The sequence below is a fragment of the Protopterus annectens genome, chromosome 7.part0 (genome assembly GCF_019279795.1).
Source record: "Protopterus annectens isolate FY-2018-M chromosome 7.part0, PAN1.0, whole genome shotgun sequence".
Lineage (NCBI taxonomy): Eukaryota > Metazoa > Chordata > Ceratodontiformes > Protopteridae > Protopterus > Protopterus annectens.
In genome coordinates this window covers 269,973,958-270,118,136 of record NC_056739.1, presented here as the reverse complement: position 1 = coordinate 270,118,136, position 144,179 = coordinate 269,973,958, and positions in this window count along the sequence as shown.

Here is a 144,179-nt window from a genome sequence, read left to right as displayed (position 1 = left end):
GCCAGGTAGGGACAAAGTCAAGACTTACAAAAAAAAAAAAAAAAGGTCATCCACGTCTTTATTGCGGAGCATCAGAGTTCTGCTTTAAACAGAAGTAGCTCTGTGTTTATTTTTAAAAATAAACACAGAGCTATTTCTGTTTAATGCGAAACATCGCAGTTCCACATTAAACAGAAGTAGCTCCGTTTTGTGATGTTTTGATTGGCCCGTATACCGGTATACGGGCCAATCAATAATTGCTAAACACGGAGCTACTTCTGTTTAATGCGGAACATCGCAGTTCCGCATTAAACAGAAGTAGTTCTGTTTTGCGATGTTTTGATTGGCCCGTATACCGGTATATGGGCCAATCAAAACTTGCTAACCACGGAGCTTCTTGTGTTTAATGTGGAACTTCCGCATTAAACAGAAGAAGCTCCGTGTTTAGCGATTTTTGATTGACCCGTATGCTGGTATATGGGTCAATCAAAAAAAAAAAACAAAGCAGAGGCTGCCCGGGATTTAAACCAGCAGTGCGGGACTCAGGATCAGGCTGCTGATCTCGGGACAGTCCCGCCCAAATAGGGACGTCTGGCAACCCTGAGTACAATGCTTACCAGTCCCACTGATAGGCAGTAGGACTTCCCTCTACCAATGCAAGGTCTGGATAGCTCTGAGCACAGAAAATAAAGTCCTGAGACAAGCAAAGCTTGGGATATGTACTGGCTAGAAGAGGTGGGAAATGAACGAACAAGATAGTATTTTTTTGTTGTTGTTGAAACAGGATAAACAATGCAATACTACAGTAAATAAACACATAAAAGGCTAACACACGAGTGTGCAGTCTTAGACAGTAAATGCAATTAAAACTCTACAAAATTAGCAATTTAAAACTTTTTTAAATGAAGCAAGGCAAGTGCACAACTCAAAAACGATTTAAGAGGAAGTAACGCAGCAGAATAAGTAGCTAGTTTACATATACAGAGAAGTCTATATATGCAGAAAAACAGCTAAAACATACAAACACTTCAGATGCAGTGCAACCTAGAACACTTGAGTTGTAGCAATATTAAGGCAATTACAGTTATAATAAATGCTCTGAAATATACTCTATATTTCCAAAATGTTTGAGAAGCACAGTCAGGACACAAGGAGATTCAGGAAAAAAAAATGTTTTTTGAAAGGGAAAAAGGAGAAACAGAAGGCCTTATCAAATGTTATCTCTGTATTAGGTAGAATGAGCTAATGACACTAGACTGGGAGGAGTGTCCCAGATCAGATTTACAGTAGGGGTGGGCCACTGCAAATCCACCAAGTATAACAGCAAGACACCAACAGGGAGGGTGGGGACAATACTAAAGCTATTGGCCTACAGACAGTAAGCACTACAGAAAGCCACAAAATGAAAGTTTTTAAACAGATAAAGATTTGTAAAGATACAGAATGCTTTTAACTGCAAACAAATAAAATAAAAAAACAATAATCTGAATAAATAATAAAAAACAGGATACTTATATATCTCAGCTAACAGTTGTAGTCAACACCTCTTATCCACTCTGCTCAGTGTGTATAGACAGAAACCCTATAGTTAGGGCTTAAATACCAGAACAACTTTTTTTTTTGCTCCTTTAAGCCCCTTTAAGCAATGCCAACATTAGGTAAGCAGGTGTGCCCACAGCATAGTCTTTTCAAAACAATCCAATCACAGGAAAGTGCAGGAAATTAAGCATATTCAAACCCCACAGGAGCCAATAATTCCCATAACTGGCTGCAGCTCCCTACTGTAGGTAGAATGGCTAGAGTTGGGGAAGAAAACATGGATGTAGCCACCTACTGATAGCACTCAACACACACACACTGCCAGTGATATATCTGACACAAGACCTGTTTGGTGGACAGACACAACATAGGTCCACAGTCGAGAGCTATACAGACAGACTGCATGCAGTCCATGTTAAACTAGTATGTACACACAAACCCTGCAAAACTGGTGATATATAATGCATAGATCAACTCTACTCACACTCTGTCTGCAGTTCTGGAACCTTATACAAATATATAGCAGCCCTGAGACTGCAAGTCCTCTTCTGAGTGGTATTGCTACCTGCTGTGTGTAACACTGCTGCCCACATGCAGGAAGGGTGTCCACCATACAGGAAAGGTAAAGGGACCATGCCCAACTGATATAGGGATTTATAGTAGTGGGTTACCATGACAGTGGTAATTGGAAGTACTATAGAGCATGCTGTATGCAGGTAGCAAGTGGAGGACACTGATTGGTGCAGAGGCCAACATCTGATCATGTGCTTCACATACAAAAGCCATGCTGCAATCTATTCAAAGCAGCACATTCTAGCTACTGGAGAGAGAGACAGACAGACACAATCTCAATCAATAAAGAAAAATAGCTGTAGGCTAAGGCCAGGAATAGAAAGAAGGTTTTGAACAGACATCACTCACACAACAGGTATGTGAAGTACATATGCATGTAATTGACTGAAGTACGTGGGCCATAATAATGGGATAGATGATGTTGAATGATTTATATGTGCCAGCAGGTGTTGTTGTTGTAAAGATGTTCAGCTGAACAATTGCTATGGAGACTAGAGTCTGTTCCTGTGGGTGGTGGGCCATACCCATTGACTGTGCAGAGCAGCACTGACTGACAAGATGTAAGCCATCATAGTGTGTGTTGTGTAATGGAAACATGTATAGTAGTGTGGCCTATAGCCAGTGGTGGAGGTAATGGCATAATGATGGATACATGGGTTCCAGAGCCCACGACTTGCAGGATACTCAGGACAATGTGTAATGTAGCATGCTGAAATGCCATAGGTGTGTAATAGGTGTACCTGCAATCTGTCTATTGCAGATTGCATTAGCCCACTAAGCTGTCCATGTATATATCCCCCTAATGTTAGGTTGTGTCCATATGTGGCACCTGTCTGGGGTGTAGCAAGGCAGAACACTCCAGCTGTGCAGGAAGGAGAGTCATAGATTGTGGACCTGATGTCTGAATGTACCATATATATATATATATATATATATATATATATATATATAGAGAGAGAGAGAGAGAGAGAGAGAGATTTTATATATAGATGTATATAAATATACATAGATATGTAGATATCTATATAGATATACATATATATATATATATATATATATGTGTATATATATATATATATATATATATATATATATATATATATATATATATATATATATACATATATATATACACATATATTGATATACACATACATGTATGTCTACAGATATACAGACACCTACATGTATATATAAACACAGATATACAATATATATCTACACATATATAGAGATATATACATGTCTCTGTCTACATATATGCAAACACACACACATATGTACATATATATATATATATATATATATATATATATATATATATACATATATATATATATATATATATATATATATATATATATATATATATATATATATATATATATATATATATATATATATATATATATATATACACGCCCCGTATGTTTGCATCACAGTGCTGCATGCTATGTGATAGGGGATATCACACATATCAATGCACACAAATATACAGCAGTAAATGTGTGCAACATGAACAGGTATGTTACTTGTGAACCCCTTTTTGGGACCACATTGTACTTGTCTGTGAAGGTAGGATTGTGAATCCAGGTAAGGATAGCAGGTATATTTGTGGAGGTGGGTTGGGTTGGTAGATGCCGAACAGAGCCTACAGGGGTGGTATATGACACATGTGGTGGGTAAACACCCTGGATGGTGAGTGTCATTTGCAATGTGGAAGCCACAGGAGCCCCATATGGAAACAATGGGACCAAGGCTCCCACCCACTGCCAGTCACAACAGCAGTTGCACGGACCTGAAGGTGCCTTGGCTGGAGGCTGAGCAGGAGTAGCATGTTGGCCCTATGAGTGTGTACTGAAGGCCTCAAGGTGCAGTAGCATATCCCCCTGGTTTGTGTGCAGCTCCCTACACACCAAACCCTGGACCTGACCACGGGTTACAGGATCATGTCTGTGTATGCCCCCAGGGGGAGACACCACCCTCTGAGGAGGTTCCACCTGCAGGTAGTGTGGACCAGTAGTTGAGAAGGCCCCAGGGTGGGTCACACATCTGATGTGGCCGGGTAACATGGCCAAATGAGGTTGGAGAGGTGGCTCTGCTGCCAAATATTCCCTAAACCCGCTACCGTGTCACTGTTATAGAACATATGTGGGTAATAATATTCTACATAATCCCTGAACATGTCCAAAAGCATGCATAGATATTCCCAATAACACAGAATGTCAGATGTGCAGCAATCACATAGGAAGCATACCACATGCATATATGGAACCATAGTGGCCCTGACAATGCCATGCAGGTGAATAGTCTGTAACACGCCGGCAATAATAGTGTCCACACAGGGAACATGACCACAGACACATAGCACGAAGTGTGTTACAATGCAATACATATATATCTCACTGTTAGTTAAGGTATGCCATACCTATTGAGTTGTGTGAATAGTTTGTTGTTGCTGATTTGGGAGGGGGACAGAAATGTGCATTAAGAACTATGGTAACCTTGCTGTATGATTTGCTGAGACCTGTTTCCAGCTTTATGTCTTTCAGACAAGATGTCCATAGGGCGGAGGAAATGGAGATAATCCTCATCTACCTCAGCAATCACTATGCATTACTGTTTGGCAGGCATGCACATGAGCAGCAGGAGCGGACCGCCCTTTGGAATGACCTCATTCACAGGGTCAACGATGTTGGAAACCAGAACCGAAGTTATGAGCAGGTTCGGCATTGTTGCTCTGACATGCTTCGCAATGCCCGCAGACGGGTTCACAATGAGGGGGGGATCATGCAACCCATCCCCCCCTGACATGCGTAGAACAGCTCCTCAGCAGCCACGGGGTACCTGCCCATACCAATGCACAACCAGTGTCAGACAGCATTACGGGAGTGGGTGTTACCCACACACCGGCTAAGCAGCATGCAGGTAAGACCACATGGAACATCAGTAGACCACATTTGCATTTGCATCTGTATAGGTGGAGCATATTTGTCTTATTTTGGCTTTTCCCAGTTAGGGGTCTCCATAGTGGATCACCCGATTCTGTTTCTCCCTATCCTCTGCATCTTGCTCTGTCACACCAGCCACCTGCATGTCCTCTCTCACCACATCCATACGCCTTACCTTAGGCCTTTATCTTCTCCTCTTCCCTGGCAGCTTCATCCTTACCATCTTATTCCCAATATACCCAGCATCCCTCCTCAGCACATGTCCAAACCAATGCAATTCTGCCTCTCTGGCTTTGTCCCCAAACTGTCCAACCTGGGCTGACTGTCTACTATACTTATTCTTAATCCTGTCTACGCTCATCGCACCCAGTGCAAGTGTTAACATCTGTAACTGTGCCACAACCAGCTATGACTCCTGCCTGTTTGTCAACGCCACTGCCCCCAACCCATTTAACATAGCTGTTCTCACTACCCTCTTGTAGACCTTCCCTTTCCCTCTTACTGGTACTCGTCTGTCACAAATTACTCCTGACACTCGTCTCCACCCTGCCTGTACTCTCTTCTTCACCTCTCTACCACACTCGCCATTACTCTGAACTGTTGATCCCAAGTATATGAACTCATCCACCTTCACCATCTCTACTCCCTGCATCCTCACCATTCCTGTATCCTCCCTCTCATTCACACACTTATATGCTGTCATAGTCCAGCTAACCTTCATTCCTCTCCTCTCTAGAGCATATCTCCACCTCTCCAGCATCTCCTCAACCTGTTCTCTACTCTCACTACATATCACAATGTCATCTGCAAACATCATAGTCCACATGGGCTCCTGTCTGATCCTGGCTGTCAACTTGTCCATCACCACTGCAAATAAGAAAGGGCTCAGAGTTGATCTTTGATGTAATCCCACCTCCACCTTTAACGCATCTGTCACTCCCACTGCAGATCTCACTGCTGTCACACTACCCCTGTACATATGCTGTACCACTCTTACATACTTCTCTGCCACTCCCGACTTCCTCACACAGTACCACAACAACTCTCTAGGCACCCTGTCATATGCTTTCTCTAAGTCCAGAAAGGCACAATGCAACTCCTTCGGACCTTCCCTGTACTTCCACATCAATAGTCTCAGAGCAAACATTGCATCTGTAGTGTTCTTTCTGGGAATGAAACCATACTGCTGATCACTAATAAGCACCTCCCTTCTTAAACCAGCTTCCACTACTCTTTCCAATAATTTCATGCTGTGAATGATCAATATTACCCTCTGTAGTTACTACAGCAGCTCTGCACATCACCCTTATTCATATAATCCTGTACCAAAACACCTTTCCTCCACTCCTCAGGCATCCTCTCAAATTCCAAGATTTTATCCAACAATTTGGTTAATCATGTCACTGCCATTTTCCCTAAACACCTCCAAGCTTCCACAGGTATGTCATCTGGACCAACAGCCTTTCCATTCTTCATCCTCTTCATAGCTATCTGTACCTCTGCCTTGTAGAGCAAGCATATCTGATATGTCATAACTATTGTTTGTTGATCCATAGTAGTAATAAACAGATGTGCATAAGTGCTAGTATTGTGGACTTGTACTGTTGATGTACTGTAATGCTGCACCCACCCTGTAGCAATGCCACAGCTGTGGCCACTAACATTGCATCTCTCACCCTCTTATGCAGGTTCCTCTGTTATACCACCATGGCAGCAGCCTGTAGCTGGTGTGTATGGTTTATGTTGATGCTTGCCAATACACCAGGCATGTATTCACTATGGTATATGCCATGTACACATCTAACACACCTACCCTTAATGCATGCTGTATATGTCCACGTATTGTTGCTATTACATGCACTGCAGCACAGTGGTGATGATGATGGGGTATTGTAAAGGTATGTCAGACATCTGCAGGATAAGTAACATCCTGTCATTGTGAAAGTTGTCCACAGGGATTAACATAATGGTGGCACACACAGACTACAGTAGGGATACGTGTGAAACATCACCCCTGTACAGTGCACCAACAGTTTATATACCAGTGTTACAATGGCAACTGTTACAGACGTACACTATTAAACTGCTGAGAGATAGAGTGAAAGAACTGGCGAAAAAATGCACAGAGAGTCGCAGATAAACCAACGGGTTTTAATCCAAAAGTAAAAACACAAAATTACCAGCGATAAAAAGCAGTGAATGAAGCGCTTTTCGTCCTGCTCACTAGCAGGACTTCTTCAGATAAACAATGTCAAAACTTTCATCATTAAGTAATGAGTGAGTAAATGAGTGGGCGTTGCATACAACGCAAACATCACTCAATTAACTTAAAAGGACATTGCTAACTAAAATTGTAATGCATAAAACATATATTTGCAACAGGTAACATCCTCTCAAATAAAATCAAAATGAAAATGAAAATGAATAATAAATAAATGGAACTTCATAACTGAACACAATGCAAACAATATACTGAAGTTTGTTAAAAACGAACAATAACCACCCTGCTGTTACACCAACTAAGAAACTAAACACTTGAAAAAAGTGTCAAGGATTGCTAAATAAAAATGATGTGTGGAAATACATTTGTAAACCAAATGCCATACATTTAACAAATTTACTTTCTTAATAGTTTGATGAAAATTCTTAAGGACATAAATCTACAAGAATGACTATGACTATAATTAAGTCCTACTTCTCAAATAAATACTGTTCATTTCAATTTTAATTTTTAATTTTTAACATTATTATTGTTTCGCTTTCTTTTCTCCAAAAGGTGACAAAGATTTTGTGTATATATGTTGTATTTATATTTATTAGAATCTCAAATTCTTAAGTTTGAGTATACATGCCAGAGATACTACCTCATTTAGACCTGGATTAAAACATGAGATGAGTTTGTCATGTTTGAACACAACAGAACTTCTAAACTCCAAGTTAAAAGAAATCCTTTTGAATGTGGACAAGGATTTTAAAATCTACAACTACATGGACACTGTCATTGAGCCACTATTGGTTGAGTTGTTAGCAAAGGGGAACACCTTTGTTCCATCTAGAAGGGCAGATTTGGCAAACATTTTAATTGACTTAAAATTGTATGTTAGAGAGCTAAACTTGTCATTAATGTTTGTTGACAATGTAAACATACAGAGAAGTATTTCACATACTTCCAGTACATTTTGCCCCCCACTTCACCCTACATTGCAATTATTTGAACAAAGTTGCAAGTTTTTTTTTTTATTCATCTAGATCAAGATTTAATAACAAAAAGAGTTTTTCCCCTTTTAACACTTCCAAAGAGCAATGTGATTTATTACATCTAATCCAGCAGGCCCCTGTTCGGATTATGTCACCAGACAAGGATGGTGGGTTAGTGGTGATGAATGTTGAAGACTATATAAATGAGATGGAAAAAATTGTCAATAGTCCTACTTATCAGCTTATATCACAGAACAAATTAAATCAAGCTTGTTCTAAAATTAAATCACATTTATATGAAATGTTTTCAGAAGCTAGGATTCCCTCTGATCTTTTTAAGTATCTCAGTATGCCAGCCCCTAGAACCCCTATCCTCTTTGGTGTTCCCAAATTACATAAAAACATCTGTAATCCACCAATGAGACCATTAGTAGATGCAAGGTCTAGTTTAACGTACCCTTGGGTGAAATGGGTTGATGAATCCCTCAAAAAATATGTGACCCAAGAACAGCAAATTTGTAAATATTCTTGGACATTTTTAGCCCAAATTAACAATTTGGACTATAGTTAATCTTTGAATTTTTTGACAATTGACGTCCAAGATCTTTATTCTTCAATCCCACATGATGAAGGGATTGAACGGACCAGCAGACTACTGAGGACTAAGGGAGCACCAATAGAAGAAGTTAACTTAATAGAGGAAATGTTGGATGTTATTTTGAATAACAACTACATTACATTTAACAACAAATATTTTGTCCAAAAAATAGGAGTGGCAATGGAGTCCCCATGTGGGGCCAGCTACGTGAACCTGGTGATATAGGATGGGAAAGGGGTGGAAACAGAAGAATAGGGGAAGACGAAAATTTTCAGGGGGGAAGGATCCATCAGGCCCCTATACATCGCCAAAGGAGGCAAAGGGCCCAGGTGTAACATCCCTGGAAATAGGAAATTCTTGTGATCCATCACCCACGTTACCCATCCTTCTCACATTAGATGGTAGTGTAGGTATTTCTTCCAACTATCATCCACCTTTGGAAGGGGTAGGGAACATGAACAAAGTTTTGATTTACTCTTATAAAGGTTTTAAAGTGTATAATTTCACTGATATGTACATTTCACAAGACTTTTTCAGCTTGTTCAGTAAGGGAATTAAGTTTATTCCTTCAGCTAGGTTCAATTTGGTAGACACCATCAAAGAAATCAAGTTGTACTGTCGTAGACTTCAATTAGCTATACAATTTAAGGACAACATTAGGAATGAGGCACCTAAAGCATTAGTGAGAAAAAGTACGTATATACCTGTTAACAATGTACAAGTGGGTAACTATGAACGTATGGTATGTAAAGATATATATCATTTGTACGGAAATATCCGGAGAGGTGTCAATCATTGTCCAGATTTTTGTGACAACTTAACTAAGGGGGAAAGGGAATGTTTGGACCATATTGTGGCCAACAGTGACATTAGAATCATGAAACCGGACAAGGGGGGTGGCTTGGTTATATACGACCACATTAGCGTATAACAAGGCCATTCAAGACCTTCTTTTTGATTCCGGTAACTATGAACAGACATCTCTTAACCAGATCAATATCGGCTACCACAGAATAGACCTTGTAATTGAGGAATATCTATTAGATAACCGTATCACAAATGAAGAATACGGGTTTATCAGAACGGAGCATCCCATACTGGCCAGAATAGTGGGGATACCTAAGATCCACAAAAGTGTTGACAATCCCCCTTTTAGACCTATCATTTCTGGCTCCAGATCTAAAACCTTTAACATAGGGGTAGCTATTGATTTTTGGTGCAAACACATTTACAACAAAGTCCCCCATTTAACTAAAGATTCCTGGGATTTTTTGTGTACATTAAAACAAGATGTATGGTCATGTGACCTAACCTTCATTACGATAGATGTTCAGGATTTATTCTCATGTATCCCCTACACTACTGGTCTGGAGTTTTTTGAAAACAGCTTAAGGAAATACTCTGACCTTACATGGGACAAGATTTGTTTGATACTTGATATGATGGGACTGGTCCTCTCACATAATTACATCCAGTTTCAAGGAGAATTTTTCAAACAGATTCGAGGAGTCGCAATGGGGGCATCTTGTGCCCCCATTTTTGCGAATCTTGTAATGCTGGAGTGGGAGGAAGTCTACGTCAAATCCAGTGAATTTTACAGACACATTGCCCTTTATACACGTTTTTTGGATGACTTGTTCATCATCTGGAAAGGGCCAAAAGAAGAGATACCCAATTTCATAGCATACATCAATAGTACCACCCACTTTTTAAGATTTACACACAAGGTGGAGAAGGTGGGCATTCCATACCTTGACACCTATATCAGCTCAACGAGCGATGGTTTTCAATCTAAAATTTTTAGGAAGTCCACCTTCTCTAATGATTATATACAATACGAAAGTTGTCACCCTCCGCACATCTTTCGTAACATAATCAAGGGACAATGCATTCGGGTGGCCCGTATGTGTTCTATGAGACAGGATATGGAGGAACAGATGGACATTGTGGCCAATATGTTCCTTACTAGAGGGTACCCCAAGGAGATGGTAACAGATGTGACCCAATATGTCATCAGAATGTGGGGAAATAAATACATCCCCTTATTAGGAGGTACATTTATAGGGAATAACACACATAAACAATTGATAGGTGATAGAAATAAGGTTTGTGTCATCATGTTTAATCCCTATTCTAATTTAGTCAAGCAGATTTTGCACAGACATTGGGATATCTTTCTAGGCTCAGAGGATATTACATCGATCTTGGGTTTATTTCCCACAAGTGTGTACAAAACTTCATTCAACATCAAGAGAATAGTTGAGGGGGGAAAGAAAAAGGAGATGACAAGATCAAAAGATGAACATACACACAAATGTGGAAATTGTAGATATTGTCAATACATTAATGAGAGTAACATCATCAAACTCTCCAACAACAATAGAACTAAATGTTTTGGTAAGAAAGGCAACTGTAATTCTACGAGAGTAGTGTACTTGGCAACTTGTTCCAGCTGTCAAGGATTCTACATTGGAAAGACAGAAAGGAAACTCAAAACCCATATCTACGAACATTTATATAAAATCAAAAAGGTAGATTTGAACAATGCTTTAAGCAAACATATAAGTGAAAAAGGAGTCCATCACAGTTTTAAATTCTCCATTATTGATCAAATAGGGGTGAATGATTATGGTGGTGACTGGAAGACAGGTTTGTCCTGTCTTGAAACCAAATGGCAGATATTATGTGATGCCACCTCCTGGCCAGGTCTAAATGAACACATAAGTATCAAACCTTTTTTACTTTTGGACCGTGGCTAGATTTCTTCCTACACCCCCCCCTGGTACCGCATCCCATAGTTTTCAATATTTGGGGTTGGTTAATATATTTATATTTATACATAATACATAAGTGATTTATTATTCACTTATTTATTAAAATATATGATATTTATGGAGAGTAAGTTGTAACATCTTGTCTATATATGTTTATTTAATTTAATTATTTTATTATTTACATCACAATATAGAGTGTTATATAATATCTTGTACAGACAGTAGTATGAACTTTTACATGTATTACTTAAATATATTGCTTATACACATTGTTGTGCTATATTGAGCATTATCAATATCATTTTTGTTATTTACAAAATTCTTTTATTCTTTAATATATTTTTTATGATTATGTACCCCCAAGTAAGACTTTTGGCGCCAAAATTGCTTTAAAAGAGCTGTTGCAACTGTTTTTAATTGGTTCTGATGAAGTCTACTTGCAGTAGATGAAAGCGCTAAACCCATGTACTGCAATTTTGGAATTTCATGATATTAAAGCTGTTTTATTTTATCGGCTGAGTTGTGAGGTGTTTTGGTGCAACTGGATAGATATTGGTGGTACGAGCACTTTGGTACCTTCCTGTTCGTTTTGTTCGAGCCTTTGGGGTCCGGTCGGTGAATTGTGGAGTTGGTTGCTTTTGTTACTGTTATCGAGTTGTAAATATTCTTGGACATTTTTAGCCCAAATTAACAATTTGGACTATAGTTAATCTTTGAATTTTTTGACAATTGACGTCCAAGATCTTTATTCTTCAATCCCACATGATGAAGGGATTGAACGGACCAGCAGACTACTGAGGACTAAGGGAGCACCAATAGAAGAAGTTAACTTAATAGAGGAAATGTTGGATGTTATTTTGAATAACAACTACATTACATTTAACAACAAATATTTTGTCCAAAAAATAGGAGTGGCAATGGAGTCCCCATGTGGGGCCAGCTACGTGAACCTGGTGATGGCATCATGGGAGCAAGAGTTTATTTTTAATAAATCTGGCATAAAGAAACAGATTTATTTTTACACACACTTCCTTGACGATGTTTTCATACTATTCAATGGTGACAGGGATGATGCAGTAGCTTTGGTGGATTTCTTTAATAGTACAAATAGCTTCCTTTCATTTACATATACTTTTGACACAGACCAGATTTTTTACCTGGATGTAGACTTAAGTAAGGATAAAATAAAAAACTCATATGTTTCTAAAATTTACAGAACACCTACATACTCTAACTCTTTTCTCCATTATAGCAGCTGTCACCCTTGGCATCAGAAAAAATCAGTTGTCAAGGGACAATTTGTGAGAGTTGCGCGTATGGTTACACTTGAGCCAGATTTCCTTTACGAAAGACAAAAATTGAAGGACGTGTTCCTCAAAAGCAGTTATCCTGAGGAATTGATAGATATGGTCTGTGATGAAGCCACTACTAAGAGAGTACAAGGCTTATACAGACTAATCCTTAGTCTGAGTTTCAATAATACTGGAATAACTGACTTTAGCTACCATGATAAATATGAATATACAATCAGCCTGATAACCCCCTTTAGTAGTGATGCTAAGGCGGTCAAGTATATCCTACACAAAAATTCGGAAATAAATCAGGAGAGATGTTCACATTGCTGACAGGTTTGAGAACGGTCCCAGTATTACATACAAGCATGGTACAAACTTGAAAAGTTTATTAGAAGTTAACAAGTCAAGTAGAACGTAGTACTAAAACCCGAACAGGTAACCAGCTTTATATCATGTCATACACACACAAACAATTTATCATAAAATTTGACAAATGTGTAATATCTGAGGTTGTGAACTTGTGCTTGAAAGACAGGTATTAGTTTAAACTTGATCTTGAATGTAACAAGTATATCTAAAAACATTACAAAATAGATTTGTATTGCTTTAAGCAGTTTTTTAAAATGTAGAAAAAAGTGGAAATGTGACTTGTTTACTGAAAAAGTTTTCATTGGTCAATAGATTAATTAACATTAATTAACCTCTGTGGACAAGCAGTATAAAAGACAAATTATAACACTTGTTTGTTATCTTGATAAAGCCCGGGAGGTCCTGGGTGAAAGCGCTTGAGGTACTTTGGATTTTCATCTTGCTGACGAATCTGTGGATTTTATTGTCTAATTAAAGAAAGTTTTTTATCCTACTTTGGTCTGAAGCCGTGGCTTTTTGCTGGTTATTTATTAGAAGTTAGTAAACCAGTATTAAATTGGAAATGTGGTATGTAGAAATGCCAAATGTGCAATTATTGTAAGCACATGAGTACAGGCAGTGTGGTATCTATTAGAAATACTATTTACAAGACCCATTGTAGGTTCACCTGCCAGTCTAAATCTGTCTATGTAGCTCAATGCTCAGGTTGTACCATGTTTTACATCGGTAAAACCGATCGTAGGTTGAAGGAACGCATGTATGAGCATTTGTATAAGATTAAAAATCAAAGCCTTGACAATGCTTTGGCAAGACATATTGTGTCACACCCACATCATTCTTTTCTGTTTAGAGCTATTGATTCAGTGTTAGATGATAATAGAGGTGGATCTTCATCTTTACTATTGGAAAAGCTTGAATTATGCTGGCAACTGCGTACTGGATCTTGTTTTTATCCAGGTCTAAATGAGGTAGTATCTCTGGCATGTATACTCAAACTTAGGAATTTGAGACGCTAATAAATATACATACAACATATGTACACAAAATATTTGTCACTTTTTGGAGAAAAGAAAGCAAAACAATAATAATGTTAAAAATTAGAAATTAAAAATTAAAATTAAAATGAACAGTATTTATTTGAGAAGTAGGACTTAGTTATAGTCATAGTCATTCTTGTAGATTTATGTCCTTAAGAATTTTCATCAAACTATTAAGAAAGTAAATTTGTTAAATGTATGGCATTTGGTTTACAAATGTATTTCCACACATCATTTTTATTTAGCAATCCTTGACACTTTTTTCTAAGTGTTTAGTTGCTTAGTTGGTGTAACAGCAGGGTGGTTATTGTTCGTTTTTAACAAACTTCAGTATATTGTTTGCATTGTGTTCAGTTATGAAGTTCCATTTATTTATTATTCATTTTCATTTTCATTTTCATTTTATTTGAGAGGATGTTACCTGTTGCAAATATATGTTTTATGCATTACAATTTTAGTTAGCAATGTCCGTTTAAGTTAATTGAGTGATGTTTGCGTTGTATGCAACGCCCACTCATTTTCTCACTCATTACTTAATGATGAAAGTTTTGACATTGTTTATCTGAAGAAGTCCTGCTAGTGAGCAGGATGAAAAGCGCTTCATTCACTGCTTTTTATCGCTGGTAATTTTGTGAGTTTTTACTTTTGGATTAAAGCCCGTTGGTTTATCTGCGACTCTCTGTGCCTTTTTCGACAGATGTACACTATGGCATAATGTATTAGTGTGATCCACATTATTAGCTTGCACTTGGCTGTAACATGTGCTGTTCAGTGTATGGGACACTGCAAACTGCCACACATATGTGGCCCATACTTGTCAAGCATCTGCAAAACGCCTGAAGGTGGGGAGGGTTTGTCAGCATGACACACCAGTGCACTGCAGGGAGCCATAAGTATGGTAAGAATGGCTGTATCTGCACACAGACTGGGTCAGTAACTGTGGCAGACATAACTCCACACCCACAGAAATAGTGACGGCGCTGTGTGAACACCAAGGGGTGTGCATATGAGTAGACCTTGCAATCATGCAGAGTTGGGGAATATGTGTAGGGCAGACTGACCATACACAAGCAAATGCAGATGGGCCATGCTAGTATACCCCTGACAGGAAAAGTGACCGCTGTAGTACACATAACAATGAGTGCAAAGAAATATCATGATAATCGTGTGCACACATAGGCACACATGACTTTATGCAATGCGGTTGGCATCCGCACACCTAACACCTTTAGTAGACACTGCATGTGGATGTACAGGACATATAGTACATATCAGGCTCATGTACTGTTAATATATGTAGTGATGCTGTCCCATGGCAGAGCAAGGAATGGTTCATCACATCAATAAGAGTGTGTAGACTCCCCATAGCCTTGGTATGATCTGGCAGTTGCCAGTGTAATACTATTGGAGTGTTCATGCATGGTCTGCTAATGGTGAGAGCTGTAAACCACACATCAAGCATTCACAACTGACATCTGACCACACATCATCCCAGGTATAGTTTGCTGGAAAACATAGTGAGCATTACAGCTGACATAACTGACACAGTACTACACATATAACAATGGGATGTACACCTGTGAGTTGTGATGCACAGTACTTGTCAGGGTGCATAACTGCTGCACAGCAAAACTGTTTACATGAGTGCAGTGTTCCTCAGGGAAAGGGGTATCACCTACAAACACAGGCCATACCTCACACACATGTATACTGTAGCTAGCATGGATTGACTATAACTGCACTGCATGCTGTTGTGTACCATATGTTGTGCATGTTGACATATGGGTAATGGGAGGACTGTGTGTACTATCATTGTGCAACCTCACCTGTATGTGTGTCTGTGTCTGTGTGACTCTGTGTGGGTGGGTGTTCATGTTGTCTGTAGGTTCAATGTGGTGCACTAGAGGGAGGCTGCTGCATGTAGGATGTGTGTGTGCATGTGTGTGTGGTTGTGTGGGTGTCCATGTATGCACATGTGTGACTGTGGAGTTTATGATATGGCAGTACTTCCCTTTGTGACAGTGCAGTACATGGACATGGACTGACACAACACAAGACACAACAGGAATACTTGTTTGATATGTAATCACAGGACAGCTGATGGTCTAATAAGGTCTGTAGCATGGAACATGTGCTGGGAGGGAAAGTAGATACCTGGTATACCCTCAATATTGCATACAGCAGGGAGGTGAATGACAACATGTCAGACATGTACTGAGCAATCCTTACACATGACACTACAGTGTGTGACATTATGGAAGGAATATATCAGCCCCTCACATATGGGGGCTAAGCTCACAAAGTCCCAACATACACAGTGTGAACACTGAATGACAGCAGTGAGGCCATGTAAACAGTACTTCATTCAGGGTATGGAGTGAATGGAGTAACAGGTCTTGTGTTGTGGTCACTATTGTAGGCATTTAGAGGAATAAGACATTAATGAGTGGCATTAATGAATGTATGTCACCAGGCATGATGCATGATGGGCAGCTTATGGGGATACACATGGGACTGTATGTAGCATCACAGATAGGTAGGTATTAAGGTGGAGTGTGTGTGTGTGTGTGTGTGTGTGTGTGTGTGTGTGTGTGTGTGTGTGTGTGTGTGTGTGTGTGTGTGTTTGTGTGTGTGTTTATGTATTGTTATGTAATGCTGGACAGGTCTTAAAGTACATTTCTTTTTATCCCCCACAGGTGGCGAGGTGGGTCAGGGTCCCTCCTGCAGGCAACCTGATGTTGGTGTGCACACAGACACTGATGATGATGAGCCCATGATTGAGTCAACAGGAGGGTTTGTCAAGGGTCGACACAGTGCCAACATTTGACATCCCTCTCTTAGCCACCCAACACTGCACACAGTTGCAGTGCCTATACAGACCCCATCACCAGTGGCCATAGCTGAGGGACAGTTGGCAGTTAGTGGCAGTGCAGAGGGTAGTGTGGTGACCAAGCCAGCTGTGTCTGTCCACAGCAGGCATAGCCAGATGTCCGGCATGCTACCACATAGGCGGATGCACCAGGGTGCTCATGGTAGGGCTGCTGGTCATCCTGCCCCTGGCAGAGGCACCACAACTGGTACCACCAGGCACATGTTTCAGGCTGTCATGGAAACACAGGCATGTATAGAAATGTACAACAGACAGGGTTTGAGGCTGCAAAAGGCTGCCTACTCATCTGTAAGTGACAACATCCGTGAACTTGCTGCTGCCCTCTGTGGACAGAATGGGATCATGGATAGACAGTGGGGTGAGATGGTGGGCCTCCTCAACCATGGAATTTCGGTGCTTAACAACCTGGTGGGAGTGGTGCGACGGCCATGTGGACTTAGGCCAGAACCAACAACATCTGGCAGTCGACGTGGACATGCTAGGATGCCATGCCCCTCCCATACTGGACGTAGTAGCCCCAGCACATCACTGGCAGGCATCATGCACGTGGCCCTGGCCAGTCCCAGGCAGGACATGGTTCCAGCAGACATCTGTCATCATCAGGGGAGTGCAGCACCTCAAGGCCTGTACCTGCACATGCCTGTGGAACCCCCAGCAGGCACAGTTAGCATGTCCATGGCCTGAGTTGGTGAACTGCACACCCTGCGTGGTATGGTCTTCAGCTGTCCAAAACCACCAGTATGGGCAGCCACATGGCAGCACTGTGTGCATGCATCCCCACGCTCTATAAAAACACATTTAAGGCAGCCCCATACTGACACGCACCACATCATCATGCCCTGTCCAAATAATTAAACTCTCACCATAGACATGGTGTCACATGTATGGCCCACCCTCAGCCTCTGGCAAATGAGCAACTCACCCTGTGCATATGATGATGACTGTGCCACATCCCTGTCATCCATAACATCGATGCAGGGACAGGATAGTATGGTTCTGATGCACACGGTGACTGTAATACAGTGCAGCAATGTACTGCAGTGTAACATGTTGTCAGGAGTAATGTGTAATGCATACATGTCAGGTAGTGTAACCATCCAGCTATGATACATGTCAGCTGTTATTAACACTGGGTGATTGTGATCTCCATAATGTCATCCATTTGTGTTGTAGGTGTACATGTGTCAGCAGGAGGATGGTCTGCAGTCATATTCCACAAGGGTTATGGCACTGTGGTGACACCTTGCCTGTGCCACATAGACAGGTGACCCACTGGGACATGTATAATCTGCTACCATATGTAGACCCATCCACATACACGCACACACTTACATGGCAACACTGTGACTAGACCCCTACCTAGGTATGCAGTGCTACTGAACTGTGTGGCTTTCATTGCACACACCACACAACATTTAGGGTGAGGTGTGTACCAGGTTACATGTTACATGCAGAACATCCACAGACATGTAAAGTATGGTAATAGAGGTTGTAATGGCCGTATATGGATAATACGTAGTGTGACATACATACACACATTGACAGACACATAACAGGCAGACATACATCCAAGAGACCTGGGCCTATTGGTTCTAACTAACTAGTCCATGTGTCCAATGTGTCACAGGTAGGCTGCACACAGCACATGTGTAACTGGGCTGTATTGTGGTTTCAGTTACCTGTATGGTTGATGGTGACAGTGGTCACCATAAAGTGGTACATGGGGCATATACCAGGTGTACCATGGTGTATTGGCAGTGTACACAGCACCCACATCCCCCAGTAGTTATTGTACGCACTAGAACACATGATGACACTCTGACATACCGACTATCACACATTGCCCATGACTGCAATACAACCCATTGTATATCACAACAGTGGTACTACAGGGATATGCATCTAATGCACATGCCACAGGCATAGTAGTGTGTTGCATTGCCATGCCTCACCTACGGGGGGTGACAACACTATCTGTACTACTGTATGGCAATGTGTAGTGTAATAGGAGTATGTGGCCTCAGAATGGTGTACCCTACAGATATGCAGACATGAACACATACACACACTTGCCAGACCTCAATGGATTTTGCATGGCTATCAACCCATTTGTACAACACTGTTGTGTTGGTAATGCATGGCGCATGTAGCGGTTAGGGTAAGGAGTGTAACAGGGTACATGTCATGTCCAACACAGCAGCAGAAATATCTGCCTATGGCAATGGGTGTTGAGGTGGTTGTGAAGGCCGTCACAGAGTTCCGACCTACAGGCGTACTAACACACAGACACTGCTATCCTCAGTAATGCACAAATACACATGTGTCAGTACTGTGGTGCATTGCTGTGGGTGGTCATAGCTGTGTCCATGGCTATTGTCCATGGGGAGATGGGCTGTGTAGGGGTTGTGTGTACATTAGTATCATGCTACCTGCCATGTGCCAGCAGGCATTCTATCGATAGACACCACTTTGGTGACCATCAGGGTGAGAGTGACATGTATCAGCCAATCCTTGGGGTGCCTTCTGCACATGGCCACTGAGGTGATCCAGTTGAAATGTATGCAACATGCATTACAACACATGCTTAGTGCCTATGTTGGAGACCTGTACCAAACATGTTCTGTTGACTGTGGTAGTGTAGTGTAGGTACCCGTGGCAGGTGGTCCGTACAGTTTGTTGTCCACTATATGTGCCAGTTAGTACACAGCTGGGCAGACATGTCGGTGTCAGTCAAGCATAGGTTGTCGGACATATTCCAGCTGGATACCTGCCATCTACGCATCTATAGAGGAACTCACAGACATCAGCTTGGCAAGTAGCTATGCAGTAGGATGAATGTGTAGTCAGATGGATGTTTGACAAATATATGTATGTACTAAATGTTGTACACCCTCACTAACATGTTCTGTATAGACAGTACTCTACGTTGGCATTCCACATGTCTGATTATTATCCAGTTGGAGATATACATGGTGACACAGCCCAAATATCAGGAACATGACACTGAGACCTCAGAGTACAGATATGCCTGCAGGTGTGCTTGATGTCAGTAGTACTTTTAGCACTCTACCCTTGCCTGGGACAGCACTGTCAAAAGTAGTACTGCCATGTTACACTAAATGCCGTGTGACAGCATGTACCCTAGGTTACTACCCCTGCACGTAACACATTCATATGGCTAACAGTGCTTTGCAGATCTCATATACTTGTGTGTCCCAGACATGACACTCACACCCCTTGCTACTGCAATGACAGCACATAGATGCATGTATTGTACATGGCATTAAACACACTTATTACAGATGTCAATACCCAGGGTTTGACACGGCCTTGTATGTTAAGCAGAGATTGTCTCTGAGTATACGATATGCCACAGAGTATAGCTGGAGGTTTATGAGAAGGTCAGTATAGGGCATGTGCTTTAGGACTGTGGTACATTTAGTGATGTATTTCTGCGGCCTTTGCAGCTGTTGCAGATGTCATGTGAGGTATATACCAAATGAGGCGTTGTACTCTATAATGTGTGTAATGAGGGATGAGTACAGTGGGACAACTACCTCTTTTTTCCGGGATGAAAAGCCATTAGTGATGAGGTGTACCACATAGAAGGATCACCTCACTGTTGTGGCAATGTGGTTATTGAATGTGACATCACTGTCCACCTGTGTCCCTAAGTCTGTCATCACACCTTTGGTGTTTAGTGTACTGCCACCTATGTGGTAATGCATGGGTACATGGTATTTCCCAAAGGGGATAACCACACATTTCTGGCCATTAAGCCTGAGCCCATGGCTCTGGCACCAAGCATCTGTTTCTGTAATGCCCTTTAGTAGAATACCCACATCATTTGGGGATTCAACAGTGGCTCCCAGTTTACAGTCACCTGCAGACCTTGTTAGACAGGGTCCCATAGTGTTTGCATGTACTTCAGAGAAGTGTGGGGTCATTTACTGCACTGTTATAACTTGTTGATACTTGTGAACCTCTGCTATCTTTAAAAAAACAAAAAAATATTGCTTTTTTCCCACTTTTCTGAGATTTAAAAAAGTTCAGTTACAGGCTTGCTGTTCTGAACTGTTTGTAAGTTTCTTGGAGTCCATTTTTTGCTTGGGCTAAAGGGAAGTCTCTCTGTTCATCAGTGGCAGTGATAAACATTGAGCAGCCTGCCTGCCCCTGTGGGAGTGGTTACTGACTTGAAACTGTAGTTGTATTGGCCATTTTGGGTCAATTCCAAACTCGTTGATCTCCCTCTCTTAGAACCAGATTGCCTCGTGGTTTTGGCGTCTTTTCAGACTTGTTGGCTGTTGGGGAAGCACCCACCAAGAGGAGAAAATACTGAGAGAAGAAAGGAGCCACTTTTGAGATTTTAAGTATTTTTGTTTGGATTATTTACTAAGTTTTTCTGCATAACCGCCTACTTTGAGCATTTTCTGGCTCGTTAAACTTGATTTCTGCATTGGTAACTGTATTTAGACCACAACCTAGAGCTGTTTACTGAATTTCCTGTTTGCACTTATTTTTAAAATCATTTTTTTCTTAAAACTTGCATTTTATCTGTCTCTGGCCTAGCACTCAAGTGTGGGGTCATTTACTGCACTGTTATAACTTGTTGATACTTGTGAACCTCTGCTATCTTTAAAAAAACAAAAAAACAAAAAAAATCTTGCTTTTTTCCCACTTTTCTGAGATTTAAAAAAGTTCAGTTACAGGCTTGCTGTTCTGAACTGTTTGTAAGTTTCTTGGAGGCCATTTTTTGCTTGGGCTAAAGGGAAGTCTCTCTGTTCATCAGTGGCAGTGATAAACATTGAGCAGCCTGCCTGCCCCTGTGGGAGTGGTTACTGCCTTGAAACTGTAGTTTTATTGGCCATTTTGGGTCAATTCCAAACTCCTTGATCTCCCTCTCATAAAACCAGATTGCCTCATGGTTTTGGCATCTTTTCAGACTTGTTGGCTGTTGGGGAAGCACCCACCAAGAGGAAAAAATGCTGAGAGAAGAAAGGAGCCACTTTTGAGATGAGATTTTAAGTATTTTTCTTCAGATTATTTGCTAAGTTTTTCTGCATAACCGCCTACTTTGAGCATTTTCTGGCTTGTTAAACTTGATTTCTGCATTGGTAACTGTATTTAGAACACAACATAGAGCTGTTTACTGAATTTCCTGTTTGCACTTATTTTTAAAATCGTTTTTTCTTAAAACTTGCATTTTATCTGTCTCTGGCCTAGCAGTCAAGTGTGGGGTCATTTACTGCACTGTTATAACTTGTTGATACTTGTGAACCTCTGCTATCTTTAAAAAAACAAAAAAACAAAAAAACTTGCTTTTTTTCCCACTTTTCTGAGATTTAAAAAAGTTCAGTTACAGGCTTGCTGTTCTGAACTGTTTGTAAGTTTCTTGGAGGCCATTTTTTGCTTGGGCTAAAGGGAAGGCAAAGGCTCTTGCCTCCCCCATAGTGCCTTTTTTAGGCAAGGCTCAAAAGTCAAACCCACCCCCATAGACAGCACAAGGAACAAGAAACTAAGGGTAATGCTGCTAAATGCCAGAAGTCTTAACCTCAAGATGCATGCACTCGAAGCTCTCCTCAGTATGGAGAACATCGATATCTGTGCAGTGACAGAAACCTGGTTCAAGGCTCCAGAGAGCACCCCAGCACTAGCAGGTTATACCTCATGTCATGCTTTTCAGCCCCAAAACCCAGACCGAACCACAAAAGGAGGGGGAGTTTCCATATTTATCAAGGATATCCGCACCTCCAGGTTAGTGGCATTGCACAAAGTATCGGAGATCATCCATGTGCAACTAACAGTGGGCAGGACTGCTTTTCAGTTTATAGCATCCTACAGACCACCATCTCAAAGTCAGGAATCCCACTCAGCTTTCCTGAAAACATTGGAGAACATGAAGATCTCTCCGAACACCATTATATTGGGTGACTTCAACTACCCAAACATAGACTGGGAGCACTACTCAAGCCCCAGCACCTTAGCCCAAAGGTTCCAGGAAATTATAAACTCAAATGCTATGGAACAACTAGTCACCACTCCCACAAGAGGGGATAACATACTAGACCTGATCATTACCAACATGGGTACTCTATGCTCCATACCAGAAGTATATCCCTCATTGGTAATATCAGACAATAAATTAATTTCACTGGATATCCACATCCCAACCCCACCCCCAACCCAGAAAACCACAGTGAAAAACTTCTCAAAAGCGAACTTCTCGCTTCTCAAAACCGAAGTGGAATCCTTCAAGGCCCCAGGGCCAGTGGAAACTATGGCCCAAACTGCAGAATCCTATATAAATGCATTCTATGGACATCTCCAGGAATGCATGGATCATGCTATCCCAAACAAAACCAAGACCCAATCATCCAAAGGCAGGCGTCCAGTCTGGTGGACCCCAGCCATAAATAAACTGTACAACAGAAGGAGGAAGCTACTACATGATAGAGCAAAATCCCTAATAGGGAAGGCAGCTCTGATCAGTACTAGCAAAAAATTATGATCCCTCATAAAATCCTCCAAGGCCAGCTTCAAGAGAAAAATTGCACAGGACACTAAAGACAATCATAAGGCTTTTTTCACTTATGTTAGGAACCTGTGATGCAACTCCCAGACTTGTTCTGAGTTGATTCTAAACAACAAAAAATACACTGAACCCACAGACATCGCCAATATCCTGGCAGACAGGTTCAGTGCAAACTTCTCCACCCCCCTCCCCCCCCAAAAGAGCAAGTATCTATCCCGGCAGAGGGCTGCCTCCCAATCATCTCTGATGCTCAGGTGAAGACTGCCCTCTCCAAAGCAAAAAACACTGCTTCCATGGGACCAGATGGCATCCCGGGTTGCGTCCTACATGAACTCCAAGAAGAACTAACCCCTCAAATAAAACAGCTGTACAATCTCAGCCTCACTACAGGATATGTGCCCACAGAATGGCATACAGCAACAGTGGACCCACTCCACAAAGGTGGAGCCTCTACGGACCCTGGAAACTATCGCCCCATAAGCCTGACTAGCCTAGTCTGCAAGGCTATGGAGAGGATCATCATGGAGCTCATAAACAAAGACATTGGGGACCTACAGACACTAGATCCTACCCAATTCGGCTTCGTCAAGGGCAGATCCTGCCTTTTGAACCTGGTTGACTTCTTTGAAACAGTCACAAAAGCCATAGATGAAGGGAAGGTAATCCATACAGCTTATCTGGACCTAGCAAAGGCATTTGACACAATACCCCACTAGGGCATCATAGATAAGCTATCCAGCTTAAATATAAACCCCTATGTCACAAGATGGGTCGCAAACTGGCTCAAAGACAGAACCCACAGAGTGAGAGTTGCTGGAGCCATGTCAGACTCGAAATCGATTAACTGAGAGGGATGCATCTGCAACATTCTTCTGTCAGATGTGGCTGTGATTGTAAACAATGTGTCCCAGGACAGACTCTTTATCTTAATTAAGACAAGCTCAAAGCAGTGTTGCCTATGGTACCAGAAAATATGGAAAGAACTCACTCTACACAGCAAGGGGTGTCTAATAGAAATGCAAGGATCAGAGAATGTAAACCCCAAGATTAGAACATGATTTTGGTTCCCTAAACAGAAAACACATTTTTGGTTAAATGGCAGAATCGATTTGAAATAACAGAGAAAATAAATAAGGTAAACTACAGTTAGACACATGGTAAGAGAAGACTAGAACAAATATACCGCATCAACAATTCTAAAACAGCGGAAGGAAGAAAAAGCTTTGGTAGCTGGCTTAGTAGCAGAGGTTAGGGGAGCTTGTAAAGCAAGCAAGCTGACGTACCCCTGTAGTTCATATAGATGATCTAATGTCCAAGCCACAGAAAGAAAAAATAATTACATTTCTGTTATGGAACAAGGAAGTATTTTTATAACTGTTTGGCAGAACAAATTTGATTCAACATCAAACCAAAACTAATCCAGGAGGAAAGGTTAATTTTAACGCCTAATGAATACCAGTCACAAAGAAAGGCAGTACAATAAGCAGAGGTAAGAATAATAGCTTAGCTAGGTATAACTGAAGAGATCATAAGTGAGTGGAACAGCCCCATAGTGTTAGCCCCAAAACCTTATGGACCAATCAGGTTCTGCAGGGATTTTAGGAAGCTAAGCAGCATTTCAAAAATTAACTATTAGCTTATACCTAGTTTTGATGAATTAATTTAACAGTTAGGGAAGGCAAGATTCTTACTAAGCCTAGACCCACAAAAGATTACTGGCAAATAGTTAAGGCTAAGGAACGAAAGCCTTCTTGACACCAGAAGGATTATTCCAGTATAATGTTCTTCCTTTTAGTCTACATGGTTCCCCAGCAACCTTCCAACGATTAATGAACATAGTTCTTGAAATTCCATAAGAACTATGCTAATACAGCTTACCTGGACAATTTCAGTATATAGTCTGAGGATTGGAGCTTACATCTAGCGAAGATACAAGAGGTACCAGACTCCCTGAGGCATGTAGAATAAACTGTGAATGCCTTCAAGAGCAAGGTATGCATAATGGTGGTTAAATAACTTAGGTATCTCATGGGGAGAGGAATAGTTAAACCCCTAGAAGAAAAAAGGTGAAAGAAGTAAATACTGGCCTAGTCCAGAAACTTAAAAAATGTAGGACATTTTTGAAGCTAGTGTGTTATTATCAGAAGTCAGTGGCCTATTTTGTAGTGATAGCATGCCCCCCCTCACAGACCTGACCAAGGTGATGATGACCCGCAAAATAAAACAGACTGTAGAAGCAGCCACTGTTTTAGGCACATAAAGGAAACATTATGCTCAGAGCCTGTGTTACCATCCTGACTTTAGTAAACTATTCATAGTCTTTACTCATTCACAAAAGGTGGGTGTAAGAGCAGTGCTGTCACAAACTTTCAATGTAGAGGAGTATCCAGCCTGTTTCCTCAATCAAAAACTAAGCAAAACAGAGGATAAGTTTTCTGTGAGTGAAACAAATTGTCTATCCATCAAGTGACCACTTGCCTTCCTAAGGTACTGTCTTTTAGTGAGAGAATTCATTCTATTAATGTGTTATGCTTCCCCAGTAAGGTTATATCAACAGCAAGATGGAAACAAAAACTTCTGGTGTGTGTTGGGGGGGGGGGGGCTGGGGAGTGAGATATCCTTACAGCCATTTAAGCTCAATGTCCAACACAGGCCAGGCTCATCCCACCACAATGTAGGTTCATAGTTTCATAGGTAGGTACTAGGCTATCGGCGCTGGGGCCTATACAAGCCCTGCCAAGAAGGTACCCTGGCATTTGCCACCCAAGAAAATTATTTTCCTGTGCCACTGTCGAGCAGAGCCACAGAGGTGATCCCCGGGGTGAATTTTCTATTTCCCATCCAATCATCAAGATTTTTCTTGAAGAGTGCTAATGAGGAGCTTTGTTTGATATAGATATGTAGTTTATTCCAGAGCATGGGAAATCTCTGGGACAGGAATCTATCCCTCCGGCATGTTCTGTTTATTGTGGTGACAAGGTTTAGGTCCCTAGAGCGTGTAGCTTGGAGGGATTGGGATTTCTTTAGGTGGAGCATGTCCAACAGCTCTGGGTTTGACATAGCTTTGTATGTTAGGCAGAGATCACCTCTGAGTAGGTGATATGCGACGGAGTAAAGCTGGAGTTTTTTGAGACAGTCTGCGTAGGGCATCTGTTTGAGGCTGGTAATCCTCTTTGTGAGGTATTTATGCAGCCTTTCCAGTTGTTGTAGATGTCTTATGAGGTACATACCAAAAGGGGTGTTGTATTCTATAATGGGTCTAATCAGTGATGAGTAGAGGGGAATAATGACCTCTTTTTTTCTGAATGAGAAACCTTTTGTGATGAGGTGGCTCACGTAGAAGGATTTCCTGACTACTGTGGCGATGTGATTATCAAAGGAGAGACTACTGTTCACCTGTGTCCCAAGGTCTCATCACACTTTTGGTGTTAAGTATACTACTGCCTATGTTGTAGTTCATGGGTACAGAGATTTTACCAAAGGGGATGACAATGCACTTTTTGGCATTGAACTTAAGGCCATGGCTTTGACACCAGGCATCTGTCTCAGTGAGGCCCTTTGGTAGGATGTCCACATCGTTAGGAGTTTCGATTATGGCTTCTAGTTTGCAGTCATCTGCGAACTTCGTTAGCCAAAGACCTTCTGTGTTAGCCTGTACTTCAAAGAAGTAGATACCAAACAGGAGATGACCCAGGACTGAACCCTGTGGTACTCCACTTGTCACTGGTCTGAAGTCTGATTTGGAGCCTGCTACTTTCACAGTGTGGGTTCTGTCAGTGAGACATTTGGCAACCCATCTTGTGGCATAGGGATTTATACCTAGTTTAGTGAGTTTATAATTCCAGAGTGGGGTATGGTGTCGAAAGAATTGGCAAGATCTAGATAGGCTGTGTGAACCAGCTTACCCTTGTATACGGCTTTGGTGACTGCTTCAAAGACATCTATCAGCTTTAGGAGACATGATCTGGCTTTTACAAACCCGAACTGGGTGGGGTCCAGAGTTTGGAGATTTCCAATGTCTTTGTTTATAAGTTCCATGATGATACATTCCATGGCCTTGCAGACCAGGCTCATCAGGCTAATGGGGCGGTAGTTCCCGGGGTCCGTGGTGGCTCCTCCCTTGTGGAGTGGGATAACCATTGCTGTGCGCCATTCAGCAGGCACAAAGCCTGAGGTGAGGCTATGATTGAACATAGTACTTAGGTGGGGTGCCAGTTCATTCTGTAGTTCATGTAGAATGCAGCCTGGGATGTTGTCTGGTCCCATGGATGCTGTGTTCTTGGCTTTGGACAGTGTGGTTTTTACCTGTGCAGCTGTGATTACAGGAACTTTGCATTCTTCCGGTATAGAGATGGGCTCTTTAGGGGGTGAGAGGGGGGTAAAGTTAGCACTGAACCTATCTGCCAGGATGTTGACAATATCAGTTGGGTCTGTATATTTAGTGCCATTGTGCTGTAACTCAGAGCAGATCTGAGTGTTGCCATTGAGATTCTTGACATAGCTATAGAATGCTTTGTGGTTGTCTTTAGAATCAGTGGTGATTTTGTTTTCATAACTAGCTTTGGAGGATTTTATCAGGGATCGCAGCTTCTTACTGAGGCTGACCAGGGAGCTCCTCCACTCGTGGGATTTTACTGTCTTTTGCAACAGTTTCTTCCTTCTGTTGTACAGTTTGTTTATGGCAGGGGACCACCAGATTGGCTTCCTTTTTTGGAGGATAGCATCTTGGTTCTGTTTGGAATAGCACGATCCATGCACTCATGTAAGTGCTTATAAAGTGCAATTGTGTACGACTGAGTAGTCGTAACTGTATTGTCCATCTGCATGGGTGTCATGAAGTTCACCACTCCTGTCTTAAGAAGCAGGAAGTTGGCTTTGGAGAAATTTTTTACCATGGTTTCCTTAATAGGGGGTAGGGGCAGGATGTGGATATCTAGGGTAATTAGCTTATGGTCGGATCGGACCAATGAGGCGTTGACTTCAGGTGTGGAACACCGGTCACTCATGTTGGTAATGACTAGATCTAGGATATTGTTGCCCCTGGTGGGGGTGTGGATAAGTTGATCCAGGGCATTGGAGTTTATGAATTCCAGAAAGCGTTGAGTGAAGGAGTTGGTACATGAGTAGTTTTCCCAGTTAATGATGTGGTAGTGGAAATCACCCATTATTAGGGTGTTTGGTTGAACCCTAATATTTTCCAGTACATCAAGAAAAGAGGAGTGGGAATCCTGGGGCATGGTGGGTGATCTGTAGCAAGCTACAATTTGGATTGCAGTTTTGCCCAGAGTTAGTTGCACTTGGATAACCTCGGCTGCATTATGCTGAGCAACTAGCCTGGAGGTGTGGATATCCATAATGAATATGGACACACCTCCACCTTTGGTGTTCCGGTCCAGGTTACATGGCCGAAAAGTGTGGTATGAGTTATAGCCTGGTAGTGCAGGGGTGCTCTCTGGAGCCTTGAACCAGGTCGCAGTCACTATGTTCTCCATTTTAAGGAGTGCCTCGAGTGATTGCATTTTGAGATTTAGACTTCTAGCATTGAGTAGTATCACTCTCAGTTTTTGGTTGTCTGTTCCTGTTATGGTGGTGAATTTGTCATTTGAACCTTGCCTAAAAAAGGCACTATAGGGGCGGCAAGAACCTTAGCCAGTATCCGGAATACCAGATAGATGCCTTGTCTCAGGTACTTAGCCCATCCAATAAATATAAAACTGACAGTTACAAGCTGGAGGGGATCAATTGCAGCATAGTGTGGAGGCTGTCATCATTTGGAAGAGCATAAGTGACCTAAAGTGTATAAGTAGTTGTGTAAATAAAGCTTATAGGAGTGTTATAAAGTACCCACTGTAAGCAAGGTGAGTTTCTTTACATGAAATGTTTCTCTTGTTGTACTGCTCTATTTATGAACAGAAAGATACCTTGATGCATTAGTTTGAGCAGGCTTGTTTCATGAGCTATTAAATATAAAATAATATGAGAAAAGTTTAGTCAAAGAGACTGTTTGCTGTCTGGGAAAGGGGACTTGGTGTCCAGATCAGCAGCTCTGTGAAGCAGAATCAACCACAGTCATAGAAAACCTTGCAGAAGAAGATGGACATTGATATTGTCAGAGGAATCTCGAGAAGGTTATCAACAGAGACTGCTACTCCACCAGCAGAACACTGACCTAAAGGTACTTGGAGTGCATTTAATTAAAACACAAGGCTTTGCTTGGTTTATAGTAACCTGTCTTATTTTCATTTGTATATAATAAAGTGCATTATATTTGTAAAGACTGGTAGTGTCAGCTGCTTTAATCTGCTACAGTATCTAGAAGCAAGCACTCCAATAGCTGCCTTACCCTAATTAGTTAGAAGATTGAAGACTGGATGATATCTGTGCAGGAAAGATGTAATTCTATTATTTAGTTTGTGAATATGTACAATGAAGGTTAGTGAAGGGGTGTAACTGAATTCTGAGATATTTTACAGAATCAACAGTTTCCTGGAAACCATCATTAGAATTAGTAAGTTTCCAGTTGAAATTACATTCATTAAGAAGTTTATGAGTGCTGAGCACCAACCATGGTGTCACTCTTATTGGGGTTCAAGTCGAGGCCTTTTTCCTTGCAAGCGTGGCATGAATCAGTCAGGGTAGTGCTGAGGATTTTTCAGATGGTCTCAGAGGAGTTGTCAGATTTGGTATTTTTTTTTTGTATAAGACTGAGAGAACTGACTAAAAGGACAATTACTGGTGGTCCAAGGACAGAGACATGGGGAATGCCAAATAGCACTTCGGGGGTGCAGGCCATGAGAAAGATCAGTTGTAAGAATCTGCCATTCAAATACTTGAAAGACTGTTTTAATGTGATATAAATGAGACTATAAAAGGACATTTCATTGATAAGAATTGAGTGAACAGTAGACTCAAAGGTTTTGAAGAGGTCAAGGAAATGGTTGCTGTGAGATTTTTAGCATTCATTGAATGGTAGACTACAGCTGCCATTGTGAAGCTGTGTTAGGGCTGTGACATTCTATAAACCCATGCTGATAATCAGTAAAAAGAGCATAGGCATGAAAATGTTGGTGTTGTTGGAGAGCTACTGTTTTCTCTTATATTCTGGCAAGAGGTCAATGAAGAACAATAAGTATATAATAGTAGGACGAGGATTAGAGGCTGTTTAGGAAATGGGATAATAATGACATTTTTTTCAGATTTCAGGAAATGCATCAGCAGACAATGATTTGCTAATGATATGCTGTAATGGAATGTGAATAAACATCTTGTAAGCCTTAATAAATTTGGTAGAGACTGTCTGATCCTCCCCTTCCATCACTGGCAATGTTTCTCAACCAATTTTAATGTTAGATAATTTAATTGGTTTAAACTAGACGTCAGTTAGAAAGTCAAAATATATAGAATATTATGAGTGGGTTGCCGATCATAACCCGCTTATTATGTGTTTAAGACATGGATAGATGAAGCTTTTGAGGTGAATCTTGGCATCCATATCAAGAACACACAATCAAGGGTTATGTTTGGAGAGCCCAGTCATAATTCTTTGTAATGCATGGAGCTTTATCTCCTCTATGTACTGCTAGTTACAAGGGAAAAAGCACCAAGTGTTTTGTTGGCTTTCAGAAAGACAGTAACACACTCTCTTATGTTACACAAAATCAGGGACACATCACCTGCAAAGAAAGCAGGTAGAAAGAAAGCTGTGTTTTATTCTGCCCCTGTCATTTGCAGGTTTAACTGCCTAGTGTGATACCCAATCTTAAATACTGAAGCAGGGGATGCTTAACATCTGTTAAGATCAGGTCTCATGCTATAAAAGTACTTAACTGATTGTCTTTTCCAGATATTGGAGCATATTCACCATGTTCTGTGCACTACATTATATTATATCCTCTATTATAATATTAGGCTTGGGCAGGAGATGAAAGGTGGATGGAGAGGCACAGTGCATCTGCCAGAGAGAAGTCCATTGCCTCTATGGTACCTGTGGGCTGTTAATTCCATTCTATATTACTTGTAAATATTCTACTAGTCTCAGTTTTTTGTCCCTAAACTTGACTGTGAGTTACCAGTCTTTGACCTGGTCTAAGTCAATGTTCTTATGGGGGATAATCATGTAACATACAAAACAGTAGGTCTGATAGGTTTGACCCAAACTATATCAGCAACTGTAATCTTCCAGTAGAGTCCACCAGCTGTCCATGCATTAATGAATGCTTACTTAAGACTTTTGACAACTTCGGACTCGTTTTTGCAGTAATGACTCCTCCTACTTTCTTTTGCATTGTCATGCTACTGATAATCAAGTATCAGAACTCATGCCACTGCCATTTTGACATTTACCTTGCAGTCAGGAGCCTTCTCGCCTCCTTGCCTTTTTCAGTTTACATCCTGTCACCTTCAGTTCACTCTTTCTCGGACTTCTGTAAGGGTATGATCATAATCATAATGACTGTTTTATTCACACTGTAATTTTTCTAAGCACAGACTATTTGTATCTATATTGATTTATTGTATCAGAGGAAAACCAACATCACAAGAATACTGCTGACTTATACAGGGACACACAGTTTGCAGGTGGGATTAATGGGATTCGAGCACAGCTCTATGATTTGCAGCTCAACAGCTTAATTTCTACACTTCTGAGCTACTCTACATCTAGTTTTATTGTGATAACATAAAAAACAAAGAAATAAACTTACCAAAGTATGTAAAAATCAAACCAGTTCTGTTTCAATTTCCCTATTCTACTTGTTCCATCATTTTCATAGTTTAGTACTAAGCTAACTAGCCCTTGCGAGTCATTTTAAGCCTAGCCAATTATCCCTTGTGAGACTCAAACCCTGCACCTTGTGTTTGGAAGGCAAACACCTTAACCATTAGGTCACCCTCCCAACATTTTATTTTTAATTCTTTTACTCAATCTTTTTTCTACTCATTTACAGCAGTACACTAATATCTGTTAATTATAACCAAGTCTTTGGCAATACTCAGCTGCTTATCAGCCTCATGTTGTAATATAAGCCTAAAAATACACAGACTTTTGCCTACTGCACATATTTAATTAAAAAGCAGTATATAAAGATAATGTTAAACAGATGGAAAGATGGGCAGAATGACAGAACAAATGATAAAACCAGAAAAAAATGATAAAAAAAAAAAATCACGTTTTTTAATATTTTTTTTTATTTTGGAGAAACACATATACCTTACTTTCCATTCCACAACTGTGACTCATTAAGCCACTGCAAGGCTTCCAGAGTTTTCTGTCCCACTTCCCTTATATCTCCTCAGCTCCCCTGTAAATCCTTACTGGCTATTCCAGATGTAGCCCTTTATCTAATGAGACTACAAATCCGTTAGAAGGTGGAACCAGACGTCCACTGTTTGGTTATGAGGAAGTGAGGACTCTACGGAAGATAGAGTCAGGACTGAGAAGTCATCATTCATCAGGATCCCTAACATGAAGAAGGACATGTGGGATGATGTCCAGTGCACACTTCTGCAAATCAGGGGATGAATGTCAGTTTTGTTTCTACTAAATTTCCCTCTGAACTTGCACCTCTTAGTCTACACCACAGGTCTAGCAAGCAGCACTAAGTCCCATAACCTCCCCTAACTGGACAGAAGACTTTTAGCCACATCATCCTATATTCCTCATACCCTTCCATCAAATCAGATGTGGTCCTGAACCCTAGGTGTCAATGATGCAGATAAATATCTTATCTCTATTAATATTACCCTTTCAGTTCTATGCTATCTCTACAACAGGGTGCTGATTTTAAGAGCATTGCACTGGTAAAAGAAATGCCACATGGGAAGGAGAATAAATGCAATATACTGATTTGAACATAAATTAAATTCCATTCTGAAGTGTTAAAACCCTTGGCCTTCATGTGTTGAACCTCTTTGATTGGACTGGACCAGACCATGCCATCCCATCAGGTACAGAAAACCTAATTCATATAGAGGTTTAAATTATGACACTGCACATACTGTCTGCATGTCTGGTCAGTTAATTAATTACAGGCACACAGACTTTGCTGTAATAGTAATTTGTTTAGGTGGGAAGGGAGTACTGCAACTGCTAATTAAATAAAAACTGCCAGGTTATCTGTCATTAGACTCACGTCTATGTGTTCCATTAAGACCAATGTCCACTCTTAACATTCCTATCTATGAACCAAATTGCAAGGCACTAAGCAGGTCACTACCAAGTCTCCTGCAAGTGCATACCATAGTGACCAGTCAGCTGGACCTGCCAGAGACTCACACCCCAACTGCAACAGTTTCATCACCAGACCCTACATTAGTGCAGTCTTTAGCCATTAAAACATACAAATAAACCTTATTTTTGCTGCACCTTTCAGTTAAAGATATTTCACTGTGTTATGATTTACTCCAGCTTATCTGGGCTGTTATACATTAATCTTTTTAATTAAACAATAACACTGCTGCTGCTTTTCTGCTTAGCTAGCTGTTTTTAGCTATTGCTTATGTGGCCAGATCTTAGCACTGCTTGCTTTGTTTATTTAAGCTCCACTACACTAGTTCTGACAGTACTTAATTAGCCTTTTTGATCTATGTGTGAATATTTTACTCCTACAACATAATATTCATGCATTCATGATTACTATATTTGCTTCTGCTGACCAAATGTATGACTCTATCTTGCCAAGTATTTCTAATAGCCAGTTAACAAAAGAACAGTTCTATTAAGATTTTCCATTCTTTAGAACAAATATCAAAATAGGAAAAATGGGAATACAGTTTGGAAAAGGCAAACCCATGAAAGCCCATATTACATATATAAAAGATACAGTAGCACTGTGCAGTTACATGTGTATTTACAATCTATCATATTATAGTTAACAGCATGCTGTCATCTCTTAAAGGATTGTAACCATTCATAACACCGGACTCTTCCAAGACAGAATGTCACTTAAATTGTCATAATCTATATATGTGCCCAAGGCCTATTTATAAACATTTTTTTCTTAGCACACATTTATAAAGTAGTCTGACATGCATATCGTGTAAGGACTGACCAGAGAATATCTAAGTATAGGAGCTACAACCATTTGATTACACAAGCACAGACACCTACAACAACTGGAGAAGCCACAAAAGTACCTCACAAAGAGGATCCTAGGCCTTAAACACTTGTCTTACATGGACAGACTAAAAAAACTCCAACTATTCTATGTCTCATATCGCCTACTTACAGGCGATCTCTGCTTGACTTACAAAGTCATGTCTGACCCAGCTCTGTTAGGAAATGCTACATCTAAAGAAATCCCTCCACACCACATGCTCCAAAGACCTCAGCCTCATTGCCACAATCAACAGAATGTACTGGAGGGACAGGTTCATAACCCAGAGACTGCCCATGCTATGGAATAGACTTCCCATACATGTCAAGCAGAGCATCTCATTTACCCTCTTCAACAGAAATCTTGATGAGTGGATGGGAAATAGAAATTTCTCCCCGGGGATAACACCAGTGGATCTACTCGACAGAGGTCAGGGCAATCCAATGGCTGGGCTTGTAAAGGCCTTAGGGCCATTAGCCTAGTACACACCTATGAACCTATGAACCTAACAGGTAGTTCTTGAAATAATGTTTAAGTAAAATTTATCTCACACTAAAATAACAGGAAAACAAGGACTTAGCAGAAGATGGGAAAACCATTTGCTAATACTTAGAGGATTTAAAAGCTTTTTTCAAGTAATCTTTAAGAATGAATGCATGTAATTAATTGTAGGAATAGTGGAATGTTTCCATTTTAAAGTAGTTATTTCTTTGAAAGAAGAATATTAAGAAAGGAAGTTGTGTTTTGTTTACTGCATTGTCAAATGCTGCAGACTCCTATTTGGTTCCCTAATCAGATTTCTGTTATATATTTATGTTTTCATTATCAGGTTATCCAGCTGGATTGAGGCCCATTTTCAGTGGAAGCCAGGGAGGAAAGTTTGACAGAAAAATCAAGAACAGCAAATTACATACTGCAGCATTACATCAGAAAGGGGATGCAATGGTAAACTGTTTATCACATTCATAACATTCATATATTGTCGGAACTCGCATATTACCAGCAGTGTCTATGGTGTATCAGGTATCACACCCACCATTGTAGATTGATTGCTGACACTGTAGAGCAGCTTGAGGGGTGTACCACACTCCAGGGTATATGGCATTGTCCCTTGGATACATTAAACTGAAGCCCCATCAGCCTGAGTTGGTGTTAGCTCATGTGGATCTAAAAAATCCCACCGCACCTATCAAAAAGAGCAAGAGAAATTCCTTGATGCCCTGGCCAAGTTTACTCTAGTGGTTTAAATACCACCTTGGGTCTCCCCTGAAAAGAGGCTACTAGCTTAGAGGGACTAACCCAGTCACTAAAGGATGCATAAATAAAAGATAAAATAAAATGTTGTTATAAAGTGGCAGATCCAGACGGTAAACCTATAACCAATAATGTGAAGCAAATAGACAAACATGGAAAAGAATGAACAATTTAACTATCAGAAGTAATTTGTTGGAAATTAAAGAAACAGTTCAGAGAAAACAATATTTACATTGGTATCACAGATATTTTGAATTATGTGTGTGTGTGTGTGTGTGTGTGTGTGTGTGTGTGTGTGTGTGTGTGTGTGTGTGTGTGTGTGTGTGTGTGTGTGTGTGTGTGTGTGTGTGTGTGTGTGTGTGTGTGTGTGTGTGTGTGTGTGTGTGTGTGTGTGTGTGTGTGTGTGTGTATGAATGCACAGGTGTCATGATTAGGAGATATTTTGAATGAGTTTATTTAATGAAGTAATGAAGGCAATCAGATTTGGGTAGTACGCTTGCCAATTTTTATTTGTTACCCAGCAATTCTCAGTTAGTATTTATACAGCTTTATGAACATATAAAAGTAACTATGCATGCAGCCATAACCAGTCCAGGCCATATAATATCCTGCCATCCATAAACTATCTATGCTAGTTCAGTACCAGTACCCGCAGACTCCACAAGAAAGTGGTGCTATTCTGGAAGGTTCCCACCACACCTCCTTCAGACATACACAGCAGGTGATTTTTCTCACATTACCACCCCTTGCCAGTTCATGTATTGCTGATTTCACTAGATCACCAATATCACAACAAGTTTCACCACCCTGCAATGCAGCTCACAGTTGTTAGGATCCATGGCCAAAATACATAAACCTGGAATCTTTATTTGCTGCATGACATCTCCAGTACTCTAAGATACCATCTGAAAGTGCTCTTAAGTACTATATCCCATCTACGTGTGGGTTAGACTGGGTTTATCCCTGGCTAGTGTGGTTTAGTCAAAATGGCAAGACTGAGTGACCAAACAAAACCATTCTTGGGTAAACCCACATTGTAACCACACAAACCATCTCATTAAAGCTGAATGGATTCAAAGGACAATCATAAGGCCTTTTTCAGCTATGTTAGGAACCTGGGTGGAAACTCCCAGATATGCTCAGAATTAGTCCAAAATGATACAAAAATCACTGAACCCACAGACATTGCCAACATACTGGCAGACAGGATCAGTGCAAACTTCACCCCCCTCTCCCCCCCAAGGAGAGATAACTATCCCAGCCGAGTGTAGCCTCCCGGACATCTCAAATGCGCAGGTGAAAGCTGCTCTCTCTAAAGCTAAAAACACAGCATCAATGGGACTGGATAGTGTCCCCGGCTGTGTGCTACACGAGCTAAATGAGGAATTAAACCCGCACATAAGGCAGCTGTCTAATCTCAGCCTTACCACAGAATACGTGCCCAAGGAGTGGCGTACGGCAACTGTGGTCCCACTCCACAAAGGCGGCGCCTCTACGGACCCTGGTAATTACCCCATAAGCTTAACAAGTCTAGTCTGCAAAGCTATGGAGAGGATCATAATGGAGCTCATAAACAAAGATATAGGGGACTTGCAGACATTGGACCCGACCCAGTTTGGCTTTGTCAAGGGAAGATCATGCCTTTTGAACTTGGTCGACTTCTTCGAAACAGTCACCAAGGCCATTGATGAGGGAAAGGCAGTCCATACAGCCTACCTTGACCTTGCAAAGGCTTTCGACACAATACCCCACTCGGGTATTGTAGAAAAACTTACCAGCTTAAATGTAAACCCATATGTCACAAGATGGGTTGCAAACTGGCTTAAGGACAGAACCCACAGGGTTAGAGTTGCTGGCGCTGTGTCAGACTCCAAGCTGGTCACAAGTGGTGTCCCACAGGGCTCGGTCCTTGGGCCCCTATTGTTTGGCATCTACTTCTCAGAAGTACAGGCCAACATGGGAGGACTTTGGCTGACAAAGTTTGCAGACGACTGCAAACTGGGCGCCATAGTGGAAAGTGCATCGGACACGGATATCCTTCAGAAGGGACTCACGGAAACAGATAGCTGGTGCCAGAGCCATGGCCTGAAGTTAAACGCCAAAAAATGTATAGTCATACCCTTCGGGAAAAACAAGGTAACCCCAAGCTACCATATAGGTGGCAATCCACTAAGCACAGAAGAGGTTATCAGGGACCTGGGGACCCAGGTTGACAGTGGCCTTTCTTTGACACTCACGTTGCTAAAGTGGTTAGAAAGACCTTCTACATTTCCCACCTGATCATGAAGGGATTCACATCCAGATCTAGTGAGGTCATTGTTCCCCTGTACTCTTCACTTATCAGACCAATGATCGAGTACAATGCCCCATTTGGGATGTATCTCACCCGACATCTGCAGCAATTGGAGAGACCCCAAAAGTTCCTCACCAAAAGGATAAAGGGACTCCAAAATCTGTCATATGCTGCCAGATTGAAGAAACTCCAGCTCTATTCAGTCGCATACCGCCTGCTCAGAGGTGACATGTGCCTGACATACAAGGCCATGTCCAACCTGGAATTAATGGACATGCTCCACCTCAAAAATCCAAATCCACCAAAACCACTAGAGCAAGCGACTTAAACCTTAGCACGGATATAAATAGGACGTGCTGGAGGGATAGATTTATCACTCAGAGACTCCCTATGCTGTGGAATAAAATCCCGGTCCATGTGAGGCAGAGCACCTCGCTGACTCTGTTCAAGAGAAATCTAGACCTGTGGATGGGAGATCGTAGGTTTACCCCGGGAATCATCTCTGTGTCACTGCTGGACAGAGGCACAACAAACTAATGGGCACAGTATTTTTTCATATAAGGGGTGGCGTAAGCCACAAAAATTTGGGCTAGGCTTATAAATGCCTTAGGGCAGATAGCCTAGTATAAACCTATGAACCTATGAACCTATGAACCTATGAAGCCTGTTTCCGGTAAAAGACAACAGGAAGAAGAGGAATCCCCTGGGCTGCATATAGACATGCAGGCAGAATTATTATTTGAAATGCGTGTCCCCATTGTGATGCATTTACAATGTGGTGTTATTATTTCCAATTCTTTTACACTGTTCTATTACTGTACTATAGATTTTAATTATGCTTGTTTACAAAGATGTAGGGGCCTACATTCCCAAATATTTAACACAAATTTAATTCTGCTTTTTGAATTAAATTAATATTTTCTTCTGTACTGGTGGATGGGAAGCAGTATTTAATTTGGCCCTTTCTATCAGTAATTGTGCTTTATCCTGATAATACGCCACATTTAAAGGGCTAAAATGGAGCGCAAGAGTCCAGGAAGTCATTACAAGAAAGAAGAAGCACAGGTAAAAGTGGGAGATAGAAAATATGAACCAAGCTAAGAAAGAATACTGGTTGACTAATAAAGAGAAGTCACAATGGGAGAACACAAGACATCAGAGGCACTGTACTAACTTTTGGAAAGTGATTCAGTATGTGACACAAAGAAACTCAATCAGGTTGTAAGGTTGGAAGATAGTCATCAGACACCATCCACAAGAGATGGCAGTACCAACCTGCTCACCAGTTAACATGACATCAAAGATCAATGGCAAATGAAAAGCGTACTTCCATCAGCTTCTGAATGAAGAAAACCCCACAGAAGTTGCACTGCCCCAGACACAGCCTACCATGAAAGAGGATGATCCCACCAGTGAAGAAGTCATGGCTGATAAGAGCAAGATGTTGGGTGAATTAGGGGAAAATTGGCTACTGAAGGTACTCATAGCAATATGGAGAGAAAGGCGTATCCTAGATAACTGCAGAATAATCATTCTAGTGCCAGAATACAAGAACAAAGGGGACATTCACAGCTGTGGGCAGCATAGAGGTATATAACTCCTGTCACATTGCATGAAAGTTCTGGAGGTGATTGATAAACAAACATGCAGAGTAGTAGAACGAAAGATGTGTGATTAGCAGTTCAGATTCAGATCAGAAGGCAGCACAACCAACCTGTTGTTTGCACTGAGACAGAGTGGAGAAGAAGCTAGAGATGTGGAAGGAGACCAACAAGATATTCCTAGACTTTGAGAAAGCATATGACAAGGTCCCCCAAAAAATCAGTTTTGAGCAATCCTGCAAAGGTTCAAAGTCCTGGAAACATTAGTAGAATTAGTGCAAGCTATGTAAAAATATCAAATAACACAAGTATAAGCAGTGTTCAGACTCACAGAGGGGTACCCGGTGGGAGTGGGTATCCATCAGGGTTCAGCTCTGAGCTCACTGCTGTTAATACTGGTGATGGACTGCATTAGCAAACAGGTTGAAGGAGACAGGCAGTAAAGCTTGCATATGCAGACCACGTGGTGTTACAAGCAGAATCTACACAGCAGATGATAATGAAAAGGAATGTAAAACTGAAGGTGCATGGAATGAAACTTAGTAAAGACAAGATTTATCATGGCAGTAAATGCAGAAATCAGAAGAAATTGAAAACTGAGACAGAATGGAAAGTGGAAGAACAACTTAACAGCTTCAGGTATCTGAAAGACGTGATTGACAAGAGGGAAGTCTAAATGAAAAGGTCAAAACTAGAACCGCAGGAGCTGAAGCTAACTGGCACAGAATGACATGAGTAATGTGGGTCAGAATAAAGCCAAAGAAACTGAAAATCATTGTGTACAAAACAGCAGTGCAACCAGTACTACTATATGGTACAGAAACCTGGGCAATGAAAGCAGAGCAGTTCAGGAAGCTAAATGTGATGTAAAGTGGTTGCCTGAGATGGGCGGTAGGGTGCACACTGTGGATCAGATGAAGAAATAAGGACACCAAAGCAGAATCCAAAGTGACTGCAATTGCAGAGAAGGCCAAAGAGAAGAGATTATGGTGGTTTTGGCACATGTGCAAGAAAGCAGAAGATGATTTGGTGAAGACGATTTGGAAGAGATTGAAAGAAGGCAAGAAGAAAAGAAGTTGAGCACAGAAATGGATGGATTTTGTCAGATAAGACCTGCGGCAGTCAAACATGACTATCGAAGAGGGTAGAAAAGTGGCACATAATTGAGAGGAGTGACAACAGTCGATGCAACACCCTAATCCCATGTAGAAAATGGGGAAGAACGTGGTTGATTATAATGACTTAGTAAAATAAAAAAAGTATTTCTCAGGACTACAACTGCTACAAATATGGCATACTCTGTTATTCCATTAAGGACAGTTTCTCTTGCCTTATGATCAGTACTTGCCAAGTGGGTTCTGATTCCACAGCATTCCTGAAAAGCATAAGGAGGGTTTCAGAAAAATTAATGAATGCCTAATCAGTATTAACTAAATTGAATTGGTCAATAATAATTTTACAAAGTCGGATCTTTTTTGGGATTTTAAAATTATAACTATTTTTGCTGCTTTCGTTTACAAAGTATTAGCATGTTAATATATCATCCATTGCATTTATCATCACTGAATGGCATAACTCTAGGAAAGGCGTAAATCATTCAATATGAAAGCCATCAGGGGCTGAAACTTTACATGAGGAAGGGAGGATGGAACGATGGTTAATGTGTTTACCTCACAGGCACGTCTGGTTATTGGCTAAGCAGGCAACAGTCTGCAGAATGATACCTAGTATGAACATACGAAGCAGTACGTTTTAAAACATAAAATATTTTTTTAGGCATGTAGCAAAGATGTAAACATCAGCAAGGAAGATGCCTGGGAATGATTCACAGGGAAAGAGATCAGTGAGATTAATAATAAAACAATCTGGTTCTGTCAGAAAGCAGACAGAATCTCTGAGATACCCTCATACCTCAGTACCATATTGCACTGTGTACTGATGAAATGTTTTAAAACAATTTTTCTTAAATGGTGAAGCCTGTCTTTCTGTGGAGTCCCAGGCCTTACTCCGAAAACGTCAAATCAGCACTGAAATCATGAGTTCTTAAAAGGAAAAAAAATAATCATTAATGTTTTATATGGAATCAGATTAAATTCAGAAGGATAATAATATATGTTGTTGTTGTTGTTTGTTTTTTCAGCTTTTCCCGGTTAGGGGTCGCCACAGTGGAACTCCGGTCCACTAATGATTGGCAGTCGATTTTTATGGTGCCGAGTTGCCAGCCCAACGCCCAACCTTCAGCGAAGGCACGTCCATTAACGCATGTCTTTCGGAGGCCACTCGACCGCGGGGAGGACATGCAGACTCCACACAGAAGGCACTCCAGTCAAGAATCGAACAGGAGAACCTCTTGCTGTGAGGCACCAATGCTACTGCTGTACCACCGTGGCTTAGAAAATGGGCAGAACACATGGACAATACCATTTTGAATAACAGAAGTTCTCCAACAGGGTATTAATATACAAGCAGAGCCTGGTATCACATTTCCAGTTAAATTGCAGCATAGCTCTATGCTCAAAAATTCTGACTAAAACCAACAATAATGTAATACAAAGACAATCATGGACCATTTTAAATAATACCCCAATTCACTTAAAATGTTGATACAGCAAGACTTTTGCACCAGCATGCTTTTTCTGAACAATAAGTAGTATGAAACTATAATGTCAAATTACTGATTGACTGCACTCCTCAGAGATGTACCAGAAAATCAAATATTTTTCAAGGGACAGAGCAAAACTGAGACAAATGCTTTGCAAAATCAAGGACAGAGAGAGGTATGTATGTGTGTCTGTTGGAGGGGGGGGGTGCTGTAATGCTTTGCACTGTAGTAATTTTTTCATTTTTTCATTCATTTGAACAGAGTGAGACAGCTGAAGTGTACAAAACCAAGAAAGTATGTTTTTTGCTGTGTGTGTGTGTGTGTGTGTGTGTGTGTGTGTGTGTGTGTGTGTGTATACACGAATTTCTAAATATGTATGAAACTGTATCTCAGCTTCTGCATGTAAGTGTGCTTGCATGTGTTAATGCTTGTGAGTATGTGTGTGTGTGTTTGTGTCTGTTAGTGTATAAATGTGCAGTAGAGTGTGTGTGTGTGTGTGTGTGTGTGTGTGTGTGTGTGTGTGTGTGTGTGTGTGTGTGTGTGTGTGTGTGTGTGAGTGTATATACAGACATTATTAAATACTTATACAATGCCCATTGTGGATGTAATTTACATCCTCTCACAAAAATTACGTAGCCTACAGCAACTTTGAATCATTAAGCACAGAAACTATTTTACATGAAAAATGTATAAACATGTATATACTAATAATAAAATAAATAAAATACATTTTAGTAGATAGCACTTTTTCTAAGTGCAATAATGCCCTCCAGGGTGGGCATTACAAGGAAATACTGAACTTTCCAGGGGTGTGAAGGCCTGATTTCTGTAGCATTGGGCCTCACAACATGCCTAGGCAGTCCATTACTGCCCTCTAATGGCCACCCTGTTGGGCATTATTGCTTGCACATTTGACTGAAAATCAATAGGAGAGGAATGCTATAGCCAAATCTTGGTTATTTTACATGAATGCATGTGTGCATGCCAGGGCAGGGATTCATTATATTCTTGTAAAGTGCGGCTTATGCTTCTTTTAGTATGGAGAGGTCCAAAATACTTTTCTAGTAATCCTGGGAAATCTCATCAAACTTTCTATAATATGAGAGAGGCTCACTATGACAGCATCTCAGAAAAACTGTTTTTTAAAATATACCAGTTTATAAGCTGCACCAAAATTGTCCACACACACACACACACACACACACACACACACACACACACACACATATATATATATATATAAACAATTAAAACTTTGTAACTAATAAAATTACGAATGGAGAAAAAACACAGCTGAGGCCGAACTGTTGTCTAGCGCTTTCATTCCTTTATTGTTGCTAGGAACTTCATCAGAACTGAAAAAAGTACATAGCCATGCTCTATAAATATGCTGTATACAGGAATACCTAATTTGCATATCATGTGATTAGTGGCCAATGGCCAAAGATTTCTTTTCACAATACAAAAGAAGAATTCAAACCAATGATTAAGTCCTCATGTTAATACAAGGGCCAAGGAAAATGTTTTCAATTCTTACCAATAGTCATTGTGATGTGTGTGTTATAACAACTTTTGAAACTAACTAAGAGTGAGTTGAACAAATACTTAATACCATTGTTTTTTTACGATGTTATTGTGTTTACTTTTAACTGATAGTTATATTTCCAATTAAACTAGAAGCTGGAAAATCATAGGACTGACCCTGTAATAGTAGTTATATATATATATATATATATATATATATATATATATATATATATATATATATATATATTGCATGCAATGTCACCTCAGGGCCCAGGTCATGGCTGAAAAGTTTTTGTGAAGGACCAGTTCACTTAACCTAGCTCATAATCAAATGAGCAAATAACTTCTGTGCAAAAAATTTTATAAGGTCAGAACCTCTTTGGTCACATGATGTGAACGAAAACACCATTCTGTCCTTCACAGAAATTATAAAAAGTTAGTACAAATCAAGTTATGAACATTTTTGCCATAACTGATAAAGTCTCTTTTTCATGATTATGTGTAAAGCATGACATATGTCTCGAGTTTCCCCAGTTACAGGGCTTTTATAATAGCATTATTAGACAGCATAATAAATTCTGTTTGCAGAGGACTGTGACATATTTTTACATAACATATAAATGTTTCAACTGATATAATATTAAAACATTTAAACATAATAGTCTGTGAATTTAACTAACGTTTGAATACTGTATTTCAGTTATGAGTATGTTAAAAGTACAGTTATTTTCTCTCTCATATGACTAGCAAAATAAATAAATAATGAATTAAACAAAACATTGCATAAGTTATTTACAATTGGTGTTATTTTCAATTGTTTCCCATTAAATATAACTTCAAATCATATAATATAGTCCAGTTAATACAGATATTATATACTATCATATAGTATCTTACATGCATTTTTCTCATAATAAACTCAACTGTTTCCTTCTCTAAGAAAATAAACCCAGAATGAACATACTCTCTTCTTCCAGTCCATTATTTCTTCATAATTAGAATCTTTTATGAATCCTTCAGTAATGGAATTGGGAGATATAAGCTGATATTCAGACAGGAGTGGAGTGCTGCACCTGAAACAGTACAAGCAGCTACATTTAATGTCACTAGAGCTAGTGACAGCCTGCAGTAAGGCAGCAGAGCACAGCATGCAACCTAACAGGAACAGCATTGTGGGTGTGCAACAGTTTATTATATACACGAGGAGAAAAAGGTGTAGATAGTAAAGTAGAAAAAGGAAGTAAAGCAAACAAAGAAAAATAAAAGTTTAAACAATATGGAAGAGGTGGTGGGGAAGGAGGGGTACCTATTTTTCTTAGGAATGAGCAATCCTTTCATTATTAAAACAAAAGCATAGACAGGGAAAGTAATGAGGGATGGCTTTGGGTGGGATAGAGAAGGAAAAGCAGGTCACAGATGTGGACAGACAAACATGGAACAAAGACACTCCAGGGCGGTACATACAAAAATCTGGAGCGGACACATACAATCAGGGATAATCAATTGGTGAAGGAGAGAGCTGTTCAATGAACAAGTTATGAGCAATGACACAAATAGAAGGGGCAACACTGTGAAGGGGTACAGGGTAGGTTGCTGGCATGGCTGACTGCCAGAGCAGACCAGAAGTCAATATACCCAGGCATCACACAGCCTGGCGGCTGATGTCATTGGCCAGTTATTCACCTGAATCCCCAGTGGCCACTGCTCATCATGTTAAGTGACTCATCAATTTCCTCTATAATGAGCTCCATGATACTTGTGCTGCTACTGCACCTCAGCAGCCTCCACAACTCCCACAGTGTCACTTGGGCTGATATGCCCTTTCCACCTTCAGAAGATGAGCCAACAAACTCTCTGACTTCTGAGAGTTTGAAAGATGCAAAACCAGGGAAACTCCAGTCTCCTCCAGATTAACAGCCATGGAAGGCTCTGGTAACCCAGATGTCACCACCCTGAGCAAGACTGCTGTCAAACATATGAGTGGAACTTAATGAAATTGCTGCAGAACTTGCTGCAGAACTGTTGTGGATGGGGATCATTACAAAGAGACAGAAGAAGAAGAATTGGGTCTGTAATGTTGCTGTTGTACCCCTGCAGTACCTGTGGTGCCTGTCAGAGATTGTGAGTGTTAGCTGTTTCTTTAACTAAGACATATGAAAATGTGGGAAACATATCCATGTTAGATGTGGCACAGACATTGGTGATCATATAGCAAATACACATGAAAGACATACAGATGTTGAAGCACCTGGATACCGACATATGTCACCTGCAGGTCCACCACAGTCACCCAGCACACTAATATATGCCTGTGGAGGATGCAGTGGCCACAGGATATTGCATGGAATACTGTGGCATACAGGATGGGGAAACTGCCATGACCCTGCCTTATCAGTAGGGATACAGTACCGTATATGGGGGTGGTAAAATGGTAACTATAGCTGATATCCAGCTGGATACATTAGGGGAAGTCCATGGATAGTAAGACATAGATGGAATAGCTGAACCCATACACACTCTTAATTACATGCATTGTATGTAGTGTACAGGTAGAGGCAACACTAGGACAAATTCACAAGCCAGGATAAAGAACGTACTACTGCATGTCTTCTGGTATGCACTCTACTGACTAAAGGTGGCACAAGCCAGCAGGTGAGGTAATAGATCCCTACAATGGGTGCAAAGGGGGGGGGGGCTACAGAGATAATATGCCATGCAAAACAGAATGCTTGGACATTGTTGTGGACAGGAACCATTGACAGAACTCCAACACATAAGTGACTTATACAAGTTGAGGAGATTTTGGTATCACTTTCTGGGCAAGAGGGTCGCTCCCTCATACCAGGTGATGGTTTGAGTGTAGGTGCAGGCCTGGCACCTACAACTTGTGTATCAGTACATGAAGCACCAGATTAGTACTAAACATAATACCCTTTCCTTCAAGTCACTTCCAGTCTGCAAGCACAATGTCCTGCAAAAATATGTATTCCAAAGTATGGTATACTACAGCTTTCAATTGTTCCACTATGCATGTCACAGGGAGCTAGTTGAACATTAAACTTTGGTCTCACAGTGGTGTCATATTTTTCATTCCTTCACAGATTCCACTGGTGAAGGGTTTAGCACAGATGGACAACAAATGGATGATGTTGGCAGGGCCACTATGGCTGACAATGATGGTGAATTGTCTGTGATACTCCAGTGGGGAGGAACACTTATATCCACAGGCACAGAAGCCACTATGGAAGTCACTGCTGAGAGCATAGCCTCATTAGAGACTGATATGTCACCTGTAAGTGACCATCCCATATTGGCTCCTACTGTTTCCACATGAGATGTAGCACCTGATACAGGTACTTCCAATACAGATTAAAAATGGTGAAATCTAGTGTTACAGTGACTCCTGTGTGAAGGCCACTGATCCATGTGCAAACAACTTCTACATTTACCACTGCGGAGTTGGAAGTGTGCGCCATGGTATGTATGATGGTATGCACCAACTGCACAGTGACCTGGAGTAAGTACATAAAAAGGTGACAGTGCTGCTAAGGTCATTGGTGATGAATGTTGCCTCCATGGGTACACCCATGTGACTGACATCTAGTCTGCCTCTGCTGCCCATGGAGTCCATGACCAATGGAGAATCCAGAAATTAGGTAAACATACATGAGGTGTTCCATACTAGAGGACACAGACTGCTGCAGGATCAAAATCACAGCCTGGACCCTTGTCAAGTGTGGAAAGATTCACTGGGTTGTACCTATTTAACACCCTCTCAGTTTTACCCAGCAAAACCCCTAATTATACCTATCTATTCATTTAATGTTAGTGGTACCCCAACTCTGTTGCTGGAGAATGAGACCACTAACACTCAACAATCACGGAGACTATGAGGCTACTGCATTCACCTTCTGTGACCTGCCCACATTGTAGTGTAGTGCTGCAGTCATCTGTCACCCCCCCCCCCCAGTGGTGAAAGCAATGATTCTCCCAGCCTGTGGGAGTTATTTATGCCTGACATACAGTGTGATCAGAGCATGCACCATTCTGCAGAGTCTGAATGTTACTAAATGCATCATATTATTTTATCTTTCCTGAGTCATGGCCTATATTTGTTAGCCAGATACTTCACTTTGTTAGCCCTGCAACATAGCACTACCATCAATGCCTCCACTGGATTTCACTCTTCTACTACCTTTCTTGTATGCCCTTCCTGCCCTGCTGCCTGTTGTTTCGCTTATGACATGTCCTGGCATAAAATTGTCCAATTTTAGTGACTCCATTCATAGGGCCATGCATTGTAATGTGGCATACAATACAAATATTTTGCTTCATATCCCCAGAATATACTGAAGCATCCTGTTGGAGGTATTTAAACAGTGTAATCTACCCTTCAAAAGTCCAAATACTCCACAATGTTTATTGTTTTGTGGAGACCATGCTATATGATATTTCTGCCACTGTCTGTGGTTTATGAATGGGTATCATCATCCATGACTAAAGAATATATCTGGCATTATCTATAACACAAAAGAAAACATAACATTACATGTGGCCTGACCCAGACCTTTGTTACTCAAGGAATAAAGTCCTGACTGTGCCCTAGATGGCCTATGTTGGACTAGTGTCATGGGTGCTGGAGGAACAGGCAGGAAGCAGTTGGAAGTGAGTGGATAATGCTGTCTCTCCCCTCATGGTGGAGGGAGGAAGCCTGGCTCACTGCAACAACACCATGAATATCCTGGTGAGCTCCATGCTGCTAGCGATGTGCTGCTCGGGCAGGAGGCCATGCATGCATGAAAGGCAGCCATAGCAGAGCTTGCAAAGCTGCCATGGTGGTGGTGATGGGCAGTTAGGGCATAACTACTCCCTTCTGACAGTATGACATTGCACCAGCATCCTTGATCTTCTCACCAGCCCCAAACATAGATCAAGTTACAGGTAGAGATGAGGGGAGCTAAGGCAGAATTGGTAGGCCCATTGAAGAAGGTGCGGAGCTGGTGGCAACTGATGGCCTGCTACAGCGAGTTCATAAAAATTACATGTGGCCTTCTCCCAGCATGCATGCTACATGCAGGATACCCATTTGTTTTCCTCTGTATGCATGTGCATCTCCCAACCAGGTGTCCCTATGGGATAGTCTCCTCACAGGAACAATTGTATAGGTCAAATGTGTGTCAGATCTGAGACTTTTGAGCTGCTGGGTGGGGAGAGGATGTATTACATATAAATCTGCCATTCCATCACCAATTTCCCTCAGTGTGTTGGATCAGACAGACAGGAATACAAGAAGGATGCTTCATGCTTATCAAATGATTTATAAATATCAGCGCATACCAAGAATATATATTCCCCATTCTGAAGGAAGTATGGGCCTCCTTGAAATTGATCACATGTATAGATCTGGAATTGTAGGACTGCATATATATCTGCTGACCTCACAAGACCCAAACATAGTGAAATTTTTAAAACATGAAGAGAATAAGTCTAAGATGACTTCCCTGCTTAGTTTAGCAGAAGCATATCGGTGTCAAGTGGGAATGGAAATCAAACCAGAAGCAGATAAAAATCAAGCAGCAACTGAATGTGCCAAAAAAAAAAACCAAAAGAAAGAATATAAGGTGAAGGATCAGAAGAGAATGCAAGAAATGTGGAAAATGCATAAATATAGTTGCAAGTATAGAAAACTCTTGGAGCAACCTCATGTTGATCAGGACCGAACACAGGAATGGTTAAGAAGAGGTGAATTTAAACCAAAAGATGAAAGGTTAATATTGGCAGCCCAAGATAGTGGGCTACATATACATTGGTTTACAAAGTCCATTGAACATGTGGGAGAAACAGACAAATGCAGGTTTTGTAAAACAGAATTGGAAACAATCGCACATCTTGTTTCTGGATGTGATACACTAATGGCAGAAGGACTGTATACTGAAAAGCATAATAATGTGGCAAAACTGACTTGCACTGGGGATTGTGCAAACACTATAATAATGAAGTAGCTGAAAAACACTGGAAACATGACACACAAATCATTGTACAAAATTATGAAGTTAATATCACATCTGATCACCCATTACCAACTGTTCAAAAAATAGATGCGAGAAAACCAGATGTAGTAGTCCATGAAAGGAAGACAAAAGTAGCATTGATAATTGAAATTGCTTCACCCAGTAACTACAATGTCTTATGTAGAGAGAGAGAGACACAAATTCAATCTACTGCTAATCATTAGCAGACCGGAGTTCCGCTGTGGCGACCCCTTACCGGGAAAAAGCCAAAAGACAAACAACAACTAGCATTTGCAGGCAGAAATGAGGGCAATGTGGGAGAAGGATACCCAGGCAGTACCAATAGTAGTAGGAGCAATGGGTCTTATAAAAAAGAATTTACAGTCATACTTAGATATGTTACCAGTACATGTAACTCCATATGAATTGCAGAAAGAGTTATTACTGGGCACATTGGGGGTGCTGCAAAAAGCACTTTTGGCTAACATCAATGACTGAAACAATATTAATTTTGTGAACTTTAACCATTCCTGTTATGGTGTTAGATACCCAAAAGACTTGGAGAAATTCAAAAAATTAGATCGTTGCTGCAATAGCCTAGTACCTACCTATGAACCTATGTCTTGGAAATAATTGGCTGTCCTTCGTAGGAAGACCCAACCTCTGTCTTGGCTTGCTTCTCTTCAAACTCCTATGCCAAGGCACACCATCTCCCTAACCATGAGACTAACTACATCCAACCTGCAGTGCAACCTATGAAGCCAATCCACTAATGACCCTACTCGCATAGCTCCATTCACTAAACTTCATTCCACAAACCACAGTTTCTTTGTTCTTGCCTCTAAACTGTGGCTTTTTGCCACCTAATCTTACTGAAATCTGAGGCCAAAAATAGTTCAGACCTCAGTTCAAACAATACTTATCAGTACAATATGTGTACATAAGTCAGAAAATAGGCCATGTCATCTGACTCCCATGGTTACAGTCATCTCATAAAACCTTGGCTACTTAATCTCCCAACATCTCCAGCATATAAACTCATGCCCACTTCTTCCCCATTTTCTCAATGTATTCCCTCCTATATATCTAATATCCACTTCTCCTGTTATTAGCACTACTACTACTGCAGCTCTTAGTGTTCTATAATTTCTACTCTCTTCACTGCCAAAATCTCCCTTCACACTTGTATATACTATGTTTGTTCCTTTGGCTGGACCATATTTGGCTCACCTATAGCACCTGTATTATGCATTGTATACTTGTGATCCTACTTCTTTTTAAAACCTTCTTGTAAACATGTATATACATTTTATATCTATATTATGATGTCACTGTATTGTATAATATAGTGATAACGTTAATCTTACTTAATAGCTGTTACTATATAAGTAACTTGGGCTGAGCCTGCAAATGATCAAATCTGACCAGAGCCCTTCCACAGTAAACAAAACTAACTAAATAAATACATTACACAACACCTGGCAGTTCATGAAGTTGTAGGCTTTCCAACTTCTGTCTCTCTATCCTTTTTAACTAGACGGGGCCTTAATAGAAACATGAGTGTAGTATCTGGGGTGCAAGAGCTTAGGAAAGCTTGTAGTGTCACAGAATACAAGCATGGTGTTGGTTCTCATCTCTACTGTCCTTGAGAACTACAAATGCTCCTCCATGTTGTAGTATGATGTCAAGGAACTGGTTATGTATTCAAAAGGTAGATGTCTGTGATATACATAACATGCCCCATAAGTCACTTGAAGATTCATATAACTAGATGATCAGTGCTGCATGCATCCTTGTATCTACAGGAAAGGGCACACCATCACACCCTCAATTCTGATGACAGATGCACCATTTAAACAGGGTCTGTAGTATATCCCTGTTGACTCTGTTGTGATTTGCTAAGCTCTTGAATGTTGATATGTGCATTCCTGCCTATATCTTCTTAAATGGCACAGATAGATGAGAAAGACAACAATGCCAGCTCTGGCTCCACATAGACTACAACACATGCTGTTGAACTATTGCTGCTACCATCACTAACAGGGCTCCTGTCATGCACTCTGCAAATCACTAAGTAAAAATTGGGATGGCAAGGTCTCACATTACTATTTGGATGGATGGATGGATGGATGGATGGATGGATGGATGGATGGATGGATGGATGGATGGATGGATGGATTTACATATACAACTTTTAAAGCAGAATATGTCAGACTGAAAATATCATATATAATTATTTACTGCCTAAGTTTAATGACTGAATATGAATTTTCAATGTTTTATTAGCTATACTGTTCAACTGCTCTCCCATCTTAGCCTTCTGCATTTGCAATATTCTGCATTACTCATCTTCATGTGTTTTCACATTTTACTGTCATTAAGTGCTCATCTGCATATTCCAAAAACACAAATAAACTGAGAAAGAACACAAAAAGGTACTAAAGGCAGAAACTGGCAGTCGTCCCGTGTAGTCAAAAACCACAAACGATACATATCCATGAACACTTTAATAGTACCACAAGTAAAATAAAGCACTTTTTGTCTACTGAAATCACACTAGTCTATTTAAAGACCACCAATTCAAGTTTTTAGTTATTGACCAGATAACTGACAAACAGCAAGGAGCTCCTCTCCATTTATTATTAGAAGAACTTGAATTAAAATGGCAAATTAGGTTGAATTCTTATTCTTTTCCAGGACTTAATGATTTATGTTCTATTAGTTGTGTGTTAAAACTGAAAAGCCTAATGAGGTAAAATTTAGGTTTTATATTAGTGTTGTCCATTATATTTTAAATATTGTATATTGAGACATAATTTTTTTGTTATTTTATTCCATTTGTAAGTTTCAATTTGTGTCTGTTTGTATGGGCGTTCGTGGTTATTTTTATTGAGCAAGTTTTCCAAAAAACTTTTTAGTGTTTATGACTTTAAGTAAATTCCTATTATAATTACTTGTATCATTGTTAATTGATGGCAATTATGTTAGCACATGACTATTTAAATTACTTGTGTATTCTCATTTTAATTCACTGTTTTCTGACGAAGTCTACTGATTTCAGTAGACGAAAAGCGCTTTATTTTACTTGTGGTACTATTAAAGTGTTCGTGGATATTTATCGTTTGTGGTTTTTGACTACACAGGACGACTGCCAGTTTCTGCCTTTAGTACCTGTTTGTGTTTTCATCTGCATATGCTGCATATCACAGTTTCAACCACTGCACTTTCACACTAGAGTTTCTAGATTGCCCACATCTTTCACCCATAACCTATGTTTTTGATTGCTGTGAATTGTACATCCTCTTCTATGATTTGCAACAATTTTGAGTTTTGCATTTTTCATACAAGAGATTGGGTGGCTGTGGTGGTGCAGTGATTAGTGTTGTTGCCTCACAGCAAGAGTTTCTCCAGTTTGCTTCTTGGCTGGGGTACCTTCTGTGTGGAGTCTGCATGCCCTCTCTGCAGTCAGTAGGTTTCCTCCCACATTCCAAAGACATGCAGTTGGTGGACTGGATACTCTAAATTGGCCATAGGTGTGAGTGTGTGTGCAAGTGAGTCGTACGGATGAACTACCATGGCAGGGCTAGCCACCCAGTAGTGTAAACTTTGGCTCAAGATGATTGTCACTGTTGAAGTGACACCTCGACCCAATGTGCAAAAATTGGAAAAAGGAGTTGAGGATGGATGGATTTACATATACAAATTTTAAAGTAGAATGTGTCAAACTGAAAATATCGTATATAATTATTTAAATCCACAACATTTTATTGCCGAAGTTTAATGACTGTTTTATTAGCTATACTTTTTGCACTTCTTTCCATTTTCAATGTACGATACATCTCACCACTGAATTCAAACCTAGTAAATGGAAGCTAAAGAATATATGATTCAATATCAAGAAATCTGATTCCACATTACCACATGTTCTAGCATGATGTTTAACACTATCCTAGGTCTATTTGATATAAAGGCAGGAGGTAAATATTTTATTTAATTTGTTAATAAGATTTTTATTTTGCATCATTGAGGTATTTTGGATTATGTGTAATACTTCTGGTATCTATCTCTGAATGTAAAAAAAAATTATTCCAACCTGAAGTTGCTTCCTTAAATTTTCTAATGAAATACCCATAATTAAGTTATACAAAAGTCTCCAGATTATTAGACAAGATTACTTCTAAGGATTTTAAATGTTCACAGTTCCAACTATATTTATAATTTTTATGATGACAAATCTATATTTTGATTAAGTAAAACTATTTTTGTTACCATCATTAAATTAAGATTAGTGAGTCTTTTAAAAATTGTTGAAGAGGCCTCTAAGTGATTTATTGAAGAGCTGATGTTTGCTAATGTCACTAATGCATATCACCTACTAAATAAAAGTTTTGACTGAAATTATTTTAAAACCTTCTATATATTAATTCTGACTTAGTGAATATGCTAGCAGTCCCATTGTGAGAGCAAATAACAGAGAAGAGAAATTTCAGTCCCATTCCCTTCTTGTCCTCATATAGGGTTCGTAGATACTTAACAGATAATTAATCTGTGAGGATCTTAAAGACTCCTAACATTACATTTTCATGGTACATTTTAGCCCTTATACTTGTATATGAATAACCCAGAAATGGGCCAAACAGGTATGTGCTGGGACATTTATATGTTTCCCCTATCCAAGAGTGACAAAGGAGGAAAACCAGGGGGTGATTTTCTGGTTACCCATCCATTCTATTAAATTACATTTGACTAGACTAAGAGAAGTACTTCTTTATGGGAGTAGAAGATGGTTCCATAGAATTAATATTTTCTGTGATACATATGTATCTCTCCAAAATGTTCTATTTAATTTTCACTTAAGATCAAGATTCCTTGAGTTAGTGATTATGATACCACTAGACTTGTGAATGTGTAACAGGTCTGAAAGAATAGGGTCTGTTGAAGCTAATGAAAAGAAAGACTAGGCTTTGAGATAGTCTATGTAGTTTTTACAATTTAGGCCCGTGATGTTTTAGTGAGAAAACTTTGTGGTTGTTCTGGTTATTACAAGTGTTTGGACACATTCATACAGAAGGGGATGTTACATTCAATGAACAGCCTAATGAGTGACGCATACAGTGGAATGATTACATCCATGAATCTGGATGCAATACCTTTAAATATAAGCTATGCAGTGAAAAAGGACTTCCCTTCACCAGTGGATATGAGGTCATCAAAGAACAGTTCATTGTTGACATAGGTTTCCAAATCCTTAACTACGTAATCCATTTTCAGGGGTGTGTTGTCCATGTGGCAATTACAAGGTGAGTCATGCTTGCTGAAGGATATGATTATAACTTCTTGGCATTTAGTTGCAGTCCATGGTTTTGACACTAGCAATTTTCTCAGGACAGGACCTCTGGGGAGTTTATGATGGCATCAAGTTTGCAGTCATCTGCAAACTTTGTCAGACACAAACACTTAACATTAGTTTTGATCTCCAAGAATACACGTCAAAGAGGAGTTATCCAAGGATTGAACTCTGGGATACACATCTAGTGACAGGTCCATTGGAAGAGATAGAGCCACCTACCATAACGTATGGCTTGACACTTAGCTGAGAGAGTTTATTCCTAGATACCTGAGTGAGTGATAAAGCTAAATGCTTTTGTGAGGTCTAGATATACAGTATGGTGTAAACTTTACCCTTGTCCATTGCTTCAGTAACGTTTTGAACAAATCTACCAGGTTAAGGACACAACATCTGCCATTGACAAATCCTAACAGGGCTGGTTCAAGATTCTATATGTTTCCTATATCCTTCTTTATTCATTCCATAATGATCCTTTCCATAGCCTTACAGATGAGGCTGATCAGGCTTATGGCTCTATAATTACCTGAATCCATTGAAGCCCCATCTATGTGCAAGGGAATGACTGTTGCTGTTCTCCATTCAACCATCATGAAACCTGTTTTTTAGCTGATATTTAATACATTTGTAAGGGGATCAGACAAGTCATGTTTCAAGATGACTAGTAAGCATTCTGGTATGTTATCTAGCCCCACAGATGTAATGTTCTTGGCCTTAGATAGTGTCCAGAAAGATTGTTCTTGAGAGATTTAAGGAGTGTGTAGGTGCGAGTACGTGATGTAAAAATATTGGAAAGGGTGAAGTCTGGGCTAAATGTGTCCACTAGTAGTCCTGGCTATGTCCTCTGGGTCTGGGTATGTGATGGCAATTCTTATCAGCTCTGAACAGTGCTGAGCATTGTTTCTGAGATTTTAACATAATTCAAGAAGGCTTTGTAGTTATCCTTTGCCTGTATGACTATTTTACCTCATATCTGACAATGATTGATTTGATCATGGTCCAGAGTTGCTTGTTTAGTTTGTCAGGAAAATTGTTGGGATTATGAAACTTAGATTTAGTATCGCATGCAATTGTTTTTTTTTTTCTTTTATTATAGAGCCTGTTTATGTTTGGATTCTACTATAGGAGTTTATTTTTGAATTTGGCATTGTATCTACTTCTGACTGGAACATATGCCTCTAATTAGCCATTTACATGCTCTTAGAATTTGTTAGTGAAGGGCTCCACATAAGAAGTGCAGTCATCGAGACAGAAGGGGCTTTAAATTTACCCAGGTTATCAGTCAGTTTTAGTACATATTAACTGCTTGTAAAACACAAACCCCTATTTTAACATAAGGTTGAGAGTTATTATATATTTTAATAACATTATACAATAAATCCAGAAAGCCAAATGGAACTAAAACTTGAAATATATATTTCCAATTTAAGAAGTCAAAAACCTTCTCCACTTCCAGTCTAGTAACTGCTAACTCTTATTGATTATACTCTGTATAACCAATCATTGTTAATATTCTCATAATATTGTCTTGTATATGCCTTTTGATTATAAATACTAATTGATCTCTGTATATTAAGTACTGCACTCAAGCTTAATTAATTTGCTATGATTACAAAAAAATTCTTATAATCAGTATTTAACAAATATATTGGACTTTCTGCAGCACAACATGGGATTCTTGTCTGAATATAGTGTAAGTATATATTTCAATGAAAGAGGAACACTTTATTTTGTTTTTACAAGAATAAAAATGCTTTAACAGTCAACATCACATTTTGCCAAAATAATCTGTAAATCTCACGAATCATACCATCTGTTCTAGGGGCTTTATTTTGCATTAATGTTTATTTTTCGTCATTGATTTTGGAAGTAGATATTGGTTTTATCGGGGAAAGTAAAGTTCTCATTAGTTGATATTTAATATTCTTATATATAAAGGTGTCTAAAAATTATTTGTTTGAATATTATCTGTATTGTTAATATGTTCATAACACTTTTGAAAGGTTTCACAAAATCTCTTCAGTGTAGCATACTATTTTGCTATTATTTTGATTTTAAAGCACATTACCTGATCTGCTCTAGCTGTAAAATTACATCTAGTTTTCAGTCTGTGTAAACTTTTAAGAGTAACAGAACACGGCTTACATTTTACCTTTTTCTAAAGGGATTCCTATCAGTTTGTCAAAACTTCAGCAGTTCTAACACCATATGTTCAAACTGTGAAGTTTGAAAACTGATTATTGCGAAGCCACAGAACATCGAATTCTTTCCCAGGCAAAGAATTCAGTGGACCGTTTCTGTGGTTTCGCGATTTTCAGCACTGTGATGGAAAGCTACGGGTCGGGTTCAGGAAAGTGTGAGATTGTGAGGACGTTAGGGTTAGGGCACGGTTTAGGTGAGTTAGGGTTAGAGCACGGGTGAGGTGGGTGTGTGATAGTGACAAACTTTAGGGTTAGGGCGGGATAGGTGAGTTAGGGTTAGGGCGTGGGTGAGGTGGGTGTGCAATAGTGATGAACCTTAGGGTTAGGGTTTGGGTTAAGGTAAGTGGATAGAGAGTAGTGTGTGTACAGTTTAGTGTAGCCTTAGATGTAGGATTTTAAGTGTATGTGTGTGGATTGCTGTTTTTTGTGTGTGTGTTTCTTGGAACAGCAATTTTTTTTCCCTGGGAAAAAAATTGCTGTTCTAAGCCTTTGATGCTTTTGCACTTTGTTCATAGGTTCATACTAGGCTAACTGCCCCTGTGGGTCATTTTAAGCCTAGCCAATTACCCCATGTGAGAATTGAACCCTGCACCTTGTGTCTGTAAGGTGAACACCTGAACCATTATGCCAGCCCTCTCCCCCGAGAGGTTAGAAGTTCAAACATATGGCGTTCGAACTTCTGCCATTTCTGCGAAGTGATATAGAGACCTTTCTAAAGCTATTGCCACTTCATAATTTAAAATATGTTAACATTTTTTGTTTAATGCCTTTATTATATTTATAAATATCAATACAAGTTTTTGGACTTTTAATTTGGAAGTTTTAAATCTTGTAATTTAAATAACTCATTATCCCAATATTTTATTTGGTTAGTAACCCACAAGGTAGTTCTTCCATGTACATATGATTTCAATAAATCCCATATTGTACTTTTATTAAACTTTTCATTATCATCGAACCAACAAAACAATTGTATTTCCTTATACAGCCATTCTCTAATTTATTTTTAATTTAACTGAATTTGTGGAGATTTTATTAAATATAGCTATTATTTATAGTTAATAGCTAAATGAAATACAACACCATTATGATCTGTCAAAGCACAAAAGATTTAATGAATCAGTCTTACAACACAAGTCATTAGAAACATAACTTCTGCCAATATCAAGTCTAATGAACATAGGAGGGCAGATTCAATAAACCCTTCATGGTCCACTAAGACCATGTGCATGTTGCTGTGCTATGCATACACAGTAGCATACTGGTTTCTATTCAGTAAGTGGATGTACATGGTGTATAGAGCTGCGCAACCATAGTAAACACCATGGCATGCCAGTTACAGCATCAGTGGCTAAACTGTATGCTAATCAACCAATCCAAGACAGAGGAGCTATTCAACAAGCTATAAAGCAACTGTGTATACTCAATGCTGGTTTTCCCTACAAATTTCAAAACATATCGGAATACAGCCATGGAAACAAGTTTACATAGAAAGAATGTTATGGGCTGCTGTTGTTTTAACTCAAGTGTATGTGCAACAGGCTGCCTTTGTCGTCCTCAACTCAGACCCAGGGCAAACCAAGGGGAACCAGTACCAGTGGAGACAAAGGTATGTGTAGCACTTAGAATGTTAGCTACAGGAACCTTTCAGTGACCAACAGGAGACATGCTGGAGGTGTCATAGGCATCAGCATCCATGATTCTCCAGCAATTCCTGAATACTATGCTCCAACATGCCAGTGATCAAATTTTCCATGTACTCCTGAGGACAGGCCCACAAATATGCAAGAGTTATACCCTGCAACATGCTACCCTGAAGTAATGGTGCCACAGATTGTACATATATAGAAATCAAGGCACCACCTGGGGAACAGGGAAGGGTCTACATAAATAGGAAGGGCTTCCACTTCATTAACTGCCTAGTCATGTGTAATAATAAGGGAATCACCTTGAATATATGTGCTGGTAACCCAGGCATTTACCATGACTCACATATCTGGCACACCTTCCAGCTGTATCAAATGTTCACAAGGGGTGATATCCCACAGGGTCACTTACTGGGGGCTAAAGGTTATGCACTAGAACAGTGGCTGATGATGCCCATCAGAAATGCACACACACCTGATGAACAGCTCCATAATAAGGCACACACTCCAACCAGAAATATCATAGAGCGTGTCTTTGGGCTGCTGAAGTCACTGTTCTGGTGCCTAGATATATATGAGATATATACTGAAATCGTCACCATCTGTGCCATGCTTCAAAATATCATCCTAAGAAAACAGCTTCAGCAGGATCAACAAGGGGAAGGGGCACACATCCCAACACCAGTGGCAAAGTCACCCATAGAAGTGCCCTGGCATTGTGCCACCCGACATTAGTTGCCAGTGCCACTATCAAGTAGAGCCACTAGAGTGATCCCCAGGGTAAACGTTCTATTTCCAATCCACTAATCAAGATTTCTCATGAAGAGAGCCAGTGAGGTGCTCTTCTTGACATGTATGGGAAGTCTATTCCAGAGCATGGGCAGTCTCTGGGTTATGAACCTGTCTCTCCAGCATGTTCTGTTGATTGTGGTAATGAGGTTGAGGTCTCTGGAGCATGTGGTGCGGAGGAATTGGGATTTCTTTAGATGTAGCATTTTTAATAGAGATGGGTCAGACACGGCTTTGGTAAGTCAAGCAGAAATCACCTCTTAGTAGATGATATGAGACAGAGAATAGCTGGAGTTTTTTGAGTCTGTCCATGTAGGACATGTGTTTAAGGCCTAGGATCCTCTTTGTGAGGTACTTTTGTGGCCTGTCCAGCTGTTGCATGTGTCTAGTGAGGTATATCCCAAATGGGGCATTATACTCGATGATTGGCTTAATGAGGGAAGAGTAGAGAGAGATGATGACTTCTTTCTTCCTGGATGCAAAACCCTTGGTAATGAGATGTGCCACACAGAAGGACTTTCTGACCACAGTGGCAATGTGGTGGTCGAAGGAGAGGTTGCTGTCAACCCCTGACCCAGATCTCTAATCACGGCTTCAGTGTTCAGTGGGCTCTCATCAATGTGGTAATTAGTGGGAACTAAGTTTTTCCCAAAGGGGATGACGATGCATTTTTTGGCATTAAACCTAAGGCCATGTTTTTGACACCAGCCGTTGGTCTCAGTGAGGCCTTTCTGTAGGATGGGATGTCTACATCATTTGGGAAGTTAATAATAGCTCTCAGCTTGCAGTCATATGTGAACTTGGTCAGCCAGAGTCCTTCAGTGTTGGCCTGGACTTCTGAGAAGTAGATGCCAAACATGAGAGGACCCAAGACCGATCCCTGTGGGACTCCACTCGTGACTGGTAGGCAGTCTTACTTGGAGTCCGCTACTTTCACACTGTGGGTTCTATCTGTGAGTCAGTTTGCAACCCACCTAGTGATATATCGGTTGATGCCTAGTTTGGTGAGTTTATTAATAATTGCTGAGTGGGGAATGGTATCAAAGGCCTTGGCCAGATCTAGGTAGGCTGTATGAACTGCCTTGCCCTCATCCACAGCTCTGGTGACTGACTCAGAGAAGTCAACCAGGATGAGCAGGCATGATCTACCTTTCACAAAACCAAATTGCGTGGGATCTAGAGTTTGGAGATTCCCTATATCCTTATTAATTAGGTCCATGATGATGTGCTCCATAGCCTTACATATCAGACTCGTCAGGCTAACGGGGCGATAATTCCCAGGGTGTGTAGTTACTCCCCCTTTATGGAGAGGGATGACTGTAGCAGTGCTCCATTCAGTAGGGACAAAGCCTGAGGTGAGGCTGTGATTGAACACAGCACACAGATGTGGTGCCAGTTCACTTTATGGTTCATGTAGAACACATCCAGGTATATTGTTGGGTCCCATGGAAGCTGTATTCTTGACCTTGGACAATGCAGCTTTAACCTGTGCTGCAGTAATGCTGGGTGCCTGGCATTCTTCTGGTATTGTGATTGGTACTTTAGGGGGTGAGAGAGGGGTGTCACTATTACAGACAGTACAGCAATACACACAACAGAGCTAACATCCACATCACAAACTAAATATATCTTTGAAGTACTCATCAGCACTGATATAGAAATGTCTGGCTTACCATGTACAGATGATTGCAGGTGCACTATGGTGGATGGTCCTGGAAGAAGTTAAGCAAAAGGAAATGACATCAATATCACAATGAACAGTAACACCGGGGGTTAAAACCTTTTGCCTTTTATATGTCGATTAATGATACTTTTAACAAGAACTTGGATGATATGTCCACCCTGAGCCCATGTGTTATCAACTAGAATGTGTTGTTAACTGTATAAATCTGCAACTATTCTCTTCCAACAGAAATTTAATGTTACACAGAACTTAAGTACTTCTGTTAATATTTTACACTTGAGATAGGTAAGCCTACCTGGAAGCTCCTCCTGGGACATATTTGCCCTCCCTGAAACAGCAGCACCAACGTCAATGACATGCTGTTGTACATTTTCCAGTGAGCTATCTGGATCCCTGACAGTGGACAGGAACTTTTCAATTAGTGTCAGTGGTGGCTGTGTAGCAGCCCCCCCCCCCAGTAGCCATCCAGTCAAAGGCCACTGCAGCTGCTCTCCTCTGGGCCTATGAAATCATGGACCTATGGCATACCTGATCATATGTTCTGCTCTACCCACCTACTGCATTCACATCAGCCACAATCTGCTGCCAAATTTGCATTCTGCCAGATATATCTCACATCCTCTCTCAAGCAGAAAGGAACCACGTCGCCTAAATGCTTCCACAATTACTTCATTCTTAGCGTCACTGCTATAGTCCTAGGTGACATAAAACATGAAAGAAGGATAATACACATAAGTATCACATAAATAAAAGTCCTGCTTAGATATAACACATAAAAGATAGTGTTTTACTATTACCACCTAGAGAAACATAAAATAGTCAAGATATTCAAATATAAAAAGGAACTGTGTCAGTTGAAACATATTGTTGGAGTAACAATAGCAACAAGTCTGAGGTTTGGAATAGTCTGGCCAAGGCTGTATCCAGTGTGACTGGCATCCAACACACTGGAGAACAGTGTAGGCACCACTTCAATGACCTAAAAGATGCAAGAGAGATACACTCAACCAGTGGTTGGATGAGTTTCAAACTAGCGACATTCCCACAGTTGTGTAAGTATGCTAATAAAGAGAATTTATAATATATAGAAAGCTAAATATATGCAAGACTGGTATGCATAATGCTCTTCTGTTCTTTTCCTTTTTTTCACAGCCAATCTTGAAATAGTGACAAATAGGCAGGCTCACACTGATTGTCTGGAGCGATTGAGGGAAGCAAGTGGTATGTATGCAGCACAAGAGAAGTATTTTTGTAACTTTAAAAGTTGAAGAAAAATGTTTTGTTTTCTGCACAGTATTAGCAAAGTAAGCATGCATATCCTAACTATAACAGCAGGTATTCATGCATAAGTCTGTAGCAAAAAACAACTTTAGGAGTCAGGTGTAAGATTGTAATCAGAGGCTGTGAGTTCAAATACCATGGGTAACAACTATATAATATTGCAATTCTTTAATAATATTACATAAATTAAAATCTATACAAGTGGCATAAATGCCCTGCTAGTAACTATAATCTATATAATTGGACCAAGCATATGTGTAATATATGCACATTGCAAAGATTACTTTTAGCAATCTGTAATTACGGTTTGTAGTTGTTAAGTTAAGAAGTATACTTAAACGTAATAATTCAGATAAAATAGTTGTATAACTGTGATACTGCATTGTACATCACATATGGCGGTGCTAATTTTATCTCACCCCAACCTTTGTCTTTTTTTTATTCTGTATTATGTGTCATCAAAATGTCTGCATGTCATCCATCTGTAACAAATCGCTAAATGCTTCACAGCACAGTGTGGTAGGCCAACCCCAGTGGGTCAGTCTGCCCCCACTCCACTGGCTCCAGCACCGATATCCAGCACATCTGGGACCCAACCTGGCAGTACTGCCTCTGCTGCCACTGCACTACATGCACCCTCAGGTAGCACTAACCTGGCAGCTGGTGCTGTAGTATCCTCTGGGAATACTGACAGAAGTGGGGATTTCATCACCAGCCAGGAGATGCCAGGGTCAGTATGTAGGGTTGTGCATGTACCATTGGTGTACACCTATGCTGGATGGAGAGGCTGCTCTCCCTCATGGTCCATAGGCAGATATGTCAATCACTCCAGCAGCCAGTGGAGTAAGCGGGTCCTGCAGGTGAGGAGTAGATTCTCACTGTCACCATATTTGACAGACATGAGCTTGTATTGTCCCCTCCCTCCCTCACCCCAATCATGGTGTCCCCAAACTTTTTTGTCCCTCATCATACCTGGGTCATGTCTTGTTTGTCCTGTTTGTTTACATTTGTTTCCTCACCTACCCAACTTTCCTAACCCAGAAATACCATCCCTTACCTAGCATTCCTCTCTTATTAAAGTAAAAAGACTACCTGTCCCACAAAAAAAATATTGCCCCCCATACATTGCTCTCCTTTTGCATGTGTCTTCTTGACACACTTGATTTGGTCCAACTGTCTATATAACATGATTATGTTGTTGTCACACTCTTTGTTGTGGTGAGGGTCCAAATTTAGCTAATATTTTGTACATATTTTCATTTTACACTGTTGAAGAAATGAATAGCTATGGTTCTTTCCTACCACCCTCCTGCATATTCCTATATTGCTTTCACTTTGTTCTTCCCCCTGCTTGCCCTCCATTTCACCACTTTTGTATCTATCCCATTTTAACACCTATAATCTGGTCAAAAAACAGAATCGCACACAAAACACAAAAGTACAAAAAAAAAAAAAAAACAATGAAGCCCTTCAACTTTTGGCCTCTATGTTTGAGCACTATGTTAACACACATTAACACATGGTGAAGTTAGTGTAAATTATAATTTCATTGCATTATCACTACTTATTTAAAAGTATTACATACACCTGGATTCAAGCCCTATATCATCTGAGCTGAAAAAGAAATGTGTCAATGCATTTACACCTGCTGACACAGAATCAGGTAAGCAGCAGGTGTGTTTCATACACTCAGTACTATCCCTCATAATTTCAGCAATGAGCCTCACATTTGTACACTGTTTAACTATGTGCAAACAGGGAAAATGTTAGATATGCATCTTGCATATGCAAACACTTTGTCAACCATCAAACCCATTGCTCGGTTGGGAGCTATGCAAAGTGGACAATAGCATGTATTACCTTTGTTTACAGTCCATTTCATGACATGAAACTACATGTGGAAACTGAAAAAAATGAAGTCCCTATCTAAGAAAATGTCACATATTTACAATGCAGCTAGCTGTTACCTCCCCCCATGCACTGCAACCCTGGTCTCTCAGTACTTGTTCAAAATATATCAACTACACTACATAAATTAATAACAACGGTTGTGTTAAATACCATGCACATCTATAAAATGAAATACACATTCAGATTTTCCAGTACTTGTACTAATGTAGACACCTGTTTGCATATGATTTGTAAATCTATCTCTTAAAATGTACCTGCACACTGGAACAAAACCACCAAATACTACACATTGCACGCTCATCAATCTGGTAACATGCAGATCTTGAAATATTTTGACAGTTGAACATGTCTACACATCCATATCATACAGGCCTCCCAAAATATTCCCACCAACATCCAATGCTGATGTCATCCACTATAAGTTATCTTGCAACCTTGTAAAAGTCAGACTTGTGCAGTGGTGCTTGTGTAAAGTACTGAGTTCTGTAGTCAATGTACTTAGACAACTAGGGTTTCTGTTCTCACTGCAATCAACTGGGAGGCGTGTGTGTCTATCAAGTCAGTGGAGCATAAGTGTGTATCCAACAGTTATTACTCCAATCCCATCGAGTGCCAATATTTTGATACTTGCACATGCCTATACATTCATTTCATGAAGGCCTCTCAACATCTTCTCTCATAGGTTCATAGGTAGGTACTAGCTATTGGCCCTAGGGCCTATATAAGCCTGGCCAAAAAGGTATCCTGGCTTTTGCCACCAAAGAAAATTACTTTCCTGTGCCCCTGTCGAGCAGAACCCCAGAGATTATCCCCGGTCTGACTTTCCTATTTCCCATCAAATCATCAAGATTTTTCTTGAAGAGTGCTAATGAGGACCTTTGTTTGATATGGATAGGTAATTTGTTTCAGAGTATGGGAGTACAGCAAGCTATCCCTCCAGCATGTTCTATTTATTGTGGTGACAAGGTTTAGGTCCCTAGAGCATGTAGCTTGGAGGGATTGGGATTGTGGAGCATGTCCAACAGCTCTGGGTTTGACATAGATTTGTATGTTAGGCAGAGATTGCCTCTGAGTAGGTGATATGCGACTGAGTAAAGCTGGAGTTTTTTGAGATGGTCTGTGTAGGGCATCTGTTTGAGAATGGTAATCATCTTTGTGAGGTATTTCTGTGGCCTTTCCAGCTGTTGTAGATGTCTTGTGAGGTACATACCAAAAGGGGTGTTGTACTCTATAATGGGTCTAATGAGTGATGAGTAGAGGGGAACAATTACCTCTTTTTTCCTGGATGAGAAACCTTTTATGATGAGGTGTGCCACATATAAGGATTTCCTGACTACTGTGGTGATGTGATTATCAAAGGAGAGACTACTGTCCACCTGTGTCCCAAGGTCTCTTATCACACTTTCGGTGTTAAGTAGACTACCACCTATGTGGTAGCTCATGGGTAGAGAGTTTTTACCAAAGGGAATGACAATGCACTTTTTGGCATTGAGCTTGAGGCCATGGCTTTGACACCAGGCATCTGTCTCAGTGAGGCCCTTTTGTAGGATGTCCACATCATTAGGAGTTTCGATTATGGCTCCTAGTTTGCAGTCATCTGTAAACTTCATTAGCCAAAGACCTTCTTTGTTAATCTGTACTTCAGAAAAGTAGATACCAAACAGGAGAGGCCCCAGGACTGAACCCTGTGGTACTCCATTTGCCACTGGTCTGAAGTCGGGTTGGAGTCTGCTACTTACACAGTGTGGGTTCTGTCAGTGAGCCAGTTGGCAACCCATCTTGTGACATAGGGATTTATACCTAGTTTAGTGAGTTTATCTATAATTCCAGAGTGGGGGATGGTGTCAAAAGCCTTGGCGAGATCTAGATCGGCTGTGTGAACCACATTATCCTTGTCTATGGCTTTGGTGACTGCTTCAAAGAAGTCTATCAGGTTTAGGAGACACCCAGTGCTGATGTCATACACTATAAGTTGTCCTGCAGCCTTATAAAAGTCAGACTTGTGCTGTAGCACTTGCATAAAGTACCGAGTTCTGTAGTTGGTGTACTTAGGTAGAAGTTCTGTTCTCACTGCAGTTGACTAGGAGGTGTGTGTATGTATGTGTGTGTGTGTGTGTGTGTGTGTGTGTGTGTGTGTGTGTGTGTGTGTGTGTGTGTGTGTTTGTGCACTTGTTTGACATTAGAGAGAGCATTTTATACCAGCATGTGGGACACTGCTATTAACATCTTCCTCTCACCAGACTCTGCTGATGTCATCAGCTAAAGCTGATTTGCAGATGTGCAATATTCCTATCTGGACAGGGTCAGATACTCACCTATAGGCCAGGCACAAGTCACCTCATCCTATACGATACAGATTACAGTGACAGGTCTTTCAGTCTATCTACATATGTCATGGCATGGTGAGAATCCCCTGTGGTCTCTCCAGCTGCTGTATGTGTCTAGTGAGGTACATGAGTAAGGGAGCATTACAGTCTATTAGTGTTCTAATGAGGTTCAAGTACAGTGCTGTTGTATCATCCTCAGATCTGAATATGATGACCTGACTTATGAGGTGCACAACATAGCCTTTCCAAACCACTATGGACACTTGGTGGTCGAAGTTCAGATTGCTATCTACATGTGTTCCCAGGTCTTGCACCACTGGTTTTCAGCAAAGGGTGAGTGTTGTCAATGCTGTACTGTGGCACTTTGCAGAAGGTCAACATAATGATACATTTTGCATTTATTTTTAGACCATGTGGCTTTGGCAAAAATCTTTTATCTGTGTTAGCTGCTCTTGTAGCATTTTAACATCAAATTGCACCCAATATGCAAGAATCAGCAAACTTGGTAAGCCAAATGTCATATACTTTATCCTTGACTGTTGCGAAACAGATTCCAAACAGTAAATGGCCCAGCTCAGATCCTTGGGTTACGTCAGTGGTGACAGCTCTACTGGTAGAGGTTGATTCACCAAGTTTCACATTATGTGTTCTGTCAATGAGTCAATTGGTTCACCAACTAGTGACATAATAGATAATCCCCAGCTGGGAGAGTTTCTCAATGATACCTGTGTGGGGGATTGTGTCCAAACCCTAAGCCAGATCAAGACAGACATTATGCACTGTCTTGCCTTCATCCAGGCCTATTAAACAGAATCAATAGGCTGTGACAATATCACAGATAGCCTATAGCATGACTCAGAACATATACCTGCCTGACACTGCTGAATACACATTTTGACACACCCTCCAGATGGACTAAACTCCCATAGAAAGATGTACATCAACATGCATCCATCTGAGTATGAGGGGACAGCACCTGATGCTTGCATGAATAGACACATCCTGACACTCTATCTGTGAGGTAGACCAACATGTCATCATGGACCTTTTCTAAATGGACACCAGTAATATCCCAGCTGTGTGCAACAGACATGTGTGAGATGATAATGCTACATCCATGTATGTTTCACCTGTTAGATCTCCACAAAGAGTTCATCAAGGGCATGCATGATGACAACACTATCATCCTGTGGAACTTGACCAGGCCAAGGCATTTGAAATAAATGCATACTGAGGTTTTCACTCAACACTGTCAGATGTGAACATAAACACCTATACCACCAAGTGGGTAGACCACTGGATCACATATGTGGCATCTAAATGTTGAAATGTGTGAAGTGACCTATATATTGGGTTCAGTGATCAGGTCCATACATTAGGGCTGGCTACTATGACTTTTCCTGTCCATTATTTACGTCACAGACATAAATAATGACATACACATCCTGTGTCCAAACAGCTATCTGGAGGACTCTAGATTGTGGGCAATCATTGACTCCAACTGTGGTATTAGTATAATGCAGACAGTATCAACACACACCAAAGATTGCTGCCACAGCCATGACAACACATGAGATGGAACAAAAACATGGGGGGATTTGTTACATTATGAAAACAAACACACAGTCCAAGGATAATGTAGACATTACACATCAAAAGCAAACCAATTGGTATGTGACCTGTGTCCTGGAGTATATAGTATGTGGAATGTCCACCAGCATGTGGCCACAATGGTAACTATTTCCTTGTATGTAAAACAACTACTGAGTATGTGCAGGACATCCACCTCAAAGGCCATACCTCTACAGGTGACATCCTTCATCACACCAATAACTGAGCACAATGCACACTTCTTCATGTACCTCCCTACACAACTTCCAATGATGTGTAACTGAAGTGTACCACCTTTGCCACAGTGAGCTGTCACATATCTTATTGGCCATACCTAGGTATTCTTTTTGTTGCACAAACATTACCGTCTGATGGTGTGGAACCCCAGCAAGGTGTTATACTGGATGCATGTATGATATCTGTTCCAGTGATGCATACGGTACACACATAGCTGTTTGGCAGCACTGATGGCATGGGTTACATTCATGACAATGCGAAATGTGCCATATATATCTGCCATGCAATTAGCCTGTATTGATCATAATGTCACATACAGGTACAGCAGTGTCCCTCCTAACAGGGTTGGGAGGGTGGCCTAATGGTTAAGGTGTTTGCCTTACAAACACAAGGTGCAGCATTTGAGTCTCACAAGGGATAATTGGCTAGGCTTAAAATGGCTCGCAAGGGCAGTTAGCTCAGTACTAACCTATGAACCTATGAACACTTCCAGCAGATGTTACAATGTCAAGATAGTGTGCTTGATTACCCTCATAAATTGCTGTCATGTCACAATAGTTGCACAAGTGTGTTTGTGCAGAACCATCTATGATCACTCAGAATTACATATGTTGTGTGAGAGACATGGCACTATTCTGATATTGTCCATGATTGTGTGTGCTCCTTTTACTGTTGTCCATGAGCTTGTAACTATGCCCCACTTTTTGGAAACCTCTGCTGATATTACAGTCATATTCAGCTGAATCAGTTTGCACAGCTTCACAATATGCACTGAACCCCAATTGTATATACCAATCCTGATAGATGTCCTCTCCATTCTTCATGTCAGGATGCTTATATCACAAATACATCATCTTCATTGTTATGTCACCTTGTATGACAGTCACATAATATACATGTTCACTGTGCAGTCCATATTGTACCATGTGGATATGATATGTGATTAGAGTTCCTGCTACAACTGTCTTCCATTTACATGCCCTCATCAACAGAACATTACAATGTTTCACCTGTCCTCTTTCCTTGTGTTCATTCCTACAATTTATCTGTGTGTCCCAATTCAATAAACACACTTCCCCTGAATATTTATTTTACATGGCAGTCCATGTACCTTTACAGATCATTTACACAACTTTTGTACAGAATGCCTGGAATGGAATTCCACAATACTCTGCACTGTATACACTATCCTGTACTGTGTTTGGACCATATACATTGCTATATGATAAACCCTGGTAATTACTGTGGCACTCTGCAACACTGTTGCTAGCCATGAAATTGCACTTGTTTACATTTAAATATGGTGAGTAGTATGAATATGTAATCACCGTGGAATATATTGCACTAATTGCTCGATCATGCAGTTCACAGAGTTTTATCAGCAAATTTCGTAATGCCGACCGGTCGGAATGTCGGAAAAATCACCAAATTCGACATTTTCGAATACTCTACCACCTAAACAAGCACTACCATGGGTCAAAAAGGGGGTGATATTTTGCGATTTGCAACAAGTGTGATCAATTTTTTAAGGTTTTGCAGCACTGCCTTTGGCAATGATCTGATCAACCATCCACCGGCCAATCAAATGCATGCATACCAATCACCACTGCTGCTCACCACAGGAACGTGTAAACTCCTTGTAGGCTTTGCGCAAAGCCTACACAGAGTTTACTAAATCCCACTGAAGAATTACATGTAAAACAGTAAATCAGCTTCAGCAAAATTATGTAAATCTATTCAGTTTAATAAAGTTATGCAGATGTGGGAATTATGGGCTCTCTAATTGAACAGGTATTTGATTTATCTATTATACAAGTAAAATCCTACCTTATATCAAATTACATTTTAGTAATATATCTAAATACTTTTTTAGAAATTTTAGCTCAAAGCCTCATAATTCAATGCATATCTGCTAATGTAAGACAGTTTAGTTTGACATTCAATAGTTGCCACAGAAAATGCTCTTTTGGTGTCACTAAATGGATATTTTTTGGTAGAACAGATTTTTTTCTGCATAAAATAAATACTCATCCTTTTCTTCTTTTAAAAGAAGCATTAACTAATAGTAAAGGGCTCTTAAATACAAATCTCTGAGCATCTATTTTCAGTAATAGTAGGGAAAGCAGGCATTAGGAAAACTTAGCATGCAAAACTTTCCCAGGCTAGGCCGGTCCCTTCCCACCCTAGAATGCTTTGAAGTGCCAGTCTTCTTTAGATCTTACCATTATGTAAACAAAGAAAGTGGAAAAAAGTGCCAAAAGTAAACTGATAACCAAAAATAAGGCAAAGGAAGGTTCACCAGCATAAAATCCACTGTTTTATTGATCGCACACAGTATTAAAAAAACATAAAGCACATCCAGAACGCATTAACTGTACCACCGCATTTTCGTCACAAAAACTTCTCCCCGGAGGTCAGAAAGGTTAAAAACGAAAGGCCCAGTCAGTTACAGGTACAATGCCTGGACAGGACAATGGGGAGCTCACTAGAGACAGGCCCTGAGGTCGGAATGGATAATGATGGCCCCAAAATAAGTTATAACAATTTTAACATTTTTAATTATAGTAACATTGACATGCAGGAAGGTCATTTTAACTTATTCATAAAGGCATTTTCCTTTATCCCTAGGAGAAAGTGTGATGTGTTTAAATTATTGGTGGAGTTTAAATTATATATACGAAAAAAGAATCTAGAACTATTTTTTAATGGTCAAGAAAGGTCCAACTCACACAACACCACCTTGCATAGGAAAAGCACTTTTAACCCGCACTTGCATTCACAATTTTGACTGTATGGTGGAGAATGAGTTAAGGCAAGCCATAAATAAAAACAAAGTGATTCCAAATCTTAGTAGGGAAGAGAGAGACTTACTCGAACAATGTAGAAGTAACAAGAATTTAAGAATTATGAAACCGGATAAGGGTGGGGGTGTAGTTTTAATGGACAAAATCACATATGAAGGTAAGATGATGGACATTTTGGGTGATGTCAACCAGTATATGAGGGTTTCTCTGAACAAAGTAAATATTGCTTACAAAAGAATACAAGTATGTTTAAATGATTCTCATTAAAGGGCTTATAGACAATGATACTTACAATTTTTTACATGTTGAGAAACCTAAGATTCCATCAACTTTTGGCATCCCCAAGGTCCACAAGGAGGTAGGCAACCCACCCTTGAGGCCAATAGTCTCTGCTGAAGGTTCCATAATAGCCCCCTTAGCTAAATTTGTGGATTCTAAGCTTAAAAAAATTGTCCATGGGGGCAAATGTACTCAAAGACTCATGGGACCTTTTAAAAAAACTGCATTCGGGCTTTTATTGTGACAACCTTACTTTTATCACGGTTGATGTGATAGATTTATTTTCTTCAATACCCTACACTCTGGGTATAGAATGGTTAGAAGAGGTTTTAAGTGATATTAATGATATAAGTTACAACGATTTTAGAATATGTTTAATCTTAATGGATGTGACTTTAAAGAATAATTTTATATTTTTTGAGGGCGAGTATTTTAAACAACTAAGAGGTGTTGCTATGGGGGCCCATTCTGCCCCCATGTACGCTAACATTATACTTTCCTACTGGGAAAAGAAATTTGTGTTCAATTGTGATTTCAGGTGTTGCTGGAATTTTTATGCTCGTTTTTTGAATGACGTTTATTTTGGGTAGAAACTGAGAGTAGGTTTTTAGATTTCTTTAACTATTAGTCTAGCACCACAGATTTTTTAAAATTTTAATCAATTCTGATGAGATGAGATACTTGGACCTCAGTATCAGTAAGGCTGGAGGGAATTTCAAAACTAGAGTTTATAGAAAAGCAACATTTTCGAACTCTTACCTATATTATACCAGTGCACACACATCACCAGAAGAAAGGGGTAGTAAAGGGTCAGTTTGTTCAAATATCCAGAATGACCTCAAATGACAAGGATTTTATTAATGAAATTGCATATCTTATGGATTTGTTCTGGGCTAGGGAGTATCCAGTAAAGCTTCTAGCAGAAGTATTTGATGAAGTTTTGGAAGCAAGAAAATCTAGGTTTGCCCCCATTTTCGGGAGTGACAATCAGGACCTCGAAAATATTCAAACATCGAAGAGGTCAGGTGATAATGGGTACAACAGTGCCTTGGTTATTACTTATGACGGGGATGCTGGGTTGGCCAGAAACATTATAGAAAGAGAATGGAACCAATTTGCTAGTACATCAGACCCGCAGTATATATTTGATGAGCCTTTTAAGTGTATTTACAGAAGGGGTGCTGTATTAAAAACATTTTGGAGAATGGTACCCCTAGGACAGGTGTTTACCTTTCAAATAAAAGTGGCACACACAAGTGTGGTTGTTATGCCCAATGCCCTTATGCCAAAGTTGGAGAAATGGTTCATTTGAAAAGTAGAGACAGACTTATTAAGACAAATGGTTTTGCTAATTGCGATACTAATGGCATTATTTATTTAGCCTTGTGTGACAAATGTGAAGCACTCTATATAGGTAAAACTGAGATAAAATTAAAGTCAAGAATGTATGAACACAGGTAGGATATAAAAAATATGAACAGCAACAATTATCTGTATAAACATACTTTGAACTGTGTAGGAGCTAATTTTTATTATGTAATAGAAATATTGCCCATTGTTCCTAGGGGTGGCTCTTGGGAAACATGCCTAGAATACAGGGAACTGTACTGGCAACTAGTTCTTGAAGCTACTAGGTATCCTGGTTTGAATGAAATGGTTTCATTGAAGCCAGTCTGAAAGCTTAGGTCAGCTAAACTTTAAATTATGTGACTGTCCAGCAGATGGTGGTGTTTAACATTTTGTATGACCTACACAACAGTGTTTTACATGTGGTTTTACAATGGTTTCATATTTTTATATATTTTTAAATATTTTTTTTTGTTTACAAGTTTTTACAAACTGTAAATAATGTATGTTTTTTACAGGATTCCTGCTTAACCAACAAATGATTTTCCATGCACTTATGTACTTATTGTTTCATTGTTTTGTGTATATAGTTATTTTGCACTGTGTTTTTAAAATTATAACAGTTTGTTAATTGATTAATTGGGGATGTTTCTGTATATAAAGGGGTTTCAGAAGTTTGTATGCTTATCTGAAGAAGATTTTGTGACGAAAACGCTGTGATACAGTTAATGCGTTCTGGATGTGCTTTACATTTTTTTAATACTGTGTGCGATCAATAAAACATTGGATTTTATGCTGGTGAACCTTCCAGTGCCTTATTTTTGGTTATCATCTTACCATTATGTCACTAGCCCTACTACAGCAGAGGAGTGGATGACAGTGGTATGCTACCCAAGACAGTCCTGTTCATACAGACGTAGCATTATGACAATTGAATAGCTTTTGTGTTTAGCATGACGTGGTCTGCTCCTGACAACAGCAGGACACATTCCCAAGCTAATCCTTCTCGGTGCTCCCCCTTAAAGGAAGATACCTCTTATAATGGTGGTGTAATGTCTAGTACCTCTTATAATGGTAGTGTGATGTCTTTTTAATATCCCACCGGGCTACCGACAATTAATGTGATGTCCCTTACTATCCTGGGTCAGTAACTAAGGAGCTTCAATTCTCACTACTGACTCTAGTGTGACTGTCACTTAAATAGGAGTAACATTCCACACTTTTCCCCTAAGAGAACAACAGGAACACATTCTATAACCTTGGAATTGGACTGTATACTTCTGCCCACCCCTAATATAACTCCTTATTACACAATTCAGAGCAATGTGCTCAAGTTTAAGACCTCTGATAACACTCACACTTAAATAAGCAAATGACCTAAGCAGCCAGACTTTTGGAGTGGCCTGGGAGGTTATCAAGCATTCTCAAATCACCAAAGAAAAACACTGATTGACCAGCCACAATGTAAGTTAATAAAAATATTTAATAATGAGAAAAATAATTAAATAAATATAAAACAGTAATTTCCAATAAACAAACAGAACTCAGTTACCAGGAAAATGAAATCAGTACTGTAGGATAGAGATCCAACATTCAGAAAAACTCTTAACTAATCTAGCTGATTAGTTATAATTTCTTAACTAAATAAAAAACACTGTCCCTGATCTAAATTAAATTACTACAACAGAGCAAAGGCAGGCTTACAGTTCTTGGTGAGTCCTTTTCTTTTTTTTGTGGGGGGGGTATCCACTGCACAGTTCAATTGTGATCAATTGACAACTGAGGTCAAGAGGGTCTTTTATAGGCTAGCTTGTCAACTGTTGCAGTTGAAATTTTCATTTCATATTTTTGTGTGAAGTCTGCATGTCCTCCCCGTGGTCGAGTGGCCTCCGAAAGACATGCGTGAATGGGTGTGCCTTCGCTGAAGGTTGGGCGTCGGGCTGGCAACTTGGCACCATAAAAATCTACTGCCAATCATTAGCGGACCGGAGTTCTGCTGTGGTGACCCCCTAACCGGGAAAAGCCTAAAAGAGAAACATTTTAAAATGTAACCATGAAGTTCCTTCCTGTCTTTCAGCTTCTGACAGTAACACATAGCAACTGTCCACATTCCAATGACATCATCTGCTGATCAGCTGAATTTGAGACAGTTTGCCTTTAGAATCTCTCTTCACAAACATGAGCAGTTAGAAGCTCAAACAGATCATAAATCAACATTTAAGAACTTATCATAGCTAGTCATGCTGGTATAATAATACACAGGTTAATCTGAAATTATATACAAAACTTCAGACAGACATGCTAGCACAGATATCAGTCTAATTTCTTCACAGGTAGCTTCAAAGGAGGACCTGAATCTGGATATCACATCCAGCTGATAGTGCCATGCAAAAGAGTTGATAGAAGGCAAGGTACTGCACAAATCTCAAGAGTTACATTTCAGGAAAAAAAGCTGTGAAATAGCTATTATTCTAAAATTATTAGCATTTGGATTTCAAACAGTATGCTTACTGTCCTTCTCATAACAAAACTGAATGCAGTCTGTAAGACACTTCTTCTAGGGCTACCATAAATACTTTACACCCAAACACCCATTTTTTTTTTTTTTTTGAGAAAGAGATAAATAGCTAAATCATTTCTGATGATTCTTGTCTTAGAGAGAAAAAAATCTTAACTGAAAGTGCATCACAGTGCAGTAAATAAGGTGTTCTCAATGGTTAGAGAATCTGAAGAAAAAAATGGAAGATATATATACACGATTAAGGTTGGATTTGGTAGCAATTTGTGTCACTAAACAAGGATTATTGCCGAGGGAAACCCTATCTTTGTGAAAGATCAAATGAGAGAGATCAGAAGAATGGGAGCAAAATTCAGAAATCCTCCTGGCTAAAGTGGTGGGCAACAGGGAATCTTCCAAGAAAGGAATTTTAATTCAGTGGATACTGTAGGCTCAAATAGAAGCAACCTTACCTTACCCAATACAATGACAATGTGGAAATTGATCTTTTAATGCCGGTTGCAAAAGAAAATGTACCTTTAAAAAAGGTTTACGTACATTTAATGAAATTAGCAATTAAAAATCAACTCCCTGGTGGAGGAAATTCAACATAGATGGCTGATGGACTTTGATGGGAGAATGAATAAGGCCAGAATCAAGAATATGAGACAGATATTCCAGAACAAATAAAACTGGAATGAAAAATATATTCAAGCATTTTTAATTCGCCCAGATGGAGAACAATGTCCATTTACATTCATAAATCTTAATTTATTTTTGTTGAAAGAAGAAAATTATATGTGCTTCTCTAGGTGGAAAGGAAGACTTGCTAACCACTAATGGAACTTGAGAAACCATGCAGTTAGCTGAAGAGAATGAATGTCCACATAAAGTTTGCCTGATAATTGAGACAGAATGCTCCTGAGAGGAATTGTTAAGTGTTTGCTATAAGTGGTAAAGCAGTAATAGCAGAAACCATACTTGTCAAGGCCAAAATGGTACAACAAGAATGGTCTTTGACTTGTGTTGTTTGGCTTTCTGAATGAACATCATTATCAGAAAAACGGGAAAAAGTGTAAATGAGTCAGAGGCCATTTGCAGACTCCATCTAATCAGGTGCATCTCCCAGTGGAGGAATTAAAAAGAAGCTGCTGTACTTGGCATCAGATGGCAAAGCAAAAAGAAGTTTCATCAAGACTCCCTGTTGAAAGAAAAGCTTCTGTTTCACTGATGGGTTGAGGGATTACTTTTACGGCACTGTTTGCAAGTGAGCTGTCTTTCCCTGGGAAATGAATTGTTAATAGAAAGTGATTGGATGCACAGCTTATTCACAAACTCCCATGGCTTCTTGTCACAGGGAATATGAACAGTTTCTCCTTTCATTAATGTACCATACCACTACCATGGTGTCAGAGTGCATAGGTTAATAGGTTCATAGAAGGTTACTAGGCTAATGGTCTTAGAGTCTTTGCAAGCCTATCTATATTGATCCCAAGTTGCCCCAATTGTCGGTGGTTAGGTGGATCAAGTTCATAGAGGTAAGGGTCTATGGTAGTTAATACTGACTTACTTTGTCCAGGAGAGACATGGGTGCCACCACAGGAGTGAATATGTAGTCACCCATCCATTGATCTAGGTTGAATTTGAAGAGGATCTGAGGTGCTCTGTTTCACATGAATTGGAAGCTTCTTCCAGAAAAGTGGCAGTCTCTTGGAGATGTCTCTATCTCTCTAGCATGACCTATTCATGTCAGAGGCTAGGTTAAGATCCCTGGAGCGAGTGACCCTTGTGCAGTTTGATTTATGAATGTGTAGCATTTCCATCAGGGCCAAATCAGAGACTGCCCTGTAAGCCAGGCACATGTCCCCCATCATCGACCTGTAGGAGACAGAATACAATGACAGGGCTTTCAGTCTTTCTGCATAAGTCTTGTTTTGTGTATCCTGTAATTTCTTGGTGAGAAACCCCTGTGGTCTCTCCAACTCTTGCAGGTATCTGGTGAGGTACATGCAAAAGGGAGCACTGTACTCAATTACTGGTCTGATGAGGGATGAGTATAATGGAATTATAATATCCTTAGATCTAGATGTGGTGCCTTTACTTATAAGATATGCCACAAAGAAGGATTTCCTTACTACTGGTCAAAGTTCAGACTGCTATCAACCTGAGGACTCAGATCACGTACCACTGGGTCTACACTTGGGGAGGGGTGATGTCTATAATGTAATGTCAGCTTTCCCAAATGAAATAATAATGTTTTAATTTGTGACATTGGTACCAATCATTTGTCTGCATTAACCCTGCCTGCAGTATATTAACATCACTGGGGGACTCAATGATTACTCTCAATTTGCGATGTCCAAGTTTGCCTGGACCTCTTAGAAATAAATTCCAAACAGGGTCCTTGGTCCTCCTCTCCTGTTTGGCATCTATTTCTCAGAAGTCCAGGCCAACACAGAGGGACTCTGGCTGACTAAATTCACAGATGACTGCAAGCTGGAAGCCATTATTAACGCCCCCAAGTGGTGTAGAGATCCTACAGAAAGGCCTCACTGAGACCAATGACTGGTGTCGAAACCATGGCCTTAAGCTTAATGGCAAAAAATGCGTCATCATCCCTTTTGGGAAAAACTCAGTTCCCACTAATTACCACATCAGCTGGAGCCCACTAAACACTGAAGGCATTATAAGAGATCTGGAGACAGGTTGACAGCAACCTCTTCTTCAACCACCACATTGCCACTGTGGTCAGAACGTTCTTCTATGTGGCACATCTCGTTACCAAGGGGTTTTGCATCCAGGAAGAAAGAGGCCATCATCTCTCTCTACTCTTCCCTTATTCGGTCAATCATCGAGTATAATGCCCCATTTGGCATGTACCTCACTAGACACATGCAACAGCTGGAAAGGCCACAAAAGTACCTCACAAAGATGATCCTAGGCCTTAAACACATGGACAGACTAAAAAAACTCCAGCTATTCTCCGTCTCATATCGTCTACTAAGAGGCGATCTCTGCTTGACTTATAAAGCCATGTCTGACCCAGCTCTGTTATAAATGCTACAGCTAAAGAAATCCCAGTCCCTCCGCACCACATGCTCCAGAGACCTCAACCTCATTACCAGAATCAACAGAACATGCAGGAGGGACAGGTTCATAACCTAGAGACTGCCCATGCTCTGGAATAGACTTCCCATACATGTCAACCAGAGCACCTCACTGGCCCTCTTCAAGATAAATCTTGATGAGGAGATAGGAAATAGAAAGTTCAATCCAGGGATCACTCCAGTGGCTCTACTTCATAGAGGCACTGAGAACTAACGTTGGGAGGAACGATGCCAGGGCACTTCTACTTCACTTATGCTTGTAAAGGTTCCAGGGCCATTAGCCTAGTACACACCTATGAACCTATAAACAGTAAGGGACCCAGCACAGAACCCTGTAGTACACCACTGGTGACTGGTCTTTTGCTAGAGGTGAAGTCACCCATTTTAACAGTATGTGTCCTGTCAGTGAGCCAGTTGGCTACCCATCTGGGTTAATTCCCAAATGGGAGAGTTTTTCCATAATACCTGAGTCAGGGGATTATGGTAAGTGTCTTAGCTAGAACATGATAGGTGGTATGCACTGTTTTTCCCTTGTCCAGGACCTTGGTGACTTTCTCAAAGTCAACCATGTTTAACAGGCATGATATACCTTTAATGAATCTGAACTGGGTTGGGTCTAGAGTTTGGAGATTACCTATATCCTTTTTAATAAGGTCCATAATGATTCTTTCCACGGCCTTGCAGATGAAGCTAGTCAAGCTTATGGGCCTATAATTCCCAGGGTCGGTTGATGGCCCCCCTTTGTGCAGAGGGATTACTGTTACTGTCCTCCATTTCACTGGAACCTAGCCAGTTTCCAGGCTGTGGTTAAACAGAGATCCAAGTGGGTCTGCTAGGTCATGTTTTAAGTTGCTTAAAAGGCAACCTGGGATGTTGTCTGGTCCAATTGATACTTTGTTTTTGGCTTTGGAAAGCACCAAGGTGACCTGAACTCTTGAGATAACAGACTGAGGAATGGTGGCAAGTATACTTTGGGGGATGACTGGAGAGGACAAGGGGGTAAAGTTTGCTCTAACTCTGTCAGCTAGTAGATTGGCTATTACATCTGGTTGAGTATGGGTAGTGCTATCCACAACCAGTTAAGCTCATAGCCGGGTGTTCCCTTTTAGATTCTGGATGTAGTTAAAGAATGCCTTGTGATCATCCTTAGCTAGAGAGGCTTCATAATTAGATTTGGAGGACTTGACAAGATCTATAATTTGTTTGTTTAACCTAGAGAGGGACTTCTTCCTCTGCTGCGTCAGTCCCCTCTTGTTCTATAGTCTGTTTATACTAGGGGTCCACCAAGGTGGCTTGTTTCTTTTTTTTTTTCAGCATGACCTGGTTTTAATCTTGTCAGGTACAGCCAATTCTATACAACTGCTTAAGTGGTTATATAGGGCATCGCTGTACATCTCTGCATAGGAGTCCACATTATCTGTGTTTGAGGGGACTTTGAAACTTCTTATACCATCACTTAGTAGGAATTACTTTGTCTTTTGAGTTTGATGATCTGGTCTTATAATTAGATTGAATGAGAATGACTTATGGTCCAATCTTATCAGGGAGAACATCACACAGGGTAGGGGGGGTGAAATACTCTCCCATGTTAGTGAGTGCTATGTCCAGGACATTTGAGCCTCTTGTGGGTGTGCTGACTAGCTGTTCCAGAGCATTTGCATTGGCAAAGTCCAAGCACCTCTGAGGTAGCATGTTTGTGGTTGTGTATGTTTCTCAGTTGATGGTAGGATAACTAAAACCACCCATGAGTAAGGTGTTGGGCTATATGGCAAGTGACTGCAGTAAGTCCAGGTATGCAGTATGCTTTTCTTGTTTCATGGTGATGGACCTATAGCTAGCTATGATGCAGTAGGGGACTTTGTCTGCAGTTAATTGCACATGGAGTAGAACAAGAGAGTCATACTGTTTGACCAGTCTAGAGGTGTATTTATCCGTAATGAAGATGAATCCATTTCCTCCTTTGGTTCTTTCATGTTCAGTTTGTGATCTGAATGTATGGAAGGCACTATAGCCCTGCACAACCAGGGTGCTTTCCATACCTTTGAACCATGTCTCGGTGACTGCACAGATGTTAGCATCTTCCAAAGTAAGGTGTGGTTCCAGGGAGTTCAGTTTCTTGTTTAGACTCCTAGCAGCAGAACCTTGAGTATAGTAATCTCAACCTGATGTAGGGAGTATTGAAATGCCAGAAAGGTCAGAAGAACTGCCTTCATCTCGAGTATGTTGATCCATAGACTAGATTTTCCTCTTCAAGGTTTCAGACATCTTGGACAGTCTTCCCTGATAATGCCCTATGAAATAAATGTAAGTCAGTATTTAAGACTTTCAGATGAAATAAATATTAAGATTTATCATAAATCTGTTTGACAAAAAATACCAGTTACTCAAACTTCAAGCAGAAAACAAAGAATATACAATCTAATTTAACTTTTATTATATATACATATATATGTACATAAAGAGAGAGAGTAATGCTGCTGCAGCACCTAATAAACACCAAAGAACTATCAGCTACTTTTCACAGAGGGGTGCCCAAAGTCCTTGTCATGTGCTCTCACTGTTGCCAAGCAGATGGAATTGTCATTTAGTAGTTCTTTTTTCTTTCATCTTCACATGCATCTTTTAATATCCCAAGCTCATTTCAGGTATATTGCACCTAACACATTCCTACTAGCAGTCCTTGATGCAGCATTATAAGCTGTTCTAGTACAATATATTCAGATAATTGTTCAAGGAGCTCTAGTACAAGTAGAATTAGCCTACAATTCTAACTTGCAGCATAGTAAAATACATTATAATGCATTCAAAGAGAAAATTAACATTACATAGTCTTATAAAGTGATTACATCTTTATCGCTACAGAGACGGCAACCATCCCAGGTGATTTTATAAGTTCTCAGAATTAATACTAGATGGGGTGAGTACCACTCCAATGGCAGATACCATCAGATACCATGACACCCAGTGTCTCATGGCAAAGATGAACTGATGCTTACTGGGATTGCAGGAGCACAGAGACATCATACTGAACAGACTGCAGACTGTCAGAAGGAAGATGAATCCTGCATGCTAAGGTGTCCGGGCTGCAGCCAATAAAAGTGAGCAGCTGATACTAATTTAACTGACATTTTGCAGGGTTTACCATTCTTCTCACAGATTAGAACAATTCAATCTAGGTTCTGAAGACAACAAATGGAAAGACGGATATCATCTAAATAAGAGAAAATCATGGCTCCCTGTAGCCTTTGGCTGCACTTGCTAAACGCACATATTTGCGAAACACTCTGGGGATGAAGTAAGCCTACACTGAACAGTACTGAATTAGCAGTGTTGGTCTCCTACCAGAAGGTAAACACACTTCTAGAACTTGGTGATTTCAACATGCAGGTGCACATCCAAACTGACCACTGTAGATTTTTTTGTTTTTGGATAAAGGTGTTTAGGCTAATTAAACAGAGTAATAGCCTATGGTTCTTTATCATTTTTTGGAACTAAAATTAATCTAAAGTATTATTACTGACACACTCTTGTCTCATGGCTACTTCTGTATGGCTCTTTAATGAAGAAGGTTGAAGGTCTCCCTTTTTGTAGCATATTTCTGGTGGGGTGTATAACATTGCACAAGGTTAACAACTGAGAATATGGCCATGTGTAGTAGGGAATTCTGTACCCCATGAATATCATTATCCAAATACACCTCTTCTTTGTGACAGCTTTAAGCATGAATTGGGGGGGGGGGGCAGAAAATCCTTGACTACAAATTGGAACAGTCTGGAAAGACCTCCAGGCTACTGCTGCTACCCACCAGTAGGTGAATTACAGTCACTCTGTGACTACACATAATCCTTCACTAACTTTTGCTTTCTCCAAGATTTTTTCTTGTCCTTCTCCATATCTGATGTCATATAGCAATGGCTTCTCTGCATCTTGGAAAAGGACTGTTGTGGTGCCTAAAATTTCACACCAACAGGGGACAGGGTGTAACCCTCATACATGCTTTTTAGGTGTGCCTTGACATCAGTGACACAGATACAGTAACCTGGAAAAAGAAAAATCTGTAAGTTTGGAGGACCATAATGCTGGATCCTGCATTCCTGGCCAAACCTTCAGTGGCATTGCATGCCACTTTCATCTCAGAGTTGCTGATTGTGACAATAGCTAATTGTGGCCCATAAAGCAACTGTGTATCATATCCACCAGGTCTAGGTGTAGCTCCACCATATGATATAGATATTATAATAGTCACTGAAAATCTGCAAGACATGTAAACCTGCTTTACAAAGTGGTACTTCACACTGGACTTCTTGTCTAACAGTGGCCATAGGCATCCTGTGGCTCAAAACATTCTGAAGACAGCTGTTTCAGAAAAAGTGCCTGGTATGGGAGCATCCATAGGTTCATAGGTTGGTACTAAGCTATCGGCACTAGGGCCTACACAAGTCTAGCCATAACAATTCCCTGGATATTTCTTCCCACAATATTTACTTCCCTGGACCCCAGTCTAGCAAAGCAACTGACGTGATCCTAGGGGTGAATTTACTATCTCCCATCCAATCATCAAGGTTCCTTTTGAAGAGGGCCAAGGAGGCGCTCTGCTTGACATGTATGAGCAGTCTATTCCAGAGTATGGGGAGTCTCTGGATCAGGCACCTATCCCTACAGCATGTTTTGTTCATTGTGATGACAAGGTTTAGATCCCTGTAGCGTGTGGCTCTGAGGGATTGTTATTTCTTTAAGTGGAGCATGTCCAACAGCTCAGAGTTTGACATGGCCTTGTATGTTAAGCAGAGATCGCCTCTGAGTAGACGATATGCCACAGAGTATAGCTGTAGTTTTTTTAGACGGTCAGCATATGACATCTGCTTTAGGTCTGTGATTCTTTTAGTGAGGTATTCCTGTGGCCTTTCCAGCTGTTGCAGATGTCTTGTGAGGTACATACCAGATGGGGCATTATACTGTATAATGGGTCTAATGAGGGATGAGTACAGTGGGACAATGACCTCCTTTTTTCTGGATGAAAAGTCCTTAGTGATAAGGTGTGCCACATAGAAGTATTTCTTGACTGTTGTGGCGATGTGTTTATTGAAGGTAAGACCACTGTCCACCTGTGTCCCTAAGTCTCTCATCACACTTTCGATGTTTAGTGTACTGCCACCTATGTGGTAATTCATGGGTACATGTTTTTTTCCAGAGGGGATAACTATACATTTCTTGGCATTAAGCTTGAGCCCATGGCTCTGGCATCAGGCATCTGTTTCTGTAAGGCCCTTTTGTAGAATATCCATATCATTTGGGGATTCAATAATGGCCCCCAGTTTGCAGTCATCTGCAAACTTTGTTAGCCAGAGTCCCTTAGTGTTGGCCTGTACTTCAGAGAAGTAGATGCCAAACAAGAGTGGTCCCAGGACTGAACCCTGAGGTACTCCACTTGTCACTTGTCTGGAGCTGGATTTGGAGTCGGCTACTTTTACAGTCTGGGTTCTGTCAGTAAGCCAGTTGGCAACCCATCGAGTAACATAGGGATTTATGCCTAGCTTAGTAAGTTTATCTATGATTCCAGAGTGGGGGTGGTGTTGAAGGCCTTGGCGAGGTCCAGATAGGCTGTGTGGACCACCTTACCCTCATCCGCAGCTCTGGAGACTGATTCAAAGAAGTCAATAAGGTTCAGGAAACAAGATCGGCCCTTCACAAACTCAAACTGGGTGTGGTCCAGTGAGTGAAGTTTGCCAATGTCTTTGTTTATAAGTTCCATGATAATGCGTTCCATGCCCTTGCAGATCAGCTTCGTCAGACTGATGGGACGGTAGTTCCTGGGATCCAAGGTGGATCCCCCCTTGTGGAGTGGGATAACTGTAGCTGTGCGCCATTCAGTGGGCACGAAGCCTGAGGTGAGGCTATAATTAAACATGACACTTAGGTGAGGTGCCAGTTCATTTTGTAGTTCATGTAGTACACAGCCTGCGATGTCATCTGGTCCCATGGATGCTGCATTCTTAGCTTTGGAGAGTGTGGTTTCAACCTGTGTGGCCATGATTACTGGAATTTGGCAATCTTTTGGTATTGAGATGGGCCCTTTAGAGGGAGAGAGGGGGGTGAAGTTGCCACTAAATCGATCTGCCAGGATATTGGCAATATCCTTGGGAACAGTATATTTAATCCCATTCTGTTGTAGCTCAGAGCAGATCTGAGCATTCCCATTCAGATTATTGACATAACTATAGAATGCCGTGTGGTTGTCTTTGGATTCTTTGGCAATTTTATTTTCGTAACCAGCTTTTGAGGATTTTATGAGGGATCTCAGCTTCTTACTGAGGCTGGTGAGGGAGTTTTTTGCATCCTGGAATTTTCCTCTTTTCTGCAACAGTTTCTTCCTTCTGTTGTATAGTTTCTTTATAGCAGGGGACCACCAGATTGGCTTCCTTTTTTTGGAGGAGAGCATCTTGGTTCTATTTGGGATGGCACGATTCATGCATGAGTGGATGTGCTCGTACAGTGCCTTAGTGTAGAATTCAGCAGTCAAACTTTCAGATCCCGTCTGCATGGGTGTCATGAAGTTTGTCACTTCTGACTTCAGTACCATAAAGTTAGCTTTGGAGAATGTTTTTAAGGAGGTTTCCTTACTGGGGGGTGGGGGGGTGGGATGTGGATGTCAAGGGTGATTTGCTTATGGTCAGCCCTGACCAATGAGGGGGTGACCACTGGTGTGGTGCATCTATCTCCCATGTTGGTAATGACCAGGTCTAGGATATTGGAGCCCCTGGTGGGACAATGGATTAGTTGATCCAGGGTGTTGGAATTTATGAATTCCAAGAACCATTGGGAAAAGAGTTGGTACCCGAGTAGTTTTCCTAGTTAATGGCAGGGTAGTTGAAATCACCCAGTATTAGGGTGTTTGGTTGTATCTTAATATTTTCCAGTATGTTTAGAAAGGTGTAGTGAGAATCTTGGGGCATGATGGGGGATCTGTAGCAAGCTACAATTTGGATTGCAGTCTTACCTTGTGTTAGTTGCACCTGGAGAATTTCGGATGCATTGTGTTGGACAACTAGCCTGAAGGTGTGAATATCCTCGGTAAATATGGACACTCCTCCACCTTTAGTGTTTCAGTCTTGGTTTTGTGGCCGAAAAGTGTGGTAAGAGTTGTAGCCTGGTACTGCAGGGGTGCTCTCTGGAGCCTTGAACCAAGTCTCAGTTACTGCACAGATATCGATGTTCTCCATTTTTAGGAGTGCCTCGAGAGAGTGCATTTTGAGGTTTAGACTTCTAGCATTGAGTAGCATTACCTTCAGATTTTGCATGCTTGTATCTGTTACGGTGGTGGCTTTGTCCTTTGAATCTTGCCTAAAAAAGGTACTATAGGGGTGGCAAGAGCTTTAGCCAGTAACCTGAATCCCAGGCAGTGACAGGTGCAGACCATCTCTGGCAAAGCATCATGGTTTGTCGATCATGTCTTTCCAGGCAGACAGATACTGGATCCCCTTTGAATGACACCAGAAGCTTAGCCAATTGTTGAAGTCAATCATTTTGCCCTTATACTGTGGTATCATTCTGGGCAAAGGCAGGATGCTACTCGGGGCTAGGGTCATATCTGCCTGGGCCACATGATCCGAGAGCTCTTCCATGTCTCTTTTCATGTAGTCCAGGGAGGTACATCTCAAGTCATTCACTCCAGCATGGACAATGACAGAGTCGTATTTGTATTTGTTGTGGAGTGACTTGAGTGCATGCATTATGTGGCGGATCCTGGCACCTGACAGGCAGCTGACTGTAATTTTCTCCTTGTTCAGCCTGGTGAGTGGGACATCAGTGTGCCTGACTATAGAGTCACCTATGACTAAAGTGTTGGGTACATTGTCTTGCCTTAGGGGCTGTTGTTGGGTGGCACACTGGTGTTGTGAGCTATGTGTCACTTTGGTTGTGACTGGTGTTTGTTTGCATTTCAGCTTCGGAGGTCCTTCTTGCTTGGGCAGGTTAATGTTAAGGGCCTCCGCATATGTGGGTTTAGTGTTGCTATGTGTGGGTGTTGATGGTGTGGGTTTTGAAGGGCTATAAGTTGCTTGAGGTGTAGTGCAGGTGTTAACCTACTCCTCTTGACTGTCTAGCACAATCTTGGCCAGAGAGAGCTTTGCTTCCAGTTTGGCTATGTAAGTACATCTCTCGCAGGTTGTAGTACTGGGTGGTAGGAGGAGAGGGTTGTCTGTGTACATGAGGCAGTTGTCGCATTGCCCCAGTATGCCCAGATTCACCATGTGGACAGGAGAAATCACCAGAAGCTGACCCTTGAACATGCCTCTTTAGGTGCTTTTTTTGTAAAGTATAAGAGCTGTTTTCCCTTACCTTTGCAAGGTACTTTGCAATTATAGGCTGTTTAGTGCCTACGATTAATTTCTCCTTATTGACAAGGAGAGTTGAGTGCTTGTATCAGTTTCAGGCTTCCTAGTGCTTTCCAGCAGGTTCTAGAGCAAGTGCAAGTCACTGGGGTTCAGAGTCTAGTGTCCTACTGAGAAACCAGCTCGATCTAAGGGAAAATTTGAAGAGCAGAGTTTCTGGCACCTGGAATAGTTTAACTGTAGCCTCACGGAGCACTATTTTCTTGGTGGCCACTGGATCCAATTGGCTTTCATGAGTACTGCAGCCACTATATCAGGGATTTCCCATTCCACAACAGTGGTCATCTTGGGCATATTCTATAATGTCGGTACCACTAATGAGGGCTGTTGAGTGGAACACAAGGCATTCCAGGGATGGCAAAGGGCCAGTGAGCAATGGCACATTTGCCTCATTATTTTTAATGTCTTCTCAAACATTAGTCTTTCTGGGTGAGATTAGTGAATTTCCATACTCATCATCAATATCCAAGTTGGGAAACATCATGGGGAGGTGACTGTGATTGCTCTTGCAGGTTACCTTCCATTATCTTTGCAGGGGGGAATCAAAGAATTGGAAGATGAGGATTTGGCAGTGACTATTATAGACAGATGCTATAAAGGACCTTGGGACTCTAGCTGTACACCAGATGACATGGTCAGGAGCTCATCAAAAGACCTCAGTAACAGTAACAGGTACCATCAAGGTAATAAAGAACCCCGTTGGCTGCAAATGTAAAAATGTTTGGAAATTCAGAACTGAGCTCAACATCATCAGCTGGTTTAACTTACAAATCCAGGCACTGACTGTTGTGTAACTAGGGTCAAAAGCAAAAATAATAAAAAGGCTGGCATTTATGCCTACACTGAGATGCCAGCCATGAGCACAATGGTCACAATTTCAGAAAAACTGATGCTTGTGGCACATTTTGTGGCTGACCAATTAAGTCCAACAAATTATACCAGCAAAAGCATCAAAGGCATTGATAGTGAAAGTAGTTCCAGCAATGACATTAGACCTGTACGGATTAATGCTGGCAACCATAAAGTTGGCATTAAAAGCAAAAGTTCTGCCTCAAAGAGCTAAGCTTAAGGAAAACAAAGCTAATCCACCATATCTGAAAATAACTAGTTTAGGAAGTAGCAGCAGATAATCCTTTCCTAGCTCTCAACAGGGTATTCACCAACTTTTCATAACCCAACTCTTGTCTAGACAAAAAGGGGAGAAACTCAAAACTTGGCACACTCGTTTGTCAGCCAGACTGATCAGGTGGATATTGAGACTGAACCATATTAAGAATAAATGTCTGACCACCCTTATCCATTTTTTCAAAAGCAGAGAGACTGCTGAGGAAGGCTTTGGTTGAGGTTTGGAAGGTTTATAGGGCTTTGACTTCTGAAAGGCTTCAGAGGTATTTAATAGTTTCTGACCCAATGGCTTTGAGTTATAAGAAGTTGATGTTGAGGGCTTAAGGAAAGAAGACACAATGCCCCTGGCCCCTTGGATAGCCTAAGAAGTTTTACCAGCTGAACTATCCCAATGTTTGTCGGCATTAGTCCTGCTGTTGTAATATGGCTGGATCTCATTACACCAGATTCTGAAATATTTCCTTCCAGTATGTTTTTGTGTTCCTGTACTACTTGCTTTTTATGTTCAACCACCTCCATGATATGATTTTATATGATTAGCTGTGCTGTTGCTTGATTAATGAAATTGGTTCATCTCTGCTGAAGGCTTGTAATGGCCTGAGCACATCAGCTTACTCCATTGGATTTTATGAGGCCATAAAGAGATCTCCTACAGATATCGACTGAGATTCATAGACTTAGCAAATACCACAATCTAATTAGCACAAACTGGTGTTGTGTTCATATTCCGTAGTTTAACATAATATGGCTAGATATGCATCTTAACCTAATAATTTTCCACTATTTGGGATGTAGATTGAGTCACATGCAGGCAACAGTTGCAGGACATACTGAATAATGCAGGACAACAAGAGCTGGTGTTGATAATGGGGGACCTGAATGCACATATTGGGGCAGACAGAACAAGATAAAAGGACTGGGTGGGTCAACAGGAATGAAGAAGAAGCCATTGTAGATTTCAGTCAATGGCTTGATGGTGGCCAACACATGGTTCAGAAAAAGAGACAGTCACAAAATCGCATATATGAGTGGTCAACAAGCAACTCTGGTTCCTCCTAGTAGTGAAAGAGCACACTGGGGTAGATTCAGAGACTGCAAAGTCATCCTCAGGGAAACAGTCATCCCATAACATAAACCAGTTGTCATGACAATCAGTTGCAAACAGTGGTCAGAGAAGGTTTTAAGGTCAACAGAGATTAGGCTGAAGACTTGGAAGCTTATTGGAGAAAAGTGCAACAGTTCAAGGAAATAATCAGGGCTCGAGTACCTCAGGAAGAAGAGGAAATAGGTGGAGCTGAAGAATGGCAGCACCTCAAAACCCCATGTGTGAGGACTTATAAATCAGATGTGAGACTGAGCCAGGTATGGAAATAAGGTACATAAGGAAAGCTGGTGGTGGAATGCAGAAGTCTAACAAGTCATTAAAAGAAAGAACAAGTGCAGGAAAAAAGTAGGAGGTACAAAAGATGGACGAGGCAAAGAAGGAATACTGGTTAGTTAATAAAGAGGCTAAGAGAGCATTTGAAAACAGCAAGGAACAAGGCATCAGAGGCATGCTATGAGCTTCTGCAAAGTGGCTCAGTAGATGGCACAAAGAAACTCTACAGCTTGCAAGGCAAAGAGAGAAAGACAAAGGCAACAATCATCAGGAACCTATGTAATGCATCTCAGCAACAATCTGCTCACCAGTCCACAGGACATCAAGGGCAGATGGAAGGAGTTCTTCCAGTAGCTTTTGAATGAAGAAAACCCCACAGAAGCTTCAATGAAAAAAAAGAGCTCACTTTAGAATAAGTAAGAACAGCCCTAAGGGAAATTAAGTCAGGGGAAAGCAGGAGGCTAAAAAAAGATCAAAGAAGATAAGATTAAGAAACTGAATGAGTTACAGGAGAAATGGCTCCTGAGGGTACTCATTCCATTATGGAGAGAAAGGTGTATCCCAGATGACTGCAGAATAAGCACACAAGTCCCAGTGTACAAGAACAAAAGAGACATTCACAACAGTGGGCAGTATAGCGGTATCAAGCTCCTGTTACACTGCATGAAAATTCTGGAGAGGGTGACCAATAAACAAATACATAGTGTAGTAGAGAGTAAGATGGGAAATAAGCAATTTGGATTGGGATCAGGATATGGCACAACAGACCTGATGTTTGCAGTGAGACAGGTAGTCGAGAAGATGGTACAGGTAAAGAAAGAATCCAAATGGACATTCACGAACTTGGAGAAAGCATACAAGGTACTAAGAAAGTTAATATGGGAAGTTCTGCAATGGTTCAAAGTCCCAGAAACATTGGCAAAATTAATGTAGGCTATGTACGGAGATCAAATGACACAAGTACAAACAGTGTTCGGACTCACAGAGGGGTTCCCAGTGAGAGTGGGTGCCCATCAGGGTTCAGCTCTGAGCCCACTGCTGCTCCTACTGGTAATGGACTACATTAGCAAACAAGTCAGAGGAAACAATGCAACAAAGTTGCCATTTGCAGACAATGTGGCACTACAGGCATTCTGAACAAGAACTTCAGTAAAAGATAGGGGGATGGAATGCAAAACTGAAAGCACATGGGATGAAGTTGCGTACATATAAGACAAATTGTAATAGTAACAAATAGCGGAAATCAGAAGAAGCTGAGGACTTTGACAGAAGAGAAAATAGATGAACAAGTTACGAGCTTCATGTGCCTGAGAGGGTGATTGAGGAGAACGGAAGTCTAAATGAGGAGATCAAAGTTAGAATTAGAGGGTCAGCAGGAAACTGGCACAGAATGCCAGGGGTAGTGAATGACAGAAAAATACCAAAGAAGTTAAAAAGTAAGGTGTACAAAACAGAGGTGTGACCAGTACTGTTGTATAGTACAGAAACCTGGTCAGTGAAAGAAGAGCAGTTGCAGAACATAGAGTTGATGGAGATGAATTGCCTGACATGGGTGGTAGGATATACACTGTGGGACAGATGAAAAAAATGAGGACATCAGAGCAGAAGCCAAATTAGCTCCAATGCTGAGAAGGTCAAGGAGAACAGATTATGATGGTTTAGCCAAAGCAGAAGACAACCTGGTGAAGAAGATCTGAGACTGACAGGAAGAAGGCGACAGAAATGAGGGCATCCGGCAAAGAGATGGATGAATCGTGTGACATAGGACCTGCTAGAGACAGATGTGACTGTGGAAGAAGGAAGAAGAGTGGCAATAAATTGAAAGAGATGGTGACAGTTGATGTGAAACTCCAACCCCATGTAGAAAATAGGAAAGGGGGGTTGATGATGATGATGATCTAGCCATGTTCTATTAAACTATGAAATAAGAACATATCATCAGCTTATAGTAATGAGCACTGTGCTATGTACTAAATGTGTATGAATCCAGCCCCTGTGTTATCACATCAGTGCAGTAATTAAAAAACATTTGGCACACTTCTGCTGGACATTATGATACAGTCTCAAACCAGCAATCCAAAATGAATCCATAAGATATATTTTTCTGTATAACATGTTACTTTTCTAGCACATGCACACCAAGGCTTAATACATGTATGTTATAACCTAGAATTCTTGCTTACCACTGTTAATCAGATCTTTCTGAAGCCTCTTGCAGCCTATTATATTTTTCTCTATGCATTAACATGATCGTACTGTTCTCAAGCCTCTTCTTACAAGCCTCCTTTTTCTCACTGCAGCCCATTCCTCACTCTTGTGTGGCATGTATATATATATTCAGTCCCTGTTCTCCTTTTTCTTTCTACCATTTCCGTTATCTCTACATTTCAAGTTATTTCTAAAGAAATCCACAGGCTGGAGCATCAACTTGATTTTTTCTTTGTTTGCACTGGATGTTGTCTTGCGTTTATACAGTTACAATCTGCTTTTGGAAAAGAGAAAAGAAAGCATTCAGCACTGGTATTTACAGGTTCATAGCTGATTACTAGGCTAATGGTATAAGAGCCTTTACAAGCCTAAACAATAATACCCAAGATATGACAATATTATATCTTAACTTCACAGATCTGGCATGGAGTAGTATCAGGGTAGTGGGTCTTTGGGTGTTGGAGCCCTGAGTCATTTTACAGACTAACTCTGTCCACAAATGGGCAGTACCCTGGGAGTGAATTTATGGTTCCCCATCCATTTATCCAAATTCTTTTTGAAGAGAATGAGGGACAGGCTTTGTTTTATGAAAATGGAAAGTTTATTCCATAGACGAGGTAAGTTTGTGGGATATGAATCTGTCTCTCCAGCAAGCTCTGTTAGAGTCACAGATAAGGTTCAGGTCCATGAAAAGCTTAACCCTTATATAATTTTTCTTGTAAATATATTAACTTTTTCATCAGGGCTTGATTAGAGAATGCCTTGCAAATCAGGCATGTCACCTCTCAATAAACAATATGAGACGGAGTAAAGGGATAAGGCCTTTAGTCGGTCTGCATTAGACACGTGTCTTATGCTTTGCAATTTTTAATGAGGAACCTCTGGGGCCACTCCAGTTGGTGTAAGTGCCTGGTTAGGTACATGTAGAAGGGAACATTGTACTTGATTATGTGCCTGATGAGGGCTGAATAAAATGGCACTATGACTTCCCTTAAACTTGCTGCCATGCCTTTACTTATAAGTTGAATTACACAAAAGGATTTCCTCAATATTGTAGCTACCTGGTGGTCAAAGTTTAGGTTACTGTCTTTTTGTGTTCCTAGGTCCCTCTTTAGAGACATGCTATCAATATTATAATTTGCAGGGATATCTGATTTACTGAAGGGTATGATTACCCATTTTTAGTATTTACTCTCAGACCATGGTTTTGGCACCAGTCTTTTGTCATTTTTAGGTCTGTTTGTAGGATGTCAGCATAGTTTGATGATTCAGTGATTGCTCCCAGCTTACAGTCACTAGCAAGCTTGGTGAGCTAGAGGCCCCCAACACTGGCCTTCACTTCAGAGAAGTATATACCAAACAGGAGGCGTCCCAACACTGAGCCCTGTGGCACTTCACTAGTAACAGTTTTTTTATTGGAAGTGGATTCAACTATCCAGATAACATGTGGCTTGTCAGTCAGCCAGTTTGATATCTGACAATATAGGGATTTATGCCTAACTCAGTAAGTTTATCTATAATCCCTGAGTGAGGGATTGCGTTGAAGGCTTTGGCCAGGTCTAGATAACAGGTGTAAACTGTTTGACCCTCATCAATGGCCCTGGTGACTTTCTCAAAGAAGTCCACCAGATTAAGGAGGTAAGACCTCCCTTTGACAAAGCCAAACTGGGTCTGGTCCAGTGTTTGGAAATTTCCTTTGCAGTTATTGGCCAGGTCCACGATAATTCTCTCCATTGCCTTGCAAATAAGACTGGTCAAACCTATGGGTCTGTCAAACCTGGGTCAGCTGATGGGTCCACATTGTGCAGAGGGGCGACTATTGCAGTATGCCATTCCTCTGTGACAAAGCCTGCCTGAAGGCTGTGGTTAAAGAGGGTTTTTAGTTGCCTTGATAGATTCTATTTTAAGCTATTTAAGAAGCATCCTTAAAATGTTGTTGGGACCCATGGCGGCTGTGTTTTTGGCTTTAGGAAGTGGAGTAAGGACCTGTTCCCTCATCATGACTGGTAGGGGGATGTTGTGGATATTTCTTTGGGTGTGGTAACAGGCGATGAGTGTAGAAGTTTGAACTGAACATGCCAGCCAGCAGGTTTGCTATAGTTTCAGGCTGGGTGTAACTGTTGCTGTTCATGTTTAATTTGGCACATTGCTGAACATTTCCCATGAGGTTATGAACATAATTTAAAAAAAGCTTTATGGTTATCTTTCAGCTGAGAGGCTACCTTCACCTCATAGTTGGTTTTGGCAGATTTGACCAGCTCTCTTATTTGTTTGTTTAGATCGGTGAGTGTTTTTTGCAGTGCTTTGTCTGTTCCCTTCTTGGCTTCAGACAGTATTTTTTTCCTTTTATTGAATAGTCTGTTTATGTTAAGGGTCCACCAAGGTGGTTTATTTTTGCCAGTAATCGTAGGTTTGACTTGGACTCCTTTATACAGCTGTGAATGTGGTTGTACAGTACTTTTGTGTACAGCTCAGAGTAGGAGATCATTTTGTGGTTGGATCTTACCAGGGAGGAGTTAATGAACAGGAGGGAGCAGTTCCTCCCATATTCATGGGTACCAGTTCAAGAATATTTGTAGCTGTAGTTGGGGAGCTAACTAGTTGCTCCAGGATGTTTGCATTGACGAAGTCCAAAAACCTCTGAGCAAGTGAATTACTGGTCATAAAAGCAGTGGCGGCTGGTGACTTCAAATCACAGGGGGGCTGCAGGAGACGCTGAATGGGCGGGGTCAAAGGGAAGGGGTGTGGTCAACCATAAAGGGGAGGAGCTATGCACAAAACCACAAAAAAACTAACTTTAATTAAATACGCTGCCCTGGGTGGCAACCCATCATTATGAAAGTCCAATCAAGACAAAAATAAGTGTAGAAGAATAAAAATATTTCAATGCATTGGCTGCATGACAGCTTACTTAATATCTAGATGGAAACAAAAGGTTGTGAGGCATGAAAAAATAAATTACTTTTAAATACATTACTGGAATGCCAGTCAAAATCAAGTATAAGAAAACCAGAAGCACTCAACTCAAACTACTTCTCCTTGCACTGCAGTTCTAATTATAATATATTCAGCTTTATTAAAGTACCAAGCAACATGCTGAAAGTAGAAATCTATGTGATGCCCCACTTGTAAAAATGTTTCTTATCCAAAAAAGACCTGCTGCCTGACAACGTTTCATGGGGAAAACATGATAAAAGTAAAAAATGAAAAGCAAACAAGAAACAAGCTCAAGATACATTGCTTAAAGGATTACTGTACAGGTTATGGACCACACATGATTGGCATTCTGTTTAGTTTACGGGTAAAGCCTGTAGAGATGACTGGAAGTCTCCAACAAGTGTAATGAGCTTTTAAAATAATGGAATCCTGTCCTTTAATACCCAAGGCTTATACATTATCTAGTCAAGTATTCTCTGCATGGCAACAACAGAAAGGCTTTCAATGTTGGCAATTCTTTAACAGTATGCTTATTAAAGCTTACTTGCATCTTACGATGTCAGACAAGCTTACCTTATGGTCATTAAAGCATTGCTACTTAAACACAGAGCAACAGGCACTTTGAGTAATAAGCATAAATCAACAGTACAAAAATATGACAGAAACCAGACCATTCTGCAAAATCAAGGACAGATGAAAAGCCACTGTAGTACTTATGCAGTGTGTCCTCCCCATCCAAGGTAGATACAACTACTCCTTGCCTTGCTTGGACACATCCAGAGTCACTACATGGGGAGTGGGGTGCAACAAGCATGTCACAATTTGAAATCTCTCTGGCTGACTGTGATGGCCCTGACACATTTGTCATACCTCTCAACTTCAAGAGCAAGAAATCTGGACAAAGCCATACACAGAAGTGGGACAAAGGCACAACAAGAAGGACAATTTTTAAATATTGCTCTAATAAACTTAGAAAGATAATAGAATAGGTCTTGCATTAGTATGAATTTTCTGAAGGGTATAAAATCTGAAACTCAAATGTCTGTCATTTTCTAACTTCAGTCTTTAGTGATTTGTCACTAATTTGCCAAAAAACACAATTTTATGAAAAATGGACCAAAATGTGATGCAAAATATAAAATAGACACACAATACAGCTTCTACCTGTCAAAGAAGGGACACTTTAATATTAGTACTGCTACCTTGAGCAGCTGACAAAATAAAAGAATCTACATGCATTTCAAGTAATCTATAACTTTGATTATTACAGTTATTTCTTAATTGTAAACCCTCCATGTTTTCTTCCAAAATTGCTATTTTATGGAGGGATTATTAGGGGAAGAGCAACATTTTGAGCCAAAAATTGGGGACAGTTGAGAGGTTGGCTATGCCTAATTCTATAAAGCAATTTATTTGCATGTACCTCTCAACCTGTTAATGCAGTAAATCTGAACAAGGCCAAATATATTGGGGGCACATATAAACAGTACTAAAAATTGCTCTTGTATAAATTGAGACAGTTGATAGAACGGCTCTTACTTTAACATGCATTTTATGAAGGTTATGAAGTCTGAAACTTATTATTTAGTGACTTCTGGCAAATCATTTAGGAATTAAAACTACAAATTTTATGAACAACAAACCAAAAATAAGAAGCAAAAATCTATTCATTCTTTGAAAATCTGGACAGTTGGGAGGTATAGTTCAGCTGGGCCTGTCTGAGTTTGCTGCCCTTCCCCTGACAAAATAATGGTTGAACTGGAGCCTCTGCAGCCATTCCAATTAACCATTACTTGGCTATTTCACTCCATTTACCATAAACACTAATGTGCATACTGCTTTACTTCAATGATTGGACTTCATTTGAAAGTTTTATTTTGTATTTTACAGCACAAACATTAAGTAATCTGTTAAACAAAGCAATGCAGTCTCACAATGAAAACTTAGCATTAAAACTTCTCTGCCCTTGAAACTCACATTCATTGAAACCCACATTCAAAGAAAATACATTTTGCCAGTGGCAGATAAAGATTAATTTTGGGCTGTTTTCGAATCATAGGCCCCTTGCATATGAAACATACATGTGCTCTTTGATACACCTTCCTCATTGTACTAAAAATTATATTCCTTGTACAATACAGTACACTTGTTAGAGGGTGTTTTAAATTTGTTTTGAACATTTTTCCAGTAAGCAATGAAACAAAACATATGCACCCATAATGGCAAAACTGCCCAGTTGAGAACATTTATCATAAAAAGTCTACTCAGACTTCCACAGTCCACCATTATTAGTAAATATACACAATTCTACAGTCCACCATTATTAGTAAATATGCACAATTCCACAGTCCACCATTATTAGTAAATATGCACAATTCTACAGTCCACCATTATCAGTAAATATGCACAATTCTACAGTGCACCTTTATCAGTAAATATGCACAATTCTACAGTCCATATTCAGTGAATTCAGTTCTTGCCATAGCTGTCAACCTTAGCACAAAAACCTGACGAAGCCAATAATGGGGAATACAGTCCCAAAAATAGGGACAAATTTAAAATATTCATCTTATAAACTTAGAAAATTGCTAGAAAAAAGGTTGTGCTACTATGTATTCTGAAGAACATGAAGTTTGAAATTCAAATGCCGGTCAATTCTACTGGACAGAACAAAAACAATTTTCAGCAGAGGCAGGGATTAATACTGCAGACACGTCTTTGTAAAATGGCAGGGCATCAGAGCAAATCCACACAAACACAGGCAGGAGATGCAGACTCCAAACAGAAGCCACCCCAACCAAGAATCAAACCAGAAAACCTATAGCTGTGAGGCAACAATACTACCACGCACCATCAATTATGCAAGGAATTAAACATTCAGAAACCTGAAGTCTGAAATTCAAATGCCTGTCAATTTTACTGCGGACAGAACAAAACCAATTTTCAGCAGGGATTAAAACTGCAGACACGTCTTTGTAAAATGGCAGGGCACCAGAGCAAATCCACACAAACACATGGAGGAGATGCAGACTCCACACAGAAGCCACCCCAACCAAGAATCAAACCAGAAAACCTATAGCTGTGAGGCAACAATACTACCACTGCACCATCAAATCTGCAAGGAATTAAACATTCAGAAACCTGAAGTCTGAAATTCAAATGCCTGTCAAATTTACTGCGGACAGAACAAAACAATTTTCAGCAGAGACGCAGGGATTAAAACTGCAGACACATCTTTGTAAAATGGCAGGGCACCAGAGCAAATCCACACAAACACAGGCAGGAGATGCAGACTCCACACAGAAGCCACCCCAACCAAGAATCAAACCAGAAAACCTATAGCTGTGAGGCAACAATACTACCACTGCACCATCAAATCTGCAAGGAATTAAACATTCAGAAACCTGAAGTCTGAAATTCAAATGCCTGTCAAATTTACTGCGGACAGAACAAAAACAATTTTCAGCAGAGACGCAGGGATTAAAACTGCAGACACATCTTTGTAAAATGGCAGGGCACCAGAGCAAATCCACACAAACACAGGCAGGAGATGCAGACTCCACACAGAAGCCACCCCAACCAAGAATCAAACCAGAAAACCTATAGCTGTGAGGCAACAATACTACCACTGCACCATCAAATCTGCAAGGAATTAAACATTCAGAAACCTGAAGTCTGAAATTCAAATGCCTGTCAAATTTACTGCAGACAGAACAAAAACAATTTTCAGCAGAGACGCAGGGATTAAAACTGCAGACACATCTTTGTAAAATGGCAGGGCACCAGAGCAAATCCACACAAACACAGGCAGGAGATGCAGACTCCACACAGAAGCCACCCCAACCAAGAATCAAACCAGAAAACCTATAGCTGTGAGGCAACAATACTACCACTGCACCATCAAATCTGCAAGGAATTAAACATTCAGAAACCTGAAGTCTGAAATTCAAATGCCTGTCAAATTTACTGCGGACAGAACAAAACAATTTTCAGCAGAGACGAGGGATTAAAACTGCAGACACATCTTTGTAAAATGGCAGGGCACCAGAGCAAATCCACACAAACACAGGCAGGAGATGCAGACTCCACACAGAAGCCACCCCAACCAAGAATCAAACCAGAAAACCTATAGCTGTGAGGCAACAATACTACCACTGCACCATCAAAGCAGGGAATTAAACATTCAGAAACCCTTAAGTCTGAAATTCAAATGCCTATCAATTTTAACATTTTTTAATCAGGACAGTCTGACTTGGAACAAATAAACAAATTTTCAGCGGAGGCCCAGGAAGAAATAATGCAGACATGTCTTTGTAACATGGGAGGGCACAAAAGCAAACCCACACAAACACAGGGAGAAGATACAGACCCCACAAAGAAGGAACCCCAGCCAAGAATCAAACCCAAGAACCTGCAGCTGTGAGGCAACAATGCTACTACTACACCATCAAATATCAAGCATTACAACATTTACAAACCACAGATATTATGAGGAACAGATCAGATCAAATATGAGGTAAAAATCTGAAATTTTTTTACAAATGGTGGTGGGTAGGGAACTCAGGTCTTTAACACCTGCATACAGGGTACAGGGTTCAAGCCTGAGGCATTCCCTACCACACCACCATAAGCACCTGGGGCATTTTCACACACAGACACACACACACACACACACACACACACACACACACACACACACACACACACACACACACACACACTCCAGTACAGCACAAGCACCATACACAAACTCCAGTAAAGCACAAGCACCATACACAAACTCCAGTAAAGCACAAGCACCATACACAAACTCCAGTAAAGCACAAGCACCATACACAAACTCCAGTAAAGCACAAGCACCATACACAAAGAAAAATAAACATTGTAAATTGAAAGGCACCTTACCTGAATACATCCAGAGTTAACGTCCGTACAATCCATACATCCTTCCCGCAATACTGAAGACCAGCGAGATCCACATGCTCCTTCCCGACGACGAGATCCCTGAGGCACTGTCCCGAGTCCCTGCTGCTCCTCTTGCAGTCCGGACGCGTCCCATAATCCTGGCGGGTCTGTGCACTGTAAAAGTGCACAGACGCTCCTTGTGTCCCCCTATGGGGACGGCCGGGCTGCCCTGAGCATGCGCATAGACCGATAAGCCGGGACTCGGTCTAAAAATATTTTTTTTATTTTTTCATTTCTTTTTCTTTCTTTTTTTCTTTTTGAGGGGGCTGCAGTCCGGCAGCCCTATGCCACGAGCCGCCCCTGCATAAAAGTCTCCCAGTTTATGGAAGGTAAGTTGAAGTCTCTCATAAGTATGAAGTTAGGCTGAATGTTAAAAGATTCCAGTAGGTTTAGGTAGGAGGTGTGGTTTTTCCAGACTCATGTTAGGGGATATGCAGCTAGCAAGGATATGATAGGGGATTGCACCTATGGTTAGATGAGCATGGAGCAGCTCAGGCGAGTCATGTTGTTGGACTGGTCTAGCAATGTACTTGTCCTTTATAGACACTGAAACACCTCCTCCCTTTGTTTTATCCTGAGCTAACTGGCATCAAAATGTATGAAAGGCATTGTAGCCTTTGATACCCAAGGTACTTTCCATGTTTCTGAACCATGTTTCAGTGATTGCAGATATGTTTGTGTTCTCCAAGATGAGGAGTACTTCCAGAGAGTGCACTTTTTATTTAAACTCCTCATGTTGAGCAGCAGTATCTTTAGGTAGTGGTGAGTGATTTTTGCTATGCTGGAGGGTTAAACAACTTGGCACAGCCTAAAAATACACTATTGGGATAGATAAAGTTTTTGACAGTATCCCAAGTAGTGACAAATGCAAACCATCTCTGGCAAATCATCGTGGTTTGTCGATCATGTCTCCCCAGGTTGACAGATATTGGCTCCCCTTGTTGTGACACCAGAAACTAAGCCAATTGCTGAAGTCAATCATTTTTTGCTGGTACCGCGACATCATCATTGGTGAAGGCAGGATGCTACTCAAGGCTTGATTCATACCTTTCTGGGATACATATTCAGAGTGCTCCATCATGTCTCTCTTAATACAGTCCAGTGACGTACTTTTTAGGTTGTTTATTCCCCCGTGGACTATGATCATGTCATTCTGGTACTTGTGGTTTAAAGACTTAAGTGGATGTGTGATCTGGGGGATACTAACTCAAGACAGCTCCCTGTGATCTTATCCTTGTTTAGCTTGGTAAGGGGGGACATCAGTATGTATTACAATGGAATCCCCACTAACTAAAATGTCTGGCTGTGTGGTGTGTTGCCTTATGGACTTGAAAGCTGGGCTACTATGATTTTCAGAGTTGCGTTGTGTGAGGTGGTCTTTTTTGAGGGTGTGCTGGGCCACTGAGGGATGTGTTTAGGAGGTCTAAGAGGTGTAGATAGATTATATGTGTGTACCACCGCACATGTGTGTCTATGTGTTTGTTCCTTAGTGTTCCAAAGACATGCATCTGGAGCATTTCTCCCCAGGCCTCCGCTGAAAACAGGCTCTGTGGAACCTAGTCGGACATTCCCGGTCAACAAATGTTAAATAAATAAAAAAAATAAATAAATTGGTAGTGAGTGTTTTGGGTGTAATGCTGACAAGCTGGTTTGCATTTTTTTTTGTGTGTGTGTGAGAACTTTGCCTCCAATGACATTGTGTATCTACATATCTCACACATTGTTTGTCTGTTCTAAAATTAAATGGCTGTTAGTGGACATGAGGGAGTAATTACACTACCTCAGGATGCCCTTATCCACCAGGCCAGAAACAGAGATGACAGGGAAGTGCATATTCCTTATTCCAGATCCTTAGTAGATGAGAAGGAGTAGGTGAGAGTCACTTAAAGGTCTAAGTGAGAGTGTTTAGTAGTATACTATAAGATGATCCACAGTGGTGCTGCCCTCTGCACAAACTGTTAGTTCTTAGAGCAGCTATGAACAGTGGGAGACTATGGACAGCATTTCCTATAGGGGATTTTAAACTGGAGAGGTTTGCTTATATACAAGGTACCGGTAACCACATTTGCTTTTGGAAAAGAGAAAAGAAAGCATGTGACACTGGTGTTTACTTATTTACAGCATTCAAATTCCCAAAAGCTAGGAATTTTACAAACCAACAAGACAAAACAAGAATAAAATATCAAAAAATGTCAGATCTAAAGGTCAAAAATGTCACAAAGCCTTTGAAAGTAAAGATTTAAAATTAAGATATCTAAAATCAGATAAAGCAGCCCTACTAGGATCTATATACTCTCCTATAAATAATGACACATGGGGACCTCATGAAGAAGATCTAGGAATCAAAACAAAAAAATTAGTGGAATGAAAATGCCATGACGCTTTTATTAACCAATGATAATTGCTTGCTGGTCTAAGAATTGCATGACCAAATTAGGGAAGGTAACTTATACCACAGGACCTGGGCAAGGTACGCAAAAATACCTGCTAAATGCTTCTAAATGCATTTTAGAAGCAGCCAGCAGTTCCTCAACTGATGGTCTGAGGGTCATGATTTTAAAGATGAAAAATAGCTACAATCAGCAATCACTACCAATCCCAGCTGAACTGTGAAATGGAACAGGATCGAAGATGTCCTAGTAAATAATCTAGTTGTGGACTTCTGTACCCACTGCAAACATGCCAGGTCACCATCCATAAGTCCAAGGTAAAGAACAATGTGGTAGTTTAAATGTGTCAGAACCTGTGCCTGAAGCAGTGCTGCTGTTTGATGCCTGATCCAAATGACATTCTTTTTTTAAAAACACCTTTTCTAAATTGTCACTTATGCCATAGGCAAACATCCATTAACAGAAAAGAAAACAAACCATATTAACATATTTCCTCTTGACATACATTATACATTACACATCTTTTCTTGCAACTATCATCAGTCCAACATTATATAAATTGTTGAATTACTGCCTCCCTTTAAACCTCACTTCTCATCAGCATTATCCTGTATGCATTATTCTAACAATTTTCATTTATTTCTATGTAATTTGCTCTTTCCTTTTTCTAAAGATCCCTCTTCCAGCTCTTTTATCTGTTTTGTAATATTCAGTACTTCAAAGTCGGTTGGTTTAGACTTTGATTTCCATTTTCTAATAATTGTTTTTTGGCAGCCAATATAATTAAAATGAATAAGGCCTTACAATGTCTAGGCAATTCATCTCGTGTCCCATCTAAAAATAATAATTTCCTTAGTTATAGCTATTTGAATAGCCAATATTTCTGACAAAATACACTTGATAAATCCATTTGTTGGAGATGTTTAAACTGTAAAGCTGATTGGTCTCATATATTTTATGATTGTATTAATATAAAAAAATTCTGGTAAGAAATTACTATTTTTCTCCAAGTTATATTACAGATACCTTTATTTTAACCAAATCTTTAGTCCTCTTAAATGTTAATGATACTATTGGAATGAATAAAAAAGATCTATACCTACTTTGGTCCATACTAGCTGTGGCAAGGAAATGTATAACTAGAAAGTGGAAGTCTTCACAAGAAACTACTCTGGAAGAATTCTTGAGATTGATGGAAGAAACAGCGACATTAGAAATCAAGGTGAAGGAATCGAGAATTTCACCTAAAACATGGACAAACAATCCTTGGGAAAAAATTTAAACTCTTATTGAGACATTAAAAATGAACCCTAAATAATTAATGTGTAACTTTATACTTTATTAATTGAATATTATACATTTTTGTTACTAATTTCATATCTTTTATTATTTTTTCCCTTATTTGTTCAAATAATAAATAATAAAAAATTATTTGAAAAAAAAAAAACATATGTTCCCAGTTACCTCTTTCTTCCATACCCATCACACCTGCAACCTTTGCTATCTGCCTGAGGAAAAAAAATGAAGGGGGTATAAAAATATCTATGTGGATACTTCCAGGCAAATATCCTGAACTGCCTGGACTTTGCTGCATACTTGGGAGCCATGCATAAGCTCCCTCCCATTGTTTTTATGTAAATTGCTTCTCCAGTTTCTCCAACTTTTCTAACCTCCTCTCATTGAGTCTGACAGTTGTCATGCATTATTTTATATTTCTTACTAATTTTCCCTTTTTAACAGATGTTCATCTCCTAGATTCAACTAAAAACTCTACCAGAACAGGCTTTCTCCCTTTCCTTTTCTCTTTACCTATAGTCTGATATCAATCCCTGGTAGGAAAGGCAGTCTCTAGCATGCAGTCCAAATGTCTTATTTTCCACATCCTACTCTTTTACCTTTCCCATTCTAGTTATTTGCTCCAAATATCTTGGTTACTTTGCCAGTTTTCTCCAGTAAATTCCAGCACCCTCCAGCTTACTTTCTGTACCCCTACTTGCTGCCATCCATATTGGCAAAATCTCCTTTATCCCTTCTCGTATTGGTTTAGTTCTTCAAATACTTTCTGCTACTTTATAAATATCATATCCTGTAAGGTTATTATTAACATTAAGGATTTGTATCTAAAATCTCACCCTTTATTCCTTGAACTTCCTGCTTCATCATCCCATTCCACTTTGAATTATAGCCCTTTGTTTGTGGTTTGTATATGAGCCTTAACTGTGTAGCTTTAAAATATCCTTTCAAATCAGGCACTCTGAAACCACCTTTTTCTATTGGAAGTATCATCTTACCCCACTTAACGTTTGCCCTCTACCCCTCCCAGATAAATTCCTACTACTCTAATTATTTTCCACACCTTCTCCTCTGGTTGCTAAAAATATACCCGATTCATATATAAAACTAGATCCAGATTATATTCTTAAAACAGAAACAGTATGTAGGATGACTTCGGAAACTATGTCCTCAGGTGTCAGGTTATGACTGAGAAGAAATCCCAGCCATAAGAACAATTTCAGTCAGTATCCCCCACAAGTTACTAAGGAGAAAAGCAGTGGAAGTTGTGATGGATAAATGGCATAAATGACCATGGTTTCAGTTTTTGCAGGGCTGGGTTTACGATGACTGCTCAGTGGCCAGCAGGACTGAACCTAGGAAGTCCTTTAGAGTAATGAAATTAAGAAAAGATTCCAACTGCAGAAGAGGGAAAGTTGGATAACACTGACATATGACTGATGATAAATACCCTCCCCATAATGACCTCCCTAAACATCACCATACACAGTGTGACTAATAAAGAAGCCAAAACAGAACTGTAGAGCACCTCACATTTCAAGGAGAAGGGAGACCAGGAATTTAACCCTGATGTGGTGAGCTGTCATGGTGAGCTGCCTGTCGGGCGCTAGGATCCGCCACATAACACAAGCACTCAGGTCACTCCAAGGCAAGTACAAATGTGACTCTGTCATTGTCCATGCTGGTGTGAATGACCTGAGATGTACCTCCCTGGACTACATGAAAAGAGACATAGAGGAGCTCTCTGAGCATGTGGCCCAGGCCGGTATGACCCTGACCTTGAGTAGCATCTTACCCTCACCAAGAATGATGCCACAATATGAAGACAAGATGATCAATTTCAACAATTGGCTTAAGTATTGGTGTCATTCAAAGTGGATCCAATGCCTGTCAGCCTGGGATGACATGCTCGACAAGCCACGATGCTTCGCTAGGGACGGCTTGCACCTGTCACCCCTGGGCTTTCGGATATTGGCAAAGGCTCTTGCTACCCCCATAGTGCCTTTTTTAGGCAAGGCTCAAAAGACAAACCCACCTCCATAGGTATCACAAGGGATAAGAAACTAAGAGTAATGCTACTCAACGCCAGAAGTCTAAACCTCAAGATGCATGCACTCAAAACTCTCCTTAGCATGGAGAACATCGATATCTGTGCAGTAACAGAAACCTGGTTCAAGGCTCCCGAGAGCACCCCAGCACTGCCAGGTTATACCTCATACCATGCTTTTTGGCCCCAAAACTTGGACTGAACCACAAAAGGAGGGGGAGTATCAATATTCGTCAAAGATACCCACACCTCCAGGTTGATGGCACAGCAAGAAGCATCAGAGACTATCCATGTGCAACTAACAGTGGGTAAAACTGCCTTCCAATTTATAGCCTGCTACAGACCACCCTCCCAAACCCAGGAACCCCACTCGGCCTTCCTGAGAACACTGGAAAATATGAAGGTCTCTTCAAACACCATTATATTGGGCGACTTCAACTACCCAAACATAGACTGGGAGCATTACTCTAGCTCCAACACCCTAGCTCAAAGGTTCCTAGAATTTATAAACTCAAACGCTATGGAACAACTTGTTACCACTCCCACAAGAGGGGAAAACATGCTGGACCTGATCATCACCAACATGGGGACTCTATGCTCCAGACCAGAAGTGTATCCCTCACTGGTAAGATCAGACCATAAACGAATCTCACTGGATATTCACATTCCGACCCCACCCCCTGCCCAGAAAACCACAGTGAAAAACTTAAAGCAAATTTCACACTCCTCAAAACCGAGGTGAAATCCTTCAAAGCCCCCGGGTCTGTGGAAAATACGGCCCAGACCACAGAATCCTTTATAAACACATTCTATGAACACCTTCAGGAATGCATGGATCATGCAATCCCAAATAAAACCAAGACCCAATCCTCCAAAGGCAGACGTCCTGTCTGGTGGACCCCAGCCATAAACAAACTATACAATAGAAGGAGGAAGCTACTACATGACAGAGCAAAATCCCAAAAAGGGAAGGCATCTCTGATCAGTGTTAGCAAAAAACTATGGGCACTCATAAAATCGTCTAAGGCCAACTTTGAGAGAAAAATTGCACAGGACACTAAGGATAATCACAAGGCTTTATTTAGTTATGTTAGGAACCTGGGTGGGAATTCCCAGATATGCTCAGAATTGGTCCAAAATGACAAAAAATACACCAAACCCACAGACATTGCCAACATCCTAGCTGACAGGTTCAGTGCAAACTTCTCCCCACCAAAAGGGCAAATATCTATCCCAGCAGAGTGCTGCCCCCCTGACATCTCAGATGCTCAGGTAAGAGCTGCCCTCTCCAAAGCAAAAAACACAGCATCAATGGGACCAGACGGTATCCCAGGCTGCGTCCCACATGAACTCCAAGAAGAGCTAAACCCAAACATAAAACTACTGTTCAATCTCAGCCTTACCACAGGATATGTACCCAAAGAGTGGTGTACAGCAACAGTGGTCCCTCTCCACAAAGGTGGTGCCTCACCGGATCCTGGAAACTATCGCCCCATAAGCCTTATTAGCTTGGTCTGCAAAGCTATGGAAAGGATCATCATGGACCTCATAAAAAAAGATATTGGGGACCTACAGACACTGGATCCTACCCAGTTCAACTTTGTTAAGGGCAGATCCTGCCTCTTAAACCTGGTCGATTTCTTTGAAACAGTTACAAAGGCCATTGACGAGGGGAAGGTGGTCCACACAGCCTACCTGGACCTCGCAAAAGCCTTCGATACAATACCCCACTCGGACATTATGGATAAGCTCCCCAGCTTAAATACAAACCCCTATGTCACTAGATGGGTTGCAAACTGGCTCAAGGACAGAACCCACATGGTTAGAATTGCTGGAGCCATGTCAGACTCCAAACCAGTTACAAGTGGCATCCCACAAGGCTCAGTCCTGGGACCTCTCCTGTTCGGTATATATTTCTCGGAGGTACAGGCCAACACGGAAGGACTGTGGCTGACCAAGTTCGCAGATGACTGCAAACTGGGTGCTATAATCGACTCTCCAGCCGACACAAGCATCCTCCAAAAGGGCCTCATAGAAACAGACAACTGGTGCCAGAGCCATGGCCTCAAGCTAAACGCCAAGAAGTGTACAGTCATCCCCTTTGGCAAAAACAAAGTGCCCACAAATTACCACATAGGTGGTAACCCATTAAGTACGGAAGAAGTAATTAGGGACCTGGGGACCCAAGTTGATAGCAATCTCTCATTTGACAACCACGTGGCCAAAGTGGTTAGAAAAACATTTTATATAGCCCACCTAATCATGAAGGGATTCACATCTAGATCAGGGGAGGTCATCGTGCCTCTTTACTCATCCCTCATCAGGCCCATAATTGAGTACAATGCCCCTTTTGGGATGTACCTTACCAGACACCTGCAGCAACTGGAAAGACCCCAAAAGTACCTCACCAAGAGGATCAAAGGGCTCAAACAGATGCCATATGCTGCCTGGTTAAAGAAACTCCAGCTCTACTCAGTGGCATACCGCCTGCTCAGAGGCGATCTGTGCCTGACGTATAAAGCCATGTCCAACCCGGAATTAATGGACATGCTGCACCTCAGAAAATCCAAATCCCATCGAGCTACACGCTTGAGAGACTTGAACCTCAGCACTGAAATAAATAGGACATGCTGGAGGGACAGATTCATAACCCAGAGGCTCCCTTCACTCAGGAATAAAATCCCAGTCCAGGTTAGGCAGAGTCCCTCATTGACTCTCTTCAAGAGGAATCTTGATAAGTGGATGGGAGATAGTAGGTTTACCCCGGGTATCACTTCTGTGTCACTGTTAGACAGAGGCACAGTATACTAACCTCGAAAAAGGGCATAGCAAAATAAATTTAAAATGGGTGGCGAAAGCCAAACACACTCTGGCTAGGCTTATAAATGCCCTAGGGCAGATAGCCTAGTATGAACCTATGCTATCTTCTCTTAGGGGCCTAGGGTATGGGATGAAAGCTGTTGAAAGGCTAGCACAACATTCACAATCAGCCTAGAAAGCACACTGTTTTTTCTCCTTCAGCATGAATTTATACTTCTGATCACTTGGTTTGTTATACTCTCAGAAGGAACACATATAATTGTTTACCAGCAGCACCAGGGTCTGCTTACTTCTCTATACTTTATTTCACCAAGTGTCCGCTGGTCAGCCTTTTTTACAGTAGTTAGTTCAACAAGTGTTTTTGGCTAGTTCTTTAGATTAATTCATTTACAGAGTACCTGTTTCTGAACTTTACAAAAGCAGTTCAACTGCCTCACACACACTGTAAAGCAGGTTCCTGTGCTGAATGTAGCACTTGGCAGCCTGTTCTATCACTGCAGTAGACCAGTATTTCAGCAATCTCCCCTCTGTATAATAAGTGCATCCTGCAGAAAGGAGCAGTTAAAATACTGACTGTGCAAATTCCCAGATCAGAAAATGTTGCAGTGAGCAACAGTGGTCTCATACGAGTCTACGGATAAACACATGTAGTGGCAGGATCATGTACGGAGAGAATCCAGAAGCAGCTTGGCACAGTGTTTCAGAATGAGCATGAGATGATGGCAAATATACAGATTCTTTAATTTAGAGGAAATACCAGCGGCTAGAATACCAGGCTCTTTCTGAGAAAACTGTGCATTTGACCAAAATGACAAATGCCCTAACCATCTGCTTTAAATATTTTGAACATAAGCTCACAGTGCCACATAGTGGGTTACATTGTAACTATGATTCAGTCAAACATGCTTTTGGTCTTTTGAGTGGATATTCTGATATTCAGTCTATCCATGTTCAACACTTAATAGTACTCCCACAGAAGGCAGCAGGAATCAGCAATGAAATGTTATCTATTTAGTCTCTGCAAATAAAGCATTCAAATCAAAACAAGATGAGATTCAGTATCAGTCCACTGCTGACTGAAGAACAGTTTAAGATCTGAAATGAATACATTATACAAGCAGATTTTTAGCATAGTCTTTTAGTAACAATCCACTTTTAACGTTAAAAGCATACAGTATGAAATGTGATTTTTTTTTTCAAACCACTTTCACTTTAAAATCATACACCAAGAAATGTGACTTTTTTGAGTCAGTCACCGGACAAGCAACTGCACAAAAAATCAAACAAAAGCATATTACCTTCCTTGAATGAAAAAAGGAAGCAAAAATTGCAACTGCTTGACACAAACATTTGGTAAGTCACCTAGAATGGGGCACAGTGTTCAAGGAATCTGAACAAGTAGGAGGAAACTTGCACAATGCAGTGGTTATTAGCCATTCATGGGAGAGGGTGTGACACCTGAACAAGATGACCTCGGTTTCTGAGGGAGGAAGTGATGCCACTGCCTGCCCTGTCATTACCACTGCCACCTTTAACTTGCAACTTTAATTGCAGTGCAAATCATAGATGCGGACTAATGCAGAGATGGTAATGACTAAGATGCACACACCTAAGCATGTATGTATGTAAGTCTTGAAGTCACTAATTATATATAAAAAGAACAGATCATCAAAATGCATATGAGATCTGTCATTGTTTCATATCTCATGCAACCAATAATGCATGCTCACACAATGAAAGTTGTTTTCTTGTTCAGGAAGAGGTCACTGACAATTCTTTTCTTGGCAAATTCCATACAGAATAATTTTTCCCTTGATTAATTATGTAGGTATGTAAGGTTTACAGAATAAGGATTGTTGGTGTATCATATGAGCTGCCTGGGTTTTGTGAGGTACTGCATTCCTTAAGAACAGTGTTCCAGGTACTGGCTGCACTTAGTGTGGGCCAGGTTATGAGTCATAGTGGAAGCAAGGACTGTGTCCAGTGATAAAACCAGCCATCAAAAATCAAACAAAGCTACATCCTGGGAAATGTGGAGAAGTCTGGCCTACTTGAAGGGCCAGAAAAAAACCTAAAATGAACACTTTTAGCAGTTACAAAAAGGTGATCTAAAGTAAAACAATGTACTAGAGTAATACTTAAATGTAAAAACTAATCACTACAGAACATAGTTTGTAAACCAGAGCATCCACCAGCTCATCAGCCATTGTTAACAAGTTATTGCTAGTGCTCAAGCGATAATTTACTTCAACAAAGGTAAGTGTTACAGCCTGTTTCAAATGTGTCATCAAAGGTGATTTTATTTGTCATCACAGATTTTTTAATCAGGAAAAGTACCACCAAGGTTAGTCTTGTGACTCAGCTCCGAGTCAGAATCTTTAAAAACAATGGTGAAGCTACCATAATTTTTATTGAAACATGTCAAGGAATTTTTACTAACTATTCAATATGCCTAAAACAAGCTGAGAGGACCTTCATTTATATTGCAACTGAAGGATGGTACTTCAGAATGTAGCACCCCATTCATAGTGCACTGAACTGCCAGAACTGCATTGAAAGCCAAAAACTAAGCCAGACAGCTAAAAACACATCTTCCGATCTTACAGTAAAAAAAGCAAATGCAAAACATGCTGAGCAAATGACACTCTTTCAGGCTACAAAACAAGTCAAAAATTAGTCAGAGTATGTATCCAGAGAATATAATGGTTACCAGGCAAACACAGGCAGGAATATAATGCATGCAACCTCACAAAATTACTCCATTTATCAAGCTGTATCTTCCAACTACTGTTATACTATACTAAAGTGGAGTGTGGAGTATGCAAGCATTCTGTTGCAACCATCTGCACAAAATTTTGTTCTGTGAATAAAAGAAAGAATAAGTGAAATTCACCGTATGTAAATGGATGTGAGCTTACATCTGCATGCAGGGATAATAAATCAAAATGCAGCAGACATACATTTGCAAGCAAAGAGTTAAATCCAAATGGATTATCTTTAATGTGAGCTTCAATAAAAGAAATGATGTGCAGCCCGCTTTCATTTAATAGGCATACATATTCATCAGATGGTTGCTATGGAGACAAGCAGAACCATAAAAAATATGTTTGCTAATGAGAGAGGAGCATACAATATCTTTCACGGTACAGGGTCTGTACTATCACAACATTAAAACTATTTTTTTTACATTATGACAGCTGTTCAGATAGTGAGAATGTATTTAGTACCTTGAAAAGTTATAATGACAGATCTACCACATAAGAACATTTGCTTTCTATGTTGATTTGCTGTTAAGGTCACGCAGCTCCAGTTGTAAAAATGCCTGATCGTACAACAAAAAAAAGTTTAAGCTGATTTTTAAGCTTACCTGAAACAAGATGACACCATGATACTTTAATCCATTTTAACTTCGCCATAGCAAAGATGCACTGTTATGACAAAATAAATATACATCCAGGGATACACACTAAGAAACACAGCTGTAAAACAGGTATTCCAATGAAACACAGCTGTAAAACAAGTACTCCTACACATCTATGTATAAACCAGAAAAGCCAGCTAGGATACATAGCAAATCTGATGAAGACAGATCAGTAAAGGAACTTGAACATAACATGTTAGAATCACTTCATGTGGCAGGGATAAAAAGCAGGCCCAGTGGAACAATAGTAGGATTTCATCTGTGGTACCAGTGGACAGAATCAGGAAGTGCAGCCTTCTGGATGAGGTTTGGGAGACCAAAGACAGAGCAGAGCTCCCTGAAGGAGGTCAGAAGAACTTTTAGCAATATGATGTATATATAAAAGTCTGTATAAACATACATATATGAATGATTGTCCAAATAAGCATACTATCACTTGTGACTACTAGGATAACATCATAATGAGATACTTAAACATCTCTTCATTTCACCCAGGTCTTCACAGTGCTGCTAGTACTGTGGGAATACAGATGCCTGAAACTGTATTCACCAACAGAAATTCCTTGAAAGTGATGAAATCAACTCCTGTTCATATCGTCACCGGATAATCCATTTGTCTGTAAATAATATCCTTACATTGTTGCAGCTGGAAAACCCCCTAAATTTCTCCTTCAGCCCTCTGTATTCCTATATCCACCTACTTACTTTACTGTTTTAACTCCAAGGTTGCATAGTCCTGAAGGAAATAGGAGTATATGTTTTTCTAAACTAACTGAATATCCTTCTGGGGATGTGAGGCATCAAAAAACCAATGAGCCTTACCAAAATACTAATTCATAAATGGTACATTCAGCAACTGGAAACTGGTGAATGTCAAATGAGTAAAAATATTCCATCAACCCACTAATGGTCACCATCCATACTATGAATTCTTTACAGTCTACAGATGAGGGACTGGGTGGCAGTCCTTGTCAGGACTGCAAGTCTGACTTACCTGTTCAGTAGAAGGGTGAGTTGTAGAGGGACATTGTGACATGTTCAATAGTGGGATGGCTAAAGGGAACAAAAAAAATGAAGGATTGCAAAAGCACATTACAGGTTCAACAGAATTCCCTTGTGACATGGGTTCATAGGTTTATAGATATATACTAGGCTAATGACCACAAGAACCGTTATACACTTAGCTGTGCAATCCAACCCAACTGGGTCCTTATATATCACAGACATTTATTAAGAGGTGATATGTTAGATATGATGTTTGTAAGAGGCTACATGGGGAATATGTCAGTTAGGCCATTAATGTCTGCCTCTGCCTATCACAGACATGGGGGCCAGACCCAATATAAATTTCCAATTTCCCATCCACTGGCTAAGGTTACACTTATATAAGGTTAAGGATAAACCCTGCTTCACATGGATGAGAAGCCTGTTCTAGAGCACTGGGATCCTCTGGGACCATCTGTCTCATCAACATGTCATTTATATCATGAGCAAAATGTAAATCCTTATAGCTAGTGGTTCTGATGCTGTTCATTTTGCAAATGTGCAAAGGTTCATCAGAGCTGCATCTGGGGATGACTAGTATACCAGGCATAGATCTCCTCTCATTAACTTGTAAACAGAGTACAGATAATAGGGCTTTAAGGTGATCCACAAAGTGAAAGACAAAGGATTGTTTAAAAATACAGAAATTAAGAGATTTCAGATACCATGAAGCAGGTAGCTCCAGAGAGAAGGTCTCCGTTTTGAAAAGGCATTTTCTCAAAGGTAGGAAGAACAAGCATTGTGCTTCTGAGTAACATGGACCATAAATCAGCTAATTGTAGTTGAAAATTAAGAAGAGTGAGAGACAGAGAATGTTTGTCTGTAAGAGAATGGCAGAAGTTTGAAAATCGGAGTGCAGGAGCAAATGGATGCCCACTCACTTATGGTGAAGGTATTAGCAAAACTGAGAAGGTGGCAATGTTGAATACAAGTATTGGAGTGATAAACCTACAAATTATATTTAGAGTTAATGCAGCACAAACAATAGTGGAACCAAGCCACGGCCAACAAGTGGATAAAAAATTCCTTTAATGGTAAGTGCTTTCACAGCAAGTTTTACCGCTTCTTCAGACATTTCAAACATTACATGATTAAGTATTTAAAAGGAGAACAATCAATAAAAACCTAAATACAATTATAGGTGCTAATTTTAAAATCAATACACTTTTGAGGCTACAGCAAGTCAAATACATACATTTTATCTCATTAAGCCCCTGGCCTGCAAAACGGGCTTAATAGAGATCTTGTCATTAAGACCTTTACGCACCGTAGCTCTTATCCTAATTATCCACTCAAGTTCCACAGTTTCAGTTTTATTTCTAATATCCCCACTCTCTCATTCTGCACTATTTTTTCAATTACCATATGCGTGGCATCATTTGATGTAATATGTTTGGCTAAAGCATTTGTCTCTAAAGCTCTAGAGATGTCATATGCATGTTCCCTTATACGTTCTATGAGCCTCCGATTAGTCTTACCTGCATAAAAGGAAAGACATTTTGTACAGTAAGCTAAATAAACAAGATGAGTAATGCTGTAGTTGGCAAGTACCCTAAATTCTTCAATTTTGCCCATATCTGGGTGGGTGAATTTACTACTGGTATCAATCAACTGACAAAAATGACACCTGGTGCAGGGAAATGTACCTATTTTGTTGTTATTGCTTGCAATTTCAAAAGAAGCTTTAGGATGACATAACAATCTTTTAAGGGATTTTTTTATTCTTAAATGCATAAGTGGGTGCATCCCCAACGAACTGTTTTATTTTGTCATCTGAACAAAGTATGCCCCAATTTTTCTTAAAAATATCCTGCATCAGTTTTACATTGCTGGAGTATGTGATAGGTATTTTCATATGTTTTTGATAATTTCTATGATTAGTATCTGGTTGAACTGTATCTGAAAAGAATGGTTTTCCTTGGGTGTTCCTAAGCTCTGGTATCATGGAAAGGGCACAATTAACTTCAGTTTCACTGTAGCCTCTATCAACAAATATACTCTTAAGACTATCTAATTCTTTTGCAAAATTCAAGTCATTAACTGTTAATCTTGATGTTCTCAATCCCTGTCCTTTTAAAATATTTTTAAAAATATGCCCTGGGTGCATACTCTGTCTTTGTAGATAGGTTTTTTCTATAGCATCCCTTTCTATGTATCTGGGTATCAAATGTCCCCATTTCATCTTGAATCATCCTTACATCCAGGAAGTCTATTGCTTCATGAGAACTATTTAGGGTAAACTTAAGAAAATTTGTGATGCTATTAATACTTTCATAAAATTGATATATGGTCATAGGACCACCTTCCCACAAAAGGAAGAGATCATCAACAAATCTATGATAAAATATTTAATGGCCCTGTGCATCATGTATCAATAAGTAATTTCTTTCCCAGAGAGCCATAACAATGTTGGCATAGCTACTGGCACACGAGTTGCCCATAGCTACACCATCTATTTGCCAATATAGTTTGTGTTCAAAGAGAAAGATGTTGTTCTCTAATATAAGCTCAACTAACAAAGAGAGTAGATCTGTAAGTTTAGGATCATGAAGCCCATCCTGTAGTAGGTACTGTCTAAACATTTCAATACCCAGACCATTAGGTATGACCATTAATAATGACTGGACATCTAGGGTGACCATTAGGTAACCCTTATTTTCATGTCTACTATTCAAGAAATGATAAAGGTTCTTTAAAAATTGCTTTGTGTCACGTAAGATGTAATTATTCCTAGCTATCACAGGCTTAAGAGGCTTTTCCACAAACAAAGGCAATGGCTCCATACACCACCCTCTCCCTGCAACAATAGGTAACATAGGGTGTAGTGTAGGGTGTTTGTGTATTTTTGGTGATCCCTAAATAATGGCAATCAGTGGTTCACTGACTATAAAATATTCATTCAGTTCTAGGCTTATGACACGACACTGCAAACATTCATATAAAGTATTATAAATATTCACAATACAACTTTCATCCTTGGTCATATCTATCTTCTCACATACCTTTATGTCATCCAACATTCTGTTCATAGTTTCTATATAAAAATTACGATCCATAATAACCAAAGGGCCTCCTTTGTCAGCAGGCCCGATGGAAATTTGTATGTCTTGTTGTAGGCTTTTCAGAGCCTCCCTTTCATCTCTATTCAGGTTCATAAAGTTCTTACCCATGACCCTATTGTTGTATAAATTGTATATTTCTTTCTCACAAAACTTTTCAAAGGTCTCAATAATTGCATTATTCTTAGGTAAAAAAAAACTTTTTTTATGAAATGCATAACAAGGTTCAGTGTCATTACTGTAACTACCAAACATTACTTTCAACATCAGGTTTCATGTAAAAGTCTTCAATTCAATAATATTGTCAGTTAGAGTCATTCTATTAGCTGGTATAAATGTCATACCTTTGCTTAAAATGCTTTCTTCTGATGTCGTCAGAGTTTTTGTGGAAATATTCCACACTAACGATTGTTCATTTGTTGCCACATTTTCTTTAGCATCTAGGGATGCTTTTCTCTTTAGCCTGCTCCTGTTGTTGGACCACTCCTGAAAATGTGTAGTATTAATCGGATATGGCAGATTAATTTTGGAGCTGGAAACATTCTGCATAGTATTCTCAAACGTAGGCAGTTTACTCAAATTAAAGTTTAAAGCATTATTACCATTCTTTTTGTATGCTCCTCTGACAGAGGAAGCTGTATGTGATGTTGCCGTATTCACAGATTCCTCAATCAATGAAGCAATTGGAGCTTTCTGGATTGGGGAGGTATTTATGCTCTCAGTTCTTAAAGGGGCAGTGATGTTTTCAGCACCATTCATTGTATTTGTCGTAGATACTTTATTCCTTGGCCAGGCGAAGATCCTGTCCATGGAAAAGTCCTGCAAATCCCTTTGTATTTTTTTCTTTTTTTTTGTGCTAACAGTTGTTGTTCGTAGATAGTTAATGCCTCTATGATGTAATCCAACTTAGCATCGATAACCGCTAATGGAAAATTATCATATAGTTCCATTTGTGTTTTGGTAATATTAAGTCCAAGGGCTTCTTCTTCTGGTTTAAATTGCTTGATGAATAAATACATTTAATTGTATCCATTATCTAAGTTGAGTTGTTGCCATTTTACTAACAGTTCCTTATATGTCTCTCCATAAGTAGGCATTTTGAGAATACATAGCCCATGGGGAATTATTTGCAGCTTAATGCAGGCTTCAAAGTGATATATTTGCATTTGAAGTATCTTTAGTTTTCACAGATCATTCTCTAATTTGAAAATATCTTTCCTTAAGGCAGAGGAATCATATTCACTTACTTCTTCCTGTCGTAGCCCAAAGCTAGAGGCTTCCAACTCAAGTAGGGGATTAGTTGTGCAGTCAATTAAGGGTTGTAGTCTCCCTGGCCAAAACCTCTGACCACCATTTGGCTCCAGTACGTAGTCCAATTCAGGTACTGGAACAATGCCTTCTACCATGTCTTCACACCACACACAAAATAAGTATATCAGAAATGAGCAAAAGAGGAGTGCAGTGTAAGCAAATGGTTCTACTAACAAAAGAAAGTCAATGTAGCACAAACAATAGTAGAACCAAGCCACGGCCAACAAGTGGATAAAAAATTCCTTTAATGGTAAGCGCTTTCGCAGCAAGCTTTGCCACTTCATCAGACAGTTCAAACATTACATGATTAAGTATTTACAAGGAGAACAACGAATAAAACCTAAATACAATTATACATGCTAATTGTAAAATCAATACATCTTTGAGGCTACAACAAGTCAAATACATACACTTTATCTCATTAAGGCCCCGGCCTGCAAAATGGGCTTAAAAGAGATCTTCTCATTAAGACCTTTACCCATGGTAGCTCTCATCCGAATTATCCACTCAGGTTCCACCATTTCAGTTTTCACAGCACTATTAATGTTGCATTACATCCTTCTACCATTTGAATTTATACATTACAGCACGTTTCTAATTTAATAGTGCAGTGAATGTCTCTTTAAGGAACATGTATTTTTAAACTTGTAGGTTCCTGAATTTTTAAATGAATCATGCCGGGGGTGTTTACTTGATGTCATTGGCTGCTGGTAGTTATGACACTGTTATAAATGTTTGGGCATGTTTGTAAAATGGTGTCTAAAGAAGTTTGGTGATTTTAAACCTGATGAAAGCGTTTACCAATAAATTATATTTTACTGGATTTTGCACCTGTGGTTCTCATCCTTTGTTGCTAATTTTTTGCTCTTCTGGTTGGTGAAATTTTGCTTTATGTGAAAAGCTGACATTTTGTGAGATTTATGTAAGGCCATTAGGGGAACAGCATATTCATAGTTAGAGATGAGCAAACATTTTTGGTGATGGAATAACTGGCTTCACGTCAGATACAGGACTATAAAAAGTTAATCTGACATATATTTTATTAATACAGAGTTGGACGTGATAATTGAATGAAACTGTATCGTCAAGGTAATATATACTTATATAATATATACTTATAATATATAATATATAATAATATATACTTATTCCTAATCCTGTCCACCCTCATCAGACCCAGTGCAAATCTTAACATCTTTAACTCTGCCAAGTCAAGCTCTGACTCCTGCCTTTTTGTCAATGTCACTGTCTCCAACCCATATAACATAGCTGGTCTCATTACCCTCTTGTAGACCTTCCCTTTCACTCTTACTGGTAATCGTCTGTCACAAATCACTCCTGACACTCTTCTCCACCCACTCCATCCTGCCTGTACTCTCTTCTTCACCTCTCTTCCACACTCACCATTACTCTGAACTGTTGATCCCAAGTATTTAAACTCATCCACCTTCGCCATTTCTACTCCCTGCATCCTCACCATTCCTCTATCCTCCCTCTCATTCACACACGTATATTATGTCTTAGTCCTGCTGACCTTCATTCCTCTTATCTCTAGAGCATATCTCCACCTTTCCAGGGTCTCCTTCACCTGTTCCCTACTCTCAATACAGATCACAATGTCATCTACAAACATCATAGTCCACGGGGACTCCTGTCTGATCTTGTCTGTCAACCTGTCCATCACCATTGCAAATAAGAAAGGGCTCAGAAGTGATCCTTGATGTAATCCCACCTCCACCTTAAATGCATCCATCACTCCCACTGCAGACCTCACTGCTGTCACACTACCCTCATACATAACCTGTACCACTCTTACATACTTCTCTGACACTCCCGATTTCCTCATACAATACCACAACTCCTCTCTAGGCACCCTGTCATATGCTTTCTCTAAGTCCACAAAGACACAATGCAACTCCTTCTGACTTTTTCTGTACTTCTCCATCAACAGTCTCAGAGCAAACATCACATCTGTAGTGCTCTTTCCTGGCATGAAACCATACTGCTGATCACTAATCATCACCTCCCTTCTTAACCTAGCTTTCTCTACTCTTTCCCGTAACGTCATGCTGTGACTAGTCAATTTAATCCTTCTGTAGTTACTACAGCTCTGCACATCACCCTTAATCTTAAAAATCGGTACCAAAACACGTTTTCTCCATTCCTCAGGCATCCTCTCACTTTCCAAGATTTCATTAAACAATCTAGTTAAAATCTCCACTGCCATTTCACCTAAACACCTCCGTGCTTCCACAGGTATGTCATCTGGACCAACAGCCTTTCCATTCTTCATCATCTTCATAGCTATTCTTACTTCCTCCTTGCTAATCCACTGCACTTCATGATTCACTATCTGCACATCATCCAACCTTCTCTCCCTCTCATTCTCGTAGTAATTATATTTCTCTTATTAATGCTCGGGAATTTAAAGTAAATATAGAGCCAACAAGTGTTAGTGTTAATAAGTTAAGAGGGTTTATGTGACACTTTGAGGAACAAAGATATTTATTTTGTTACTAGGTTTAGCCAGGATTCCACTCAAATAAGACAAATTATTTCTAAATATTGGAACATGTTTGCTATTATGCCCAATAGTCTGAAGGTGTTCAACAATCCCTTAAAGGTTAGTTTCAGGAGAGGTGCTAATATTAAAAATTTATTTGAGAATGTTGCCCACCACAATGACATCGGGACAAGTGGTAAGAAGGGAACCTTCAGGTGTGGAAGTTGTTCCCAGTGTTATATGGTAGTTAATGCTAAAGTTATATTTACCCAGTTTAAATAGATTTGTTCCTACTGATGGTTATTATAATTGTAATTCTAAGGGTGTGATATACATAGACTTTTGCACCTCATGTTATGCATATTATATTGGGAAAACTGAACAATGTTTAAAGCAAAGAATATATGAACATGTCTATGATATCAATTAGAAAAAGGACACTAATGCTTTATTTAGACACACTAATGTATGTTTTGAAGCAAAGTATAAATTTTGGGTAATTGAACAGGTTAAACCCTTTGAAAGAGGAGAGGATTGGGAAACAAAACTTGAATATTGGGAACTGGTTTGGCAATTGAGCTTTGATGCATGTGCCAGTCCCGGGTTGAATGACCATGTTTCTATATTACCTGTATTAAAAATGAGAGCTGGAGTATTATAACAAGGGCGGCACAGTGGTGCAGCGGTTAACGTTGTCGCCTCACAGCAAGAGGTTCTCCAGTTCGATTCTCGGCTGGGGTGCCTTCTGTGTGGAGTTTGCATGTTCTCCCTGTGTTCGCGTGGGTTTCCTCCGGGTACTCTGGTTTCCTCCCACATTCCAAAGACATGCATCTGGAGCATTTCTCCCCGGGCCTCCGCTGAAAACAGGCTCTGTGGAACCTAGTCGGACTTTCCCGGTCAAAAAATGATAAATAAATAAATAAATAACAAATATATATTAATTGATATAAATGAGTTTATATGTTATTTTTTTATGTACAAAAGGACCCTTATTTTGTAGTTTTAAATATGGTATATATTTTCTGTTAACTGTGAAGTTTTGTTTTTCATTCTTTTGTCAGCTGTTTTAACCAATCAGTGTGCGTTATAGACTATTTAAAGTGATGTGTTGTGTAATTACTTTATTCTGATGAAGTTTCCTGTTGTGAAATTAAAGCATTTAATCTGGTTGTAATAAAACTTGGTTCTACAACTACTACTGTGGTTTATGACATTTGATAAGGGTGCAGTCCTTTATTGGCTTCTAGTCCTGCCATGCTGTGTGTTTTAATTATTTTTGTGCAAGGTATTTGCACTATATTGCTGCCTTACAGGTTATAGGTTTATGAACTGTTCTTTCGTGATGTTTGCTACTGTATGGGGTACTGCTAACCCACGCAAATAAGCAAAAGTTATAGCAGCACACAGAAAAAAAAACAGAAATCTAACTAATTAGCCCACTGGCCAATAAAATGGTTGCACTATGAGTCCTTCTGCGTCCTTCTTGACTCAGACCAGGCAAACACCTTCTGTCACAAGATCAATAAACCTAATGTAGAAACACAGTAGAAGAGACTCACAAGTTTAATGCTACCACAAACCACTTAAAGAACTAGCTGAAAATCCATTGCTAAAGGCAGTAGTAACAGTGAGAGGAAGAACATTTTTTACAAAAAAAAAAAAATCAGTGAAATGCACACATAAAAGCAGGAAACAGCAGCAATCACTCGAAATAAACTAAGTATGATTTAGCAATCAAAGGTACTTAACTTTGCCTGGATGGCACTGGATACAAGAAAAAACTCTTCTGGAATGCAGGCTAGGACTCCAAGCTTTGCTGAGCTCCTGGAAAATGAGCAGGAGACAATATATCATAAAGGAGGTTTACTCGAGAGCAACACTGGTTTGCTGGGTGGGCACTCAGTATCATGGATCTATGGAAAACAATGTGTATGAAGAGTACATAAATAGCTTATACAACAGTCAATAGCAATGTAAGAGGGGAGGGAGGGACTTTGGGGATCAGATTATCATAAGGGGTGGAGGCCAGAGACACCGCCTTAGTATAAAATAACAGCAACAAAATGGTAGGAGGCTTAGGAAGAACAAGCAGGTTAGCTAGAAAGGTATCCAATCAAATAAAGGCAATATTGGAGCTCTTTCAGAAACTTTAGCTTAATGTGTTCGTAGGGATGGGGCAGACACAGAATGTAGCTTTCAGTTGGTAAAAGATAAGCAGAATATAAAAGCACTGAAGCACGACTTGGAGACAATTCTTTCACTATTGACCTACTTGCAGTTTAAGGCACCAGATTATACAAAAATTTGCCAGTAACACTGTTTATGGAAAGAAATGCAATAATAAATTACTAAGGCTCAAAATCTCGTAGGACTATACAGTTTTGCCACAGCACTGAATTAAACTACAACACTATGGGCCAGAACAGTTTAAAATACAAATAGCTTTTACAAGTAGTTCTACTTGTGGAAATAGTGCAGAATAACATAATAACACAATCTTCCCACAGCTGCTAATAGAAATACAAGAATAAGGTCCCAGAACAATATTAAAAATGCAAACATATGGAAGAGAGCAGAAAATTACTAAAAGTATTATTACTGCACATGTCACTAAGTGCAACTCAAATATTTAAGCGGAATTTAAATAATTAAAATAAATTTAATTCTATTTCCTTTTTTTTTTTTGAAAAGCTAGTTACTCACAATTCCACACTTCTCCAAGTCTCAGATAAAAGACATTGCGTGGGGGTAGCTTTGTGCTGGAAATAGGAGGCTAGCTAGAGAGCAATACGTGCTCTTTCAGAAACTTTAGCTTAATGTGTTAGTTGGGGACGGGGAAAACACAGAATGCAACTTTAAGAAAGTAAACATTAAGCATAATATAAAAGCAGTGAAGCACAAACTGGAGCAGAGACAATTCTCTCACTATTGACCTTCTGTTAACACTAGATTATGCATAAATTTAACAGTAACTCTGTTTAAGGAAAGAATGCAATAGTAAATGACTAAGGCTCAAAATTTTGCAGGGTATACATTTCTGCCACAACTGTGAATTGCACTACAGGACTATGGGCTAGCAGTGATAAAAATACAAATGGATAACTTTTACAAGTCTACTTGTAGAAATAGAGCTGCAGACTAATGCAGAAACACATACAAGGCTAAGGCCCAATAACAAACTTAAATATGCAAACAGATGGAAAGGGGCAGAAAAGTACAAAGTAGTATTACCACATAGGTCATTAATTGCAACACAAATATTTGAGCAGAACTGAAATAAAATAAATCTATTTCTCTTTCCTTTTTTGAAAAAACTACTCACTATTCACACCTCTCCAAGTCTAGGTTAAATAGTATTTTAGAAATGGGCTTACATTAAAAGTACGATCACCTTTGGTAAAAAAACCTCTACAACAGTTTACAATATAGACACCACTGCACACCATACAGATATGGTCATCAAAAACGCTGTAGCCATCATAGACAACTTTCTATTTTCTGGCTGTCACAAAGTAACAGCATTCAGAAAATTCTTATAGCCAGACATTCCACTTATGCTTTAATGATGAGGTCAGAAAAAGACTGGAACATGGTATGTCGACAGATTTTGGGGTTTAGCTTTACTGGCCTGAATGTAACCAAAAAGAGTTAAAAAGTAAAAAGTCATGGGCATTCAGAAGCCCCACATCTGAAACACAGGTATGTCCTTAAAAGTTCATTTGCATATACCCCAAGGGGAAGCTTCTACAGGAGGTTTAAAGTATTACACAGTGAAGAATCTAGCATGGCTGGGTCAGTTTTTACTGAATGGTTTGTTATGTGACCTTTTTACCCTTTGACTCGGACATCAACAAATGACTAGGATATGCTGGAGGAACAGATTTATTACTTAGCCATTCAAAATCTGTGGAATAATCTACCAGTACATGTAAAAAAAGAATGATACCCTCATTTCCTTTAAGGCAAGCCTTGATGACTGGACAAACACCCTTAAATTTATCTTAGGCCTGACTTGTTTTGCTCTCCTGCAGTCAAGAAGTGCCTTATTAGGGTGTTTACTGACTAGATGATAATGCTCCACAGACTAACACTGCCCTGCAAACTCTGGGAATCTATAAAGTACAGCTGTGTAAATAAATTTACCATAATGGTAAATGTTCAAATAGATCACTGCTGTAGCAGCCTAAGCTATATGGGATGTCCTGCCAAAGACTGTTTCAGATGGCCAGGTTCCAAAGCTTTAGGGTACCTTCCATACACCTTAGTCCTTGCCTAGCTTGAGGACAGAAATTTAAAACCAGTGGCTAGGGAACCAAAACTTCACAGCTTTCTTGCATCAGAACAGGGAAACTAGAGCTCTGACAACTAAATATATGCTATGAAAAAAGGAAATCACATAAATCCATACCTCTACAAAAAACAAAAAAACAAAAGAAGGAAGAATGAGGGAGGGTGCAGCTAATGGACTAGTGAAGTATTTGAACATCTGCTGTTATGCTAAGTTTACTTACACAGTTGTAATATGTTCATGATTAGATTGGTGTTGCAGTAGTCTAAGCTATTTGGAACAAATACCCAAGCTTAGAAAGAATGGGAGGAAATGGAAGAATGAAAGTCCTGGAGCTCCTGGAAATAGTCCTAGCAAAGCTTGGTCTGGACTTACAAAAGAATATAGTTTGCAGTGCTTGGTAAAGATGTGCCCAGATGACCAAGGCGCTGTCTCTAGTAATTCTAGAGTCTACCCTTTCCAGAAAGCCACTGAAGTAGCCAAAGTCCTGGCGGCATGGACTCTGGCTTTGCTTGGAAGTGTTTTGTTAAGATGAGACTAAGAAAAAAGAATATTGTGTGACAGCCATGTAAAAGTTGTCTGCTTTGACACAAATTATCTCCTTTTTTTTATCTTGATAGGAATTAAACAGCTGATCAGCAACCCTAAAGATTTCCATCTTGTCAGAGTAGTATGTAAGTCAACAGATTTTGGGGTTTGGCTTTACTGGCTGGAATGTACCCAGAAAGAGTTAAAAAATAAAAAGTCATGGGCATTCAGAAGTCATGTAGCTGAAACACAGGCATGCCCTTAAGAGATTAATAAAATAGCTTGATATAAGTCTTTGACAACCTAGGCACAACAGAATAATTTGTTAACAAATTACCTTGTCTTTGAGAAAAACTAAAAAGAAAGGCATGACTCACCATAAGACCTCTTTATTCAGATACCCTTATAACAGAAGTCATAGCAAAGAGTCACACTGTTTTCTAAGATAATAACACTTCAATCAGCCTCATGAGCATGTTCAAAAGGAAACAGTGCAAGTTTTCCCACTGCAAAATTGGAAAATTAAGATCCCAAGAAGAAGTCACCTGTTATCTAGGTGGACAGATATGTAAAATACCTTTCAAAAACTGTTTTACTTGTTGTAAGACAGAAATGGAGATCTAAGCACATAAAAGTAGAGGTGGCCTAGAAATTAATCTTGATAAAAGAGTAAGGTCAGGCATAATAACTCACATAATAATGGCAGAACTAAGGAGCCTGACCCTCAGAAAAGGGTCTTTGCTGTTTAGGCACGACTAGAAAATCTTTCGCCTTTTTACCTGTATATGATTTTCTAGTGGCAGGTTTCCTTGCTGCCTTTGATTCTTGCTGCACATCCTTTAAAGAAAGTGCCTAAAAACTAATAGTTCCACCAAAGCCAAAAACTGAGAACCCAACAACAGCACAAACGAAGCACAAGGAGGCACTGTCACAACAACTCAAATTTATTGTGGGATTAAGCACCTTTGTCAGGTTTATAACAAAACTTCATCAGAATCCATTAACAATGTTCACAACACACTTTAAATACCCCTCCCTCTAAAATCACATGATTTAAACCACCAATAACTTTAGTCCATAAATTAACAAAACATAAAAACACCCCTATAAGGACTTAAATGTATTATAAAAAATGTATGCAAAAAATGTTATTGTGTTAATATATATGAATATAACTATGTTAAGAAACTAATTCAAACTTTATAGGACATAAGCTTTAAAATATTGGAAATGGAAACAAATTCATTTTAGCCAGGCATTTAACTTAAGTTGCCATAAGGCTTCTTTACCTTCGATAAAATCCTAAATGCCTAAAAAGTAACACAATTGTATCATCCAGGCATTTACCCAAAGAAATTGAAGGATGGGGTCTATCAAACGTGACCTGTCTTGTGTGAGTAAGTCCATTCTGTGAGAAAACTTGTGGTAATTGCCCTTGGCCATTTTTAAAAGAAGGGAGAACCATTACTGTCTGGGCTAAAAGGGAGTCATCACAATTATCCTTTGGGAATCTTTCTGTATCTTTAGAAGATTCCTGGTTATCAGAACAAATGGTAGAAAAGCATACAGACACATTCACACTTATGACAATAAACAGGACTTGGAGAGTTCCCAACAGATAGAACAGATTCTGGAAGACCCTGGGCAAAATCTTTATGAGTGAGGATCTGTCCTAGTTCTGTTCAGCTTGTCTACAATAATGTAATGTTCTGACTGAATACAGGTATTATGGTGGAACAGATAGTGCTGATACGCTACATGCCTGGCTTTCATAGCTATTCTGCAAAGGTTCATAGGTCGATAGGTTTATACTACACTAATGACCACCATGATCTTTATAAGCCTAGTCTTGCAACCCTACACAGTTTTGTACCCAGTACCATGAACACCTATATGGTGGGGTATGTTAGTAAGGAAGCAGCTAAGGGATATGGGGGGGTATGTTAGTTTGGGATTAATTTACTTGTCGACATCTATCCATCAGAGACATGGGGACCAGACCTGGGGTAAATTTGTCATTTCCCATCCAATGATCAAGGTTTTGTTTGACTAGGAATAGGAATGAACTCTGCTTTACATGGATGGGAAGCTTATTTCAAAGTGCCAGGATCCTTTCAGACACATATCAGTCTCTCCAGCATGTCCTCTTTATGTCACAGGCAAAGTTCAGGTCCTTGTAACTAGTGTTTCTAGTGCTGTTTGTTTTGCAGAAGTGCAAGAGATATCTATCAGTGACCTGTAGGAGACTGAGTACGGAAACAGAATCTTAAGGCGATCTGTACAGGACAAGGTATTCATTCCTACAATTCTTCTGGAGATGAACCTTTGAGAGTCCATTACAGCATTCCAGCTGTTCCACCTGGTCAGGTTCATGCCAGTGGGGGCATTGTACTCAATGATGTGTCTGATAAGGACTGAATAGAGTGGTACTGTAATTTCCTTGAACCTGGATGCAATACCCTTGCTTATGAGTTGGGTGGCATAGAATGACTCTCTTACTATCTTGGCTATGTGTTGGTTGAAGGCCAGATTACTGTCTACATATGTTCCCAGATCCTAAACTACTGAGTCAACTCTTATCAGTGGAGTAATTAGCTTGGGTGGACAATTTCCCAAAGGACACTATAATGTACATGTTTGTGCTGAGTTTTAATCTGTGGGTTTTGTTCCACTCATTTGTTTGCGTTAGACCCTCTTGTAGTATGCCAGGGTCATTAAGAGGGAATCTATGATAGCTCACAGTTTACAGTCAACTGCCTTTTACATTAGCCTTGACTTCTAAGAAGTAAATGCCAAACAGGAGAAGGCCCAGTACGGAGCCCTTGGGTACTTTGCTGGTGCCCTGGTGGAGGAGGCACCTCCAATCCTGACTCCCTGGGTCCTATATGGAAGGCAGCCAACAATCCAGTGAGTTATGTAGAGACTTATGCCTTATTCTGAGAGTTTGTCAATAATACCTGAGAGAGATATTGCACTGAATGCCTTGGCCAGGCCAAGGTAGGAAGTACGCACCATTTGCCCTCATCCATAGCTTTGGTGATCCTCTTGAAGAAGTCTACCTGGTTGAGTAGTAAGACCTTCCCTTTGCAAATTGAAACTCAGATGGGTCCAGTCTCTGTAGATTGAAATGTCCTTGTTGATCACTTCCATGATAATTCTTTCCAAGACTTTGCACATTAGACTTGTCAGGCTGATGGATCAGTAGTTTCTACGAGGGATGACCACTGCAGCCCTCCATTCACCTAGCACATGACCTGTTTTGAAGCTGTAGCTGAAGAATGCCTCAAGTGGTCCTGTTAGGTCATGTTTTAGGATATTTAGGAGGCAACTGGGGATATTGTCCTAGCCCATTAAAGCAATGTTTCTGGGCTTAGCAAGCACTGCAAGGACCTGTTGTTGTTGATAGTTGGGGATATGCTAGAAAGGATTTAAAATGGGGTAGTGAGGGGTGAAGTTAGAGGTACATTTATCAGCCAGTAGACTCACTGTGTCAGCCTGGTCAGTGAAGGTTGTGCAATCTACCACCGGTTCTGCACACTGCTGAGTGTTACCTTTAAGGTTCCAGACATAGCTGAAGAAGGCCTTGTGATTGTCCTTAGCTAGGGAGCTATCTTGACCTTATAACTGGCCTTGTTGGACTTTATAAGCTCTCTTAGTTTCTAGTTTAGTTGACTCAGGGAGCTCTTGTCTCTATGACAGTTTCTTTATCTGATTTTGAGACAGAATTTTTTTTTCTTTTGTTATATACCCTGTTTAGGTAAACTGTATATAATAAAGAAGGTCTAACAACAAAAACACTGGGGGTGTTTTTGGTGTTAAATTTGAGCTTATGTCTGGTAGGTGTTGCAGCCTCAATGCAGCCATTTACATGTTTGTAGAGGGTTTCTGTGAATAATTCTGCAGAGATAGCTGTGTTCTCAGGGTTCAGGGGAGCCATGACTTTTGACAAACTATTACTTAATTTGTGTAATATGATGTAATTTGCTTTTGAATATTTCCTGTTACGGGTTTAGTTGGATTTTCCAGGTTGACTTTTATTTCAAAGGAAGCAACTTTGTGGTCCGACCTCACCAATGAGGACATGACAAAGTGGATGGTGCAATGCTCTCTCATGCTGGTGAGTACTAGGTCCAGTATGTTTGATCCTCTGCTTGCAGTGCACACTATCTGGTCATGGGTGTTTGTGTTGATAAAGTCCAGGAAATGCTGTATGTGTGAGTTAGAGGCAGTGTATGCCCAGTATGCAGAAGAGTAGTTAAAGTCTCCCATGAATAGGGCAACTGGTTGGATGGTGAGCATCTCTATTAGGTTTAGGTAAGAGCTATGACTCCCTGTGAGCTTTGTGTTTCATACAAGGTGACCTGCAGCTGGCTAGGACATGGTAAGAAACCTTTTCTGTGGATATTTGGATGTGGATGAACTCAGGGTCATCATCCTGTTTAACCAAGCTGGAGTTCTGTTTGCTGCTAACGTAGATTAAGACACATCAACCTTTAGCCTGTGTGTGCTGCTGTTGGTCTAACTGTGTGGAAGGCACTGCACTGCACTGCAGCCTTGTACTGTCAGAGTACTTTCTACAGTTTTAAACCAAGTCTTGGTAACAGCACAGATGTCCACATTCTCCAGAGTGAGGAGAGCTTGTAGGATATGGAGTTTCTTGTTTAGGCTCCTAGTGCTGAGCAGTAACAACTTAAGGCTACTTTGAGTTTTTTTGCATCAAAAAGCTCTAAGCCAACACCTAAAAGTCTGGGGGGGGGGCAAGTGCAGACAAACTTCAGCAAAATAATGCGGTCTGTTAATCGTGTTCTTCCATACTGATCGATATTGGATCCCCCTGAAGTGACACCAGAAACTAAGCCAATTATTAAAAAAAGTTATGTACTTACCATAATGATCCATCTGTATTGTCCATTTTCATTCTTCCTCAACTGCTGGGGTTTGGATCAGACTTGGCCATTTAGCTTGTGTCCACCAAAAACCTCTTGAGCCTTGTGGCGAATGCTCCTTTCTGCAGTTATATTGAGGTTACATCACGGTCTGAACATCCTGACCAGAATAAAACATATGAGTTTAAAGTTTATGCCACTTGTGAAAGTAAACATATTGTATACCTAGCACACTGCCTAAAATGTCGAAAATTCTATGTAAGAAAGCTGACATAACCTTTAAGGAAAGGATACGTGCACACATTTATCATATTAATAAGAGAAATAAAGTCTGTGCTCTTGCGAAACATGTGATTAGTACAAATTCTGGGTACACTTTCAAGTTTTAGCCATAGGCAGGATTTTTGAGAATGCAAGAGGAAGTGACATCTGTAATTTGACTGAGGAATTGGAGGCTAGATGGATAGTAAGACTTAGGGGGGATGCTGGACATGGGTTGAACGGATATGTCGAACTTAAACCTAAATTAAAATCCAGACCTTTATTTAGGTGATTCATATATGGTCATAACAATTCTATGTGTTTAAATTTCTTGGCCATGTTAGGTTAATGTAGCAGTTTAAATGTGAGTATTTGCAATAAAATGCATAGATGTTTTATATATATATATATATATATATATATATATATATATATATATATATATATATATATATATATATATATATATATATATATAAGTTTTTTATACATGCATTTTTATATACGTGCATTTTAGTAAAAATTTTGTTGTGTGATCATTGTTTTTAAAAGCCTATTAGTTTATAGGAGGTATTCTTTGGGAATGTATCATGTGATCATGCGGCACATCATGTGACTGTTGAACATCAGTTTAGAGTTGTATATAAGTAGGTTAAATTACTAGAGTTTATTAGCATTTGATGAAGCAGGTCTTCCTGCGAAAGCGCTTGTGTTCTGTGATTAAACTCTGATTTTATACTGGAATCTAAGGCCATCTCTGAGTCTGTCTGTTTCTTCTAGATATTTGGAATTTGTGTTTGTTTGGGACTCAGATACCTGGATACGTTGGTGGTAGATTTCTTATTCATTACTAATGTAAAACCTGTTATTCTATCAACTTTCTAAGTCTGTAATAGCAATATTTAAAAATCGTCCCTATTTTTGGGCCTTTGTCTCACTTTCTTTTATGGCATTGTCCAGATTTCTTGCTCTAAGAGGTTGAGATGTATGATTATACGGTAGCCAACTGTGACGCCACAGAAGTCTGAATCTCGACACTAGTGGTCCGAAAAGGGAACTTGATAGTTCCTTTATCAAGTCCCTTTTTACTCCTGTAAAGTGTGCCAAGTAGTTCAGTGACCTGACAGCAAAGGTCGCTTAAGTATACACATGCTTCCCAAATCTGCACAGCTCCCTTGACTCCTTGTTAGGGGGATGGACAGAGGAACTCTGCTCAGAAAGTTCCTTCTTGGTGGCCGTCGCCATGAACATATCATCTACAGGCACACTTTTGCTCCAAAATTCCCTACCTAGAGGTGGAGCCAGAATCTGATCTGCTCTTTTGGGGACTAGCTCATCTGTGTCAGGCTCCTTCCATTCCCACCTAGAGATCAAGGCAATGAGCTCATTGGCAGGTGGAGTAACCCAGGAGGTAGATGTCCAGCTCTGAAGGCCTCCAGGAATACCTATTCCTCTGCAGAAGGGTTATCAGAGGACCAACCACCCCTCTGCTTAAGGATCTCAAGAATATCTTAGAATGAGACGTCTTCAGATGGTGATCTCTGGGACCCACCCCCTTCATCAAAATCAATATCTTCAGTAATGGACTCCTGAGGGGAGTCCAGGTGCCTCTTCTTCCACTTCCTCTTCCTAGGGACTTTCTCTGTGGAATGCTTTGGTGAGGTCCTGGAAAAGAATATAATACCCTGCTGCCTAGCCTGGTGACTTTGGGCTGGCTTGTCCCTGTGAAGTAGAATGAAGTGGCTCAAGGTACAGAGACACCCGGGATACAGAGGGAAGATCTAAGGGGAGGGGTGAGACTGTCTCTCTTGCTGAAGCAGAGAAAATTCTCCACCACCTGAAAGGCAAAATGCCCCGAGGACAAAGCAGATGACTGAGCCAAGAAGCCATGTTTCTGCCCCATTGGCTCTGTCTGCCCTGACAGCATTCCAACCAAGGCAGAGAGAGGAACTGAGCTGTCCAGTGTCAAGGCTCCAAGAGGCAGAGATGGCTCTGACAAGTTCACAGTTGACTCTAATGCCTCAGATCCAACAGGGACGCTATGGCTCCAAGAGTCATCCAGCTCTGAAACTGTTGGAGCTGGAGTGCTCAGAAACATCTGCAGAACCAAAGATACAAATATCGCATACTCAGGTCCAGGGGCTCAGAAATGGGTGGGCAGATTGGAGAATGAGCTGTGAGAGGTGAAGTAATGTGAAATAGAGCTTCCTGACTCAAAGGGGAAGGAGCCGGAAGAACTCTCATCTGTACCTGCAGCAAGAAAAATCTCCTCATCATTCTGTCCACATCAATTTTGGTCAGACATCTTGGCAAATGACAGGAAGCTATAGATGGGGACTTAGAGTGCCAGCTTTCCATAAAAGGAGAAGATGCTTTGGAAGGTACCAGATCTATACTAGGTGAATATCTAGTTCTTGGTAAAGGCCTCATATCCAAAGAGCTTGGATCCAAGGAGGCCGTTATCAGATCTGACGCTGGTGTAACAGTAGTAGCAATCAAATCCAATTTATGTTTTTTCTTTGGAGGCTTCGTGGAAGAAGGAGTCGAGGATCCTGAAGGTCTAGGAGAATTAATGGAAGGCTCCTTAGTTTTTGACTTGGAGGGCTGAGCTCCAGCAATAGCCTCAAAGAAAGATAAAGAGAGTAACCCTTTCAAAATAAATGTATTGGTCGGGTCCACAATGGTACATGGATTAAAGTTTTACAGATTGGACAGTCTACCTGAAGGTGGGCCGGGCCCTACCAATTATCACATAATGAGTGGGCATCAGACAAAGGCAATTGCTGCCTGCACTTTTGGCCCTTCTTAAAACCAGAAGGACCTTTTTCTGACATCTTAAACTAAATTATCCAGAAAAGGGAAAAGTAGTTTTTTTTTTACATGTGAAAAGGTAAAGAAATACCAATGATGGTATGAAAAATTACACTAAATAGTGCAAGTGGAAGAAATATAAGGCAACAACTACCAACAATGATAAAAAAGACTACACAAAATGTAAGAAGAGGGAGGATTTATAATACTGGAAAATGATAAACTATTAAAGAAAAATAGAAAATTGAAAAGACATCGTTAAATCCAATTGCTCGAGAGCTCAAGGTGACCATGCCTAATATCGAAAGTGGCAAATCAGATCTGAGGTATGTTAGGTGTTAGTGCATTGTGGGTAAGGGAGAAGCAAGAGAATTTTTGATGGCCACAAGCTAAATTAACGTCCAAGTCAGATCCAAGGGTCAGATATGAACCCCAACAGCTGAGAAACGAATGAAAATTGACATCAGATTCACTCATTTTGATACTGGGGAATCATCTCTGGTGAAGGTAGAATTCTGCTCAATATAAGGCAAATACCTGTCTGTGACACATATTCAGAGAGATCCATAATGTCTCTTTTCATACTGTCAGGTGAGGTACATTTCAGAACATTTACACCCACATGGACTGTGATTGAATCCTACTGGTACCAGTGGTGCAGTGACTTGACTATTACAGATCCTAACTCCAGACAGGCACCTACCCATTACCTTCTCCTTTCTCAGCCTGCACCCACATGGACTGTGATTGAATCCTACTGGTACCAGTGGTGCAGTGACTTCACTATTACAGATCCTAACTCCAGACAGGCACCTACCCATTACCTTCTCCTTTCTCAGCCTGCACCCACATGGACTGTGATTGAATCTTACTGGTACCAGTGGTGCAGTGACTTCACTATTACAGATCCTAACTCCAGACAGGCACCTACCCATTACCGTCTCCTTTCTCGGCCTGGTGAGAGGGCCAGTAGAGACTGATCTTCCCCATGTGAGTTTATGTACAGCATCAATGTGGTGTTATCAGTCATTACTAGCAAAAGGCCTGGAGTATAAATATGGTTCAGAAATTTGACAGCATGAATTAAAGCCATTCTTTATTTAATATATATGTTGCTTTAGTTTGTCTTGCTAGTTCCACAAGCAATGGACTTTCACCCTCTAAGACACACCTACCCAAGCAAACGTCTGATTCAACTGTGGTTACAGACTGAGTAGGGGATGGAAGGAAAAAGGGAGACCTGTGAAAAGAGATGACTGATTCACGCACACGAGTAGTTTCCCTTCTTCACTAATCTCTATACTGGAAACAGAAATGAAAAATGGAAGGTGCTGGTGTTGGAACCAGAGTGGTTTGATGAACTTCCTAATTTTTCTTATGTGAACTCTGGAGACAGGAATCATGAGAAAAGACGAAACCATGGAACCTGTAATTCTGAGATATTCTAAAACTGCTGTCAGATTTACAGGTTGTGAAATCTCAGAATCTGTTCACTGTAACATTCCACTATGTAAAAAATAACTGGGAAAAATAGGTAATGGAACACCACAAAGCCTTTTATAATTATATTAAAAATCTTAGAAACAATGCCCATAATTGTGCAGAGCTATAGCCAATCTACTAGCAGACAAATTTAGCTAAGCCTTCACCCACCCTCAAATATTTATTTATTTTTGTTTACCAGTGTAGTGTATTGATAAATATTGACCAATTTCAGGTTCAGCCTGGTGAAATACAAGGGTCTATATTAAATCAGCGAACAATTAAAATAGCGAATGCTGATTTATTGACCCTTTAAGAGTGAAAGCTGACAATCCCGAAGACACAGGACAGCATTTTTTTCCCTGGGAAAAAAATTTGCTGGGCCATTTTCAGGACTTTGCCATTTCCTCCACTGTGGTGCGATCTCAGAGTTGGTATATTTAAGTAGGGGGTGTGTGGCCACATTGGGGGCTTGTGGGGTTTTTGTTTTTTGTTTTTTTGCAGAACAGCGATTTTTTTTCCCCTGGGAAAAAAATCACTGTTCTATGTCTTTGAGATGGTCTGTTTTCACTCTTAAAGGGTAGCTAAATCAGCATTCGCTATTTTAAGCATTCGATGATTTAACATAGACCCAAATACAAACCATTTCACGAACAAAACATACAGAAATATAATATTCTCAGGTCATACTGACACCTACAATTCCCCTCAAATCTCTAAAGAACAACTTCTCTCAAGACTGTGCCTAAGGCCAGGAACACTACATCTATAAGGCCATATAGCACATCAAGCTGACTACTGGTCAGCATGAACATGACTTGTCTGATCCCTACAGAAGCTGTTAAATATCAGCCTCAAACAGGCATTATGCTGGATGAATGAAGGACAGCAACAGTCATTCCCTTGCACAGAGGTGGGGCTTCAATAGACTAGTGTAATTATAGAGCCATAAGCCTAACCAATCTTATCTCATCCATTAGACTATGGAAAGGATCGTTATGGCGTTAATAAATAGGGATATAGGTAAATTACAGTCTCTTGAACCACCCCAGAATGAATTTATCACGGGAAGGCCCTGCCTATGTAACAGTGAACTTCATCAAAAAAGTTACTGAGGCAACAGACAAGAGCAAATCAGCTTTCACCATATATCTAGACATTGAAAAGGCATTGAACACCATCCCAGACTCAAGTATCAAAGACAAACTCTCCCTATTAAATGTCACTTCCTATGTGACTGGTCAGATAGCAAATTGGCTCACAAATAGGATACAGTCAATTAGGGTGGCAAGCTCTATACTATAGGACAATAGCAAAGGTCATAGAAAGAACCTGCTAGTAAAGCTGTCTTTATTGTTCTAAAGAAAAATGATTAAGGAGTACAAAAAGTCAAGGGACTGTTTAAAAAAATCAGGAGTACATTGGACTTGAAACAGGTACCAGTACTGGGAGGCTAAGATCTTCTTATCTTCATAGTGTTTAAAGAACTAATATGCCAGTTGAAACTAACGGCCACAGTTTTGCCAAAATTAAACAAACATGTCCTACAATTTCCATCTGCAAAACTATAGTCATTTTTTTCTTCTAATAATGATATTTAAAAACAATATATATCACCATTAGTTTTTAACAAATATTTTGCTCTTTTAAGCACAGTACTTGTTAAACCCTTGTACTGTTCAAGTTTTTATACAATATTTATTATGAATATTATTCATACAATTGCTGCTTTCTATACATTCTTGTTATTTATAAAATATGTATTTTACAGCTGATAATTATTTATTTTAATTATTTAACATTTGTTTACCGGAAAAGTCCAACTTGGAACAAAGCCAATTTCCAGCGGAGGCCTGGGGAGAAATGCTCCAGACCTGTGTCTTTGTAACATGGGAGGAAACCGAAGTACCCAGAGAAAACCCACACAAATGCAGGGAGGACATGCAGACTCTGCACAGAAGGCACTCCTGCCGTGAATCGAACCAGAGAACCTCTTGCTGTGAGGCAACAATGCTACCGCTGCACCACTGCACTTGTTAATGAAACTATTAATCCAACTAGCAAAACAGTGGTAGTTTTACCATACTGGCTAATTACATAGACTCATCATGCTGGTTTTATTATATGTGTGTTTCATATGTTTTTAGATTAATTCAACTGCTCAATACTATATACATGCTGATCATGACTTCTCTTCTGGTGTTTTTGTTTAAATTTTTCATGTGACTATACAAGATGTTTTATGAATGGTTGGCTTGTTAACTAACTATTAATTTATATGAGGCACCTTCCTGTATAGTGTGTGTGGTGTTTTTGTAACTTTAGCTCTGATGAAGTCCTTGGATATTAGGATGGAAGCTTTTAAATTACTTTTTGGTGGCTACGGCTTTCTGCTTTACTGGTTTTGCTACATTAAAATTTTTAATAAGGTGTCTGCCCCAAAAAACAAGGTGGTTTAATATAACCAGATGTGAAGGGATACTTTAGAGTTATGAAGTTAATGCTGATATACATAACAGTAGACAGTTACAAATCAAAGTGGAGAAGCATGATGATGAAACAGGTGGAAGTTCAAGAATTAAGGAAAATGGATTTTGGATGAAAGCTCTTAAGAATAACAACAGTTATAAAGAATATTATACATACTGATATTATATTTATAAAATTTCAAAAAGCATTCTAACAACTAAGCCAACATGGGAATGGAAATAGGAGATTTTTATCGGTGGGCACGACTGCAATAAAGGGCACAGATAACAAACAAGAAGGGGATGGAATTCATTAGAGACTATTAATAAAGGAAGCAAGGTATTGGGAGCAAATGTGGGAAAAGGCCATGCAGAAGTCTGAAATGCAGCTTAGAGATTGCCTTCTCTACTAGAAATCTACACAGTATAGGCAAAGAGGATAGTGGTGCTAAGTGAAAGACCAGCATTGGCTGAGTTTTTAGTTAAGTTTAGAACAGGAGCTGTTCTTAAAAAAAGGATAACTAGTAGGGCATATAAAATACTGCTTGATAACTATAAGAATCAATCAGAAAAGGTTAGACAAGATTGAATGTTCAGTAAAAAGAAGTTCAAGCTTCAGTTTTGGTACATGATATAGTTTCCAGTAACTGTGAGGAAAAAAATATATATCAAATGCACTCAGAGATTATTAAATTAAATGAAACACTGAATGAGTATATCAACTCAAATAAAACAATGGAAAAATAGAAGAAGCTTTAACTAACTATTCAGATGCACTGAAAAAACTACAACAATCAGAGGTTGAAAAGACTGGCTGAATATGATGCTTTTCTAGAAGAGCTGTTAAACAAAATGTTAGAGTTGGAAGACAGAGCACACAGCGAAAGACTGATTTCCCAGAGAAACTGGAAGGAACAGACAGTATTAATTTTTTGAAACCACAAATAAGCAACAGCACAAATAAGCAACTAGACTGGTATTCCATAGGCAGATTTGTTAACATAAAGGTCATGTCAAGTGTAGGCTCCAAACCTGTCTAAGAGAAAGCAGTCAAGACCCGCATTAGTCATATCAGCAGAAAAAGTTGAACTTTGACAGAAGGGAAAAGTATTAAAAATTGGAGACAGCAGTGTGTTTGTGAAAAATGAATATTCACCACACACCAGGCAGAAGAGAAGTAAATTCATCCCAGAAATCAGGTTTGTTATTCAAGCTGCTATATCCAGCTGTCATCATAATATTCTTCCTAAAGGATCAAACATTTTTGGATGTAGAGCAAGCTAAGGAGGAAATAAAAAAAATTATCCAACAAAAATGTTTGCAAGCAAACAGAAGGGGATTCTGCTTCTTATTCTTCTGACAATAAAGCTTATAGACAGATGACAGTGAAACAAAAGTTATGTACTCACCATAATGAAGCATAATTGTTGATCATTTCATTATTCCACAACTGATGGGTCTTGAATCCAACCTTGGATCTGGCTCGGCCTCTTTTACTGGACTCATGGATCCAACTCTCAAGCTCATCCCTTTACCCACACTGCCCCATCATCCAGGCATACATCTGATCAAGTTTGCTGCCCCAACACTAACATATACATGACACCATATCATTATGAAAAGGCAAGATAAAAGCATACAGAGCCAAAGAGAGAACAGGTGGGCTCCCAAAGGGATATCCCTTATGTCTCACCAGGGAAAGAGGGAATGTGGTTGGAGGGTAGAAAATTGAGGAAGAATGAATATAGACAACACCGATGCATTATTATTATGAGTACATAACGTTTGTATCTGATGTTGTCATTTTCATTCATTCCTCAACTGATGAGGCAGATTCCCCAGCTAGATGAACCTTGGGTGGTCCTTATGGAAGGTTATTCCAGAGTACAGCAGAACTAAATGCAGCTCTATTTCTGGGTAGTATGTCTATCTTGTAGTGAGGAATAAAGGTATGAACATTGGACCAAGTGGCAGCTGTACAAATATCATCTATGGACTCTCTTGACTAAAAAGCAGGTGAAGTGGCTATGGACCTAGTGGAATGTGTTTTACAGGACTTCGGTAAAGATACACCTCTTTCTTTATAAACAAAGAATATACAATCAGTCAACCGTTTAGCCAGCATCACTTTAGATATTCCTTTACCCAAGTTGTTCTTGGAGAAGGTTACAAATAATTTGTCAGTTTTCCTGGAATTTTGGGTTCACTGCAGAAGAAATCTAAGCTGCCAGTGTCTGTCCAAAACATGCAGCATGTATTTGCCTTTGTTTGAGAATTTCAAAACACAGGTAAATTAATGAATGACCTGATTTATGCTGGATTCGGAAGTCACCTTAGGTAAAAAAGATGGGTTTGTGCATAATGAAACCCTATCCTTGTGGAAGGTCAAGTATTGCAATCTTGTGAACAGGACTTGGAGTTCAGATACTCATCTAGCAAAGTGATAGTGACCAGAAAAATTGTTTTTCAGGATAAGAATTTACTGTCAATCTTAGCCAAAGGTTCACATGGAGGCTGGGTAAGAGCTTATAATAGAATATACAAATTCAAAGGGGGGACATGGTCTTTAACTGGGGACCTGAGTAAAAAGGTACCTTTAAGGAAGGTGTTGCACAACTTCAGAGAGGAATAATTCTTGCCTGAGTGAAAATTAGAAATGGCTGCTAACCGAAATTTAATAGTAGAATAACGCACCCCACTGTTAAAAATGGAAGCCAGAAAAATCAAGAACCACTGAGACTGGGGTGAAGGGATCCAGATCTCTCTGAAGAGCCCAAACTGAAAATCATTTCTATTTACTTTTGTAAACTTCTGCAGTAGAAAGCTTCTGAGAGGATAAAAGAATATGTTGGACTCTGGAAGAAAGCCTGGACTGTCTAGCCATCATTGGAACTGCAAAAAAACATGCAGTCAATTTTGAGACCATTGATATCTGGGTGTTTCATCCTTGCTGTGTAAGAGAGAAGGTCTGGACTTGGGTCCAGTATACAAAGTGGATACAGAAGTTGAGCCACGGGAAGAAGAACCAAACTTGACAAGGCCAAAAAAGGTGCAATGAGGATGACTGTGCTCTTCAACCAGGATGCTTCCTGTAGAAATCTGGGGATTGGGGTAATGGAGGGTAAGCATAAAGGAGATCAGAAGGCCAATTGTGATCTATAGCATCTCTTGGTGACTCCCCCATGGAGGGATCAGGGAGAAGAACCTGCTGCACTTGTTGTTGATGGTAGAAACAAAAAGACTGCAGCATGACTGGCCCCCATTGACAGAAGATCCTTTTGACCACTCTCTGATTGACAGACCATTTGTGAAGCATCAAAATGAACCTGCTTAGTTTGTCTGCAACAACGTTCATTTTCCCTGGTATGCGTGTTGCTGGAAGAAAACAACCGGAAACAAATGCCCATTGTCACACTATCGTTGCCTCAAGAGACAATGGATAGGCTCTGGCTCCCCCCTATTTATTAATGTATCAGACTACCAACATGTTGTCTGTTTGTACTGCAATCACACCTGGGGGAGAACATTTTGAGAAGCCTGCAACACTAGTAGGACTGCTCTCACTTCCAGGAAATTGATGTGCAAATTGGCCTCCTCCCAGGACCACATACTTTGGACTGTCCTTCCTAAGAAATGCCCCCCCCCACCTAATGTGGGAGGTGCCCATGGTGACTGTGGCTACTAACTGTGGGAGAACAAAGGGACGGCCTTGACAAACATCTGAATGAATCCACCAAAGAAGATACTCCTTGCAAACTTTGGAGATCTTGACTGGAGTGCTCAAGGGATGCTGAAGAGCAGAACACTGCACTAAAAGTGTCCACCGCAGTACCCTCATATGAAATCTGGCTAATGGGACTAAGGTTATTGCTGTTGCTATTGATCTTAAGGCTTGTAACACTAGCCTTGCTGGAGGATAAGAGCGGGAGGTCACGTTCATGACTTGTAGTCAGAGGCTATGAACTCTTGTTAGAGGTAGCAAAGCTATCTGGTTGATCATGTCACGATGAGCATGTATGAACTCCTGAGTCTGCATAGCTGTACACTATGATTTGGTGTAGTTGACAGTGATGTCTAGGTGATGACATAACTGGAGAAAGTGATCCCTTGCTTATATAAGTAGATGTCTGGATGGGGTGTGTGAGGTCTACCACTGCTATCAATATGTGATGGACACCAATATGTGGCATCCACATACTTGGCCAGTAATCAAAGAGGCTGAATCTTCACCACTGACACTTGAGAGGGATGTGCAATTGGCATACAAATGGATACACTCAGTATTTCCAGATGCAGACCTCTCTGCATCAAGCACAATTTCTCTTAAGAGCAGAAAGGGAACACATTCAGCTCGGGGTCTGGATGCCTCTATATCTGTCTCCCTCCAGGTCTCCAATAAGACTCCCACTGTACAGCTGTAGGGTTATGTCCCCAGCTGGGTGTCCACGCCAAGTTCTCCAGCACCCTCTCTGTGAACCCAGTGCTTTGTGTCCCTGCCCAAGTAGCTGACACACACACTCTTTAATATTAATTTTCACACACACCTGGGAAAGGCTGGCACAGATTGCTTGCTCTGCCAGCTTTGTCCAGACTATAAGGTAGATTCACTGCCACCAGTCAGTTACTATAAGGCTCTTACAAAGGGTATCCAAATATACTGTGTAATATTAATACTAATCCAAATGGTAGTAGTTCACCAAGATGGCTAGGTCTCCTGGAGTGGCCATACAGTGTCACCAAATAAATATAAGTACTCTCAAAGGTTAAATACTTTCTACAAGGACCAGCCACAATACAAGTTTAAATATATTTAATGATAAATAATAAAAGAGCATGAAAATAAAATAATGAATATATAGTTACAGTAAATCACAGAGTTCACCTCACAGGAAATACTGAAAAGAACACTGATGCACAGACTCATACAAATAAAGAAAGACATTCTCTAAATTAAGCTTCACTGTATTCCTGACTGATTCTAAAAAAATTACTGTTCCCTAGTTAAGTTACTTATTACTGCAAGGCAAGATGCTGTGGGCGAGGGTCTTTCTAGTCAGGCTTCCCAAATAGAATTCTCAGTCCTCTGAGATTTCTCTTTGTAATATCTAAAATATAATTTCCAAGAGGGCTGGCAGAATGAACTCACCTAACTCTTAAGTTCTCACAGTATTCCCCTTTGCCACTGACACAGGAGTTTCACACAAGCGGCCACAATACACATCCAAATGTTTATGGCGGTGCCTGAGGCCTCCCCTCTTTTCACTGAACTAAAGAACAAAGGCTCTTTCCCAGACTTATAATCTCTGGTCCTATTCAGTTCTGTGGGGTGCCGTTTTAATGGTTTAACAGCTTATTTACATTTCCCTTATTTTTCTTAAAGTTAACCTTTGCTGTCCCAGTGTCCTCTATTAAAACATATACTTTTAATTCATTTACAATACATGTACATTTCATTTCAGCAGGGTGCACTGTTGAAACATTTTAACACAAGCAAACCTCATCAATACATTTGCAGCACAAACATCTGTACAAATTATTTTGATACACAAATGATATACAGTTCTAATACATGTGTAACAGAAGCATCTTGGATAAATCAGTTTGATATTCAAACAACATATCATTCTTTACAAAACTCCAGCTGGCTGTGCTGGCACTTGCCCATATCATCACATCTGTCCCCCCTCAAAGACTCAAGCTAGTTTTTCAAGTGACCCTTGAGAAACATGGCTTGAAAGAAATAAGCCTATATGGCAATGAGAGCTCATCTGCATTGGCACTGCTGACCTCACTACGGTGTTTCACTGTCATATCATTTGCCTGCAATCCTAAGCTCCACCTTAATAACTTGGCATTCTACTGGCTGATGCTATGTAGCCATGTTAAGGGATTGTGGTCTGTAAGTACAATGAATTTCGTTCCATACAGACAAGGCTGAAGTTTCTGCAGTGCCCATGCTATGACTAAACATTCCTTTTCTACAGCTGCAGAGCATTCCTTACTGGGCTGGAGTCTATGGCTGAGATATACCACTGGGCACACTTCTCCCTCTGAGGAAACCTAGCTAAGAACAGCCCCCACCCCATGGTTTGAAGCATCCATCTGCACAACAAATTATTTGCTGTAATCTGGACTGGTTACCACAGGATGACCTCCCAAAGCTGCTTTAAGCTTCTGGAATGCCTACTGATATGCTGGGGTCAACACTACCTTATCTGGCCTGTTTTTCATTGTCTGGGCTGTGAGTGGAACATGTATACTACTGTAATTTGGGACAAACTTTTTATAGTACTCGGCTGTCCCTAAGAATGTCCTCATTGCTTTTTGGTAACAGGGGCAGGCCATGCCTGATTGGCTTCCTCTTTGGCAAGTTCAGGCCTGATCTTACCACTCCCCACTCTATGTCCCAGGTAGGAGAACTCTTCCATACCCACTTGACACTTACTGGGCTTAATGGTCAACCCTGCCCTCTGCAGTCTGCCCAAGACTTCTCTGACATGCTGAAGGTGCTGCTGCCAGGAATGACTGTAGATGGCAATATCATCCAGGCAAGCAAGGGCATAATCTCCTGCTAGAATATGATCTACCAGCCTCTGGAAAGTCCATGGGGCATTTTCCATCCCAAAAGGGCATCTTTGTGAACTCATACATGCTGAAAGGAGTCACAAAGGCTGACCTCTCTCTAGCGCTGGGAGTCAAAGGCACCTGCCAGTAGCCCTTAGTAAGATCAGTAGTGGTCAGATACTTAGCTCCACCAAGCTGCTCTAGTACTTCATCTCTCCTAGGCATGGGATAGCATCTGACTCTGTGTGACTATTTAGTTTCCTGTAGTCCACACAGAACCTGGTGCTGCCATCCTTCTTTGGTACCAGCACCACTGGGTAGGCCCAGGGACTGCTGGGCTCCTGGATTACTCCCAGTTCCAACATCTCCTGTATCTCATCCTACAGAGTCTGTCTGACTCTCTCAGGCACCCTTTAAGGGTTCTGTTTGATACGTCTTTGGAGCCCTGTATCCACATGGTGCTGCACCAGGTGGATGCACCCTGGTTTCCCTGTACGCATGTCCCCAAAATCCTGTAACACTGCTTGAATTTCTCAAACCTGAGTAGGAGATAGCCACTAGATCATTGCAACTCCTTCTACTGAGGTGTCAGTCTGAGCCTCACTGAGGAGATCGGTCATCAGATCCCCCTCAGACTCCTCCTGCCATCCACTGCAAACACTTAGCACAAGGGCCTCTCTATCATGGTAAGGCTTCATCATGTTAACATGGTACAATCTGTGCCCCTGCCTTCTGCCTAGCAGTTCTACCATGTAGTTAACATCACTGACCTTCCTTACCACTCTGAAGGGTCCCTGCCAAGCTCCCTTCAGTTTA